This window comes from Canis lupus, chromosome 24 (assembly GCF_048164855.1).
Source record: "Canis lupus baileyi chromosome 24, mCanLup2.hap1, whole genome shotgun sequence".
In the NCBI taxonomy this organism is placed as follows: Eukaryota; Metazoa; Chordata; class Mammalia; order Carnivora; family Canidae; genus Canis; species Canis lupus.
In genome coordinates, this window is record NC_132861.1 from 34,671,815 (window position 1) to 34,815,993 (window position 144,179).

Below are 144,179 nucleotides of genomic sequence, written 5' to 3' on the forward strand. Positions count from 1 at the left end.
TATCAAATATTTATTATGCAAAGAGCAAGTAGAAAGAAGCACGTTGAGTGCTTGGGACATCCAGTGATTTCACATCTGCTCATGACTACTGAGGGACTTTTTTCTAATTTGGAAGAGAAGCAGCATATATGGAAAAGTGTAACTGTCAGCACACAGTTAAATATTAAATAAGCGATACTACAGAGGGAGATTAAGGCCTCCAGTTAGGGAATGAGTAAGTCACAGGACTAAAAGACAAAGATGAGGAATATAGTCAATAATATTGTAATACGGTTGTAATGTGACAGAGGGTAGCTACAGTTGTGGCAAGTGCAGCATAAAGATATAAACTTGTCAAATCACTAAGCCATACACCTGAAACTAACATAATATGGTGTGTCAACTATAATCAAATATAAAAAGGATAAAAAAGTAAATAATACTAGAAGTAAAGAATGGGAACAAATTTTTACCGAGAATCAGTGCTTTTATATCACTTAATCCTCATAATAATTGTGCAGGATTTATTTTTGTATCCCTGTTTCACAAGTGTAAGATATGACACTGAAATCACTTCCATAATTCAAGCAAACTAAAGCAGTGTGTAACAAACCACCCTCAAACTACTTTGTAACAGATATATAGGCTTTTCCACTAAGTCAAAGATTTTAATAGTTCACAAACTATGGGTTCCTTACCACATAATCTACTACCCAGATGGGGAAGATGTGTGGTTACCCTACTTACCATGTTTTATATAAACGGTCATTAGAAAAGAAAAGGCTGTGGGAATAAGTTAGAGCAAGATTGAAGGCAAGTGTCCCATTCAACAGCTTGGTGGAAGAACCATCTCTCTGCTCCCCCACCATCTGCAGGTCTTTTTTCAGACCTCCAGTGCTTGCATCTAATATTCTTTTGCTGCATATTGTTGATAGCCTCCAATGCTTTTTCTTACACAGACCCAGAAATTCTTTACTTTGAACTTGCAGTAAATTAATATGGTAGTAATGAACTTGGGCTTACAGAAAGGATCCCCAGATGAACCTGTAGTTTGCATATTTACCTTGGTACTTTACTTTTAGATAGCTTCCTTATACTTGTTACATCAAACACAGGGGTGTTCAGAAGTCACCAACCAGCCCTAGGTTCGAACCTTCACTTCCCCGTTAGCGTGTGATATTTGGCAAGTTCCTTGACTTATCTGTGCCTGAGTTTTCTCATCAGTAAAGAGGGGATGATAGTAGTGCTTATGGGATAGAACATTGTTTCCAAAAGTGTTAGCTACTTTTGGTATTAGTGTCAGATAATTAAAATTATTATTTCTTTCTACCGAATATGGGATGGGATAAATAGCTTAATAAGCATGATTTCTGGACACCTGACAAAGAGATTTATTGGTACTGGAGTTGAGGTTATAGGTCTGAAATTCAGGTCCTAGCTTTTCCATGGAGTGCTTTTGGGGATTCACGTTACGTCTCTGAGTCTCAGTTCATCATGTGCATAAAAACTGGAGCAATGCTGACAGGGGCATTATAAACATCAAAATAAAGCATTTTATATTCTGAAAAGTACTATATTAAAGCAAATGATTATAAGTTGTAACTCAAACGTGTTTTATTACAAAAGACTTAATAATTACTCTTAATAAAATGTGTATTGGCACTTGATAACATTCAAATATTTTTAAGTATAGCAATACTCACAGCTTTGTATCCTGTAACTTAACAGGTGAATGATTCGCAGGATTAGATTAAGATCTTAAAAAAAGATCAATAACTGTCAGTTTTCAGTGAGGTAAACTATACCTGAAATTTGCTTATGGGACAAAAGAGTTGTCAGGAGAGCAATCGGATACCATCTGCTCATCATCTCAAGCCTTTGAAGAAACAGACTGCACCCTCTTAAATATGTGCTCCATATTCCAAAATTGAAATATATCATACCTTATGAAATACAGGAATGAAAGCATTATTAGGATTAAGGCGAGCTCTGTTTAGAAGAGACTTGTGGTGCATTGCAGAGAAATAGGAGTAGCAACATTGAATCCAGTTATAGAAGTAGCTTCAGCTCCCATTTGCAACTTCGATCAAGCAGCTGAAGAAACAAAGAGAAGCAGAGTTGGGCAGCTGGCCAGAATCTGAACATCTGGGGCAATTTTTCAGGAAAAAGTGACAAATCAGGTGAGAGAAAAAGACCTCTATGCTACTTTAAGCTCTAGAAAAATCAGATTAAATGCAGAAGTTCCCAATTGAAAAACCTGTTAAAGCAAACAACCAAAAAATGTAATTTTGTGTAAAATCAGTATTTTTAAAGGACATACTGAGATTAATATCCACTGCTCTTGAAAGACATGTGAGCCTTTTGATCATCATTCCCAGGGTGTATGTGGGATCTACACACTTGATGCCATAATGCCATTATCCTGCTTATTATTCCCAGCAGGGAGGACAGTACCATTTTCCAGTTGGAAAAATGGATTGGGTTAGCTGCACCAAGCTCACCACGGGCCATTTTCAGGCTTGTTCTTTCTCGCTGGTAAACTCCACCATCATTCAAGTTTGTCAAGCAGAGAAATGTTATAAAATGCTTTTAAACTTAAGTGGTTCAAAGAGCTAATGGTTGCCTAGCAACGGAGCTTCCGAAGTAAGCAATGCGACACACTGAAGAGGTCTCTAGAGAGGAGAGGAAACCTTGCTCTAGCTATAGCTTTCTCACCATATTAAGTGGGAAAAGCATTTCAGCACTAGGGGGAACTCACCTATAAAATGTGCTTGAACTAGATAATAAGCAGAATTCCGTTTGCCATTTTACCTGCTATTGGATGAACCATCAAGGTATTATTGTCTTAGCCTCTAAGACATGACACTTGGGTTTAGATCCTGATTTTATCATTGATTGCAACATCTTGGGTTATTCTCCAATTTTAGTATATGTGCTGCTGAAGCGAGCACTTGGGTTTTTCTCAAGCAAATTCCTAACTCACAGGCTTTGATTTAAGACACCACTCTGTCAATAAATGGTTCTTTTGCATAATTTGCTTATGGAATGAATATTTCCTGAGGAAATAGTATGTCAGGCACTGTCCTTGTGCCAAATGAGTAAACATGAGTAAATCACAAGCCGCCAGGAGCTTGTTGTCTTGCAGGTGGAGGATGAATTGCACATAAATATCTTTAAACATGGAGACATTCATGAAACTTGAAGTGGTGTTAGAGGTCACCTAGTAGAGTCTTTTATTTGGCTCCCAAAGCTCCCCTGAGACCTGGAAGACTTTTATTTTAAGATTAGGTTTATATTGCCATGAGACTACAAATCACTTACAGTTATATTTCTAGAGTCCTAGAAAATTTTATGTCTTTCCCATATTTTGACAAAAGAGAAAATTGAGCCTCAAATTAAATGACTTGCCCTAAATCACTCAGCTGGTAAGTGGCAAAAGTGGAATTTAAACTCATTCTTTGCGGGCACCTGGGTAGCTCAGTGGGTTAAGCATCCACCTCAGCTGAGGTCATGAGCCCAGGATTCTGGGATCAAGACCCACATCAGGGAGCCTGCTTCTCTCTCTCCCTCTGCCTGCCACTCTCCCTGCTTGTGCGCTCTCTCTCTCTCTCTCTGTCAAATAAATAAATAAAATCTTAAAAAAAATAATCTATGATTACACAGTTAATCTCTTTATATAAATTAGGTTCTTGATATAAGGTAAAAATTGATAGATGAATGCAAGAGATATAAGAGTAAAGTGATGGTCTTTGAATGGAAGGAAGAGTTGCATGAGGAAGGAAATAGATATTTCCTACACATTTCTTCTTGAGTAGGAAATATCTGAAAGGGAGACAGAACATGGAAGACTCCTAACTCTGGGAAATGAACTAAGGGTGGTGGAAGGGGAGGAGGGCGGGGGTTGGGGGTGACTGGGTGGCGGGCACTGAGGGGGGCACTTGATGGGATGAGCACTGGGTGTTATTCTGTATGTTGGCAAGTTGAACACCAATAAAAAATAAATTTATTATTACAAAAACAAAACAAAACAAAACAAAACAAAAAACTTTAACAAAATAAAAGGAAGGAAGGAAATAGAAAAAAAATTGTGGAAGAAGGGGCATTTAAATTGGACGCTATAGGACACATAGACTTAGGTCTCTGAAAATGGTACGAAGGACTTCTTGGCAGAAGGGCTATTATGAGCAAAGGAAGCAAAATATGCATAGTGAGACCATAAAGTTCAGGGGCTTTGATTTCCTTCAGCAGAAAATTGAGGGAGAGTTTTTTAAGCAAAAGAATGGCATCATTATGTGTATGGTCTTAAAGAAGATTTATGACAGCTATAAAGTGCCTTTGTAAAGACCAGTTAGGTGGCTGCTGCAATTGTCCAGGAAAAGGCATGAGGACATCGAGCAGAATGAGAATGGTCAGACAGGTAGGAGAAAATGGACTCAAGTGATGGTAGAGACACAGAGGATGATATTATGGGATGAGGTGAAGAAGTGTTCAAGTGACCGCATTGTATGGAGTCTGGTTGACAGGAGGGTATCAATGTTGGGGCTACAGCTATGGAATCCGGCACCATCTGCCCATGGGAAAACATTACTAGAATGAAGGTGGATAAGTGGGCAAGGGAACGATCATGTAGTATTTATAAATCTGGAGTCTCCATAAGAAGTAGCAGGGACCTTAATCAAAGAGACCATGTTTTTGTGGTTTAATAAAACCTAGTTGCAATTTGGTATACATTCAGATAAGTGCACAGATATTAGGTATGAAAATGTCTTTACACAGAACGATTGTAGAACATTATCTATATCCCAAAAGACACTCACATGTGCCCTGGGTCTTCCTCTTCTCCCCAGACATCGCCACTATTCCTTCTTCATTTTCCCTGGTTTGCCCTTTATATAAAGACAACTATCTAATATATGTTCTCTTTTGTTTGGCTTCTATTACTCAAAATTACGTCTGAAAATTCATCTATAATATTGCATGTAACTGTGAGTCACATTTTTCATTCTTGTGTAGTACTCTATTGTATAAATATACCACAATTTATAAATTTATATATACAGTCTGTGATTCAATGACTTGAAATTAAAAAGACATTCTTGTGCATGTCATTCTTCCACATTCTTGACATTCTTATGCCTGTGTTCAGATGCATGTATGCATGGGCAAAAACCTGGAAGTATTACTTCTGCATCTTAAAATAAGCATGTAAACACACAACACACGGTTATGTCTTTGATGTGCTGCCAAAGAGTTTTGCAGAGTGATTGTACCAATTTACAATCTCACCAGGAATGTATACGAGAGTTCTTCTCTACTCTTCGCCAGCATTTTATTTTTATAAGCCTTTTAATATTAGCCATTATGGGGAGTAAGGAGTATTTCCTGGTGCCTTCAATTTGTGTTTCTCTAATGAAGAAGAAATGAAGTTGAACACCTTTGTGTATGTTTGTTGTCCTTTGGTCATTTGGTTATCTCTTTTGTGAATACCTGTTTAGCATTCTTGCTAATATTCTATTGAATTATCTCTTTTATACCTATTGATAAATAGGAATCCTTTGTATATTTATGAGGTAAACATAAAGTTTACATTTTGCTTGTATCTTTTATGCTGCATCTTGTATTTTGACAAACTTAATGGTGTGTTTTGATGGCTAGAAATTGCTAATTTTATTTCCATTCACCTATCTTTTCCTTTATGATTAATAGTTTCATGTGTGTATGTATAAGACATCCTTTTCTACCTCAACACTATAAAGAGATTCCTGTACATTATTTTTTCTATTTCAAAATTAGGTCTACAAATCACTTACAGTTGATTTCTGTATATTGAGTGAGATAGGGGTGGTTATTCACCCTTTCCCAGGTAGGCATCAAAGAGCTCAGTAGCATTTCATGAGAGACTACCATTTTCCTGCTGCCCTGGCATGTGCCAGTATATGAGAGACTGTGGTTATGAGCTGTTTGTATTACTCTTTCTTTCTAGTCCTCTATATTTAAAGGCTGTCTTAATTACTATAGCTTAATAAAAAACTTAATGTCTAACACCAGCTTAATTACTGTAGATTAACAAAATTTTTAGATAGGGAAGGGTAAATTCTCTAATCCTAGTCTTCTACAAGTTTATCTGGGCCATTTCCAGCACTTCACATTTCCAGGTACAAAATAATTTTTAAAATAAGCTTACTACTTTACAAACACACACACATTCAAGCATTTTGTATTGCATCAAATCTTTAGATCAAATTAGAAAGAATGAAGATCCTTAAAATATTGAGTCTTCAAAACCATAAACACGATGTATCTCTTCATTTATCAGACCTTTTATCATTTCCCTCAAAAATGGTGTATAGTTCTCTGTGTAGAGAGTTTTGCACATTTTGTTAGACGTAGTCTTAATTATGCAATTTTTGGTCATATGGTTTTATTTTAATTTTCATTTCCCTGTCTATGGCCATTCCACCTTGAACGTGCCTGATCTCGTCTCATTTCCCAATGGTTATTGTTAATATAATGAGATACAATTTATATTTGCATATTGATGCAGTATCTTGTGGCTTTATTAAATTCACTTAAACTTGTAACAATATGTAGACTTTATTATTTATTCAACAGTGAAAAGTCACATTATCAATGAAAATTACTGCCTTATCTCCATCTTCATGTTTTTTTTCCTTTTACAAGCCTTCATGTATCAGCTAGGACATCTGATACAAGTCAAATAGAAGTAGGAGTAGGATGGATCCTTGTCTCATTTCTCATTTCAGAGGCAAAGCTTCATATTTTTAACCATTAAATATAAATTTTGCTGTAGGTGTTTTTAGGTACTTTAAATCAGATTAAGTAAGCATTCTTCTATTACTACTTTACTAAGAATTTTTGTCATAGGTAGATTTTACAACATTCTGTATATATCAAATGGTTGTATAATTTTTCTTCTTTAGTCTGTTAGTATGGTGATTTATATTGATTAAATTTTAATGCTAAACCAACCTTTTCTTTCTTGGAATAAACCCAACTTGATTGTGATGTATTATCCTCTTTATACCTGAATTAATTTTATTTGAACCTATGTTGCTTTTGACTTTTTCAACCATATTCTTGATTGTCCTATAATTTCCCATTTGGAAATGTTCTTTTCCTGGTTTTGGCATCAGGGTCATTCTCACTTCATAAAATAAAATGGGGTAAGTCTTCATCTTTCTACTCACTGGAAGAATTAGAGTAGAATTAAAACAGTTAATTACTTAACTATTTGGTAGAATTCATTGGCTTGGCAGCTGGACAAAGGGCTTACTTTGCAGGAACTTTTACATTTTTATGAAGTATAGCTTTGATATTTTAAGACATAAAATTATTCAAAATTTTCATTTCTTTTTGTATGGGATCATGTCCCCTTAATCTTTTATTCTTCTGTTTTCCAACGCTTGGCATATTGTAGTTGCTCAACTAATATGCACTGAATGAGTAAATGAACAAATGACTTAGAAGTGGATTGAGCATATGAATATATGAGAAAATATGTCCTAGAACCCATATGGTATATGTGCAAACATACATCTACAGCTATACCTATGTATAATTCTAATTTGTGTGTGTGTGTGTAATTCTAATTTTTAATGAAGCATGGCTACAAGAGGCCCCACTATGGGGCATTATAAAGCATCTTTAGCTTCTCAGTGAGGCAGAAGCAGAGTAAGTAGACATAGGCTGGGTAAGAACTAACAAACCCAAATGTCGTCCTAATCTCTGAGAACATAAATAAACTTTAATGAGATTATCCAACAAGCAACATTAAAATGAGATTATCCACAAACAACATTAATTATTTCTTGATCTGAGCTCTCATTTATACACAAGGGAGTCTGAGCTCATGGATGGTACAGATATAGAGAACTTCTAGGTAATAGGTATATACATATTCAAACAAAATCAACAGAATATTTGCAGGTGGTCTCTTCAATGCAAATAAAATAGAAACCAAGAAATGAAGTACAGAAAACTGTTCTAGAGTAAATACCAATGTGGCTTCAATTGCAAATCAATTGATTCAGTTGAGCTTCAGCTGCAATTTCCTATGCTACCAGGAACTGGCATGGCAATCTGGAAATAGACACAGAAGCCCAGGTCAAGATCTGAAAACTGATGTTCAAGGTTAGTGCAAAAGTGCTGCTCAGTTGACAAACGGATGTGAATGATTACAGATAGAACAGCCCCTGGGCTTGGTGAAGTAAGACCAATTCTTGACCCTCTCTAAGGAAGGCAACCAGTTTCCTTCTTGACGCCTTTGGTTTTATCTAATTTGGTTCAGAGATGAGTCTTTACATAATAGATCAAGAGCTATAGCAAAACTTGGTGGCTATGGCAGGAATGGGCTCATAATCATGACATTGTAAACTGTTAACAACCCTGTGTGTTCAAGGAGGTCTAATTCTAAGTAGATTACCTGTCTTAGAGACAGAATTAGGAATTTTATTGCCTTCTTCCTTTGGAAACAATTTTCTTTTCTCAGTGGAATGTGAAATTAAGGAGGTTAAACTCTAAGTTATATGTAAGATATGGAATCAGAAATAGTACTTCCCCAGTGGGACTCTAATGAGTGTGCATGAGGAGGAAGTGTCAGCAAATTAATTGCAGTGGGTATACATGGGGAGGAAGTGCCAGCAAATTAACGGCCTCAAAAACAAAGCTTATAATAAACATCTTATGATTAGGGTATTCTGTTCAAAAAGGAAAACAAACTGTAATATGAATTCAAACAAGGGAATTAGGTAGCATACCCGCCCACTAGTTGTCTTTCACAGTTATGAGAATATGCTTTTCATTTTCAAATTCCTGAGTTAATGAATAATGTGTTATATATATATATTTTTAAAAAATGATCTTATTTATTTATTTGAGAGAGAGAGAGAGAGAGCACGAACAAGGGGAGAGGCAGAGGCAGAGGGAGAAGGAGAGGGAGAAGTAGACTCCTTGATGAGCAGGGACCTGCTCAGGATCCAACTAGGACCTGGGATAATGACCTGAGCTGGAGGTAGATGCTTAACTGACTGAGCCAACCAGATGTCCCTAATGTGTTGTGTCTTATGAAAGAGCCTCCTTAAAATGCTTTTTGTTTGTACTCTGGGCCATGAGAGCAACTTGGGGGATCTGGGGATGTGTCAAATATTTATTCTTGTTTTTTGATTACTAATCTTTGCCTTCAGTTTTCCCTGCTCTTCACTGGGTATTTCAGTATTCATAAATATATTTATTAAAATATTGTGGAAGAGAATAAAAATAGAGAATCATACAATTTATGTAGCTTTTTTTAATGTCGTAGTATTTGCTGCCATGTACTGATTTTTTCTATGTGCAGACTCTGTCTTAATTGCTCTTTATATTTTAACTCAATTATTACAATAACCCTATGGGGTGGATACTATTATTACATTTACATTTGAGGAAAATGCACAGATACGTGATGGCACCGGATCAAGTTAACATGTAAATGGTGTAGTTAAGGTTCAAACACAGGCTTTCTAGCGCAATCTATGCACTAAACCACCATCTATCCTGCCTCTTAAGGATGTCTGAGTGCTACAGGCAATAAGTAGATCAAATTCTAATTTATTTAATAAACCTAACTTTATTATCTCCTATGACACTGAACTGTGCTCTAGAAGTGGTTAGTACAAGCAAGACAAGCTGTTAGTAGGGTATAGGGATATATATACCACAAATTATACGTATGGAAAGGTACCCAAGTTCAGACTTTGGTTCTAAGATTACTCAATGAGGAGCAGGTTCCGATTTTTCTAAGCGCTTTAGACTTAGTTGTTTAGACTTTAGTTGTAACCCAATAGATTTTAGCCACGATGTTTTCAGACCTATTGGTAGAAGTCTTTATATCACTATTCCATTTCTTGTTTTGTTTTTTGCTCCTGATCTAAGTAGACTTTTGCAGTCTATTTCTCTAGCTGGAGAGAGCTTAGAAGGCAGACTCCCACATCCTAGTTCAACCTTATAGCACCTCAGTGTTGCTTAAATATACCAATTTTAAGTATTCAGTTCTGGAAACTAAGAGACTAGAGTCTCTGGAGAATTGGTGTTGCTAACCAGAGGCCCCTACGGTATAAACCAGACTAGCTTCTCTCCTGTGTGTGAATAAATTCACACAGCATAATCAATACAGCCAAAGGAAAAGGATGTGAAAGCAGTCAGTGTGTTGGCTGCTGCATTGTAAGCTCGTGTAACACAGTAACACTGTCTCCTGCTCTCCCACACCAGTGGCTTTTTATTACCTTAGGAGGCTTAAGGCTGATGGCTATTATGTTGCATAGAATCATTGATATTGGGGCATCTGGGTGGCTCAGTGGTTGAGCATCTGCCTTTGGCTCAGGTCATGCATCAGGGGTCCTGGGATTGAGTCCCAAATCAGGCTCTCCACGTCAGAAGCCTGCTTCTCCCTCTGTCTATGTCTCTGCCTCTCTCTCTCTCTGTCTCTCATGAATAAATAAAAATAAAACATTTTAAAAAATAATCATTGAGATTACAGTGGCAATAATGAGACTTCCACAAAACACAAACATTTGTTCCTTTGATTCCCAGATCTATATTTGAAACATACTTCAATTTGCTTTTTAGCAGAGAGACCTGATATTTTAGAGATTAGTTCTCAATGGCCTTGGAAATTCTATATCAATTTTATACTTGAAACTGATGGCCTTATGAACCTAGGACATTGGCAAGACCCAGGAAACTTTAAACATAATAATCCTTCCCTTCCTCTGAGGCCATGCAATGCCAGAGCCATCACTGCTTAGAGCCCCTGAGCTCTGCCTTTTTTTTTTTTTTTTGAAGCACTGTGACTTGCAAAAAATTGCTCATAAAGATTTTCCTCATCCACCAAGCAATAAAAAAGGAGGCGAAACATTTGGGAAATGCAAAATACTATATAAATTTAAGCACAGTTCTGTTCATTCTAAACTCAGAACTATACACATGTGATTACCTTGCATGAAAGCAAGGAATTGTTTGTTTAATTTAGAAGCAGAGTTAATGCATTCGATGAGTAAACTAGTACAGTGTTAAGAGCATGGGTTTGGATTCAGAAGGATCAGAATTCATTTTCAGCTTTGTTATTTACTAAGTATAAAATCTGGACAGATTATCTTTCAGAGCTCAGTCTTCTAATCTACATAATAAAGATAATCTCACACACACACACACACACACACACACACACACACACACACAGAGATTCACACCCCTCAGGGATTCAGGGATTTGTGAAGGCTGAATGAAATAACATTGGCAAAGTGTCTAGCAGGATTTCCATCGCAGTTTTCCTCAAGTTTTAAATGCTAAATCATTAGAGTGGGGCAGTGCTCAGTATAAGACACAGGCTAACAAAGTTAGCCAGCAAAGTTGTCACAAAGGAAGAGGAAACCCTATTAATGTCATTCTTTCTCATCCTAGCCCTCCACTTGGAACAAAAATCCATGTGGCCCCAGAATAGTGCGGAATGACTAGATGGAACTCTTTTCGACACTGCTCCATAATGGACCACTGTAAGTTCATGCATAACGAGAAAATTATATTAGAGAAGATATCAAGCAAACATGATGCAGTGGAAGCAATGCTGGATAAGCCCCAGGGGCCCAGGGATCTGGTTTCATCTGCTTGCTAGCTAGTACATCACCGAGCCTCTGGGGGTGTCACTTTCCTCCCCGAAAAAAAATGAGGGAAATGGCCTGGTAACCTTCATAGCCTTGAACCACTCTTTGAATGTGTGAAATGAAGTTCCTTCATGAAAGAGATTTTCTGCAGCTCAGCAAATAGGTCAGCTGCTAAAGAAGAGCTCTGAGCTTTCAGAGTGGGCAAGAAACCTGTCTCTTATCATTTCCTGAATGCGAATTTAGGTTAAGCAGCCCCCAGAGCACTGCCATCAGCAAGGCAGGGGGCTCTGTCCCTGAGGAGTAAAGTGCACATGACCCTCTTCCAGATGGGAATGTTCCCCGTAGATTGCAGTATCAAGTTTCTGGCCCTTTTATTAATATAGTTGTTCTAGACCTTGAGGATTTTTACAACAAAGTCATCTGTATTCAATAGGTATTTCATGTGGGATGTTTTTATGAAATAACCACACATTTTGAACAATCTGTTGGGTATTAAGATATCGCAATACATTTTTGTGCTCTCCCAACACCCTGTGAATCCAAATGTATTATTAGCAAATGCCTTCCTTGGCATTTCAGCCTTCTCCACGGTAACGAAGTTTTTCTAGGCAGGGGCCTGTGATTGCTTTTCTCATTATGCATGGAACATGGCTTGGGCCCTCAGCTGTTTATTCAGTCAATATGATAATGAATCAGTGGTCACAAAGATACTGTGAAATACTGATCTGTGAGTTAAATTAGCAGACATTCAGTTCAATGGCAATCTACTAAGAGATTTAAATTTAGAAAGAAGTCCTACACAGACCCTCTCCAATGCAGGTAAGTAATTTTCACCTCTATGAATGTGAACATCCTTGACAGAATCACAGAGTGGAACAAGGTGAGTCTAAAACTAAGTTCCAGTTCTAAATTCAATGTTTCTCTTTTACATATATATTAGAATTTTTGATAATACCACAGTTGTACTTGGAAACTACACAGATTTAAAGGATACTGAAAACTCTAACATGACTCCCCAGTGCTCAGGTAAATTTCAAGTACCTTACACCTGGCATTCAAATCTTTCACAACATACAATTTATCACTTCAACATGACACATTTTCCATTACTTTCAACATATAATATTCAATATATAAACAATATTAGAGGTCCCTACGCAAGGGTCCATTCCCTACTTTTTAAAAAACACCTTGAGTAGAGGATTGCAACTTTATTTTTCTTTTAGTTATTATTAACACCTTGCATATAGGAGTTGCTAACATATATAAAAATATAAAAGGATAAATAACATCAAATCTTATTTTCTTTCAAACATACACAAATGAAGGAACAGAACGAAAGAAGAAAGAAAAAAGAAAGAAAGAAAAAGAAAGAAAGAAAGGAAGGAAAGAAAGAAAGAAGAAAGAAAGAAAGAAAGAAAGAAAGAAAGAAAGAAAGAAAGAAGAAAGAAAGAAAGAAAGAAAGAAAGAAAGAAAGAAAGAAAGAAAGAAAGAAAGAAAGAAAGAAAGAAAGAAAGAAAACCACATGAAAGTGTCAGGAAATAAATAAGAAATGGGTCTCCTTTAACTTGACACTTGATTTAGATCAGAGAGAGAGAGAGAGGACTGATTGCAAGCAGGCAGAAACTTAGCTCTGTATCATACTTGTTGAAAATTCTTGGAAGAAAACTCAGATCTATCATGTTGAGCATATATACATTCAAACAATATTTCTGCACAGTTATGCCAGGTGAGTAGCATATGAAAGGCGCTGGTTATTGAAGATGGAGCGGCCTACTTTAAAACCTTCTGCTGTATGATCCTGAACAAACCACCTAACACCCTTGGGCTTAATAAAGCTGTTATTAAATAGGGGAATGAAAAGAATATAGCACAGAGCTTGGCCTCTTTTAAATGTTCAAAAGTAGATTAATTTCTTCCCCTCTACTAATTTTATATTTCTATGAGATAAAAAGAAAAAAAAAGTCATATGCAGACCATTCAGATGACCAAAAAGCTTGAACCACTTTATAACCTGTGATCTGATTAGAGTCTGTGCCAAATGGACTTTGTTTGCAGCCAATTCTGGATATTTTCATCTCTTTGCCCTTTTCTACATTAGCGGTTCTTTTAGACTGCAAATCAAGTGATGTGTCGTAATAGATGGAGCGTGAGCCTGAAGAATTATTATGGACTCATTTTTCAAGAAATGGAAATTAAAGGAATTTTCTAGCGTGGCAACTGCATCTGCATGAGTTTCTGGACACTTTGATAGCTTTGCAGTTTCCAAGTGCAGAATTGTGTTAAAGGCCTATTTATCTGTCATGTCTCCTCTGCTGAACAAAGATTTAGGAAAACACCATAACTCTCCATAAGATCCCCTAACTAAAGATTTCATTATTTCCACATGAGTCATCCTGAAAAAATTAGCTTGGCTTCTACTGGTTTCTACATCTTCCTGGAAGTTTATTACGGTTATTCTTAGGTTAGCATCATCACAACTCCAAAATCCAGTTAAATTAATTGAAATTGCTAAAATAGAATTTCTCTCATGGTCTAGCCATGTTTAGTTTATAACCCCAATGTTTTCCTATTGCTGGCTACATCTAATTTAACTATTTAACTTAGCTTTTTAAGTTTTTCCATCCAGTGGCTTCATCTACCCATTCAACCTCATCTTGCTTTGCTCCCAGCACATGACGCCCAGGATCTATGAATATTGCACCTTGTTAACCTTATGTAAATGTTACCTTTCTGTGAAACATACTCTAAGCTCCTTAATGTATCCCATTTTTTTCCTCTATCAAGGTCAAATTGGTCTCACCTTGTTCATAAAAACTTTTCTGATCAGTCCAACCTTTGTAATTCTGAGTTTCTTACCCTGCCCACACACCTTCCACCTCCTGCAAACACACTCATTTTTGATTGGAACTGAGAATGTTCTGCTTGGATAAGTTAGAGCCCTCTAAACCAAACCTTCTCTTCTTATGTCCCCCGGTCCAGCCACATGTCTTTGTATTCATATTTTATGCCTAGAGCGGATGTTGTGAATAGGAGCAGAGCTTACTGAGAAAGATGGAAGGAATGGTTTCCTTTTCTTTCTTTCTTTCTTTCTTTCTTTCTTTCTTTCTTTCTTTCTTTCTTTCTTTCTTTCTTTTTCTTCTTCTTCTTCTTCTTCTTCTTCTTCTTCTTCTTCTTCTTCTTCTTCTTTCTTTCTTTCTTTCTTTCCTTTCTTTCTTTTCTTTCTTTCTTTCTTTCTTTCTTTCTTTCTTTCTTTCTTTCTTTTCTTTCTTTCTTCTCTCTCTCTCTCTCTCTTCTAGGATTGTAAGGAAGTGAGTTTCCTGGTGTAACTGTTTGACTTAATTGGGTACAAACTGACCTGCTTTAGGGTCTGTGTAATTGCTTTTGGTAAAGGGGGAGGGGAGGATGAATATTCTCCCTACTTCTGCCAGAAAGGAGCAAGCATGCACCTGAGCAGGCAAACGTGTGAGGCTGAAACCACCTCTGTGGTTTGTGGACCTCATGTAAAAAACCTCTTTGGAACCTCCCAGAAGTAACTGGAGGGCATTTTGAGGTGAGGGTAATATCTTCAAGCTTATGGGGAGCATAGAGAGGCTCACTAGTGCTCAAGAACATACCACTACCAGTTACCTGGGTGGCTCAACATTTGGGCGTCTGCTTTCAGCTGGGGACATGATCCTGGTCCAGGGATCCAGTCCTTCATTGGGCTCCCTGGGGTGAGCCTACCTCTCCCTCTGCCTATCTCTTTATATCTCTCTCTATGTCATAAATAAATAAATAAATAAATAATAAATAAATAAATGAAATCTTTTAAAAAGATACCAGTACTAGGTGTCAGAGCCCAGAAGTCCAATCAAGTGGTGTTTCTGCAGAGCTACAGCCAGGGTGACTTGACTTTCTGCTTCTAATCAAAGTCACAGTACAGAGAGACTTGGGATATTTCATTTATATAAATCAATCACAATATTTATTTATATAAATAAATCACTTCCTATTCTGTGCCCTATCATCCATGTTTGAATGACATATACTTTTGTATTATTTACTGGTAGATATTTTCACAATCTAAACAGAAGGGTAAGAACTATTTTTTCCACATTTGTCATATATATTTATTACTATTTTCAAGGGCTGGGCACACAGCAAGTCCCAATTATATATTTGCTGATGGCTTAACAGCTTTGAAAGTTAGACTTTGATAAAATCAGCTGATAATAGACAGATAGGGATAGATAGATGATAGATAGATAGATAGATAGATAGATAGATAGATAGATAGATAGATAAAAGCAACTGGCTGGTTCTGGCTATCTTAACTCCATAAACTTTCTAGTGAATGACACATAAAGATGCAAATGAGTGTCTGTAAATGAGTTGCTGTAAACTGCTTTTTCTGTATCTCTAATCCCAAGTGTTCACATGTACACTTAACAGGGGAAGAAAAGCTATTACATTTTCTACGTCTGGTGTATATTGTGGCTGGTTAAGGACAAAGGATGTTAGGGTATCACGAACAGGACTTAGTGAGAATGATTTTGGTACTCTCTATGGAAAGTTAATTAAAGAGAACTATCATCCAAAGCTAGAGTCAATGCTTTGCCATATGAATAAATCAGATCAACTACTGTGCTCTACAAATGACTGTACTATGTAGCTCATTGTTATGGCAGGGGAATTGGCTATTCTCATTTAAAATCAAATAATGAGACAGGCAAAACATTTTACACCAACTGGACGTAAAAACCTCCCTATTTAGTCTACTTAGTGTCCTTTCAAGGTTTTTTGCTTGTCTTTTTTTAGCTAGGACTTCTTGCTCATGCTATTCATTACAGAAGCCACACTGAAGTATTTTCATCCTAAGTGCTTCTTCTCCAATAACATGCAGGGTAGAACTCAGAGTAGTTGTCTGCTTAGGAGAAAGTGGGCAGTGGAGGTGAAAATGCACAGACCTACCTTTTGTGTTAGCAGAGAATGAGGATGTGATGCCTCTGTTATGGGAGAAAATTTGTTCTGGTTCTGACTGTTCTAGGACCTCAGACAGTCATTTGCTAAGCTGAGGATGGAGTCGGCAAATCAGGCACCACCCATTTTTCTATCCAAAAACCACATTATTTCCTTTTAAATTACAAAAAGTAATCTCCATTGGTTTTAGCTAGTAAATTATGCAAAATAATAAAGAGGAATTAATAATCACCTTGCCTCCTTTATTTCCTCTTCCCCACACTAATTAATTTTTTTTAAAGATTTACTTATTTATTTTAGAGAGCGAGAGTGAGGGAGAGACAGAAGGAGAGGGAGAGAGCAAGTCTCAGCAGATTCCCTGCTGAGCATGGACCCCCCCCCCTCCCCCGGCTTCCTCCACCCTGCCAATGGGTCTGGATCTTGTGACCCTGAGTTTATGTCCTGAACTGAAATCAGGAGCTAGATGCTCAGCCAACTGAGCCACCCAGACTTTCCCATAATAATTAATGTTTAGAGCCTGAAAGGTAGTCTTTCTCAAGGCCCTTCAGGTTCAAACCCCTATATGCTCACACATGGAGCAGTTCACTCTGTGCTCCTAATCTATTTAAAGTTAGTACTTGCAATTTAACATGGGATTTTTTTCTTTACGTATCAATCTTAATTCTCAAGCTGGATAAGTGCCTTGAGAGCAAGGATGATTTAAAATATTTTCTGTGCTTCCTATCAAATATATTTCTACTTCCCAAACCCACCCTAGCCCACTTAGCACCAAAATGCATCACTGACCCCATCTTGGCCTTTCCAACCATATTCTGGTTGCCATTAGGAATGTTGAAATTTCCATGGTTATCATTGGCTTTATGAAAAACAAACTAAGAAACTAAAACAAAATGTGTATTTCTTCTATTTCTAATACCTTGCCAAAATGCAAATGCCCTGAGGAACAACTTTGTACCTCTACTAACCAAGGGAAAAAAAATTAAATACCTAACATATGCACAGGAAAAAAAATTGAGGTGTGAAAAAGGGAAGGATTTTAACCACATGAATGCAGATATTAACATCCTTAGCTTACTGGATTTAAAATTTTTCCTGGGCACTTGGGTGGCTCAGTGGTTGAGTATCTGCCTTTGGCTCAGGTTGTGATTTTGGGATCCTGGGATTGAGTCTCACATCAGGCTCCCTTAAGGGAGCCTGCTTCTCCCTCTGCCTATGTCTCTGCCTTTCTCTGTGTGTCTCTCATGAGTAAATAAATAAGATCCTTTTAAAAAAATTAGGAAAAGTAAAAATTTTCATCGTGATATGGCTATTCCTCTTCTAAAATTTTTTCATCGTGATATGGCTCATTCATTCCTCTTCTAAATTCCTCATCGTGTGAGACAATTCCTCACATCTTGTCTTCTATATGCATATATTCTCTGAATCCACTAATAAAAATTATTCTTAGTGATAAGAAGAAAATTGCACTGTCATCTTCAAAACGCAGATTTTAATCATGACCACATCTAATTAAAATAGCAAATCACTTTTAAAAATCCACGTGTTATTCCTGAAGTCTTGATTAGAAACAGTTCTATATTAGCAGTGCTCCTGAAAGGAAAGAGGTAAGCAAGCCCATTACCTAGATGAAGCAAGCCCTCAGTGCTGGACTTCTTAGTTCAAAACGGGTTGCTTGGTCAAGTCAGCGAGGTTTCCAGTGATGCTGTCATACAGTGATGCTGCTTTAACACAGCAGCAAATCAAGGTTTTATCCTGATCACTTTCAGACTGGTATTCTCATCTATTTCATTGGTTTGAGTGGCTCACAGAGCCTGTGCACTGAATTTCAAAATAAGAGAATAAGGGCATGTGGGTGTCTCAGTCAGTTAAGCTTCTGACTCTGGGTTTCCTCTCAGGTCATGATCTCAGGCTCATGAGGTGGAGCCCCATAAGGAGCCCGGTGTAAGGCTCTACGCTCAGTGGGGCACCTGCTTGAAGATTTTCTCCTTCTGCCTTTCCTTCTACTTGTGTGCTGTCTCTCTCAAATAAATACATTTTTGGAGAATAAAGAACTATTTACGTGTGTGTGTGTGTGTGTGTGTGTGTGTGTGTGCATGTGTATTTGCTTAGTTTTTGAGTCCTCCCTTCACGTGGTCATCTGATGTTCTTTTACATCCCATCCTCTTTGATGGGTGAACTCTCAAATGCCAATGTATGGAGAATTCATATAAGCCTAGTAGTGGGACAAGGGCTCCCATTTCTGGAGTTATTCTAGACCACCTCCTATTCCCCTCATTCCAGGCAATTCTCCCCCAAATAACTTCAGTCTTCAATTCCAGTTGATTTCAATAGGTAGGCTCTCAATGCTTCCTCTATCACAGGGTAAGGGACCTGCTTTTCTCATATCTTTTTGGATCAGCCTCAATTTTGTCTCTCAGTTGCAATTTTATATTGTCCTTAGCACCATGTTAGGATGATGAGGGGGCTGTCTTGCTGCCTGCTGAATCAACCCTGGAATGCACTGCTACAGCTTGCCTGTCTGAGCTCTCTGCTAGGGGAAAACCAACTTGAAATAATGGGGAAAAATTACAGTGAAGATCAGAAAAATTGCCTCCCTTGGCATATCAATCAGAAAATAAAGATATTAAATTTTCATCAAAGTTGTCTAGGTAACATTCATTTATGTGAACCAGAATTCTAATTTCTTGATTAGATCACTGAATCTTATGATGGACGGTTGCATAACTGCATGAATTTTTTTTCATAAAAACATACTTTCAAATATCAAATAATATTTAAATATGTCTAATGAAAGATAGGAGCCTCTGCCCCATACTTTCTTATTCTTGGTTTCCACTTGCTATATATTAAACTTTTAATTCTGGAGGTTATTTTCATTCTCAGCTACCTTCATATTTCTAAATAAGTTACACTTCCATTTGTACGTCAGTTTTAGGAATTCTTTTTTTAAATATTTATTTATTTATTTATTTATTTATTTATTTATTTATTTATTATTTTTTTATTTGAGACAGAGAGAGAGAGAGAGAGAGACATAGTCAGAGGGAGAAGCAGGCTCCCTGCAGGAGCCTGATGTGGAACTCAATCCTGGAACTTTAGGATAATGCCCTGGGTTGAAGGCAGACGCTAAACTGCTGAGCCACCCGGCATCCCAGTTTTAGGAATTCTGCTGTCTTCTGCTGAGAGATAATGATTCATGTCTCTCTTACCTGCTTTCTCTCACCATCTCTGTTTCCTAATCTTTCCAAATAGTTACAGGACAATTGTTTTAAATATTGCTCATATTGACCACCACAGTATATGTGAGTCCATTTCTTTCTGTATCCTTCTCCAATCCCTCCCACCCCTCGCCCATGGAATTAAAATAGCTTCATTTAAAATTTTTGTCTTAAACTCTATAGGAGAAGGTTTTTGAACTTGGAACTACTGACATTTTGTCTTAGAATTCTTTGATGGGGCTGCCTGGATGGTTCAGCAGTTGAGCATCTGCCTTTGGCCCAGGGCATGATCCTGGAGTCCCAGGATCGAGTCCCACATCGGGCTCCATGCATGGAGCCTCCCTCTCCCTCTCTGGAGCCTGTGTCTCTGCCTCTCTCTGTTTCTCATGAATGAATAAATAAAATATTTAAAAAAATAATTCTTTTATGGAATGGTGAAGAGCAGGAGGGCTATCCTGTGCATTGTAGGATGGTTAGCCGCATCACTGGCCTCATCCTACTTGATACCAGCAGCACCCCCATCTCATTGCAACAACCAAGAATGTCTCTGGACATTGTCAAATGTCTCATCAAGAAAAAAAAATCACTGCTCCAGAAGAATTAGAAACCACATCTCAAAATGATAAAGATACTTTGTTCTCAACCACGTCCTCTTTCCTCTTAGAGACATTTCTTCTGGAGCTGTTCGTGATCTTGCTTCAATCTGACAGCTGCTCCCTGGGGCTCCCTAGCACAGCAGTTATCCTGGGACTTCCTTTCACCCACCTCTGGAAATTCCCTTTGCTTTTCCACTATGTTGACTTATCTGTTTACTAAATCTTTTGTCTCCTTTACTCCTTTATTCTTTAAAATTTTGAAGTACATCCTCTGCTACCTGCCTGGAAGTGAACAACAGGGAAAATTTGGAGAACTTGTACAAATGTCTATTCTATGTTCATCTTGATTATTCAAGTTTGGCTGAGTTTAGACTTCCAAGTTTGAAAAACATCTTCCCTCAACATGTGAAGAAGATCTTGATCATGTTTTCTTCTAACGTCCTGCACTGCACTGAGAAATATCATGCCTCCTTGATTCTCCCATCATTCTTGATAGCTTTTATTTTTTCTTGGGAGGTTTTGGATTCTTCCCTTTACACCTGAGGATTTGAAACTTCACCCTAACTTCTAAGATGGGGACTTCACATCTGAGCAGTCACATGCTCTAGTTTTGCTCCCCCTCCCCTTTTTTTCCTTCCCATCTCCTTTCTCCCCCTGCTGGAAAATACTTAGCCATAATTTTATGAATAACGTCCCTTGATTTGCTCACCTACTTGAGGACTATAGCAAGATAGAGGTTACATCTTTTCACTTCCTCCTATATCCTCAAACTATTCTTTCACCCCCCCCCCCAATCCTATCTCATTATGCTGCATTCTGGATAATTTCTTTAGAGCTGTCATAAAGCTCATGAATCTTCAATTTGTTTATATGCAATATGCTACTGAACACAACCATTGTATTTTTATTTTTAATTACTTTATGTATATATTTAAATCTACAGGTTATTTTTGTTTCTTATTTCTATTGTTTCCTGGTCTTTTAACTCTTTAAATACATGTATCTGTTTTATATTTCGAATCTGTTATTTTTGACATTGATTATATTGGAAATTTCAATCTGCTATATTTTTCTACTGTTTCTTGCTCCTGATCACCTAATTCCAATTCTGCTCTACAGTTTTCTAAAATGTCACATCCCGTTCATTGGACCCTAATTGTGAGATAAAAAATTGACTTTGCCATTAAAGTGGCTTTTCTGTAGCTGACATCTTTGAATTCACATTTCACCTTGTTTCTGGACTCCGAAATTTTCCTTTGCTTTCTTATCAATGCAGCAATGAATCAGGAAGAAAAAAAAAAGTTTTCCAAAACTTTTTGGTATTCTATCCCAGTTATATTTCTTTAGTTTTCTAATGCACCAGATTGGCAGAAGGGGAAGTTGCAATTCTACGTCATTCTTTTATATCCAACCAAGGATGAACTTGGAGTCACAGAGGCTAGATTCATCCTCTCACCTGCAGCATCCACTAAAACATAAAGCATAAAAAGTATGAAACAAGTTTTCAAGACACAAGATGTCCAACAATGAAGGATTGTTGAAAAACTAGAAGCAAAAAGCTGTACTATGTGGTTTCCAAACTCATTGCCTTGAGAATCTTCAGGCTGCACCACAACAGAAGGGGAGCCCGGCAAAGGTGAGGAGATAGAGTGATGGTAGGGCTACTGCATAGCAGAGAGTAACAGAGAGAGCAGGGGTGCACAGAAATGGAACTCTGCAGATCTAAAGTTCCCCTAGGGTACCTAACAGGGTCAGCACGTAAATGACAGGAAACTAGCTAAGGTTGTATTAGCTTGCTGGGCTGCTGTCCCAAATACCACAGACTGAATGACTTGAAAAACAGAAATTTATTTTCTCACAGGTCTGGAGTCTAGAAGTCCAAGATTCAGGTGTCATCAGGGTTAGTTTCCCCTGAGCCCTCTCTCTCCTCTTGTAGATGACCACCTACTCCTGCTCTCTTCACAAGGTCTTCCCTTTGTGCCTCTTTGGGTCCTCATCTTCTCTTTTCCCATTGTATTGGATTAAAAACCATGCTAATGACTTCATTTTCACTAAATTGCTACTTTAGAAGGCTTATCTCTAAATATAGTCAAATTCTACAGCACTGTAGATTAGTGCTTCAATATATGAATTTAGGGGAGGAGTTCAGCCTATAACAGTCCACCTTCTGGCCCCCCCAAATTCAAGTTCTTCTTTCATACAGAACCCATTTATTCCATCTCAACAGCCCCAAATGTCTTAACTCATTCCCACATATACTCTAAATTCAAAATTTCATTTAAATATCATCTAAATCGGGTGTGGGTGAAACTCAAGGTATGATTCATCCTGAAACAAAATTCCTCTCCAGCTGTGAATCTTTGTAACCAGATACATTAACTGCTCTCCAAATACAATGGTAGGACAGGCATAAGATAGACATTCCAACTCTAAAAGGATAAATTAGAAAAAAAGAAAAGGATGATGGGTTCCAAGCAAGTCTGAAACCTAGCAGAGAAAATTCCATAAGATGTTAAGGTTTAGGAATAATTCTTTTTTGGCTTTGGGCCTTCCTGGTTAGTAGCCCTGCCCTGTAGAACCTCCAGTCCAAGTGTGGTGGCCCCACTCCTTTGACTCAGGCCTTGGCCTTCTGGCCCTTGGTGAAATGACTGTCCCTGCTGACCTCTGAGCCATCTTCAGGGTCATTCTTCCCTTCTCTAGAAGAATAACATGTTGTATCAAGATAGGTCTATTGGCCCATTCTAGAGAATCCTCTTCAGCATTTCTGAAGGTACAACCCAGGCTTATTCCTGGCTTCTGCTGAGATGGCTGGTTGGATCCATAAGTCATACATCAGTTAGCTTTTAGCAAATCATTGTGTAGTTATGTTCTTGGTGTTCTTTCTGGAATATGCTTTCTCAGTTTGCAATATGGGTGGGCTCAGAATTTTCCAAACCTTCAAGTTCTGTTTCCCTTAGGTTTAGTAATTGCTTCTTCAATTTGTCTCTCTCTCTTCTTGATTTTACTATTAGCAGCAAAGAGAAACTGGATGCATCCTTCAACACTTTGTGTAGGAATATCATCATCTAAATCACCAAGTTCATCCCTTGCAAATTTTACCTTTCATAAAGCACTAGGACACAATTAGGCCAAGTTCTACAACTTTATAACAAGAATTGCCTTTCATCTAGTTTCCAATCACATGTTCATCATTTTCCTCTGAGACCTCATCAGAAGCCCTGCCTACATTTGTCCTTCTAACAACATCCTGTTGGGTGATGATATGTGTGTCCTTTTTCCACAGCTCTCCTCTTCTTTCTCAGCCTTTACCAGAATCATCTTTAATGGTCATATTTCTGCCAAGAGTCTCTTGAAAGCAATCTATGCCTCTTCTAACATGCACCTCAAGACTCAGCCTCTCCCCATTGTCCAGTTTCAAAACTACTACCACATTTCTAGGTTTTTGTTACAGCAGCATCTCACTTCCTGGCACGAAAATCTGTATTACTTTCCTTGAACTGCAATAACGCAACAGAAATGTATTTCTTCCCAATTCTGGAGGCTTGCAATACAAGATCATTGTGGGGACATGACTCAGCCCATAACACAAGACAAAGAGAATATTACTGGGTATGCTTATGAGGCTGGGAATAGTGCCTACTCCCATTAGCTCCATCAGATACCTTATAATTCACAGAGCATCTGGTACAGTACTTTGTATTGCTCAGGAGTGAGCCATCAGTACCCCTAGGCTAAACACTGCTCTGAGCCTGCAGAACAATCTTAAAACCAACACCTAAAAGGATCATATTGTCTCCAAATAATTAACAGTTTTCAGAACAAAGTTCAAGAGTATTATGAGAATACAAAAAATATCCAGTACAATAAGGATGGCATTCACCGTGAGTGGCATCTAATCAACAGTGACTAGGCATTAAAGAAGCAGGAGAATACGACCCTTATGAGTAGGAAACTCAATGAAAACCAAACCAGAACCAATACAGATTTTTGAAGAACCAGACAAGGTCATTGTAACAGTTACTAAATGTCATATAGCCAAATATTTAAGTGGAGACATGGAATATACAAAAGGTATTGAATGTTTTCATTGTTTCAAGACAGAGACAAGGATGATTTTGTTGAATAGAAATGGTTTAAAGAATCATTCAAGGAGAATGCCTCTTATCCCTTGAAGGGCTTTTACTGGGTCTCAGAATAAGTTGTGTCTTGAGCTCAGCAGGGAGAGTCACAGAATCTGTGGACTTTGAGGGAGAATTCTGATGCAGCAATGTGTCTCAGGATGGGTGGGGACCAGGTGCTGCATGAGCAGAGAGGGGACTCGGTTGTCCTACTGCCAGAATTACTGACATCTTTGTTTTTTCCACTAGTCATGTAATTTTATTGAATTTTCTTTTCATTACCTAAAAAATGTGTAGCATTTCTTTTAAATCTAAGCCACTATTCGATGAGCCCAGTTTGTTATTCTACCCTGTGTTACTGGTCCTGGATTCTGCTATAGGCAGTCAGCTTCTAGCATAATAAATTGAGTAAATTGAATAGTTTTAAGTAATTTCCTTTTTTAAGATTTATTTATCTATTTTGGAGAGAGAGAGAAAGAGAGAGAGAGAGAGAGAGAGATAAAGAGAAAGCTTGTTAGCAGGGAGAAGGGCAGAGAGAGAGAGAATCCTCAAGCAGACTCCCATTGAGCACAGAGCCTGATGCCAGAGCTTGATCCCAGGACTCTGAGATCATGACCTGAGTTGAAATCAAGAGTCAGATGCTCAACCGACTGAGCCACTCAGGTGTCCTCAAATCACTTAATTTTTTTGGAGTCATTTTTCTCAGTTTGTTCTTATTATCATATTAATTCACTATATGATATATAAGAGTCTGTTACAATGCCTCAGACTTAACTCATTATCACCCCCAGGGTAACCTGGTTCTCCTACTTACATTCTTTTTTGGGGCTTCATATATATGAAATAGAAACCAACCAGCCAATATCAACTTTTCTATCTACCTCATCCCTGGTCTCTCACTCAGTTAGAAAGAATCTATGTGAAGCCAGCCTCTTCTCTCTTTTTCTACCATCCTTACTCTCTATGAATTTTGGTGTCTTCTAATCTGGGTATCCCACTCATTTCTCTTTAATCTACCTATCATAATTATGATTATCTTTGTCCCCCTCAAATACAAGTTTGAGCACGCCCCTCTCATTTAAATCCCTTAAATAATTCTCACTGCCTTTAAGATGAACACAGCATAGTATATCCTATGGAGCCTACCATCAACCTGTCCTCATATCATGCATTGCTGTATGCCTTATAATTCTAACTACTCACTACAAATGGATCCATCAAACTCTGGCGTGCATAGACTCGCTGATTCGCCCTGGAATGCTAATTCTCTGCTTGGCAAACCTGTATAGTTGTTAAGTTCTTGATAAAAAATTGCCTTTCTGAAGGATTCTCCAGTCTACCAAATAGTATAAGCCTCTTTTTTCTTCCCCTGGTTGGACACATCTGCCTCCTCCTCCACCTTCCTCTTTTGTGCCTTCATCACGTTGTTTTAGGATTATCCATTTAGAAGCCTATGTGCTTTCCCATGAAGCTTTCTACATCATATATCTTCATGTACCTAGAACAGTACCTCAAATATAGCAAATGTGCAGTGAGCACATGTTGCGTGATGGAGTACATGAATAATGAAACAAGCAGAGCCTACAATGTATCAATTCTTATTTATTAATTATTTTGTTATTTTTACGCCATTTTTTCCCATCTGAAATCTATAAGGACTATTGGTCTCTGTTACTAGTTTTTGTTTGCTTTTAGAAGAGTCACTGAGGATCCCAGTGAAGAAGATTATAGCCTTGTCTGGAAACGATGTTGTGTGGATGTGCCATTTTATCATGTTTCTTTCTGAGTGTTCTCTCACTTGAAAATGCAAGTGAGTGGTATGACACTGGATTGGGCTGTGTCTGATTAATAATTTCTGAAGGTGGCATATTGAGTGGCACAGTGTCCAGCTGGTGCTATTTTCAGCATAGAAACCTGCTATACTATGAGGCAGCATGAACAAGATGGAATGAATTGATATATTTCTCTCCTGAATTGGTTGGCAGTGCCTCAACACTGAAGTATCAAATTTGCTCAATGTGCTATTTGGGAGATTGTTTCTTCCTTTCCTCCACCAGCCTAAAGACTACAGTAGAAAATGATATATTAAACTATGTCTTTCTTCAGAGAGAGCATCAAACACATTTCCAAGAAGATCAAATTAATATCCAACTACTTTCCCTGGTGGACTTGAAGAGGCATGTCCGTGAGCCAGATCTTCAGTTTTCTACTTTTTTGTTTTTAAGTTTCTCATTCTATGGGTAATGAGCATTAACTTTTATAACCAGAGGTTGATGCTGATAATAGGAGAGAAAGGAATAGTTTAAATGTGGAATGGGAATGACTTTAACTGCCAGAGGATTTATCTAAAAAGACTTTGAATTTTTCTATCCAGTGAATCCTCTTTTGAGTCCTGTTGGAATGACAGTAGATCTTTGGACATTTTCTTCCCTCTAATCATCACTATGAAAATCTGGAGAAGATAGGAAAATTAAATTGATACCTTGCTCTTTATGATGAAAATCCAGGCCTGCCCACTGCATTTTTGTTGGCCAGCCCCTTTCTAGATCAAAGTTGCCTTTCCTAGACATAAACTACTCAGTCATTCATTCAATGGCCACCTGTGATGTCACTGTCCCACTGGTAGGTGATAGGTCAATTTTGAAACTGGCATGAGTTCAGACTATGGGTTTGGTCTGAGGTTTACGTTCAGACTTCTGCTTTACCATTTACAACTGTATGTCTGGGCACCTCTTCTCCTTAGTTTCCTTGTCTGTAAAATAATACTTTTCACAGAGCTTTGCAGTGGGCATCAGATGAGAAATATGTAAAGGACCATCAGGTGCCTAGAGTCTGATGTAGCCCAAGACTCTCTCTTTTCCTATGTGTTAAAGGTGATCACATATCTGATGCAGTGTTCATTTTATTAAAGCAAGGAAAAAACCTTCATCAGAGGGCACTGCCTCTGCATTGATTCTTGCCATCCCTTGATCCACCAGCTGTGGTCCAGAGTCAGTATTTCTGTTGGTTTTCTTCCCCTGCACACAGACATTGGGGGCAGCAGCAGACAGCTGTCCCAGGCATGCTAAACTGAACTAAAACATTAACCAGGTTGAGAAAGATCTTCCATAACCAGAAAACAGTAAAACACAGAAAACCTCCCAGGATCACAATCACCTCCTTGGGAGTGGCCAGGAGGACGGTGAAAGGTGCTAGTCTCGGGTGCCTCCCCAAATACAGTTCTACCACAGACAACACTGCAGCCAGGGTCTGCTAAATTGGGAGGTGCCTGGCTTCCCCTGCTGTGTAAATCCATGCATGATCATTGCTGTGGCTGCACAAGTTGGGAAGACTGTGGATGGAAAATGGGGATGGGAGTGAGATATCTTAGTTGCCCTTACATGACTATGAATGTTGGAGGGGCTTGTGCTGTTTCCCTAACAAAATTATCTTGCTCCAAACAGCATGGTGGTGTTTCAAAGCATACTCTCTGGAGCTAGGATTCCTGGGTGGATGTCCTGGCTATATTCTTGCTTCAGCTCTCATTCCTTTAGGCAAATCATTTTATTTTTGACCTTGGTTTTCTCAAAGCATAAAATGATGATGGTAATAATAGTAGTTAACTTCTAGAGTTATTTTAAGTCAAATAAAATAATGCGTATGAATTGCTTAGAATGATGCCTGACAAATAATAGTCTGTACTCAGTAAATGCTATATTTGCTCTCTTTGCAGCAAGTCACTGACACCCTTGAGCAAAAAGCGTTGGCTTTTGGACTGCTCTTCCTCAAGCTCTAAGACAGCTCTGGTACGCTTGCTTTTCAACTAGCACTCCAATGATCCTATAAAGGTCGCCTTTTTCCATATCTTTTGTTCCTGGAGACCCCTGAGGCTTAAGGTTGTATGTATCTTCTTTTCTTAGCAAATCAATATCCATTACGTAGAGCTCACAATTACAGCTTTTCCTGGAGGAAAAATATTAATGGATTCTGTCAAGACCATGAGACAGCCACTTCCCTACGTAATGGCTCTTGAGTTCCCTAAAAGCCTGTGCTTCCGTTAGAAAGTGATAAGGAAGCTTCCAATAAGCTCAGGAGTCTACTCAATATTTCCCACTTCCTCGGTGGTGATTAGTAGGGGGACATCCGTTGCCATGCGCGGCCCACCACTAAGTCCTGTAAGTCACATGGGCAGAGGCGCTTCCTGACATTTAGGACCCATTACCAGTCCCTGGGGACAAAGGGAGCCCTTCAGGCTTCCGTGGCAGCAGTGGCTAATTTACAGACATTCAAAAAACTAAATAAATGAATGAATGGATCATATAAAATTAAAAAAAAACAAAACAAAACAAAGCAAAACAAAAAACAGGAGCACCTGGGTGGCTCAGTGGTTGAGCATCTGTCTTTGGCTCAGGTCCTGACCCCAGGGTCCTGGGATCAAATTCCCCGTTTCTGCTTCTGCCTATGTCTCTGCCTCTGTGTCTCTTATGAACAAAACAAAACAAAACAAACAAAAATTAAAAACCAAAACCAAAAGCAGGCCCCCAAAGTTTTCAGGAAATTGGGTTTTGGGGGACTATTGACAGGTTAACCTGGTAACAATTAGACTTCAGAACTAGCAGGAGCGGTGCCTGGGTGGCTCAGTGGTTGAGCATCTGCCTTTGGCTCAGGTCTTGATCCTGAGGTCCTGGGATCGAGCCTGCATCAGGCTCTCCTCAAGGAGCTCACTTCTCCCTCTGTTTATGTCCCTGCCTCTCTCTGTGTCGCTCATGAACAAATAAATAAAATCTTAAAAAAAAAAAACTGGCAGCAAAGCTGCAAGCTCAGGCTGTAAGCCCAGCTCCCCCTTAGTTCAGAGGCTCCATCTCTCTGTTTCTACCTCAACCCCCAACCCTGGAGAGAAAAAAAAAAAAAGTGGCATCTGGCCAAATTCCCCCAGAGTTACAGCTCTGATAACCAGGAGCAGAGTCTAACAAACTTCTTAGTAAGTTTATTTAAGTAAGGATTTTGCAGGTCTCCTGTGGGAAATCCTTGAGCAGGTGTCCAGCGCGGGGGGATTCCGCTTGCTGTGTGGCCACCTAGTGGCCGTTGTAGGAACTTCATCGATGGGTTGCGGGGCGCTGACTGCACATTTATGCACGGATAGGGAATGAGCACCGATTTTTTTTTTTTTTTTTTTTTAGAATATTACTTCGCAATTCTAGCCCATCCCAAGCGCGTTTTTTAAAATTCTATAATTGGGCAGCATAGATGCCTTAAGAAACAAGCAGCGTGGCTGTGCGGAGCTGGTTGGTATTTAGAATAACGGATGCTATATGGGGAATGCTGGTTAGGTTTGGTTTGGTTTTGGATTGCCATCACTGCATCCCTGGCAGACTGATGTAAGTATATATTTGAGATTCCTTCGCACAGAAGTATTTAGATAATATATTGCAACAGATGTGAATATGAATTCTGATTTATTTATTTTATTTTTTAAAGGTATTTATTTATTTATTTATTATTTATTTATTTATTTATGACACACACACACACACACACACACACACACACACACACACACACAGAGGCAGAGACACAGGCAGAGGGAGAAGCAGGCTCCATGCAGGGAGCCTGATGTGGGACGCGATCCCGGGACTCTAGGATCAGGCCCTGGGCCAAAGGCAGATGCCAAACCACTGAGCCACCCAGGGATCCCCCTGATTTATTTTTCTAAGTGTTTCTTAAAGGGATCTGTCCAAAAGTAAGCCGCGGAATCTATTGTCCACCCTCTGCCCCCTGAGATGTACAGCTACTGATATCTCTGCTCAGGTTTTCTTATTTTTGTATTTATATTGTTTCTCTATGGGTTGCACTGTGTCTGCACCACTCAGTAGTCAGTGATTTGGGCAGAAGTTTTGGGCAAACTCTGTGAACTAGTAAAGTTTTGGCCATTGTCTGTGGGTGGATTGGAGAACATAATCAAAGGTTAGTCTGCTTTTACTTCTCTGTCGGATTTTCCTTTTGGTGGTGCTCTCTAGGATCCTCACCCCCACACCATTCCTTTCTCCAGTCAGCCAGGGGTTTGTGGAGAGCTCCTCATACCTGCTATGCTGCACTCATTCCCAGGTGCCCCCATCCCCTTTCTGGCTGGTCCTCTCCTTGCCCTTGCTGCAACCACCATCTCAGCCTAGCATCTCAGTCCTAATTGCCTTTTAGGTAGAGTCACTATTGCTGGTAAATCATCTGAGTTCTTGTTTCCCAATCCAAACCAGCCCACTGTCATTAAAAAAATGTAAATATAAAATTAGATAAAAGGTCTTAGAAGGGGCAGTACATGTGATAGACTCTGAAGCTCAAGCCTCATTTAGCTTCCAGATAAATCCACCTTCGTCCAGTGACCCAGCTGAGAGAGTAACTCACTACTCATAAACAACATCCCAGAGCTGTAACACGTTCAGTATTAATTTAGGCAGGTTCCAGCATCAGGAAGGGTTCTCTATCTGTGTATGGGGTGGGGCAGCGAGAAGTTCACAGGGCTAAGGAGGAAGACAGAGGTCCTAAGACGTTAGGTCGGGCAGGTCTGTCCATTCACAATAGGAATTCTGTCGGCAACTGTTCATTCAAGGGGGAAGACTCAAACTCTCAGAGGTGACGAGAGCCAGAAATATTAGGGCTATGAAATCATAATTGACTCCATAACCAGAGATAGCCCTGGGCCTACAAGGAACCACTAGTATGGAGAAGCCATAAAGATGCTTCCTAATCCACAGATGGTGTTGGAAGGAGAAGATCTCTAAGACATAGCATCTGAAGAAAGAGTAGGTCAAGTCTCTAGGGGCTCAGGTAAGTAATAGGGGCAAGCATGGAGAATTCACCTTAAAATAAAAAAGGAGCTTAACTGTCAGAAGGCTTCTGGGGGTTATCTGAAGAACAGGGGAGAAGATTGGAAATCTAGAGTTATTATCTAGGTGGGAAGCAATAAAGCAGGAGGACTCAGGTGGTACCATACAGAATTGAAGAGAGAGGAGGAATTTGGAAAAAACAATCAAATCAGTTTCCTGAATTTGGAACCCAAGGCAAAGGGACAGTGAGTCGTTTGGATGAAATATGAGAATGATAGGAAAAATAATGAATGAATCAAGAAGGTGAGCCTTTTATAGGGGGAATAATGTATCACCAAAATACATATTGTTCATCAACGTGTGTGTTGTTCAAGCAGATACAAATATGTGACTCTCCCTTCGTTTTAGACATTGGAAGACTGTTGTTTGCTTTAATGAGGCCAGTATATGTGATGCAGAATTTCTTTTTTTCACCAATTTGCATAAAACATTTCAATTAGCATCTTTTGCTTTCAGTATGCAATCATCAATATTCTGTCTTAAATGGATTGTTTTTAAAGATTTTATTTATTTATTCATGAGAGAGAGAGAGAGAGAGAGAGAGAGAGGCAAAGACATAGGCAAAGGGAGAACCAGGCTCCATGCAGGGGGCCCAATGCAGGACATCACGCCCTGGGTCGAAGGCAGGCACTAAACCACTGAGCCACCCAGAGATCCCCTAAATGAATGGTTTTAATTAGAACAACAAATGTTTATTAAAAGCTCAATGGGGCTCCTGAGTGGATCAGTCTGTTAAGCATCCAACTCTTGATTTTGACTCAGGTCACGATATCAGGGATATGAGATTGAGCCCTACTTTGGGCTCCATGCTGGGCATAGAATATGCTTGAGATTCTCTCTCTCCCTCTCCCTCTGCCCCTCCCTGTTTATGCATGCACTTGCTCTCTCTCTCTCCCTCTCAAATAAATAAATAAATAAATGCTCACTAGGTGTAAAGTGCTGAGTCCCTGCTGTCTTTTGCCGATCTCACTTGTCCTCCCATCAACCAGTCAACATAGCAAGAAGAGTTTCATCAGGAACAACCAGCTTTCTTCCTTGATTTGCAGCCTTTATTTATTGAATCAGAAAATTCTCATTTCACAGTTGAAAAATTCATTTTAGTGAATGAAACAATTGCATATAGCTTTAACAGAAGCTATAAGAGAAGATGGTGGGAAACATTGGCATAAGAAACAGCTGAAATCATTCTTGGAACAGCCCCACACAGCATCATCAGGAAGGAGTAGAGATGGCACAAAAATTACACAGTAAGTTCTTGAATCTCTGTATTATAAAGATCTCATAAGCACCTCATGGGGGTTGTAGTTCTTCTCTGCTGAAACTAATTTTCTGAAATTCTTATAACCCCCTGACTTCTGTCAGCTTTACAAGGAATTCTAAAAATTTAGCAGTTTAGAATTAGATTCTAGGGAATTTAACCAGGAGCACTTCAAGTCCTCCTTTGCTGCCATCACAATTTTACGAACTACTCTGTAGTTAAGATGACTATTCTTCTGCCTCCTTCGCTGATAGGACATAAGCCATACAGCTATCTACCTTTTAATTATTTAGTGGAATCAGATGACTTCCTGCACTGAATTTCTTGGCATTTCTGCAGGAGACAATTTCTTTTAAACCAGAATTAGTGGTAATCGTGTCAGATTCCAATTAAGTTAAGTAGTTTTATGCTCCCAATGTTTTGCTTCTTCGACTCAGGGGTGTAATTTAATATCCTCAAGGTTTTGAGTCTTTTTAAAGCAACTAGATTGACATTTTAAAGGAAAACACTAAAGCAAAGAGGCTATTTTTGTTTTAGGCTAAAAAGCATTGAAAAGGTACGAATTTTTTTGTACTATATGTCTACAATACAGGTTGTAAATTCTGTAGGTAAATAATTACAGAAAGAATCTGTTTCTCGTCAACATTTTCTGTCCGGATAAAGAAATTTTGAAAAACTGCCAGAAGCTTGTGTAGCAAATATCTAGGGAAGGTTGTGAAGATCTTTCCGCCAGAATCCTCAACCTAGCCTTGCACAGCCATTTTGGATATCCAATTTCAAGTTCTAAATAAAAACAGATGGTTAAAAAGAAGTTATTTCCCCTAAAGTCTATAAGCATGTTATGTTTCAGTTACTCATTTTTATCTGCTAATTACAGTAACTTTTCTGGATTCTGTTGTACTACATTTATTCACATTTTCCCAAATCTCCTTAGCCATGGCTAATTAAGCAGTCATTATAAAATGAACAAGCCTATCAAAAGAAAGAAAACCATTTTGTTTTTCATTACAGAAAGCTAAACATTTTGCTTGCACTAGGGAGCATTTCTCTCCACTCTTCAGTATGAGACAGGTCCATCGTTATGGAGTGGAAGGACCATTAGAAATATCATCCCTTCCCCGTCCCAACAGAGGAAGTGTACTGGGGAAGTTTCCTTATAAGAATGTTTTGTGGGGGAAAGCTTCATATTAACCAGTACATTGTAGAAACTCAACAGAAATCAAAGAATGGATGAATGAACTGAAATGTAGCCGAACAATGCTCTTTTGTCCCCCTTTGACAAAAAACACAATTTCTTGATAGATTTTCTAACATAGCCATAGCAATTCGAAAATGAAATCATCCCTCAGATATAGCCAGTTATTGATGGGGTAAGTGAAACTTTGATGAAACTATCATGAAATAACTGTTCATGAGGAAGGTACTTTCTCTGTAATTACCTATGCTATTACATTTTTTAGAATCCTTCATTAAAACCCATAAGTGCATATATGCTGGGCAAAAAAAGTTTGAGAAAGAAGTCTTGTTTTTGTTATGTCAACATGTGTTGAGACTCTGACACTGTCAAATTCTAGCTTGCTTCTGCAATCAGGTCAGAAGTTCTTGAACTATGTTCTGCTGAATTATCTGTTAGAAATTTTAGCATATCAGATAAAATCATTTCAACCATCCTGTTCTTCTGATAAAGAGAAAAAGTCCCTACTTCTATCAATGAGGAGGCAAAGGACACAAAGGATGCTAACGTTTAAGAAGTTAAAAAGTGGAGGGGTACCATCCGTCACAGGAACTTACCATTTTGGAACTTTGATTGGGATCGGCAATTCCTCTTGGATCTTTATTTGCAGGTTTCTATAATAAATAAATTTTACTGTGTCAGGAACTGCATCAGATATCATGTATAGACACACATGAGCGCATACACGTGCAGACCATCTCTTCTTGATTCATTAAAAATCTAATAAAGTTTGTAAGTTGCTATGGGAGAGGCTGGGGTGAGGGACAGGGGATGGTTCTGGTCAGTGAAGTTTTATCAGAAACCAGTGTTCCTCGTAAACCTTGTGATGGATCTCTCCAACAGTGTACTTAGTAAGAGATTTCCAAACACTTTTCAAGTGCCAGAGTTTTCACCAAGAAAACATTTCTTTCGAAATTCCAGTAAAAACAACTTATAAAAATGGACTGTACTGATTGAGTGGGGACTGGGGAGAAATGCTCATTCAATTCCACCCCAACCGTACAGCACACGCTGAGATCCTTTTGTGTGACAGGAAAATTCTGCAGAATCACAGACTGAAATCTATCTTACTCATAAGACATTAATAAAGAAAGTGTAATGAGAATTGTTGATTTGAAAAAAATACATAGTTGAGAATCTTGGTGGTTTTAGTGCCCATCTCTGAATAATTGTTCTACCAGAGACCTTGAGGCTACAGATGCAGATACAGAGACTCTAGCAGTTCAGAAGATCCTAGAGATCCTGTAATAACTTTTTTTGACTCAGTCTCTAAGGCATATGCATGCAAATTTGGCTAATGTGTTTCTCTTTCATTAATATTGATCAGGGAATACATTCCAGTCAGTGGAAAGCCCTCAGGCTGATAAGGCCCTGCTGGAAGCCATCACTGGGTTTTGACTCCTGAAAATCAAGGTTGGGGGTAGGGTATGGCTGGTGAGGCATTCATCTCAAAAGCACCATTTAAGGGGCACAAACTCAGTAATTGTGAAAAATAATGTGTTAAAAATCTGTTTTTAAAAAATCTAATCTAATTCCCAAGAGTTCATGATGAACACAATGTCAGTATTTTACCTAAAGGTAGTATCTGTGCATGAATGAACAAGCATGACTTCTCGTGCTCTTCTCAAACGAATCCCAGCCCTGATGATAAGTGGGACCTGTCCTATTTCTGCCTCAAATCAGAGAGCTATGTTATATTATTGGACTTATTCAAGGAACCAGCAAACGGTTAAGTGGCACCAAAATTATTATTGAAATGACCACGGATCAGTACAACTAACAGAAAAGAAGTAAGGGACCATACCAGTGTGATGTAGTGTGGACTTGAAAAACTGGTGGGAAGCCTCTCCAAGGACTCTGCAGTTCTTTGCTAGTGAAAAGAAACTCTGTTAACCTTCAATTTGTATTTAAACAAATGTGACTGTTTCTTAAGTGTGCTATATAAATTTTCTAGGTATCTCTGGAATACAACCTAGTAAATGGGAACAATATTCTTTCCTAGGCTATTCTCTTATAATGAAGGAGTCACAATCATACACTCGAGATGAGTGGGAGTTTCTTTACATGTGATGATGAGAATCACACAAGTCTTTCAGCCTCCAAATCTTAACTGAATTGTCCAAATGTCTGAAATCCCGCTTTTTGAACCTTGAAGATCTTTGAGGACCTCCAAAACTTACTGTTGTAATATAGAGATGCCTGGATGAGGTTATCTTCTTTAAAGTGTTTTCTGTTAGCCCATAGTGGACATTTGTACAACTAGAAAACATGATCCAGTGGAAACAGGACCTACCTAGGAGAGGTACTGAGTGCCAGAGGAAAAAAATAACTAAGCATCATTAATGTAACAGGGAAAGGACATCAAGAGACTTTTCCCAAACTATAATTTTGCTGAAAACTGGCCTTTGATGGGTAACTAATGTGTCAAACAAGCACCAGCTAAATAACTGCTATTTATAAAAATTTATAATGAATAATACTCAAAGCCTAAATGAGAGATTTGACACCATGAGCTCTCCTGTATAATCTGTGTTTATAACATATTATGGTACATATACCATTAATAGTGAATTTAACTTATACATATATCTAACAAATATTTATTAAGCTCCTCTTCTTTATTCTCTCATTTAACTACAATGCCAAAGCATTTAAGGAACTTGCATTCTAGAAATGAAATAAATATGCCCCAAACTCTATGTGATCCTCTGGTTGACTTCTGTGAATTTTCATCATTGATCACATACTCAGGCTCCTTTCAGCTGACTCTCTTCTCTGGGAACACAACTGTTTTTCTTATTAATTCATAAAGCATGTTAACACATATTAAGTGCTACATATATAACAAACACTGTGATAAGTACATTTACATAGTTTCTTATTTAAATCTCAAGGCAAATATACAAGATTGGTATTAGCATCATGTTGTTCATATCACAAAATCTGAGTGTAAGCCTAAAAAAATTCCACACAATATTTTCCATCCATTCCAGTGGACAATTAAAACTTGCTTTTATAATCTTGGGGTCATCACTGGTATAATAAAAAGTATAAATAAATAAAATAGTAAACCATCATACAACCAGAGAAAGATTAACTAACCATCCATTTCAGTGGAAGTATTTCTGGTATACTGTCATATATGTATTTCTGGGGATTAAGTGGGACCATGTTCTGTAATATTGTGAAGTAACAAACACAGGGATTATGAGACATGTAGAGTTGGGGCAAAGCATTCAAAACTTGTGGATCTGTGTTACCAGATCACCACTAACAACAACAAAAAAATCCTAATTTAAAAATACTAGCATTATCATATTTTCATCAACATATGCATCTGATAATGGTCAGCTAATATTTAGCCTCTGAATTTAAGGCTTATTTTCCCTCCTTCAAGACAGTCCTCTTGGGAAATTTCATCAGTATTGTCTTATCAATAATGCTTTCTTCACTGGTTAATTCTTTTTAAGGGAATGACTTTGTAGCTTAATTTGGACATTTACAGTTTTTTCCATGAACTGAAGGCACTGGAAATCATAGCTGTTATTAAATGCAGTAAACAAGCTGCTAATTGTAGGGACTTAACCAAGATTGTTGGTTTTTCCTTTAGGTTTTCGTATATTGCTAAAGCTGTTATTTCAGTCAGCTTTTTCCTTTAGTGTAAAATACTATTGGCACATAACTGTAAATATTTTCCCATGTACATATACAGATTGCTGTTGGGTGTATTCATATGACAGGAAATGCTGGGTCATAAAGTTTATGCATGATTAGTTTTAATACTTAGCACCAATTTTCCCCATAGTTATACTGTTTAAACTCGTTAGCTTTGTATGAAAGTTTTCCTTGTCCATATCCTCACAAGTACTTAGTATTGTTGTCCTTTATTTATTTTTAATCATTTCATGGGAAAATACAATACAGATAAAACACACAAAAAACTGGTTCATGGCTTATTGACCAATTTTAGGTAAATATCCCTGTTATCACTCCCTTGGCTATGCAGTAAAACTTTGCCACTTCAAGTTTCGTATCACTATTTTCACCTACAACTTCCCTCTAAATTAGTCACATTCCTGATTTAAAATAATGACCTCACTGTTGCATGTCATTATACTTTTACCCCCAAACATTTACCTCTCAAAACTATAATTTAGTTTGTACATTTTTTAACTTTAAATTTTTTACTAGGAAAAATACATATATTTCTGTGTATATTGCAGTTTGAATTAATTTTGTTTATGGTTTGAGGACTGAATCAAAGTGTCTTTGTACATATGGATACTTTACTCTCCTGTGAAGTCACCTTTGTAATTCCTGACAGTCATGCTGTCTCTCTTATTTTTTTCTGCTCAGTCTGCCTGGAAGTTTATAAGATTTATTAATTACTAGAAAACCACTTTTGCTTTCATTGTTTTCTTATGAGTTTGTTTGTTTTTTATTTTGTTGGTGCCCAGTACTTACTGTTTTCCTGTCTAACTTGCATGGAGTTTTATTTGCTTTTCTTTTTTCTTCTTCTTTTTCTTTTCTTTTTTTTTTGTTTCTTAAAATGAAAGCTAATATCATTGATATGACACTTTTTTTCTTTTCTGGCATAAGTATTTAGTGCTATAAACTTCTTTAATTACTGATTTCACTACTTCCCACAGATTTTGGTATGTTTTGTTCCATTTTCTTTTAGTTTAAAGTATTTTCTATCCCCCCTTTTGATTTCTTTTTAAAGATTTTATATTTTCATTCATGAGAGACACACACACAGAGAGAGAGAGAGAGAATGAGGCAGAGACACAGGCAGAGGAAGAAGCAGGCTCCATTCAGGGAGCCTGACATGGGACTCGATCCCGGGGTCTCCAGGATCAGGCCCTGGGCAGAAGGCGGCACTAAACCACTGAGCCACCCGGGGCCACCCTGATATTTATTTGACCCAAGTGCTCCTTAGAATTTCTTATCTAACTTTCAATTAGGGATTTTCCAAATATATTTCTGTTAATTATTTTTAATACAATTTTACTTTGAGAACATATTTTGTATGACTAATTCTTTTAAGTTTGTTAAGACTTCTTTTACATCCAGGGTGCCTGGGTGGCTTGGTGAGTTGAGTATCTGCCTTCATTCAGGTCATGATCTCAGAGCTCCCTGCCCAGTAGGGAATCTGCTTCTCCCTCTTCCTCTGCCCCTCTTACCTGCTCATGCTCTCCCTCTTAAAAAATAAATAGAATCTTTTTTTTTTTTATAAAAAAGCTTGTTTTATATCCCAAAATAGAGTTTGTGTTTGTAAACTTTTCCAATAGTGCACAAATATTCGTTAAATATTTAATGAATATATACTGCTTTGAAATAGTGTCTTGGTTTGCTCATGTCTTGCCATCCTTTCCTTCCCCACATGTGGATTGTAAGCTTCATTGGTGTGGAATCATGTTAAACAGTTCTTTTGCATCTCCCATGTCTTAGGGTTAGTTCCACTTCAAAACATATACAACTACTTTTTAAATAAATTAACTATTAAGAATGACATCTCCTTACATGGAGGGGATGAATATTAGGTAAAATTGGCTCAGTCCTTGTCTGCTGGTCATCACCAAAGTATCCTTTATTCTCCACTCCCAGTGAGTCTGTAGGTGGGCTGTCAAGAAGGAAATTGAATATTAACATAAGCTGTAGGATAAGTCTGTGGTTAATATTTAATCACTTAGGTGATTTCTAAAAGATTGATACTCAGGTTACACGCTCTAATGATTAAATCTGAGGTAGGAACTAAAATTAGCATTCTTTTAAAAAATCTCTGATTCCCATGTGTAGCAAAGTTTGGGAACCACTGGAATAGGCATTTGGAGATGAGAACATAAATATCTAAAAGTTCAATTTACTGTTACTCTTACTTTGTCCTCAGTAAGGGGCTTATACTTCACCCCCGTGGAGTATCATCTATGGTGATAAAGGTTATATATTCTCAGTAATGGTTACATTTCAACACATAGAAAAAACATACCTTTGAATTTGCTTCAGCTTAATGCATTTTTGGTAATGAATTAATAATATGACAACCCCAACACCAAAAATAACCAGGACAAGCATAACAGCCAGGATGGATATATCTGCAACATTAAAAAGCATAATAAGCTTTAGCCAGGACATCAACTTTAGGACAGTGGAATATTAACTAGAGCTGTTATAATCCAGTTTCTCCCTTCCTTAAATGACTTTAATTCCCCCTTCCTCCATTTTTAAAAAAAATATAAAGTAAAAGATCCAAACATTTTAGAAATTATCATTGTGTTAACCATTGGCACTCTACTCAAGAGTCCACTATGTTTAAGAACTACAATCAGCAGGAAATGTTTTGACTCCTTTATTAATTGACTCTAGGAAAGGTTTTGTTGTGTTATGGATTCTTAGAAGACCTAATCCAAATTTAACTAGAAGAAGATATGTTAATTCTAAAAGGCAATTGTTGTAAATTCAAGTTTGGGTATTTAAATATGCAAAATAATTAAAACATCATGCAAATCTATGCAGAAATACAACATACATCTATTAGACTTCGGAAATAAGGCAAAAATGTTTAGGCTTTTGATATATGCAAGATATTATATTTCTAGGATGCTCACTGGTAACATTTAAGTTTTCTTCCCAGTCCACATGTTCCTGTTCTTCCTTACACTGGCACTGAAGGTCATGGCCATCCACCTGGAAAAGCAGTCAGTCATATAATTTTATCAGATTATGTGTGTGTTTTGCACCTCACATATCTTAGTTCTACATCACACATACACACACACACACACACACACACTTTTACTGATTAGTTAACTAAACTGCATACCAGAATAAAACTTTAAAAAACATAAGCAAACAAAATTACAAGAAGCAACTGCTTTTGAAGATGGCCTTTGGACAAGAGAATAATTCTAATAAATTAAAAACCAGAGGAACAAGATGGTTTGACTTATCTTTCTAGAAGGCATCAATCTATTAAAGGAACAAGCCTGCTAGAGTTACACATATATCTAGACTGCAGGCTCTAGCTGGGCTTAGTAGTAATGAAATAATATTAACATGAGAAAAAGTGGTGGCATAATGTTTTCATCAAAAAGTGTGTGTAACGATTAAGAATAATGCATTCTTTCTGTATTTAAATCTCAGCTTTTCTTTCACATAACATCATGGACTTATTCTCCACAATATAAAAGTAGGTATAGAAATTGTACTCACCTTTTAAGCCTCTTCTAAAGCTTTTAAATGAATGTATATGTAAAGTACTTGAAAGAGTACCTGATATATATACAACTTTATATAAGTCTTATTGATTAATTGGGTTAAGGGGAGATATTATCCACAAATGCAAACTACTAGGTACTGCTAGTACTCGGTAGTGTTAATTGAAATTATATACATGTGTGAGTGTATATATATGTATATACATATGTATGTATATGTACATATACATACATATATACAATTATATATGTGTATATATATGTATAGACATATACACATACATATATGCATATATACACACATACATACATATTATATAATATTTTGTTGATTTGTCAAAAACTTAGGTTAATGTTGACATTGGCATAATTTAACTATAAGTGACACTATGATAGATACAACTTTAAACATCAGGTTTAAACTTGATATGTACTAAGTTACTGGGTTTCTAGATTACCAGTCCACTAATAAAATATATACTTTCAATACTGGCAATATCTATGTATAATACTGGTTTGGATATTTAGATTAGTTTTATGGATGATCCATGAAAAAATGGATCCCAAATGTATATTTAAAAAATCACCACACACACACACACACACACACACACACACAAACACATACACGCATACACTCCATGCTCAGGAATGAAGTCCTTTGTAAATAAATGACTGGCAAGACATTAATTTAAAAAGCAGTCCAATCTTACAGCATTTTCATTGCATTGAGAAGAGCAGTTGGTTGAATTGTAGACCTTTTCAAGTTTCATACATTCACCATTGCTGCACACCTGGAAATGAAGTTACCGATATGAATTAATAACTTGTTCTTAGAATGTACATGATTTTCGTATTGAAAAAAAATCACATGTAGAATATTCTGTAGAAGAAAGAATTCTCCATAAATGTTTGATAGATATTTGAAACAAAGATAGTGTACATTTATTGTTATATACAAAATCCTTAAAATATCTATATCCTTACTAATTCTTCAAATGTTAATTTATCAAAGATTTTATAATCATAAATGAAATAATTTCTTTTTATTACTTGTATCAAGTGTTCTTTTGATTTGGTAACGATCTTTGCTTGCTATATCACAGTTACTGATTAGGCACTTGTTATTGTCGTGTCAATTAATCTTATTTATGCTTATTAACTTTAAAAAATTTGCTTGTTATATTTTGTACATTTTATAACCAAAATATTGTTGTTTTTGTTGCTTATAATTATTACCTGGCTTATCTTCACACATTTAATTTTTACCTGTCATTTTTATTTTTACCCATTTCTTTTAAAAACTTGTATCAGGAAATATTTTTTCAACTCTATTGGGATATATCACCCCACCTCTCTTGGCCTGTAAGACTTCTGCTGAGAATTTTATTGATAGTCTTATGGTCATTCCCTTAGATATGATGAGTTGCTTTTCTCTTGTTTTTAAAATTCTCTTTTTGTCTTTGGCTTTTGACAATTTGGCCATAATCTATCTCTGGATAATCTTCGGATTGGTCTTGCTTGTGTTTTTTTGAGCTTTCTGAATCTAAATGTCCATATCCTTCCCAATATTTGGCAATTTTTCAACCATTATTATTAAAAATAATCTTTATTCCTCTTTATTTCTCTCTTTTCTCCTTCTGGGACTCACATAATGCATATATTCATTTTTTTTGTCTTTAGTATCATATAAAGGCTTTCTTCACTAGTTTTCATTCTTTTCTCTTTTGTTCTTCCAACTAGCTAATTTCAAATGACCTATCTTAGACTTCGCTGATTTTTTCTTCTGAATGATCCAGTCTGCCATTGAAGCTGTGGCTGGACCAAGATCTTCAGGTCTGCCTCCAGGGATATAGATAAGTCTGATGGGTGCCTAGAAGATGTTGTTGGTAACAGTACCAAAGCCAAATGGGGTTACAGCCAAGTAGCAGGAGACATGGGTATTTATGGGGTCTGTAGCTAGGATTATGGTCAACAAGCTTATCACCCAGCAATGGGCCTCCTTCCTCAAAATGGACTCCATCAGTGTTTTGCAAGATACTACCTGGTTTCAAAGCTCCTACAAAGGTGCTTTTTCCATGGCTGGCTACTAAATTATTACTGCTGTGCGGAGATACAACTGGGACACTTCTTATTCCACCATTTTGCTGATGTCATCCCCTGAAAAATCTTTTCAATCCACCAATTCAAAGCTTACTTTAACATTTTAAATACGGAAATTTTATTCTACTTATATTCATTGTGATAAGTGATATGTTTAATTTTACTCCTTTCATTTTAGTATATTATTTTAAATGTTAGACATTTTAGCTTTTTTATCTTTATTACTTTTTCTGCAATTATTTGAAAGCCATATGTCTTGTTTTCTAAACATTGATTCATTTTGCATTAAAACATTTAAATCTTAATCACTCTATCATTGTCAATACCAAATAAGCATTAACTCTTCCTTATGTAAGCTAAGACATTTGTCACATTTTTATTCTTTATTTTTCTTTATATATTTGTTTGAGAAAATTGAAATTTGAGATTTCTATAGACTGTTATTCACTATTCAATGCTTTATAATCTTATAATAAACATATTAATAATAAATAACTATAATTTATTCAAAATTAATATAGACTTTCTGGCTTGCAACTATTTCCTTAATATTCTCTCTACTCATTTAACTTTTTAGTTTAATTCATTTCTCAGCTGGCTAGAACACTTTCTTGACTATCTTTCTTTTCAGAAATAAATGCTATCTAATTTACTGTAGTTTTTTATAGTCATAAGGTGTGTGAGGACGTCATCCTATTTCTTTCTATATGAATAATAACTTGGCTGCAAGTATGGTTTTAGGATTCCAATACTTCTATTCCCCAAAGCTCCACAGATTTTGCTGCAATATCTTCTGGCATTTCTTTTTGGAGATAAATGTAATAATGGCCTGATAATTGTTGTTGTTGTTGAAAAGTGCCGCTTGCCTTCTTTAGTGCTTATGTGACATTTTCTTTATTGTTGACTGTATGCTGTGAGGATGATTCTAAATGCTCACCTCCTTCTATGAATTTTTTCTGGTACTGAGTTTTTATTTTATACATTCTTCAGCTCAGCGATTTTTTTGTTATTACATCTTCAATCATACTTTTACTTATGTTTTCTTTATCTAGGATTCCTATTAAAACAGTATTAGATTTCTTAGGACTATTTTTCCTGCTTGTATTCATTTTCTTCTTTATTTTTTTTTTTTTTATTTATGATAGTCACACAGAGAGAGAGAGAGAGAGAGAGGCAGAGACATAGGCAGAAGGAGAAGCAGGCTCCATGCACCGGGAGCCCGACGTGGGATTCGATCCCGGGTCTCCAGGATCGGGCCCTGGGCCAAAGGCAGGCGCCAAACCGCTGCGCCACCCAGGGATCCCCATTTTCTTCTTTAGAATTCCTTTATTTCATCCTTGTGTGTTAAGAATTTTAACTTCTAATTTACTATTTTTTTGTGTTATCCATTTCATGGTTTACTGCTCAAATTACAAATAAATCAGTAGTTATGATTTATTTTGTAATTTGAAGGCAGTGCTTGTTTTCAAATAATACCATTTTTATAGATTTAATATCCATTTAAATCTGATTAAAATATAAATTTAACTTTTTTCTAAAGGATTTCTCTCTTTTCTTATGTATATGTGTTTCATAGGGGAAGATCATCTATGAGTCCTCAGATTAATCTCCATTGTTCACACTGTTGAATTCTTTTATGTATGTTGCTATTTGTCTTCTTTCTAATCCTTATAGAATGGATTTTCCTATATACATGATCAATGAACACTGGAAAACACTGTGTAAATCTATGTAAATATCTTTCCACATACTTCAGGTTCAACTAAAGGGAAACATTGAAATGTTCCTTTTTTGATTTTGCCATATTTATATGTATATAAATGTTTATATATAAAGAGAAAACTATAGAGACAGGTTTGCGGCAATTCTTTTGTGCCAGTGAAGACTAGTATTCTCTCTTCCCTTCCCCTTCTCCTCTACTCTTCTTCCTTTTCCACTGTATTATTTTCCTTATCTATGCTGCAAGTTCTATAAGGAAAAAAAAATCCGGGAGCAATGGGATATGTTTGCCCTCATTTCTTATGCCAAATTAAAATTGACCCAGAAAGAAAAAATATTAAGAGAAACTAGAATGTTTTATTCATTTTAATTTACTCATATATAAAAATACTATCTCAATGTAAAAATGAGATGAAAAGTCTATAATTAGTATCTTTGTGATACCTCTATAAACTGACATTTGCTATTCATAAATTCCATCATTGTGAAATAGTTCAATAACTGGCACCATTATGATTTGTATGCTTTTTAAAAAAGATTTTATTTATTTATTCATGAAAGGCACAAAGAGAGAGATAGAGAGAGAGGCGGAGACAAAGGCAGAGAGAGAAGCAGGCTCCATGCAGGGAGTTGTGGGACTTGATCCTGGGTCTCCAGGATCACTCCCTATGCTGAAGGAGGTGCTAAACTGCTGAGACATCAGGGCTGCCCTGATTTGTACACTTTTATACTAAGACTTCTCCTGAAACAATAGGCCCTCTATGTGGCGGCATATGGTCACAACATACTTATAAGATCAAGATGCAGTAATAGCTTCCATATAAATTCCTTTGCTTAATCCCTGCCACTCTTAATGGGTTCTATGAAGGGTAAGTCATACTTTTGCTTAGTATTTCTGGATGATTTTTCTTACCCGATGTGAATAGAAAATTGTTTGATATTTTCTCTAATCTAATGCCTCATACACTCTATCATTGAAAGTCATTGAACTCTCTAGTATGTGGCTGGTACACATACGTACGTAAAATTTTACAAATATACATTCCTCACAATTTTGATATTTAATTATTTTAATGGGAAATTGTAATACTTAAAAATATGGATTTGAAATATAATCTCCATTAAATTATTAAATTCTAATTCCTTCCTTTACATTCTGGATTTTTTTTCAATTCATTTTTCTATCACATTATATGCATGATACTATGTAATGTTTGTGGGTGGTGGTATGGGAGAAGAGAAGCTATATCACAGACAGTAACTATAGTATTTTGAAATAACTGATTTTTAAAAAGTATTATGTTTTCTATATATTCCTGTGTTTATAAGCTTTGATGAGTTGGCTGTTGTTTTTAGGATGCATCTAAATTTTCCACCTTGGAATGATAAACCTCTTCTGATCTGGCCTTACTCTAGCTGCTCAGCTTCATATTCTGACATTTCACCCAAAGCTCCAGTAACATTGAAATTGTCAGTTACATGACTATGCTATACATTTGCACCTTTGCATATTATGTAGGTATTTCTTTCTAAAAAGCATTTTCTCATTTTGTCTGCATTGAAAAATGTTCATAATGTCAAAGTTGAAATATCACTTGTGTTGTCCAAGTAAAGTCAGTCACCTCTTGTTTTGGACTCAAATGTGCATTGGTCACACCACTATAAAAGCACTTGTATTAGATTGTAATATATAATTCAATCTATGAAATTCTCAAGTACACTCATCTTTATATCATTTGTGTCTAGCATGGCCACTGGCACCATAGCATGTGCCCAGTAAATAGGAATGAATGAATAAAATAAATGAAGAACATATGGCTACTTCACAGTCAAATTAATTAAAAAAATTATGTCTATAATTTCACTAGATGTCTACTCTAAGATACTAATTAGCACACTAATAACATTTGCATATCATTTTCTATAACAGAGATTAGACAAAATGAATATTTATTATAGTGTTATTACTACTTTGCTCAATTAAAATAAAAAGTTACCCATTTGTTTCTGCTTTTCCATATAGAGGCCCTCAGGAACCAATTAAAAAATAATTTTTTAAAGTGGCTGAACCAAGAAGTTTTCATAAAACAGAGGGCTTTCATCTTACCATTCCATCTCCACATTTTGTTCCAGGAGCAACCAGGCCCAAATCTTTAGAATTGTGGTATAAAATAAAAGTTTTGCACTCTGCAGTGACATTCTGCTTTGAAATCTTCTTAAGGTGATTGATCTTTTCTTTCCCAAGTAGTGATGAATGCTGCCCTCTACTGCAGTGTATCTTTCCACATTTGACATCTCTGAAGGAAAGGAAGAATATTCTGTCTTGGGACCAGGAAATAGAACTTTATAGAGATGAGGCTGGCAGTATAGTGGTGTGGCCTGGTCACTTTTCTCTAGACCCAGGCTCATCAGTGGGTTGCAAAAGCACCAAGAGAGGCAGGATGAAAGGTTAGACAAAGTCCTGACTTTGGGACCTGTGATGAGTAGGTGAAGATGTAAAATAATTGTATTTCTTTGGAGTTCTGTGATTCTCACAAATCCATATTAGCTCAAGTTTACAGAAGAATATTTCCTATTAGTAATTTGAGTTTGTATAACTTTCATCAATACGTTAAGATTTCTCTCTTATTCTTTATTCTTTCTTGCACAGAGCACATCAGTTAATTCTCACACACACAAAAAAAACTATGCATTTGCTATTACTATTATACCCATTTTATAGATTAGGCAAAAATTGGAAGCTAGAGGAAGTTAAGTGACTGCCGAGTTTCACCTCGTATATATATGAGCAAAGTTGAACTTGACCAAAGTTTTCTTTGTTGTTTTCAGTCCAATCCCTGTTTTATGGCACAGAAAAAAACCTTTCTGAGTATAGCAAACCTGGAAGAATGACACAGCTAATGCTTTTTAAAATCAGATCTAGCTTCCACTTCTCTCCTTCCTTCCAATTTCAAGTTCTACTTTTCTTTCCTGTTATGGCTTCACTTATTCCTTCTTTCTGTTTCTTTTCCCCCATTCCACTGTATCTTCCTATTGTTTTTTTGGCTTCTCTTCCTCCCTTTCTTTCCTAAGAAATTTATCTCTTTCTTATCTTTTCTCCTTGTTCTCCATGACCTTCAGCTCATAGTATGTAAATACCAGTTACACAGACAGGGATGTGTGCTCATTCCCTCACCCCCCCTCTTCCTAATCTCCTCAGTAAAAAGAGGTTAGCAGCTGTCAGAACAAGAGCAATTTTGATTTTGCAAAAACACTCTTAAAAAGCACTTACTTCTCTTCACAGGGAATTAAGCTGTTTTCCTTGTTTTTGCAGTATCCAAATCTATTTCCTTTTTTATTCATCTCATAGCAGAGATCAGAACTGTCTTTCACCTCTAGGATCCAATATGGAATAATTAAAGTAGAACAATAAAAACATGAATGTTATAAATCGTAAAATATCTTATTTTTCTAATGCAATTGAAATTTCAGTATTAAGAATTGGTAAGGCAGAATGGGAAAAATAAATCACTCTAAAGCTATCCTATTGCATCAGGAGGATATTTTAGGGAGAAGTATGGATATAAAAAAGTAACAAACATACCTTAACCCACATACTGAGCTAGTTAATGTTAGAGGTAATATCAACTAATATTAACGGTAATATCCAAAGAAATTCTAGGTAAGATCTGGGAAGAATATCACAAATGGCATTATCTTCAATCTTGTCCCTAAATTTTTACAGGATAATAATAGCTATTATGTTTATCAGCTGTTCACTGGAGTGAATACTCTCTCACCATTATCAAAGAATTCAGAGCACTGATCATCCCGGGTGGGACATTTCCCCATGAAGCAGTAGCCTTTTGCATTCTTGCAAGGAAATCCATTTACTTGGAATTTGTCCTGAGGACATGCAGTAGAGTGACCAGTACACACTTCAGGAAAATCACATTCATCTTTTGCTGGTCTGCATATGGACCCTGATTTTTTCATCTGTTGAAAAAAAAGACTAATAAATCTTGGACACATTAGGTATGTTAAGTTTCAGTAAGTAGGGGAAAGTTTGACCCACTTAATTTATCTAAAAATAAATGTTTTAAGTTTGGATCATGACTTTCATCTCTATTCCACTGAGAATTATTATCATTTGTAAATACATTTGGTTTTTATGTAATTTCAGGAAAGACACGATGGTGTTTTTGAAAATCTGTATTAGAACAACATTGGGCAGAGTTGGAACAGACATAAAATGGAGAAATGAGCAAGTGTTTTGTTCATTTTGCTCTAGTACATACCATCCCCAGCACACATACAACTGGGAGCCCCTACCTATCTATAATGAGGAAACTCCATTCCCAATAAATCAGATCTCTCCATATGAACTGGAAAAATTCTCTGACTCATTCCTGGAGGAAAGTGCATTATTCAGCCTCTCAATATGCATTTGATTGTAATGAGTCCTAGAAAGATTTGAAAATGAATAAGACATGCTTCCTTTCCTTTGTGAGTTTACAGTACAGTGAGTTGAAAGAGATGTCATTAAAACTTTGGACAGAGTCATTTGGATTCCTGATTGCCTTACCTAGGAATATATTTCCATGTACTAGTCACTCTCACTTTCCAAGTCCTGTATGATCCTTTTCCCTTCTAGTTCACTGTTGTTGGAATGCCACCCCTCCCTATCACCACATCTGAGCTGAGGTTAAATAAGTTGGTAATGATTTACAAAGGAACAAGAATAATGTTGATCATATAGCTCTATTCCTAAAAGACCAAGTGATACCTACATGCTTCTTCACTTTCCTGACCATGGGATTGCCCAGGACTGAAGTCAGAACATCTCAGAAGAGGTTTTATTTGGGACAAGCAAGCCTAACCCTGATCTGGGATTAATAGTGTAGGGTCATTCAATGGATGGCCAATTCTGTGGTCCTATGTACACTTAAACTGAAAATGGAAAACCCATTCCTAGCAAAGGTCCTTACCTGACAAGATTCACAGCATTCTCCTTCTGCACAAGTAAATCCTGGCTTCAACACACATTTGTTTGCATCACAGCAAGGATTGGTACACTCCTGGAAATAATCAAAAAGATAAATTGTTTTGTACTTAAGGTCCTGTTTAATAAGTTGTTCTGTGTAATTTATTATTACTTGTCTTTCAGAGAGAGAGGGGGAAAATCTCAAGCAGACTACCCACTGAGCATGGAGCCCAATGTGAGGCTTAATCCCAAGACCCTGAGATCATGACTTGAGTCAAAATCAAGAATTGGAGACTTAACTGATTGAGCCACCCAGGTGCCTCTATTTTCTTCCAAATTGGCCGTTTAGTACTCCATGCTAATGAATTTTCATCAGCAGTATACAAAGTTCAAAGTTTCTGACCTTCCGTTTTCCTGATGATTTCCATTCTTTGAAAGGATCTTGCTACTTCTCAATTCTAAAAGTTTAATAATAGAACTTCTGAAGATCTAATTTCACATTTTCCTCAAGATTTTAAGTATTTCAAGTGGAACTTTGTTGTTTTTAATACATCATTAAATAATTAGCAGGAAGGATGCTTAGGGCCTATGTACTCTAAAAAATTAAAATAGCAAAAGAAATTGTCTGCATCCTGTATTGTAAGGTACTTCATGTGTTGGAATCAAACTGTAGAACCATTCTAAAGAATGTGCATAGGCAAAAGCACCATTTTCCAAATTTAAGAGCCTCTTTACATTTAATCTGAGACATTTGAAAACTAGTTGTTGCAACTTCTTTACATGTCACTGTCCCCACTCTGATCATATAGTCTCTGATTCACTAGGCTATTAGACTTATTTTGAATTAGTGTCTAAGTGTACATACTACAAATGTCGTCTTCAGACCAGCAGTATCAACATAACCTTGCAGATTGTTAGTAATGAAGGATCTCACCCTCACTTCAGGCCTACAGAATCAGAACCCATGTTTTAAAAATGTTCCCAAGTGGAACTTGGGAACTTATATATATATAATTATAAATATAAATATTTATATTATAAATATAATAATTTGAGAAGTGGCTAAGATCCATACCTATATGATAGGCTCTTAAGAGAAATAGCTTCTATGTTGGAGAAAAGCAGATTAAGAATTACTTTAAAATTTATCTTAAAGCCATGTTCTAAATGTTCCAGAGACCAAGGCTGTAATAAATATGTGGAAGGTTAGAAGGGTTCTTCTCGGTTAAGACAGTTTTCTAATGACATGAACTGTCCAACTGGGATATAGACCAGCCTTATAAGGCCCCAAGTAAAGCTCAATTGCCTGACTGTGGAGAACAGATTCCTATTATGCATGAGATCAGACTTAATGGCACCTACAGGCCTTTCTTACAAGAAGAACCAATTACCATATAAACCAGGCAAATGCGGTACTGTGGATCTCCAGTAAGATCATTATACAGTTCATGACTTGGTAAGATGCCTTGTAATGAGGCCACACCAGGGACTCATTTCAAAATGAGACAAAAAACACATTCTTTAAAACTTTACAAGGAATATCATGGTTGTTTAATGGCTACCTCCTTGCCTACGTTCAAGCTAAGCATAAACTTTGTAATTTAAAGATATTATTTGCAAATACCTGAATGGAGCCACAATCACACTCTTCTCCTTCATCCAACTTCTTGTTTCCACAATATGGGTAATCACTTAACTTATCAGAAAATGGAATATTGAACATGCATGTGGGATTATAATTCTTCAGGTGTTGCAGGTACTGAATTCTGTTGCATTTACTAAATTTTATTGCAGGAATGCTAGATTTAGATGAATTAAAAAAAGATTAATTTTATCAATACACAGTGGTGGAACAGCTATGAAACTTTTATGAAGAATTTAGAAAGGATAAATATAAATGAAGAACTCTAAAAGTTCATTTACTTCTCCTACTTTGCTTTACTGTTATAGGAGAGTAGCAACTGCGCTTTTGTTGTAGAAAATGTCTTATTGAAACAGCCAACACATGATATTCTGGTAAACATACTCTGACTATATATCCTCCAGAAAGTCCTTCCAAAGCCCACAGTTCAGACTGAATGTGCCTGCTGCTCCTAGATCACTTTTTATTTGTTTCTCTTGACATAACCTATATATTTGTTTATCGTTTATACAAGATTACAAGCTTTTCAATGCAGGGACTATATTTTTTAAAAAATAAGCACAAATTAATATAGTGCCTAGCACAAACTAGTTCTCTATAAACATTTGTTGAAATAAATCATTTATTTAGGATTTTCTTACACATCATAGGAATGCACTATACTTCTCAAAAGTTTAAAGATTAATAGGACTAAAATTCATCTCCCTTCTGTCTTCCTTTTGCTTTGACTCCCTTGCCATTATTGAGACATGATGGACACAGATGAACTTTTAGAGTCTTTGGAATGGTGGGGCCCTGAAAAATACTGCTAATTATGTAGATAATGCTATCAATTTAAATATCAGTTACTTAGTTCTTACTCTACACCAGTCACTGTGCTTGGGTGCTTTCACTATTTCATTTAATCAATATGGAGAAGTACTGATCATCATCATAAACACTTTTCTTTTTTTTTTTTTTTTTTTTTTTTATTTTTTTTTATTTATTTTTTTTTTTTTCATAAACACTTTTCTTATATGCAATGTACTGTGTATTCTCTGTGAGGGAGTTAAAATATGTATAAAGTTTAGGACCTCGCTGCAGGTAATTCACAGCACGATGGGGAGATATAGGACATTCATTTGTTCTGTAACTATTTATAGAGTACCTCGTATGTATCTGGGGCTTTTCTAGATAGTGTGATAAAACAGTGAAAAAAAGAAAACAAAACCCTCTGACCTCATGAAATTTATATTTTGTTGGAGGAATAAAATAATAAGTAAGCTAAGTAGGTAAAGCATAGACTAAAGCATATCACTTTAGATAGTAATTAATACCAAGAATGGAAAAAACAAAACAAAAAAGGAAAGGATGGATAATGACATAGTATGTATTTGAGGAGACAGGATCAAAAAATTGGATCCGGTGGTTGGAGAAGGTTTGGCTGAGAATAACATTTGAGTAAAGATTTGAAGGAAGAAAGAAATTAGAGTTTGTTTTTTTTTTTAAGATTTATTTATTTATTTATTTATTTAGAGAGAGCGAAGAGAGAGGCAGAGACACAGGCAGAGGGAGAAGCAGGCTCCATGCAGGAAGACTGATGTGGGACTCGATCCTCAGTCTCCAGGATCACACCCCGGGCTGCAGGTGGCACTAAACCGCTGCGCCACCGGGGCTGCCCAGAAATTAGAGTTTATAGCAAAGATGATAAAACAAGGCACATGGAGTGTATTTTTCTCCTAAGCACCTTAGTATGATTTACTAGTTAATCATTGTATACTTTTGCAATATACTCAGATGGAGTTTTAGAATTTCTTTCATCATGTCACTAGGACAGATATTATGAACTGATAAGATTTAGCCCCCAAAGGGAAATAGCCTATCATGGCTGGTTTTGTAATAGACTTCATGGAATATATTAGTAAAATTTTCACATAATAACAATATATACCCACAATATGGAGTTCTAATCAAGAGGCATGCCCAAAATATTTAAATGTCTTCTCTACATTGTTTGAGCCTTACCTTCCACCACGATCCATCACACATCTTTCAAAATTACAGGTACATGGGTAATCATCATGCTTCATCCCAAAGTTATGCCCCAGCTGATGTGCAATTCTGCTTGCAACTACATTTAGGTCAGGCAAAAGATCCTGAGGCCAAGAAAAGATGTACGCTAGAAATCTCTATAAGATAATATACTTTAGTACATAGTGTTTTGAACTATTGGTTGAGATCTGGTTTCTAGCTTCTGATTAACTAGAACTTATTTGAGAGACCATTGACTTCATCACATTCCTGCCCTAAGTTCTTTTAATTATATAGTGAGATTGGGTAAATGATCTTTTGAGGGTCTCTAACTCTCACATTTTGAAATTCTTTTTTTGTGGCATAGTAATAGTCATTGTTGGATTTCTATAAACTCATTCTTACAAACAGCTAAAAATTATTACTAATGTCCTACACAATACACTAAACATTATTGATTTGCCTTTTATATACTAGATATTCAAAGAGGGTAAAAATAAAAAAATATGTGATCATATTTTTAGAGTACAGTCTTATATTGCACAGTAGTGGTATGTGATGATGAACAACACTGGTTTACCTTCATTGTTTATCTATACCTTTTATAAGACATTTCTTTTCCTCTTTAATAAAGGAAACATAGCAGTATCATTGTGATATATCTTGGTGGGAATATATGACAGAATGAACATGTTTCCTTTCTTTCTCCTCCTCCTCCTCCTCCCCCTCCTCCTCCTCCTCCCCCTCCCCCTCCCTCTTCTTCTTCTTCTTCTTCTTCTTCTTCTTCTTCTTCTTCTTCTTCTTCTTCTTCTTCTTCATTGGCTCCATGCCCAGGCAGAGCCCAACACAAGGCTTGAACTCATGATATGAGATCAAGACCTGAGCTGAGATCAAGAGTTGGATGCTGAACTGACTGAGCCACAAAGGTACACCTGGTCCCTTTCAATAGGACACAGAAAATTTATAAAACTTAAATTCAAACTTTATGATTAAGTTTAATAACAAATAAAACACAGCCTACCTTAACAACACTGGAGGAGTAATAGGGCAGACATATGCCCTCTGAAAAAGAAGTTCCTTGTGCATGTGTGTAGAGCCACTTCCCACTATAAAAAAGATGCAAATAAAAAAAAAAAGATGCAAATACACTCTTCAGTCTGAGGCAGTAGTTTAATTAACACAAAGATTGAATTGCAATGAATCCTCATAATGCTAGTGACTTTGCACATTAAAATGTCTTTTTTTTCCCTGAAGTTCTAGAATTCAGGATGATCTTAATTGTTATTAAGTTCATTTAAAGCTTGTGGCATATTAGGGGTATTGAATAAATCAGTACAATCTAAAGTTGAAATCCTGAAAAAATAGAACTTAAAAAAATAACGTGAGAGTCCAATTTTACATGGCTTACTCTACACTCAGCTTTAGATAAAACCACTTAAAAGGCCAAAAAATTAAGTTAAAAGTGTTTGGAAGGAAAAAATACAGCATAATAACTAGACTCAATACTGAGATTAATTACTTAGCTATAGTTGAAAGTTTTAAAAAATTTTAATCAACCATAGAAACTCATAGAGCATTAGGTAACCATAATCAAACATTTAAAAGAGTTGTCATGTGAACTATCCTTGGATTACCTAAAAAGACAGATATAGATGTATATACTAAGGGAGTCCAGACTTGATACACTTTCGAGAACATTTAGAATTGGACCACTTTAAAGAGCCATCATGAACTGGAAGACCACACTTGAAATATAAGTAAGAAGATTCAAATATGAGAAAGGTGGTCAGGCTAGATGATCCCTTTTAATCTTTAACTCTTTTAATCAAGAAGATACACTTTTAGTCTCAGTGTTTAGCTATGTATCTTGGAGGAATTTAAAATGTCTGTCTTCTTAGACGCTAGAAATCTTGGAATAGAATACTGTGTATAAAGATGAAGCATCAGTGTAATGCAATCTGGATTCTGATTTTGCTCATGGTTACTTAAAACAAAAATCACACACCATGATAATGCCATATATATTATTTCATCACTCATCTATGTGAATATAGATAAGAGGACATACAAGAAACTCAACACATAAGAAATCCCAAATATGATGTCCAATTAGACATTTAGGAGAACTTTCCTCATTTTCCTATTTGCAGACATACTATTGTTGTGAGAAGCTTCTGCTCAGAATGAGGCATTCATGAAAGTAAAAAGTTTTCTGCTTACAGCCATGTATTATTTCTAGACTAATTTATTAAGTATTTTAAAACACATGTCCAAGAAATAGGCAAAGAGGATAATCTTGCCCAAAATAAAGGTTATTATGATATTTTACTTTAATTTCTATAGTTTTAGAACATACTAGTGAATGAATATCTGTGTCTCAGTCAGGTAAAACTATCCCCCTGGATATATATGCTGTGGGCCATCCCAGATATGAAAATCAGAAATGATATGACTTTGGAGGTGTGGTTCACTCTCATCAGTCTGCCAAAGAGCTGGAGCTGACCTCCAACTACAGGTTCTAGAAGGCTCACAGTTCTGAGTTCAAATTGAAAGTTAACATTTAAATAATGCTAAGAAGCATATTTGTAGGCTGTAGGAGAAACACTGCTATTATAGGAAGATGAAGTAGGTAAAGTGGGTACCATTGTTATATAGTAGCTTTAAGGGCACTAGAAGAAATGCTAAAAAACTCCATTGCTCCAAAGCTGTGCTTTCATATTTTAATTAGGATAATAGGACTATGGTTAATGCAAGGTTAAAGTCAATTCAGCTCCACAATTATTTATCTTTTCCTTATAGACTGAGTAGTATGGTTATTTTGAATTACAAAAAATGATTTTAAAATGCCCCCCCCTTTTTAAGAATGACAATATTGTTGATAAATCCAAACCCTTGTTTACTTAGGAATATTAAAGCTGTGGAAGAGATGCTCTTGAAATGCTTTTCATTGGATAAGGACACTTTGTTGAGGGAAAATGTCCAGAGAATGAAGTGCTTTCTCCGAAATGTAGGTTTTGGTGGAGTATTGGAATGGCATAGTGCAGAAGAATAAAAGGAGTTAGTGTTGGATGCTGATAAATAAATCAATTATAAAAGTATATTGCTTACCTAATGACATTTTCAACCCTTCCCAGAAATGTAAATGTGTTATGTTTACTTTCTAGTATTAATCAGTATTAGAAAGAAAGACTATTAAAAAGTTCATTTGGAAATAAAACGAATAAGCAACAACATACTTTTTAAAACAATTGATATTTTGTGACTGTGTACTGTGCAAAAGTCAATTGTTTTAAAAAGTATGTTGTTGCTCATTCGTTTTATTTTCCTTTTTTCTAATCCACCTAGAGTATGCAGAAAAATAGAGCACTTACATACCTGAGTAATAGAACATGATCAAAGTTATTCCTTTTTTTAAGGATTATTTCTTGCCAAGTTGAAAAACGCAATAAGGTGTTTTCTATATTTGAATCTATGTGTACTTTATCTTCATTTGTCCATATTTCAAGTCCAACCAATGTCACATGAATGTCCAAAATTTTATAAATCTGTTCAAAGGAGAAATTAATTTTCACAGAGTCAATTTACAGAAGGATAGTTCATCATTACTATATTCCTCTACAATAAAAAAGTAATAATTTTAACATGTGAAGTACTGTAACAAAAAGTGTAGGCCTTATTTTACAAATGGTTATATTGAAACAGAACGTAGAGTAAATTGCTCAGAATACTGAGTGAATTGCCATGACCAACAAAGAAACTTAACTAAAAAAAAAAGAACAATATGGTTCCCTTTGAATATCATAAACCTTACAGTCACTGGGCTCAAGATGTGTCCAATAAATAATTTAGTAAAACTCTGAGATTATAACTGACCTGAAGATGTGAGTTTACTAACAGTGGCACACAGAGGAATGAATGTTCTTTATCTATCTCTCTATTTAAGTCATTAGTTAGTTCTATGGCAAATTAGAACTGATACTGGCTTTTAAAAAACAATAGTTTTGTTTGATTTTTGGAGCTACTTTGTTGCCTGAGAAATCTTCTTGGAGACTGCTCAAAACAGATGCAAATAGCTATAGCCCATAGCCTTCTCACTCCATTCCCATTTGCTTTTGTAAACACTAAGTTGGTAGATCCTCTGATGCCAGCACAAAGAAGACAGAATTGAGGCAACTATTAAGAAGATTTTTAGACCAAAAAAATGTTATATCAATTTTATATTTCATAATAGCCAGTACAAAGTAGGCTGAAAGAATGAATGAAGAACTATGAACATTGAGTTAAGAGTAGAAATGAAGAGGTCACTCACTCAGTATTAGTAGAGGATGCAAACAGTTATTAAGAAGTGTGATACATCCTGGGTATAGCAACACTGTGTTAAGTATCTAATTTTCTTAACCTGCATAATATGAATATATTGAATTCTACCTGTCAACATAGTCCAACAAAGTCATTTCATAAGCATGAGAACTAGGCCTCCTTTAAACTCTCATGAAGTTAGACCTTTAGTGAAATCATGATCTCAAATCCATACTGGAACCTATAATGTCTATTCCTTTTGACCCTGACTTTACTGTGGAATAAACCTTATAAGTGAGGTCCCACAGAAACAATTTCTTTTAACCTTGCTCATTGGAATCTCTACAACTCATAAGTGAGCTTTAGGCCCATAAAACTGGGGAAAGTGCAAATGGTAACAAAATTTGTCGTCTGTCATCCTATGAATGTACGCTCTTCTAATGAGAAATTATCCTATAAAATAAAACCCTGCTGCATCTATAGAATGCTAGGATGGGTTTGGAGATACCCATTCAGGAAATTGTAAAGAGTTGATTCGTTCTTCATAGTAAAGAAAAAACTTTGAAATTTCCTTTTTTTTTTTTCAAATATTTTATTTATTTATTCATGAGAGACACACAGAGAGGCAGAGACACAGGCAGAGGGAGAAGCAGGCTCCCCACAGGAAGTCCGATGTGGGTCTTGCTCCTGGGATCCCAGGATCATGCCTTGAGCCAAAAGCAGATGCTCAACCACTGAGCCACCCAGGCACCCCAAACTTTGAAATTTCTAAGATAAAAAGGTAAAGGCAATATGAAAGTAAATGAGAGAGGATACAGTAAAATAATGAGTATGTGGAGGATAAAGGACCAGTATGACTTCCCAATCTAAACTGGAAATCTTTAGTAAAAGTTCAGTAATATGCACCCAGTTTTGTATGTATGTTTACTTTGCCAATGGGAACCCAAAGAGAAAGACTGAGTCTTATATTTAGATCGGTGTTAGGGTAGTAATAAAGACAATTGCAAAATATAAGAAACAGAACAAGAGGAGTTTGAGCTGAGAGGCAGAGGAGCAGAGCTGATCAACCCCAGAGCAAAGTCAGTACCAGGCATGAGCCCTTCCACACTACACACACACAGGGGGATTAATTCACACACAAAGCCAAGAGTAGCTCCTGGGATTTCCTGATTGAAGATTGGGAAATTGAGAGTAGCCTAGGCAAGACAACTGAGACATAGCCCCACTCACCATGGGGAGTCTTCTCATTGGATCTGACCAGAAGAGATGGTGACATTCCTGAAAGGTGTGTGAATCAGTGATGGTTTGAGAAAGAAATGGATAGGTGGAGCTGATTACTTTCAGAAAAAAGCCAATACAGATATTCCTTGATTTTTGAGTTTGTTTTATGCCATTTTGCTTTCACAAAAGATCTACATTAGAATTTGTTTTCACTGGAGAAAAAAAATCTGAAGAAAATTTTTGCTTTCATGAGAAAGGGCAAAAAGGAAAAATAATGCTCAGTGTTTGTTTTGTGGTGAGTCACTATAGAGGCAGCACATACCCTAGGTAGGTGGAACTGCCAAGCTCTTTCTCCAGGAACCATGCTCAGAATCACAGTATCAAGCTGCCATAGATTTGAACTGTGTCTTTGAGCACCAGTACTTTATATCAATTTATTTTGCGCATTTGTTAGCAAGATGTTACCTAAGGTACCAGAAAAGCCTAAAAGAGGTTGTTTTTTGGCTCAAAAACATTCCCATATAAATTAATAGTAATTGTTTCTTTGATTTGTGCTATTTTGGCCTATGAAAGTTTTCTCCTAATATCTGAAAATAGAGCATTCCTGTTAAATCTTTCATAGGAATGCTCTACTTTCAGATATTAGGAGAAACCTATACCAAGTGTGGAGGCTTTCTGAGTTACACACAGGCAGGGGAATTAATTTTTAGCCAAGGCGAGGGTAGTTTCTGGCCCCTTCTAACTGGAGAGCCTCTTTGGGAAATTGAGAGTTGTCTGGAGTCGCTACCCAGGCAAGGAGAATGAGACATAGTCCACCCATGGTGAAGAGAGCCTTTTTGTTCCAACTGACTGAAGTTTGGTAAAACACATGAAAGCTGTGCATCCCAGAAAACTTCAGAAAGGCACAAGAGAAAGGCAGACATAGCCTATAGTTTGCAGAGCAAAGCCAGTGGCCCTGTTTGGCTGCAGCTTTTGGGGTGCAGTTTAGCTTAAGTTAAGACAACAAAGATATAGTCCAGCTTTAAAGCTGCTTTTTCTATTGCACCAGGACAGGGAATCTAACTCATAGTCCTGGTCATCACTGAATATAGTTTTCAGTATGTCCCAGCAGGCAGCCTAACCGGAGCACATGGGAAGGTGTGTAATCCGTTCAACAGCCTTATGTATAGTTGACATTTGGACAGATAGCACAGGCCTTGGCTTCCTCTATAGAACAAAACTGATGTCCTTCTCTGATCAGGGAATTCTGTGCACATTCTGAGCTGTTTTGTGCCCCCAAACAGTGAGTTGTGTAGGCACTGGGCCTTATCCAGGGAAAGTAATTCATAGTTCCATGTATTACTGAATATAGTACTCACTTTCTGGTCTAGTAAGCCTGACTAGAAAATACAGGCAACTGGGGAGCCCATTCTGCATCCTCACTTGGCAAGGGAACCAAGCTTGCAGGGCTATACAACTGTTCTTAGCCAGTGGCATAACTTGCTTCTCCATCCTCAGAGATGAAACTGTTATATCCAAAAATAGACCAGAGTAGAAGCATAGTCTTCTCAAAGACATTATCTGCAGACACACACAGAAACCCAAACAGAGCTGAATGGTAAAGAACTATCTCTGCCAAAGAAAATCTATACATCTGGAAGAATCTCCCAGATTGATATTTTATGTAAACCTCATGATAACCTCAAGGGAAAACTTTCTGATAATTAGATGCATACAATAAAGAAGTCAAAGCATACCAATTACCAATATCAAAGACATCAAAATACAGAAAAGGACAGTAGGATAAGAAATAGGGAAGAATGGATCTACAAAACTAAGAAAACAATTAACAAAATGGCAATAGCGAGTCCCTACCTATCAATAATTACTATAAATGTGAATAAATTTAATTTCCCAATCAAAAGATATAGGGTGGCTGAATGTATAAAAAAGCAAAATCCAACAATATACAGCATACAAAAGACATGTTAGACCTAAAGACACACATACACTGAAAATGAAGGGATGGAAAAAGACATTTCAAGCAAATAATACCCCCCCCCAAAAAAAGCAAGGGTAACTATGCATATATCAAAGTAGATTTTAAACTAAAAATGGTAAAAAGAGACAAAGATCACTACATGATGATAAAGGGGTCAATATATCAAGAAGACATAATTGTAAGTATTTATGTGCCCAATATTGGAAAATCTAAATATAAAAACAAAAACTAAAAGAACTGAAAGGATAAATTAAAAAAAATGTTTTAATACTCCACACTGAACAAGGGATAGATCATCCAGACAGAGAATCAATAAGCAAACAGTGCATTTGTACAATACTCTAGTCCTAACTGATATATACAGAACATTCTATCTAACAATAGCAGAATACATATTCTTATGTGCACATATTTTTTAGAATATATCATATGTTAGGTTTTATTTTTTTTTATATGTTAGGTTTTAAAACAATTCTTAGCAAATTCAAAAATCATTAAAAAATCATACCAAGTATCTTTTCTGAACATAATGGTATAGAACTAGAAACCAATAATAAGAGGAAAACTAGAAACATGTGAACTAAACAACACTCTCCTGAACAATTAATGGATCAAAGAAGAAATTAAAGGAGAAATAAAAGAGCTTCTTAAGACAATGAAAATGGAACACAATGTGAAGAACTTATGGGATATAGCAAAAACAGTTCAAGAGGAAAGAAAGTTCATAACCATAAATGCCTACATTAAGAAATAAGAAACATCTGAGGTAAACAACATAACTCTACACCTTGAAGAATTATATATTAACAGCAACAACAGAAACAGAGTCCAAACATAGCCAAAGAAAGGAAATAATAAAGATTATAGGAGAAATAAATGAAGTAGAGAACAGAAAAACATTGTAAAAGATTAGCTAAACTAAGAGTTGATTCTTTAAAAAGATGAAGAAAATGGACACATCCTAACTAGACTAAGGAAAAAGAAAAGGGACAAAGATCAACAAAATTATAAATGAAAAAGGAGATTACAATGGATACCACAGATATTTAAAAGATAAGAGGCTGCTATGCACAACTATATGACAAAAAACTGGACGCCTAGAAGAAATGCAAATACTCTTGGTACTATATAATGTACCAAGATCAAATCAGTAGAAATAGAAACTCTGAATAGACTAATTACTAGTAAGGAGATTGAATCAGTAATCAACAATATTCTAATGAAGAAAAGTCCAGGACCAGTTAGCTTTACTAGATCAAACATTTAAAGAATTAGTATCATTCTCAAACTTTTCCAAAACAATCAAAGAGAAGGAAACACTTCCAAACTCATTGCACAAGACTAGCATTAGCCTGATACCCAAATCAGAAAAGGATATTATCAGAAAAGAATACTGCAGGCTAATACCTCTGATGAGTATAAATGCAAAAGTTCTCAATAAAATACTGCCAAACTGAATTCAGCAACACATTAAAAGAATCATTCACATGATCAAGTGAAATTTATCCCTGAGATGTGAGGATCATTCAACATAAGTAAACCAATGAATGTGATACATTAATAGAATCAAAGAAATGAATCATAAGAATCATATCTCAGCTTGGCAGATTAATTTCATTTGTTATTTAAAAAAAACTTTTAACAAATTAGGCATAGAAGGAACATATCTCAACATAATCAAGGCCATATATGACAAACCCATCTCTAATATCATGCTCAGTGGTGACAGGCTGAAAACTTTTCCTCTAAAATCAAGAAAGGGGAACCTGTGTGGCTCAGTTGGTTAAGAATCCAACTCTTGATTTTGGCTCAGGTCATGATCTCGGAGTCATGATATCAAGCCTTGTTTCAGGCTTCACACTGGACATGGATCCTACTTAAGTTTCTCTCTCTCTCTCTCTCTTTCTCTCCCTCTCTTTCAATCTCTCTCTCCCCCTCTGCCCACTCCCTGACTTTCATGTTCTCTCTCTCTTTCTCTCTCTCTCTCTCTCAGAAGAAGAAGAAGAAAAGAAGAAGAACGGAAAGAAAGAACAAAAGTGTCCACTCTTACCATCCTTATTCAATATAGTACTAGATGTCCTACTTAGAACAATCAGACAAGAAAAAGATTAAAGGTATCAGAATTAGTAAGAAAAGAGTAAACCTGTCTCTATTTGCAGCCATGATTTTATATATAGAAAATCCTAAAGACAACCAAAAATGATTAGATGTAATCAATGGATGCGTAAATTTGCAGGGTACAAAATTAACATGCAAACATTTGGTAGCATTTATATACAATAACAAAGAAATTTCTGAAAAAGAAGCAAAGAAATTGATCCCATATCCATGAACATCAAAAACAATAAAATTTGGGCAGCCCGGGTGGCTCAGCGGTTTAGCGCCGCCTTCGGCCCAGGCTGTGATCCTGGAGACCCGGGATGGAGTCCCTCGTTGGGCTTCCTGCATGGGGCCTGCTTCTCCCTCTGCCTGTGTCTCTGCTTGTGTCTCTACCTCTGTGTGTGTGTGTCTCTCATTAATAAATAAATAAAATCTTAAAGAAGAACAATAAAATTTTAGGAATAAATTTAACTATGGAAGTGAAAGATGTCTGTACTGAAAATGAGAGGTTGATAAAAGAAATCAAAGAAGACACAAATAAATGCAAAAATATCCCCTGTTCATAGACTGGAAGAATTAATATTGTAAAAATATCAATACTACTGAAAGCATTTATATACTCAATGCAATCCCTATCAAGATTCCAATGACATTTTTTAAAGAAGTAGAAAAAATACTACTCAAGTTTATATGGAACACAAAACACTTCAAATAGCCGAAGAAATCCTGAGAAAGACAAACAAAGCAGGAGCATCACACTTCCTGATCTTAAGTTATAAATCTACAGTCATCAAAACAATATGGTACTGGCATATAAACATACAAATAGTTTAATGGAACATTATCAAGAGCCCAGAAATAAATCCAAGCAAACAGTCAACTAATATTTTTTTAAAGATTCATTTATTTTAAGAAATTCATTTATTTATGAGAGAGAGAGAGTCGAGGGGAGGGGCAGAGGGAGAAGGAAAGAGGAAGTGGACTCCCCACTGAGCACAGAGACATGTGGGGCTTGATCCCAAGACATGGAGATGGTGATCTAAGCTGAAACCAAGAGTCAGAAGTTCAACTGACTGAGCCACCCAGGCACTCCTAGGGTCAACTAATCTTTGACAAGGAAGTCAAGAATACTCAATGGACAAAGCACAATCTCTTTAATAAATGGTACTGTGACAATTGGGTATTCACATATAAAAGAATGAAACTGGATTCTTAACTTATACCACTCACAGAAATTAACTCAAATGGATAAAAACATAAATTGAGTTTTACCATGATAATTATGGAAGAAAACAGAAATAAAGCTCCTTGACATGGGTCTTAGTAATGATTATTGAGATATGATGCCTAAAGCACAAGCAATGAAATAAGAAATAAACAAGTGGGACTGCATCAAACTAAAAAGCTTCCGCACAGCAAAGGAAACTAGTAAAAGAGTGAAAAGACAAATTATGGAATGTGGAAAAATATTTACAAGCCATATACCTGATAAGGGGTTAATATCCAACACATATAAACAACTTAGCAACCTAGTAGCAAAAGAAAAAAAATTCTAATTCCAAAATGGGCAAAGTACCTGAATAGACATTCCTTCAAAAGAATACATGAAAGGTCAACAAGTGCATGAAAAGATTTTCAACATCTCTGGTCACTAGGATAATGTAAATTAAAATCACAATGACATAACATCTCATGCTTCTTAGAATGGCCATCATCAAAAAGACAAGAAAGAACAAATGCTGGTATGGATGTAGTGAAAAAAAAAAAAAAAAAGAACCCTTGAGCACTGTTGGTGAGATTGTAAATTGATATAGCCATTATGGAAAACAGCATGGATATAGCATTATGGAAAACCTCAAAAAATTTAAAAATTGAACTATTATATGATCCACAATTCCACATGTATATTGATATATTACTACTACAGTAGGTTCAGCTAACAAATCAAAGGAATATATCAAAGGAAACAAAAGCACCAATTCAAAGAGATATCTGCACCCCTATGTTTATGCCAGCATTATTAAATAGTCAAAACATGAAACAGTCTAAGTGTCCAATAATGGATGAATGGAAGAATTTATAGTAGCCATATAAAATGAAATATTATTCAGCCATAAAAAAGCAAGGATATCCTACCATTTTTTATAATATAGATTATCCTGGAGGATATTATGCTAAGTGAAAGAAATCAGACAGAGAAAGACAAACACTATATGATCTCACTTATATATGGAATGAAAAAAAATTCTTAGGAAAAGTGATCAGACTTGTGGTTACCACAGGTGGGGTATGGAGAGAAGGGGAAATTAGAGGAAGGGGGTCAAAAGGTACAAACTTCCAGTGATAAGTAAGTACTAGAAATGTACAATATGATGACTACAGCTAACCCCGCTAAATGATAGATAGGAAAGTTGTTAAGAGTAGATACTTAGAGGTCTTATCGCAAGGAGATTTTTTTTCCTTTATTCTTTTATTTTTCTTTTCTTTTCACTACACATATATGAGAAGATGGATGTTAGCTGAACCTACTGTGATAATCATTTCACAGTTTATGTTAAACCATTGGTGCTGTATGCCTTATAAACAGTGCATGTCCATTATTTCTCAAATAGAACTGGAAAAATGCTTTAGCAGCCTCTATGGTTAGGAGAAAAGATAGTTACAAAAACTAAAAGCATTATCGGAAAAATAAGATCAGACCCAAGTCACAAATAAACTTACAAAAGCCCTTATCAATCAATCAATAAAAAGAAACAGGTGAAACACTATTCCATTCCACATTGCTTCTACACTATTCCATTCCACATTGATTCTACCTTTTAGAAAAATATGAGGAGGATTTTTAATTTCCGTACACATAGTTTTAAAGTTCAGAGAAGTTCTACTTCTGGCTAAGATGTATAAAGTTGGAAAGAATGTTGCTTCTACCCTGACAAAAAGAAAAAGCCGGAGAATCTACAACATCATATCTTATCAGACCATAAGTTAATTGAGGTAACAGTGCAAATGAGTAGCCCAAAATCTAAGGGAAGATTTCCTCCTTTGGGGACAGATAGTACTAGAGCATCTCCCAGTGGCAGAGCATGATAAAAAGAGATGCTGAGCCAAGAATAATTGTAAAGAATTGCTAAAGGGCATGCGTGGGATAAAATGAGAGTATAGGACCTTCTGAAAATATAGACACAAGGAATTTCACACCTATGCTCAGACTCTTCATGAGCCTCCTCTGGATGCGCATGAAACCGTGGAGGGTGGAGTAAGAGACTGGAAATAACCTCCCCTTGTGTATAGGCCTGGAGGATGGGAGAAGCTGTTGCTTTGGGAACATCTTTAAACCCACCAGATTCTTGCTCTCCAGAAAGAAACAAAAGCATTAAACTGCTGTATGACTTTCAGCAAGTATTTTTTTTTTCTGTTCTAATCTTATTTCTTCTTTCCCTGTGCTGTGGGCTTAGTTTGTTCTTTTTGTAGTTCCTTAAGGTATAACATTGTTGTTTATTTGATATTTTCTTTTTAATTGATGTATGTATGCATTTACATCTATAGACTTTCCTCCTGGAACTGCTTTTATTGGATCCCATAAGTTTTGGTATGTTTTGCTTCCATTTTTGTTAGTATCAAGATATATTTTTATTTTACCTTTCTTTTATTCTTTGATCCATTTATTGTTCAGGAGTGTGTTCTTTAATTTCCACATATTTATAAATTTTCCAGTAATCTTGTCATTGTACTTGATATAATTTCTGTCTTTTTGAATTTGTTCAAAGATTTGCTTTGTGGACCACTATATAATATATACTATGAAATATTCCATCTGATCTTGAGAAGAAATGGTGTATTCTGTTTCTCTTGGATGGAATGTTCTGTATATACCTGTTGGCTTCATTTGGCCTATAGTGTTGTTCAAAACCACTCTTTATTGATTATCTGTCTGGATGACATATCCATTGTTGAGAGTGGGGCTTTTTTTTTTATGCTCCCAGAACTCAAATGAAAGCTGATTGTTGCTGAAAGAAGGGGAAAGAAAAAAAAAAAAAAAGCCTTCTACCCCTGGAGAAGAAGCAGGAAGGAGGAAACCTAGGGGCAGAACATTCAATGTCTCCTACCAATGAAGGAAGAGCACAAACAGAATAATTTACCCAAAGACCCATGGACAGAGCTTTTATAAGACAGGATAGATCAGGGCAATAAAATGTCCCGGTCCCATAACTAGGGTAGTAATTACTGAGTGACCAACAAGAATAGATTACTATTGAAGAAGAGATAAGAATGTAAGTGGAGACAATTGAGCACTGGTCCTTGATAAAGGCCTGAAGTTGAGGGCAAACAGAAACAATCTTTCCAACAATGCTAGGGCAGGGATTTTAAATGCATTAGTGGATTTGATTTATGTACAATAAATATTCAAGTCTTTATACAGAGCTTTATAAAATTTGTGATTAGTAATCAATATTTGAAAATGTCTTAAATATTAAATGTCATTTACTTAGAAAACCAAAACGTCAGTGCTGGTTAATTTATTGCTGTGAATTTTTCAGTGGATTTTGGCTAATTATTCCACATGGTAAAAAATTTATGTTTTGGGCTATCTCAATACCAAAGTTACCACAAAATCCAGCAGCCACCTATCTTAAAATCTTCTTCCATTTGCATTTTTAGCTTGATTCAAGCTGTAGCAGATCTTACCATGTTGACAAAATTGACCATTCCCCAAATTCTGTTCCTCAGCTTACTGAGAGGAGAACTATTCCTGCGATACTGGAAATAAAACATCAGTTCAACATTCATTAATAATAGGACATAAATAAAAACTCAACAAAATACTTCTCTCAATATGAGACATTTTCAAGAAAAAAATTATTGGCATTCTTTCTGGTCAGGTAAAAATGGGCAATTTATGCAGAATTATATTTTTGATATAAAATAACTACATAAAGCAGTTTCTAAGGACAAGGTTCAGTTTAAGGTTTTCTTCATAACCTTATCCCCCTTTCACATTACAATATATTACAGTACATTGATTTATTAAACTAACTGATAAGTGTCCTTTAGAGTCCATATTTATCATGGTGGTGAAACAAAACTTCTTAAAGCTCCATAGAAACCATTGTATTGTAAATAAACCAGAAACTTTTATCAGTCCCTCTATGTCCATGTTGTCACAAATTAAGGAATGTAATCAAGTACCATCCTAGAGCCAGAGATGTGATGGAGAAGTGCAGGAAATTGTGGCTCCCCCTTCTATTTAGGGAAAGCCTGAGAGGATGAAGTAAACTTTCCTTCTGTAGACTATTCTGCTTTTTTTTTCCTTTCTACAAATGGAATTTACATTTGTGCCATGAGGATCTTCTTCTTAGCATTATCAACTTAGCCTGATAAATTATACTTTATAATGACAAAAGTATCCCATAGGGATAAATGCAAATGATCAAACTTGTTTTATAATAAAAATTAAAAGAAGCATGGCTTTTCTGAATCTCGTAAGTGTCCTTAGTTACTATTCCACTGCTCTCCTGTTATCTCACGTACCTAAATACCTCAAAGATATAACTTTAGACTCTCTTCACTTCTCATCTCTCATTCTTTACACAACCTACTACTATTCATTGGTTCAACTGCCTCTATTCCATTAAAACTATTCTCGACAGGAACATAAATGTCCTCCTAGTTATCCAATCCATTTGAACACCTTTTCCTCATCTTCCTGGTCATCTTGTTTACCTTTAATATTGACCATTTTCTCTTTAAAGAAATTTCTTAACACCTTGGTTGCTAATACCCTATTACTTCTAGTGTTTTATTGTGCAGAGTTTCCTTTTTTCCACCATCCCCCTTAAATTCTGGATGGCAAATATAGTTTCACACCCGAATTCTTGGTGACCAATTGGTAGTGCTTGCCTAAAATACACATTTGAGAGATTATGAGCCTATCTTGGAGGTCATAGGGATAAGGTACTTTAATCACTGATTTCCATCCATGGGCTAAGGGAAAGAAAGTGATATGGGGTCTTTGCATTCTTATTGACAAGCTTTCATTATATAGCTAGTCTTCCCCAGTATAAAGACACTTGTGTTCTGCTTATTCTTTCAACTTGCTAGGTCTGGGTGTATACATCCATATCCTTACTCTACTTAGCCGCTTAAAATTCATCACACTGTCTTCAAGATATGTAAATACATTGAAATATTTCCCAAAAGTTGCCTTTAGTTTTCTATTCTATCTTACGAGAATACACTAACTCTACATTGTTCTTGTTGTTGCCCTTTATACTCAGCTAACACATACATGTATGCATGTGTGCATATATTACTCAGATAACTATAAATATTTAAAATACTCAGAATCTAGCATATTAACAATTCATTAAATGAAAATGGATGATTTTCTATAGGAACTACTCCAAAAATTAACCTCCTTAATATCTAAAGACAATATTAAGGCAGCAAATGTGATAGGTATGCATGTATAAGTCCAGTTTAATCCCCTAAAGTCATATCAAGCAAACTTTTACCTGGTAAATATTAAATTTAACAAATTGTTCTTACTTCTTATTAATAAATTATTATTAAGAAAGCATATTTTAACACTCTTTAAAAGTGAATTAATATGTTCTCATAAACATGTTAATGTAAGCCTAAGTAGCACTTAAATTTTATCAATTTCCTTTTTAAAAAAATAAGTAGCTGTAGTTTCTGCTTTTCAAAAAAATGCAACAATTTTGTGTCTTCCTTTTAAATTAACATAGATCTCATTTATTTTGTCTTATTGTAATGGCTAAAATTTTCAGTTAATCTATCAAAAGAAAATATATTGACAGTGAAAACAAATGTATCTTATTCTCACTTTTGGAGAAAAAAATTCCAACATTTCATTATTAAGTTTTATATATATATATATATACAGGATAGAATGATTTTGGTAAATATTCTTTATTTTTTTCCATTCTTACTTGCTAAGAGTTTTATTGAGAATATTTGGGATGATTGCTTTACTGAAATAAACCATTGCCATGTAAGTTTTTTTTGGATATGTTCAGGATTGGGTTTGAAAATATTTTTAGGATTTTTGTAGTTGTGTTTGTAAGTGAAATTGACTTATAATTTTTAATTTCTTATTTGGAGTTGTTATCAAAGTCATCATAAATTGTCACAGTAAATCCCCTCAAGAAATCAATCTTCTAGATGTCTATATCCTTATATATTTCCCTCCTACATCAATTCTAGGCTTGGCTGTATGGCTTCCTTTGGCTAATAAGACATTAATAAATGTACAAGCAGAAGCTTGAAAAGCTCTTATACATTGAAGCCTTGAGTCTTTCTTGATATTTGGATGCCCAGTTGTGATGTGAGAAGCACAGTCTAGCCCACTGCGTATGTAGCCAACTGAAACCCAATACTACATACCAGACAAGTGTCTGAGGCCATTTTTACACCAGCCAGTTAGCGCAGTGGAACTAGATTACTACAGTTACATAAGTAGACCACACTAAGTTTGGGGTAGTTTGTTACACAGTGTAAACAACTACTATGAAGATTATAATAACTTTATAACATGTGTGAAGAATTTTTCCTCTTTTCCTATTCTTCAGAGCAGTTTGTAGAAGATAGGATTATCTTATAGGAAATTTGGTAAAATTTGTGTTTAAATGCATGTGGGTCTAGTGTTTATTTGTTGATAGACTTGGGCTAGTTTATTTTTTAAATTTTTTTTAAAACCTTTTCAGAGTTTCCTATTTCTTCTCACGTCATCTTGGTAGTATTTTGCTGCATGCATCCACTCATAAATGTATTGGCATAAGTTGTACATATATTTTCTAATGATGTATAACCTCTACTGTATTCATAGTTATGCTTTCTTTTTATTTATAATTATATTTGTAGTTCCATTTTCTCTTTTTTTTTGAAGGTGCCATTTATTTTTTAAATTTTTTCAAGATTTTATTAAATTCAAGTTAGTTCTCATATAGCGTAGTGTTAGTTTAAGGGGTAGAATTTAGTGATTCTAAACAACACTCCGTGACTTCTATTTTTTTCTTAATAAATATTGTCAGAGATTTCTCTATTTCAGAAATGACTTCAAGGAATGAGCATTTGGCCTTGTTGATCTACCATTTATTTCTTTTTGGTTTGTGTCTTAAAATTTTACACATTGTTAAAACTATTTTCTTTATATTTTTTGGATTCATTTTTAACTTTTCCAGTTAGACTCCTAGTTCATTAAATTTTTCTTTCTCTGTTTTTCTTTCTCTTTAATAGAAATGTTTAAGTCTATAAATATCCTTCAAAATACTGCTACTCCATCTGCATCTAAACAATTTTTTCCATACCAATCTTTTATTTCTGCTGTTCTAAGTTTTTCATAATTTCAGATTTGATTTCTTTATTCAATTAATATTTGAAAGTGTATTTTGCTTTAGATTCCAAACCAATGATCTTTTATTGGTTTAGTAACAATTTTTGTTACAACTTCCACTTTGGTTATGCTTTTTAAAAAAGGTGTTCTTTATTATATACCTATTCCTTTCTATTTATTTTTACTTCCTTTGTGGACAAATACCAGTTTAATTTTTGAAAGTATTTTATCTGCACTTGGAAAGAGTATCTATCTATCTATCTATCTATCTATCTATCTATCTATATAGAGAGAGTCTATTTTGTGGATGCAGGATGTTCCATCAACTGATTAGATTAAAACTATATTTATGGGCTCAAATATTTTCTTTTTTTTTTTTTTTTGATTTTTTGCTACTTGATCTAAAATTTCCTGATAGAGGGGAAGAAAACCCCAGATTCTCCCTGTAACTCTTTTATTTTTTGTTTTAATATCTTTTCCTACTCTATTGTTAAGTGTATAATCTCAAATATCAGTGGATAATTTTCAGTTCTTGGAGAGCTTATTCTACTTTCTATTATGTTGGTTGACACTTCCTCATGTGATTAGTTTTATCTTGGATTATGAGCCTGTCTTTATAGGACACTTTTGACTTGAGCTTTGATAGTTTATCAAGTTTCTAATCACCTTTACGTTGAAAGCTTTGCTTAGCATTTCTGTATCTAAAGAAATATATATCATGTTCCACATCATTGCATGGCGCAAGTTTCGGATTTCTGCTTTCTCATGCTTAATATGTTCCCTACCCATTGCTATAGACAAACAGAACATTTTCTCTTTGCAGTTTCATTGGAAAGGGATTATCCAGTTCCCTTTTCAGAGATGCAGCAGCTCTTTATGGCTCTGGGAATAATGCAATATGTTCTATATATTACATGTCACCAAGCTTTTGAATTTTACACATTGCTCTGACAGAGATTCTCTTCTCATTTTTAGGACTTGGAGATTTCCTGTGTTTTCTTCTGAACTAAACTATAGGTTGTGCACTTATTTATTTTATGTATACATAAAATTTGTATACATTGTTCATCATTTCCATATGTTCATAATAGGGAGGAAAATTCTCTTTTGACTTAGTCCACTATACTGCCAAAGGACCTTATCACCTCTTACATAATTCTGTTTGGGGAAGCTAAAAACAAGATTGAGCCAAAAATGGAATTCTGATTAAAATACTTTTTTCTCCTTTTTTTTTTTGTTTAGAATCACAGCTATGTTTTATAAGCATGAATGAAGAGCAAATGTTCATCTGAAAACTTACCACATTATTATCAGCGACAATGAACAGTTCAACATACTTTTCTTTATGAATCCTCTGGAAATTTATGAAAAATTTAATAAAGTATGGTTAATGTTCCTCATTTTAATGTTTTAAGTTAGTTTTCCTGGTAAGAAATGTTAATATTATTGATACAGGAAGGTAAGGTACAGGAGTATAATTAATAATTCCAAGAATTTATCAAATAAAACCCAATATATTATTAATACATATGACCCTGTACATCAGATTTTTAAAAACCTAAAACAACATTCTATATTTGAATACCCTTCCTTTCTTTCTTTAGCCTTTCAGGTGAAATAAAAATTATATTTATTGCAGCATTACTTAACAATAGCTAAGATAAGAAAGCAACCTAAGTGTCTGTCAATAGATGGAAGGACATAGAAAATGTGGTATACACACACATACAAATATTATGCAGGCATAAAAAGGATGGAATGTTGCCATTTGAAGCAATATGAATGGATCTAGAGGGTATTATACTAAGTGAAATAAGTCAGACTGAGGAAGACTGCTAGTATATGATTTCACACTTATGTGGAATCTAAAATTCAAAACAAATGAGTAGACAAACAAATGAAAACTAGAATCAGGCCTATAACTACAGAGAACAAACTGATGGTTGCCAGAGGGAAGCAGGGAGGAGTAGTGATGGGCAAAACAGATGAAAGGGAATGGGAGACACAGGCTTTCAGTTATGGAATAAATAAGTCATTGAATAAGAGGCAAAGCATAGGAAATATAGTCAATGATATTGTAGCATTGTATGGTGACAGATGGTAGCTACACTCACTGCAAGTGCAGCATGATGTATGGAGAAGTTGGAGATGTTGAATCACTATGTTGTATACCTGAGATTAATGTAACATTGTGTGTTAGTTTATACTCTAAATAAATAAATAGAAGGGTTATAAATAAGAATAATAAATACAATTTTTAATGCTTAGTTTTATTTAATGTATAAAGTAAATGCCTACTAGGTAGCTCCTATAAAAAGGATTTATCAATAGTGAAGAGCAAAACATAAGACTGACCAGCTAATAGGACTGACTGTATTCCTTCTACTTTTCTCCTACTTCCCAATCTCCTACTGTACAGTAGCCTGAATTCCAAGAAATGTATAAAAGTTTCTAATTATAGGGATCCCTGGGTGGCGCAGCGGTTTAGCGCCTGCCTTTGGCCCAGGGCGCGATCCTGGAGACGCCGGGTCGAATCCCACATCGGGCTCCCGGTGCATGGAGCCTGCTTCTCCCTCTGCCTATGTCTCTGCCTCTCTCTCTCTCTCTCTGTGACTATCATAAATAAATAAAAATTTTAAAAAGTTGCTAATTATAGATCTTTTATTTTATAAATCACCAACACCAGAAAATTCTGGTTTTAGCTCTCAGTGTTATGCCTTGAGGTGCATGCATACCCTCTAAGTAAAACCGGAAGCATATCGTACAAAGATCTAAGTGATTTTTTTGTGTGAACTAAGTATGTATTTTAACAGTTAGTTGATTGAATCAATCAGAAACATTTGTTAGGCATCTAGTAAGTTTCTGACACTATCTGGACCAAGAATATTTGAAGAAGAGGGGTACTTATAGATCTTAAAGGCTAACACTGAGTGGAGATTTGAGGTGATTAGAACTAGTACAGGAAAGCCTAAGACACAGAGGGCTCTGATTGTGCAATTATCCCACCAGAAATTGAAGTTGCTATTACTCTTAATTGTGCTTAATAATTCATAATTAGAGCATTTGGATGATAAGAGGGGGAGACCCTGACTTATCATGAACACACCCCCCAAAAACAAAAATGTCAGTGAAGATGAGGGAAGACAGTATTTAGGAGAGGTTTCCTGACATTGCAAATTTCATCCTTTCCAAACATTTATTGTCTTAATGCCATAAATCTATATGTATGGTTGTAAATATTCCCCATTCTTAAAATTGATGGGACAAACTGAGATTTACTGTAGGGAATGAACATTTTCTATGTTGATTTAAAAAAAGTTTGATTTACATTTTAGATTTTAAACAATGAAGATTCAAACTCAGGTAGCATATGTACTTCATTAGTTCAGCTCATATCTCTGTTTTGAAATCAAAAAGCAAATGAGACATTTTCCTGGCATTAAGATGATTTAAAGATAAAGCACTTACTTCTATTTTGAGGTCTTCCATGATTTTAATATCATCCTTTGGATCATTTTTCCTTGTAAAATTGAGTTCTGTACAAGAATAATTGGCAGCATACTGCATCTTTGGATTATATCTGAACACCAAATGTTGTCCCTCATCTGAATATTTCACTGGTTCAATGAGGTACCTTTGGTCATATACCCTGAAGAATCCCCTATGGAAAATGGGAATGTGATGTACATTCAAGATCTATTCCATTTTACTTCTATATTTCTCACAATATTCTTCTGTTCCATTTTATCAACTTTGTCTATTTAAGAATGGAAACTATAAGACCAAAGTCTCATGAGCATGTAGTCAGGTACTGGGAATGATAAAAAGATGAGGTTATTGTGGCCTTTGAATTAATAACTTTCGTAAGAATGAAATCATCTAAATTTTCAGAAATTTGACAGTCCGATCTCTACTTTGAAATCTCAGAGTTCTAGCAAACATTTGTGAATTTTTATGTCCATCATGCATTAATTGTAAATACATAAAAGTAAAATACTATTATCCAGAAGTTTTGTCATCAAAGATATTCTTATTCTGAATATATTGGGATCTACTCAAGTGAAGTACTCATTCATGTATGAGTACTTCACACATGAAGGTGGAAATTTCTTATTCTTCTACCCTCTACCTCCTTCCTTTCTTACCCTTAAGACCAAGATCTACAGAGAACTGAAATAGGCTTTACTTCTGACTTTAATTTCTAAGGACTCTAAACTCCCGATAATTAAAATGGTGTGAAATGTTGTGTGGTAGGAAATTACAGGGCTAGAAGTTAGGAAGCCTGGTTTTTGGGTTGAGTTCTATCACCGGTAAGACTGAATGCTCAGAGGCAAGTCTCTGATTTCAGTGTCTATAACATGAGAGGACAGGCTAGATGATTTCCAGCAGTCTTACAACTTGAATCCCTTGATCGTATACTGAAAAACTTGTCTTGCTTAAAGCTGTGCATTAGACATCTTTTTCTCAAAAATTAACATAAACGATGGGCCAGAATGTATACTTATGCTGAAAATACACAGTAGTTTTTTCCCATTAATTTTTCTATTTAAAGAGTTGTTAGAGAGATGAGAAGGAAATGTCTCTGAAAATCCATTATGAAAATTTATAAATAAAATAGATACTTGTCCAATACCTCAGACCATTACATGTGCTGATACTGGCAGCAGAATCAAATTCATGTATGATGGATCCTTGGTAAAAACAGTGATCCTAAAATAGATGAAGAGGCTATCGAATAAATATATATATATTTATATTACATAAATTATAATATACGCATATTTTGTGTTTATAATATACCAACATTTCATTCTCACAAATTGTACACATACTCATTCATGTATTCATTCATTGTCTTCTGTCATTTGGAAATTTTGAAATGCCTTTAGAATCCTTTTAATCGCATGATTACATTGTGTTAAGCAGTATATGGATTCTTCCCTCGCAAATTTAGCAGTTTATTAGTTTATGAATCCAGCCTTAGAAATGTGACCGTTTCCTTATAAATATTTCTTTTTATTAAACCCATCCTAAAATTCCTACCAAACTACCCTTATGTTATTATTATAGTTTTCCTACAGTTGCCTATGAAATATGCCAATGTTTTTGATGATAGCTAAAATTAGATTTTACTCTCCAACCAGGTCCCCTCAAGTCTCCTACTGTTGTGCTTCAGTCAAGTTAGTATCCTTGTCATTCCCTACTTGGTGCTCTGTCTACAGTGGTTCTGTCAGGTAATCACGTTTTCCATTATATCCATCTCTTCAACTCCTGCCTATGTGTGGCCCTTCCCATGGGATCTCAGACCCTCACAGGCCAACAACCATCCTTTGCATAAAAGAATGTTGAACATCAGACTGTCTTATACTCCTTTTGTGTCCTGCCCTACGTACCCTTCCTCCAGACTTAATACCATTTTGAGTATATAGAAGTCGGTTTAGTAAAGAAAAATACATTAACAGTCATTGATTTGTTAATAATCAGCTTCCTTTTAGAGTTTGGAGGGTCATGTTTTCTATTCTAGGATAACTCAGTGACAAAATTCAATCAATATTCATTCCTGACATAATATTTTCTTTTTTTTTTCCTGACATAATATTTTCTGAAGCTGCTTATGAAGTTAGATTGGGTTTCAAAATCACATGAGGAAATTTCAGAAAAGAGATGTGGGAAGGTTCCATAAGATACCGTGGTGGAAGGATAGCTGGTGATCATCTCTCCTTTTGTGGAGTAGTAAGTTTCACTGTAATTTAAGCCTAGGAACTCCCTGGAAAAGAGGGCAGAGAGGTAGTGAGATTTACTTATTCTATAAAGTCACCCAATAAAACCAGTTATGGAGAGAGAAGTCTCTAGACTGCTTTCAAATCTCAGTAAGTTCCTTTCGTGCTAAAAACACATAAGCAAAATCAATCCTGTTCAGATGAAAAAACCTTCTACCTGGACTTCATGGTATGGTAAACACTTGAAGAAACTGAAAAAGATTCTGGTAGTTTTAGCCAAGGCAACAACTTGAGAAATGTTACCTAAGTAAAAATAATATATAAATATATTTTATACAAAATATATTTGACATATGTCATATATACATACACTATACATATTTTATTTTTTTAAAGATTTTATTTGTTTATTCATGAGGGACACAGAGAGAGGCAGATACACATGCAGAGGGAAAAGCAGGCCCCACCAGGTAGCCTGATATGAGCCTCGATCTTGAGTCTCCAGGATCACTTCCTGGGCTGAAGGTGGCGCTGAGCCACCTGGGCTGCCCCACTATACATGTTTTAAAATACATTAACCCAACAGCTATATATTTAGATAAAAGAAATATGTACTAATAATAGTAAATTTAGAAAACATGGAAAAGTACCAATGAAATTGTCCTGAATTCTCACCATAGAGAATTCAGTTGTTAATATTTTCATGTAATTCTTCATAGTTTTTTCTCTGCACAAGTAAAGGGCATTCTGAGTGATCGTAGAGTAACCAGTGCTCTCCCACATCTCCTGTATCAAACCCATGGGTATCCTCACACTGAGAATTAAGATTGTATATGTCAACTCCCTTGGCCAACTCCCTTGGCCACCTCCCTTGCCCTTGTTGCCTTCACCATCTGGGGCAGCCTGGGGCCCCCCAACAGCCTTTGACCTGCTGAAAAGCATCTGGCTGGTAGCCACACCGCCCCCTCCACGGCCCTGGGGGATTGGGCCACAACTGCCCCTGCCTCAGCCACCATCACCCTTGCTGCCTGGAACCTCTGCCCTGGACTGGAGTCCCAGCCCCCCGTGCCCCACTGCCCAGCCTCTCCTGGGTAGTGGCCCAGAGCAGCCCAGAGGCCTGGTCTTTTCCACCCATGAGACTGTACTGAGGCAGCTGGACAGGAGACAGGAAACCAGCACTCCTAATCACCTCAATAAAGTACCTTCTAAAAAAAAAAAAATTGTGAAATTTTGCCCTGAAAAACAGACCTTTGAAACTCATGACAGAAACATTAGTTTTTAAAGTCAAGACTTTTGGAATACATGAACTAGGGTTTATGTTTCCAAATTATAAAAATGAAGAGCTCAGGGCAGTCTTCCTATACATAGGAGATCAACAATAGTAAAAAAGAAGCCAGGCTACAACACTGACCAAGTAAAAAGTCTGGTGGAAGGGAATGGATGGAGGAAATATGATGATGGAATGTGACTGTTTATCTGGAGTAAATGTGACTGCACACAGAGATAACACAGAAGCAGGGATTGTCAGCATCAAAGACTTCCTGATGTGCCCCAAACCTATTCCTAGAATCAGGAAAAGGATAGGCATAGAGTTATTCCCCCTGTCAAGACTGTCAACTTTTCATTCAATGGCACACTATAAGTTGCTTGAAAAGAAGTTTGTTTAGAATTCCGCTATCTGGTGAGATTTCTGACGACAGCCAATAGGCTGCTTATTTCCTACTCAGTAAGAAGACCCTGTACTGTGCTCTGAAATTCACTTAGTTCTGTCTGAATTACCCCATGTGGATAATAACAATTCCATTTTAACATTCATGAGTCCGGAAGAAGAAAAGTGTAATATTGACTCTATTGGACATGAAATGGTGATAGAGTAGAGAAAGCCCTAGTATCAGTACCATTACTTGGGTTTGACGGAATGGAATGAGCTCAAAATCACTTTTGAGAGGTAAAACATATACTGTGTTATATGAACAAGAAAAACAAACAGACAGTTATGTAGTTATAAATGCATAAACATGTTCATTATTAAAATTGACATCATTCTCTCTACATAGCTGTTTATCCAAGCCTTCCTTTAATTATCTCATAAATATGCATTTAACAACAGATTTTTATAAAACAAGATTAAGGAAATATTTAACCTGAATTAAAAATATCCACCTGTGCCTTTTTACTTGTCTTTCCTCAGAGAGCTGGCATAACAATGAGAATTTGCTCTAATAGAGCAGAATTGGTAGATTTCTCTTCATGCCCACATTCCATGAACATAGCTTGTCTCATCCTTGGTAAGTCCTAAATAGGTAGGATTATGTGTTCTGCATGCAGCCAGGATGTGCATTTAAGCTTAGGGACTGAATCATAGTGGGGATCACTCTCTTTTCCCCCCAAAGTATATTGAAAAACATCATTTTCTTATAAAACAACAGATCCTATTTTTTTTTAATTCATGAATACAAAGTACGACCCACTCATTTTGAAATAATCACCCACTCACAGGTAGTTACAGAGATAGCATAGCAGAGTCTGGTGTCTGTGTACACTTCATTCAGTCATATCTTACACAACTATAGTACAATAACAAAACCAGATATGTGCACTAGTACAATACATGTGTGTGCATTTCTGTGTTATTTTATCATATATGTGGATTTCTGTTATACCCCTGCAATCAAGATACAGAACTATTCCACCAGAAAAATCTCCCTCATTGCTACCTCTTTATAATCCCTGACTTCTCGAACAACATCCTTAATTCTTAACAATACTTCAAAACAACCAATCTGTTTCCCAGCCTTACAATTTTGTCATTTTGAGAATGTTTTATCAGCGGAATCATATGGTATATGACCTTTGGTATATGACATATGGTTTGCCTTCTTTTCCCCATTCAGCATAATGCCCTAATGATCCACGGGAGCTGTTCCATTTCATGCTGGGTAGTATTCCATACTATGGATTTACTACAGTTTGCTTAACCATTCACTTGTTGAGGAGCTCTGAGTTGCTTCTAGTTTAAGGATATCATGAATAAAGCTGTAAACATTTGTGTACAGCTATCTGTGTGAATGTAGGTTTTTTACTTTTCTGAGATAATACCCGGAAGTACAATTGCTTTACCTTGTGGAGGTTGCACATTTGGTTTTATAAAAATTGGCAGATTGTTTCCCCAGAGTGCTATATCATTTTGTATGCACATCAGCAATGCTTTAATGATCCAGTTTCTTTATATCTCTTGCCAGCCTTTGGAGATATAATTATTTTTTAGTTTCAGCCATTCTGATCGAATGTACTATTTCATTGCATTTCTTGAACGATTAATGGTGCCATACACCTTTTCAGTGCCTACTTGTCATCTATATATTCTCTTTGGTGATATGTCTCTTCATATCTTTTGCCTATTTTCCAATTGGATTGTTTGCTTTATTATGGTTGAGTTTTGAGAACCCTTTATTTTCCAAATACTAGTCCCTTTTTGGTTGTGGTTTGCAAATGTTTGCTCCCAATCTGCAGCTTGTCTTTCATCCTCATAACAAGACTTTTGTAGAGTAAGCACTCTCATTTTCAATGAAGTCCAATTTATCAACTTTATCTTTTATTATTTACGTCAAATGATCTGGTGTCAAGTCTAAGAATTTTTTTGCCTTAGCCCTAAATCTTGAAGATATTATCTTGTTTTATCTAAAAGTATTATAGTTTTGCATTCTATGTTGAAACCCAAGATCTATTTTGAATTAATTTTTGTATAAAATTGTCATAAGCTTTTGGATTCAGGTTGAGGTTTCTGTTTTTTTGTGATTTGTGTGTGTGTGTGTGTGTGTGTGTGTGTGTTTTGTTTTGCTTTGTTTTGCTATGGATATAGTATAGTTTCAGCACCATTTGGTGAAGAGACTATACTTTCTCCATTGATTTGCTTTACAAACTTTGGCAAAAATCAGTTGGCTCTACTTGTGTGGAAATGTTTCCAAGTTTTCTAATTGATTCCACTGATCTATGTGCCTATTCCCCTAATAGTATGACTCTGTATCTATATACATCTTGAAGCGGTTACTCCTGTTTTTTTTTCTTTCCGTATTTCTTTTAACTTCTCTAGTTCCTTTGTCTTTCCCTATAAATTTTGGAATAATCTTGTCTGTATCTTTAAAAAATCTTACAGTAATTTTGATAAGAATTGCGATAACCCTATATATCAATTGGGGAATCACCATCTTTACCATGTTGAGTCTTCTAGTATATGAACACAAAATAAGGTCCCATCTATTTATATCTTTTTGATGATTTTCATCAGAATTTTATAGTTTTCAGTGAACAAGCTTTGTATATATTCCTCATATTTGTAACTTTTTCATTTATTTTTGAATAATTGAAAGTGGTGTTGTATTTTAAACTTCAGTGTCCACATATTCATTGCAACTGTATAGAAATACGATTGATTTTTTATGATGAAATATTTTGTAACTTTGCTGAGCCCATTTATTCCTTCTAGGAGGTGTTTTTGTTTGTTTGCTTATTTGTATGCTAGCTTAGTTTGTTAGATTTCATAGAATTTTCTATGCAAACCATTATTGTATCATCTGCAAATAAGGGCTTTTTTCTTCGTCTACCTTTCCAATCTATATGTCTTTCATTTCCTTTTCTTCCTGAGTTGTGCTAACTAGATCTTCTGGGAATATGTTGAATAGCTGTGGTGAGAGTGCATATATTTGCCTGGTTCCGGATTTTAGGAGGAAAACATTCAGTCTTTTACCAGAGTAAGTCAAGGGCTTACCAAATATCCATTTGGTTATGGTATATAATTTTTTTTTTTATAATTCTTGTTCATTGTTGAATTCTATTTGCTAGCATTCACAATGGATATTTGCCTGTAGTTCAATTTCATTTATATTATCTTTGTCTAGTTTAGGTATCAGAGTAGTGTTGGTTTCATAGAATGAAAGGGAAGTTTTCCCTCTATTTTGTGGAAGACATGGTATAAACAACATTTTTTTTTCTTTTTTAAAGATTTTATTTATTCATGACTGACACTGAGAGAGAGAGAGTCAGAAACACAGGCAGAGGGAGAAGCAGGCTCCATACAGGGAGCCTGACATGGGACTCAATCCTGGGTCTTCAGGATAATACCTCCCTGCCCCCCTGCTGAAGGTGGTGCTAAACCGCTGAGCCACCGGGGCTGCCCTAAACAGCATTTTTCATTCACTCTGTCATTCTCTTTTAATTGGAGTATTTGGACCATTTAGATTTGAAGTAATTGTTAAAATATTAAGACTTAAGTCTGATATTTTATTTTTTTTCCTGTTTCTTCTTTTTTCATGTTTTAGTTTCCTTTTCTTTCCTTCTTGTGGGTTGCTTAAATATATTTTCAAATTCCATCTTGATTTATTTATAGCGCTTTTCAGAATACATCTCTGAATAGATTTCTTAGTGGTTGCTCTAGGTGTATGTATGTATGTATGTGAATACGTGGTGAAACTTGGAATGGGGGCGGCCGGGTGGCTCAGCGGTTTAGCACCGCCTTTGGCCCAGGGTTTGATCCTGGAGACCCGAGATCGAGTCCCACATCGGGCTTCCTGCGTGGAACCTGCTTCTCCCTCTGTCTGTGTCTCTGCCTCTCTCTCTCTCTGTCTGTCTCTCATGAATAAATAAATAAAATCTTAAAAAAAAAAAAAGAAACTTGGAATGGGATTGTTTAAGTTTATCCTGTTTTGAGTTCGTTCAGCTTCTTAAACCTGTAGGTGTTGGTATTTTCCTTGTCAAATTTGAGAATTTTCAGTATCAAAATATTCATTTGAATACTTTTTCAGCTCCATACTCTTTCTCCTCTCCTTCTGGGTGTCTGATGGCACCAATTTTACATCTTTTGTTTTATTCACACATATTCCTGAGAGCATTTTTTTCCCAGAAAATTTTGTTATTCAGATTATATAATTTCTATTATTCTAACTGCACTGATTATTTCTACTCTCCTTTCTATTCTGATCTTAAGCCTATCTATTGAGGGTTTTACTTTTTTACTTTTCAGGTCCAACATTTTCTTTAGATTCTTATTTATATCTTCTATTTTCTTTTTTTTCTGAGATTTTTCTATTCATTTCCTGACACATTCTATTTTTTTTCATTTGTTTCAAGCATGTTTGTAATTTTTTATTGAAGCATTTTTATGATAGCTGCTTTAAAATTTTGTCAGATAACTCAAACATCTGTCTTATTTTGGTGTTGGCAGCTACTAATTTTTTCGTTCTTTTAGATTGAAATATTTCTGGCTTTTGGTTTGATAAGGAATTTTTAATTAAAACTTGGATATTATGATGTTATGTTATAACCCCCTGGATCTTGTGTTTTAGTAGATCTTCTCTGATACTATTTTAGTGTGAGGCACCTCATTACTGTCAAATAGGAATGGAAATCCAAAGGTCTCTACTTGTCCTACATGTGTTCCTTGCTATTGCTTGGCAAGGGTCAAATGCATTCCCACTGAAATAATTCTCAGTAAGAAAGGAGGGATGTTTCATCTATGCTTTTCATGTGGCTTCCACTGACACTGTGAGGGGTGTTCTTGCTAGTTCTCCACTAGGCCTCTTCTCACATTAACCCAGCAGGAAAGGTGCTAGATGGGCATGGCATCCAGGCTCTATAATAATCCTCACACTACACTGAGGAGAATGGGGCTTCTTTACCACTAGGCCAGAATGAAAGTCTTGACTCTCCATTTAGCTATCTCTGTTTCTCTGAACAGGAGAAGACAGGGTGTTGGGGTGTCTTTTTATAGCCTGACAAGGGTGTAAGCTTAGTCTCTTGATACTGCTTTTTCTGGCTGAGATGGGAGTGGGGACACTGTTCTCTGTGTGTATGTGATGTTTGCTAGAGTAGAACAGTTATTGTCTAAAAACTTTGTTTTTCTAAGTTATTTCTTTCTTTCTTAGCCCTTTGGCTAAATAGAGCATGATTTTTGTAGGTTTTTGGTTTAGTTATTTGTTTGTTTTTTGTATGTGCTCATGGATATTTCCAGGTTGCTGATTTCTCTAGTATCTAGTCTGGGATATATGAAACCAAAAGGCAACCTGAGAAACACACCACTGTGTCTGTCATTCCTTGGGTAACAGAGTTTCTAGCAGGTCTAACTTTCTCTTCACATCTGTCAGTCTTCTTATATTTGCTTTATATATGTAGCGCCCAGAAGTTTTAATTGTACTTAGTGGAAGGAATAGAGAAAAATATGTCTGCTCCATTTCTCTGGAAGTAAAAATTCATAGCTTCATTTTCTTTTATAAATTAAAACATCAATTTTAAGAAATTTCATAGAACTTTTTTTATCATTTTAACATATTTTTTAACATTTGGAATTCTGTACTGTAATATGACATAATATCATAATACTGTGCTCATAGACAACCACAAGTTATGCTTATTGTTTTTTTAACCTCAAAACAGGGACGCCTGGGAGGGGCAGCAGTTTAGTGTCCACTTTCGGCCCAGGGCATGATCCTGGAGTTCCGGAATCGAGTCCCACAACGGGCTCCCTGCATGGAGCCTGTTTCTCCCTCTGCCTTTGTCTCTGTCTCTCTCTCTGTGTGTGTCTCTCATGAATAAATAATAAAATCTTTTAAAAAAAACCCTCAAAACACATACATATTACATAATCATAACACATTTATCATCACATAATATTTTTGCCATTAGTAGAATCCATTCAATCTAAAGTCTCTCCAAGATGATGAATAGACACCAATGTTTACTCAAGTCAAAAACTGAAACATAATATATGATTAAAAAATACTCAATATAGCCATAATAAATGATTTAGAACTAAAATATCATAAAGGTACAGTTTTTAAAATGCTGTTTTATCATGGTATTCCTGATCTAAGAATGACTTAACATTTTATTAACTACTTGGATGATGTAGAAGTAAACATACTAAAGGATTTTAGTGAATTAGAAGGTAATAGTTTTTATAACCCACAGAGGTCAAGATATCTCAGAAATAGATACATAGATAAATAATAAACTATTTGTAAAGTTCTTGAACCTACCATATTTTTTCTTTTAGCTCTTTGAACTACCCCTGGTCACGTTTTGTTCCCACTCCTGACATGAGAAACTTACAAGACTTCAAAAACCAGTTCAAAACACACTTACTATACTCCAGGTAAACTTTGAAATTCTTTCCTATGTGTATTTCATACCTCCAAAAATCTCCATTTTCATGTTTACTAGATTCTCATTCTATATTATAGAGGTCAGCAAAGTTTTTCCGTAAACATCCAAATGATAAACATTTTGGGCTATGTGGGCCACATATGATCTTTGTTACATGTTCTTTGCTTAGTTGTTTTATTTTGTTTTCATTCCAAATATTTTAAACTTTAAAAATTATTCTTATTTTGAGGGTCATACATAGAGCGTAGTAGACCTAGTTTGGTCCACCAGCTTTTATTTGCCTTGCCCTAACATGCTTGAGGTTGCCTGTGAACTACTTTTAAAAAGGGACTGATTTACTTTTACTTATATCTTTTTGGTTCCCAGTACTGTATTTGACATATTAATGTGTTCAATAAACAAGCGCTACTAAGAATAAAATAACTGAATTGAAATTTGAGCTACCATCCAAAAGACAGAGTTTGCAGTTTGAATTTAACAAAGTTAATTCCTTGATAAAATAAAAGTATCAAACCTCTTCAGAGGGACAACAGAATCTAGTCTCTACCACATTTCATTAAAATTATTCAGTACACAATCTAAATTTACTAGACATATGAAGAAACAGGAAAATTCTAACTCTTCAAGAAATAAGACAATCAATAAAGATCTACTTCGAGACAATCCAGAGGTTGAAATTATAGATGATGACTAAAGTAGGTATTATAACTATTTTCCACAAAGTAAAAGAAAATATACTTGAAATGCATGAAAAGATGTGAAATGTTAGCACAAAAATATGGAAATTACTTTTTAAAAAGCAAATTAAAAAACTATAATTGAAAATATCATGAATAAAAGGTTTCACTGTATGGGCAAGAATAGAATTGATAAAGGAAAGAGGTAATAAACTTGATGATAGATCAGTAGAAATTATCTAGTCTAAAGAAAAGAAATAGAAAAAGAACAGAGCTTTGGGGACATGTAAGATAATATTAAAAGGACTAAAATACTGATAATTTGACTGCTAGGAAGAGAAAAAGTATGGAGGAAGGAAATGGTAATGACTGAAATTTTATCCAATTTGGAGGAAGACGTAAATTAGAATTTAAAGAAGTTTAGTAAAGCACAGGCAAGATTAATATGAAGAAAATTACACCTGTACATATCATTGTCAAATTGAGGAATATTGGCAACTAGGACAAATCTTGAAAGCACTAAGAGAACAACATAATGTATACAGGGGAACAGAATTCAAACTGTCACTAACATCTCATTAGAAACTATAGGGGTCAGAGGAAAGAACAATGTCAACACTGTTTTGCCAAAAGAAATAAAAATTCTGTCAATCCATAATTTTATATACAGCAAAAAATAACCTTCAAAAATGAAGAAAAAAAAAGACCATTTCAAATAAAAGAAAACCAAGATAAATTTCTCCCAGCAGATCTGTACTACAAAAATGGGCAAGGAAAGTCCTTCAGGTCAAAGGAATTGGTAGCAGAAGGAAAATTGAATCTCTGAGAATAGAAGGATAGGAAATGGTAAATGATTCAGTAAGTTAAAACAATATATATATTTTTATTGGATTTCTTTAAGATGTATATGACCACTTAAAGCCAAAATTATAGCCATGCATTATGGAGTAAATTATGTATATAGATGTATATATACAACAAGTTAACATAAAAGAATTGTGGTTTTAAATGGACTTATATGATGAGGAAACTTTTACATTTTACATAAAATGACACAGTGTTAACTGTAAATAAATATTATAATCTCTAAAACAAAAGTTTAAACCTAAAGCAGAGAGATACTGCTAAAAAGCTAATAGATAAATGAAAAGCCAGTAGGTAAAGTTAAAAAAAAAAAAAAAAAAAAAGCAAATAACCCAAATATCTAGAGAAAGCAGGGGAAAAAAAGACCAGATAATCAAACAAACAAACAAAATAAGCGGGAATCAAATATTAAATACAATATATCATTCATAACATTAAATGTTAATGGATTAAACATTGCAATTAGAAATTAGATTGTCTGAATTCATTAAAAAGCAGGACCCAACTACTTGCCAACTTACAAGAGATCCATCTTAAATGGAAAGATACAGAAATGTGAAAGAAAATGGATGAAAATAGTACACCGTGCAAACATATGAAAGCATTGATATTAGGTAAAATACACTTCCTGACCAGAGGGATTTTCTGTAATGACACAATGATAAAAGAATCAATTCACCAACAAATACCAAGGAATCATAATGAAGAAATTAAAGGCATTAGAATTGCTTAGCTGACACAAGGTGTAACGTGCTTTGGTAAATTCTTCCCTGCTCTTAGTTTATTCTCCAAAAGAACTTGGTTTGATATCTATTTTAAGTAACTTAGCATTCTAAAAACCATGTTTTTCAAATTTCCTCTGTTTCACTGACTCACAAAGAAGTAATGTATTAACTCTCTTCCTAGAGTGAGTATACAGAGTTCAAAGGGCTCTAAGTACCCTAAATAGAGGGTAACTCAGGAACCGAAGGGCAGTGTCTGTAATTGCTAAGATGTCGAAATTATATTAGGGCTTATATTAGGAAAGTAAGAATTCAGTCTATATGTAGGTAACAATGACTTGAGGAATTCACTTCATTGGCAGTTTCTACAAAAACTGGGATACTACAGACTAATAAATCTATAAGGTATTGAATTATAATTGAACTTACCTTGACCTTAAAAGGTGAAGTATTAAAGTTTTTCTAGTGAGTCTTAGTTCATACAGCAATTCTTCTTCATAAGTTTCCTGCAAAACAGTACCCATCGTGTGACTTGCATGTGTATTCCTTTAACGTGTGTTGGGGCAGGGAGTGGAGGGGGTGTGGGGAAAAATTAGACTTAATCCATCTACCCAGCAGTCCAGCAATCCCGCCAGGTAAAACGATAAACATGGATTAGGCTGAATTTATGAGGTCCAATATACATGGGGGATTTTGCTTGTAAGTTTTTTTTTTAATTATTTTTTTAAAGATTTTTATTTAGGGATCCCTGGGTGGCGCAGCGGTTTGGCGCCTGCCTTTGGCCCAGGGCGCGATCCTGGAGACCCAGGATCGAATCCCACATCGGGCTTCCGGAGCATGGAGCCTGCTTCTCCCTCTGCCTGTGTCTCTGCCTCTCTTTCTCTCTGTAACTATTATAAATAAAAAAAAAATAAAAAAAAATTAAAAAAATAAAGATTATTTATTTATTTATTCATGAGAGACACAGAGAGAAAGAGAGGCAGAGACACAGGCAGAGGGAGAAGCAGGTTCCATGCAGGGAGCCTGATGTGGGACTCGATCCTGGACTGTGGGATCACCAACCGAGCCAAAGGCAGACACTCAACCACTGAGTCACCCAGGTGTCCCTTAATTAAATGTTTGATGGGCATTTTTTCTAGTTATAAAATGAAATGAAAATATGTATATTTTCTTCCTATCCAGAGATAACAAGTTGTTGTATGTCCTTACAGTTCTGCACCCACCCATAGAGCTCTTGTTTATGTATCTTTAACAGTTTGGGTTATACTCTTTTATAATCTACTTTCTCACATAAAAACTAATCATGACTATGACCACTTTCCCTAGTCCAATAAATGTTCTTTTATAGTATGTTATTTTATGACTGAAACACAATGTGAATTTATTTAACTTCTATCTGGATCAGAATTTGATTTGGAGTATTCACTATACTTAGACATCATTTCTTTGACAGCAACGTGAAAAAAAAAAATGTTTGACAATGCTGTAAGATAACCCTGAAGAAAGGAAGCACAAAATTAGAATTTCTTTTTTTTAATTAGAATTTCATTAGAAATGTATAGTAGTTCTTGTTTTCTTGCCTTAAATATTAACAACGAAATGATAACTTGTTGTGACAAACTTTTCTTTAATGATCATTGTTCATAGTGATATTTTTCTTGTTTAGTTTATTTTGTTATTTGTATATTAATTCCTAACTTATGCCCTTTGGGTATTTTTGTGGTATTTTATTTCTTTGTGATCATAAGAATTATTTATAATTTAAGGATTGACAGTTACTGGTCATTTATCTAGCACATTTCTTTAGTTTATTGTTCACCCATGTATTCAATTTCAGGCACAATGATAATATGGAATATACAATGATACACACTGCCCTTTTGGAAGCCACAGCTTGGCAAAGAAGAAAATCAAGCAAATGTAATTGAGTATTATAAGCATCATAATAGGAGAAATGCAGTGACTGTGTGAAGGAGGAGTCAGGAGAAAACAGAGAATACAAAGGCCCTGAGATAGGAAGGAGCTTGACATGTTTGAGAAACCCAGAAAAGTTCAAGGTGGTTGGAGAATCAAGTGTAAGTTGAATAAATATGAGAAATGAAAAAGTAGAAAGGAGCCAAATTATATACAGACTAATTAGTCACTTACGAAGATTTGGACTTTAAAAAAAAAAACAAAAAAACAAAAAAACAAAAAAAAAAAAAAAAAGAAGAAGATTTGGACTTTATCTGAAGAAAAAAGTTTAGACAAAAAATGCAGAAGGAGGTATGGTATTTTAGATGGCTTACTTATTACAGATAATGGATTAGCAAAAATCACAACTTTAAGCAGGAAAACCATTTATTTTTTGCTTGTTTGTTTTAAATTTAAATTCAGTTAATACACACATAGTGCATTATTAGTTTCAGAGGTAGAGTCCAGTGATTCATCAGTCTTATATAATACTCAGGCCTCATTACATCAAGTGCCTTCCTTAATGCCCATCACCCTGTTATACCATCCCCTCACCCCCTGCCCCTCTTGTGACCCTCAGTTTGTTCCCTTCCATAAGAGGTAAGAACCTCCTATGGTTTGTCTCCTCTGATTTTGTCTTATTTTGGGGAAAAGTATTTAAAGGCTGTTGATGGAATACAGCTCACTTGGGCAGGGGAGTGGCAGCAGGGATAAGGGAGAGTAGATAATTTCAAGGATATCTACATGCTAGAATGCATAAGATTTTTTTTTGTTTTGTTTTTGTTTTTTTTTTTTTTATGGGAGAGGCAAAAGAGAAGAGTGAAGAATTTTCTCAAGGAGTGCATGAGAAGTCAGTCAGTCAAGCATCCCTACTCTTGACTTCATCTCAAATCGTGATCTCATGAGATGGAGCTCCATGTCTGGCTCCACACTGAGCAGGGAGCCTACTTAGGATTCTCTTTCGCTCTCTCCTGCCTCCCACCTCTCTCTCTCAAAGAAAATAAAAAATAAAAATAAAAATTCCCTCAGGCTTCTGGTTTGTTTAAACCATACTATTGAAAGGAGGGTCTTCTGAAGAGGGGCAGCTTTGAGGGAGAGAGAGGGGAGTTAATGCTTTTGAATGTGAAGTGTGCATTTGGGTATTATTTTGACTGCAAGTTTAACATAAAATTAGGACTTCTTTATAAACATGTAATTCACACACAGTGGGCAGGCAAGAACCTAGATGCTTATTCAGATAAGAAGGGTTGAATCCTATTTACAATGTGATAAACTACATGTGCAGGTGTGTGTGAGTAACAGTGGTATAGTGGGACTTTGTAAAATTTGAATGTGTGATTATGGCTTTAATATTAGCTAATATTCAGACATTGTTAATACTGTCAAATGTGACATTCTTATTAATTTTGTCATTAATATTGTTTTTATATTAATAAACAATTTTAAATTTTGTTTATAATTTTTATTATTTTATTTAGTTTTACAACTTTTTTTTGTTTGTTTTAGAATCATTTTAGATTTAGAGAAAAGTTGGGAAGATAATACAGAGAATTTCCATGTACCTCACAATTCAGCATTCTATATTATCAACATCTTACATCACTATGGCATACTTGTCACAACTCATGAACCAAGATTGACATTATCAATTAAATAATTGACAAATCAATTAAATCAATAAACTTATCCAGATTTCCTTAGTTTCTGTCTTATGTCCTTTCACTGTCTTAGGATCCCATCCAGGACACCATATTACATTTAGTTGTCATGCCTCCTTTGGTTCTTCTACACTATGACAGTTTCTTGGGCTTTTCTTCTTTTTTGGGGGGGGGCTTTTCTTATTTTTTAACAACATTGACAGTTTTGAGGAGTACTGATCAAGCATTTTATAGGTTGCATCTCAATTAAGATTTTTCTGATATTTTTCTCACTCCTAGCCTGGAATTTTGAAGATTTGGGAGAAAACAACAAAATAAAGTGCCATCTTCATCACATCATATTAAGAGTACATACTATCAATGTGACTTATTACTGATAATGGTTACTGATTACTGTAATCACTTGGCTGAGGTAGCATTTTTCCATCTTTCTTCACTGTTTCCCCCTTCCATAGTCTACTCTTTGGAAGTCACTATGCACAGGCCATGCTTAAAGGGTGAGGAGTTATGCTCCACCTCCTGGGAAGGGAAGTGTCTATGTCAATATTTTAATTCTTATGTATAGGAGATATAAATCTATTTTCCTATATAAATCTATATCTCCTATTTTCCCCCATGTATTTACTTATTCAAGTATTCACTTATACCACTATGAGTTCAAAGATATTAATTTATACTTTGCTATGGCCCAGAACTATGTTATTATTATTTTTTTGCTCAAATTGTCCATTCTTTGGCTATTGGGAGGTCCTTCACTTGGCTCCCTATGTTCTTTTGACATAATCCCATCAATGCAAGTTTGGTTTGTTTGTTTGTTTGTTTGAGAATTTCCTTAATTCTGGTAGTATAAGATGTTCCAAACTCATCCTGCATATTTCCTGACGCCATCCGGGCTCATCTTGTATATTCATAATGGGACTTGAGTTGCACAATGGTGGCAGAGGGCTGATTTTGCCCTCTTAGATGAGTACCAAACTTGAACCAATAAAAGTTCTTTTATTTTTTAATTGAAGTATAGTTGACATGTAATGTTATATTAATAAAAGATTTAAGAAGGTGATAAAAGAATTGGAGATCAAGAGAAAACATTATTTGTAAGGAGATTATTACAGAAAAATGGTTAGACATTATCTCCAAATGGCAGCAGATAAAAAGTTGCTTTTTCAGTATCTTAAGCCATGGGAAAGACATCTCAGTGGGATCATTTGGAAAGCTGAAATATGTCTTGCTTATGACTGAGGTACCTAACAAATGAGAGCCTGGAAGGCTGGCTCTTCTAATGATGGAGGGAAGAAAAATAGTTGCATTGGGAAAAGTTTGCCCTCAAGGAGTGTTGGGGCAAAGTGAGAGTCATTATTCTCCATGGACCAAGTTAGAAAGCTTGGGCCCACAATGCAAGTGTCTGGTAATAAATATCTAAGAACAGTCATTGAATGCCTTTTATAGTAATGGGAATTGAAAATTACCTTATTTTGAAGCCTTTTTCCTATTATATGCATTACATATTGTCTGCATAAACATTTGTTTCTTTTGAAAATAAAATTTTAAATGTTTACATTTTAACAACTGAATAAACACTGTTCTAAGCAACAGACCACATGTGTTCCCATGAAAGTTGTCCAACTTTGCTGCAGAGTCTGTAAGGCAAGTGAACCTGCATATTATATCACTGGGAAAGCAAAATGCTCAGAAATTACATTCCATAGGCACCAGCTCAGAACAAATGAGGTTGCCTTAAATCAGCCTGGAAACTTGTTAGTGGAAATCCTCAAACAATCTGGAAAACTGTACATGGCACCCTCTAAAATCCAAATTTTACTCCATTTTGTTTTGTAATCCAACACAAATTTGCTTCCTCCCCAACTCCGGCCCCCTCAAGTGCATGCTGTAGACTGAGTGGGAGTTCTCAGAAAAATCAAAACTCCTCTCTTTTTCACTTCTGATTAGTCAGAGGTTGCTTTCTACATACCCTATGAAAGCAATAAATCATATTTATTAAGTCAAAACATGTACCTGTATGTCATAATCATGAATGTGCCAAACTTCTCGCTTCTGCATCAGAGGAAGCTTTTTAGGATAAACCACTTCTTGACCTTCGACTCCAATGATTACCTTTTCTAAAAGGAAATGTTTAAGGGAGAAAATATAATCTGGCATTGACACCCATGCACAGGGACTAGATAACAATCATTCTCATAGAGTTCACTTGCTCTCAATTAGCAGCCATGTACAACAACACTTTGAAGTATCACTCCCACTTAATAGGTAAGGAAATTGAGACTGATAGTTTCCAAATTAGGCAAATATAAGCAAAATTGGAAAACAGGCTTCCCCTCCTCCTCATTAGGTCTTTAGCTTCTTTCGTCTTCCCACTTTGCTTTGCAGCTACCACCTTCGTCATCTTAATCTCCTCCTGTCTGTCTCTGGATTTTGCACCTGTCAAACCTGCATTGTAAGGGATTGTTTCGGTGTAAATTACCAATTTTATCTCCCAGGGACACTTGCATTTGAAATCTTAACTCTCCTAGCTAAATGCAAATACAAAGCTTTCCCTTGTTAAAAGGGCGTAGGTACTCTTGAATCAGTACTTTCCTGAGGTGAGCCCTGCTTATCTCACTAAAGAGTGATTTAGAGGAAAGACCATAGGATGCTACAATCTGCTATTATTTGAATCAAAGTCTTATGAGTTTATTGGCCATAAATGCTATTTCTATTCTTTCTGATCTGTAGATATTATTCTCAATTTCTTTTTTTTTTTTTTAGATTTTATTTATTTATTCACGAGAGATACAGACAAAGAAGCAGAGACATAGGCAGAGGGAGAAGTAGGCTCTCTGTGGGAAGCCTGATGTGGGACTCGATCCTAGGACCCTGGGATCATGACCTGAGACGAAGGCATACGTTCAACCCCTGAGTCTCCCAGGTGCCCCTCTCAATTTCTTTATAAAATAGAGATAATAAGATTGCACACATGCTAATGTACGCGAAAGTACCTAATGGCTAGCACAGTGTCTCTACACTGCAGATATTCAGAAACACCCACTCCTTCCTCCTTCTCACTGTAAATCAGAGTATGTAAAAGCACTGAAGTATTTCATAAAAGCATAGAATCTCAATATTAGACATAACTCGTCCGAGTCCTACACTATGTTCTCAGCAAAATCATCAATGAATATTATTTTATTATTTACAGTTTAAACTTTGTGACTAAAGAGACATTACCTCATAGCCTAGTAAGAAAACCGTGATAAAAAGATTAAGACATACCTTTAATCTGAGAAATGAGTATAATCATGAAAAGCAAACTCCTGAGAAACATTCTGAATGATTCTGATGGAAGAAGGGGCACAGATGCTTGAGAAAAGATGTGTGCAGCTCTCTGCCCTTGTTTCCACAGCAGGGTTGAAGAGCCCAGATAGATAAGTAGTTTTGATCCAGTACAAGGAAATGTTCTTGCTTGTGTTGCATCATTTGTGAGGTGCTTGAGGCTAAAACCTGGAGGGTGGACATCATGTACTAATTAAAGGCACCACTGAGGTGCTGTGGTGGAGTTGGGCTGGGCAGAGATCCCTACTTCATGCCTGATATAAATAGAATTCTAGATGTACTAAAAATTCAAAAGTGAAAAAAATCATATATGTCTTAGAAAAAAATATTTGAAGAATGTTTATGGAAGCTTTGGTTGGAGAAAATGCATATGAAGAATGCCACATGTAGAAATTATAAAGGAAAATTTTATAAAAACTAGATAGAAGTATTGAGAAGTTATTTTTTTAACTAAATAAAAGCCTATGCCATGGGGCATGGGTATAATGGCCTTTCAAAAGCTGTAAAAAGAGAAGATACTCATCCACATTCTACCCCTACTTGCCACCCCCACCCTGATAAAAGACCCCAGAGTCCTGAGGCAAGGGAAAATAACTAGATTCCCCCCGCCCAATTTTATTGAGATCTAACTGACATATCACACTGCGTAAGTTTAAGTTGGGTACATATTCTTTTACTTAACCTTTGGGTTTTGGAGTTCCTCAAGGTATTATCCTATTTCCTCTTTTCCTCTAACTGTATGCTTGTTCCAAAGCCATCTCATCTTCAGTTATAGTTTAATTATCATCTTTCTGCTATGCCTCACATTTTTACTCCCAGCCACCTGCGTGATAGACCTTTACAGCCAACTCTCTATTCAACATCTTCATTGAGACAGCTCAAACTCCCTGCAAACTAAGAAGATACAAAACTTGTTCTCTGCTTTCATTAATGATGTTAATATTTATTCCACATTGCAAGTCTGAAACCCAGTAGTCATCATTGGTATCTCTCATAATCAACCCATCATTAAGTATGCTTATTTTACCTTCTAAAAAATATTCAAACCTCTTTTCTCCAGCTTTTCTGCCTCCTTTTATGTCCAGGTTCTTATAAACTGTTTTTGGCTACACTCCGACAAGTATGATCTTTTCAGATAGAAATCTGATCATGTCATGTGCCTGTTGAAAATGCTTCAATACTTTGTCATTGTCATTGGTGTTAGGATTAAAATTTAAAATTTCAAAAGGTAAATTACCTGCTACTTTTTAATTCTGTGGCTTTGGTCAAAGTATGGAATATTTCTGTACTTCTGTTTTCTCATCTATAAAATGGACTTTGGGCATAATAACATGTATCTCATAGGCAGAGAATGAGTGTTAAATGAATCTGTGCTAAAAGGCAATCTTACATTCTATGGTTCATTCACTCTCCAATTCTCTTAGTTGACTATTTCATAGTCTCTTCTCTCCTCAAATCTCAAATCTCCTTTAATTTACTCTTAATGATTACCATGTTTTCCACTTCATTGAGAAACAAAGAAACTACCAGAAGAAAGAAATCTTACTTTCTCCCATTATCACATCTACCACAGTATCACACTTTCAAGATGTGTGCCAATATAGACTAGGTCTCTCCAGTTTCTATGGATGGACTGCCCATGCCTGTAATGTCTACACACCATTAATATATCGGATTCCATTCCTCCTTCCACCTCCAATGTCATCACTCTGGCAATTGTTCTCTTTTGCTACGCTATCGTCTGAACTGTATATTTGCAAAATGCTGTCATTTTTGTCCATCTTTTAAAAACGTACTTCTCCTTTTACTTCATTGTCCCCTCCACTCAGCTACTGTCCAATTCTTGATTACTTTTTAAAAAGATTTTATTTATTTAGTCATGAGAGACACAGAGAGAGACAGAGACATAGGCAGAGGGAGAAGCAGTTCCCTGTGGGGAGCCTGATACAGGCTCAGTCCTATATTCTGGGATCACGACCTGAACGGAAGGCAGATGCTCAACCACTGAGCCACCCAGGTGTCCCCTCATTATTGACTTCTTTTAATAGCACATACTGTTTATCTGCATTCCTCTCTCCCCATTTGCTCTTGAAACTGGGTAATCAGACTTTTTATCCTTCACTCAACAAAACACTTCTCATCAATGCTACTGATGAGCTGCACCTTGATAAATCCAGTGGTCTATTCTCAATCCCTTCTAACTTGACTTTTTAGCAGCATTTAATACAATTGATCACTTCTACCTTTTGAAGAGTTTAGCTCATGGTATACCATGGATCGACTCTGCTTATTCACAGCTTCTTCTTAAGTTGCTCTCGTAGGATTCCTTTTCTCTTTCCAATATTTAAATATTCCAGATTCCCAAGGCTCAACTCTTAGCACTTTTCTCTCTATATAGTCACTAATAAATAAGTTCTCATCTAATCTCATGGTTTTAAATATAATCTGCGACATGATGACTGCCGAGTTCACTTATCTAATCCAACCATCTCTGAATTTCAGACTCATAGAAACATCTCTCTTCTCAACATCTTCACTAGAATATTTAATAGATATCTCAAATACAAGTAGAAGGCTAGATTTCTGATCTTCCTTTTCAAACCTGGTATTTCCATAGTCTTTCCTATCAAAGATATTACAATCCCATTTTTTCAGTTACTCAGGAGTCATTTTTGATTCCTCTCTTTTCCCCTTTTTGCATCTTATTGATCAATAAATCCAGCTGTCTATTTTCAGAAGAGTCAAGACATCAAGAATCTGACCACTTCCAACCACATATACTGCTGCTTTGTTGATCCAACATGTCATCATCTCTAGCCTACTTTATTAAAATAGCCTCTTAATTGACCTTGCTGGTTTTCTCTTAGTCCCATAGTGTGTTGTCTACATAACATCCAAAATGATCTCATTAATACACATCACATTATGTGATTCTTCTGTTGAAATCTTTTCAGGAACTTGCCATCTCAAAATAGTAGCTGAAGACCTGTGGTGGCCTCTAGGATCTACATAATCTAGTTTGATGTTTTCTGGCTTCATATTTTCTACTCTCCTCTCACTCAGATCCTGTCTCTATGTGTCCTTGCTTTTTACTGAACATGCTAAGCATATTCTGCTTTGCTTGTAGTTTGTTCCTTCTTTCAGCCACATGTCTCTCTTCCTCTCTGCCTTCTGGTCCCTACTCAAATATCATCATGTTAATAAGGTCTCCAAAAACTCTAGGCAAAGTAGACATTCTCACTTCTGCCCTGGTACCTATGTTGCCTTTGTTGCCTTGTGTTATATGTCATCTGGAATGCTAGTTATTAATTAATTAATTAATTAATTAATTAATTCATTCATTCATTTATCTATATTTCAATTGCCTGCTTCTTTTCCTTAAACTGTATCCTCTAGGATTTTTGGCAGTTCTATTTATTGCTGTATCTTCAGAGCCTAGAACAATAGATTGCTGAATGATTTTTATTAAATGGATATATTAATATATTTAAGAAGTTGGACAATATCTGGTAGTAGTAAGCACCTAATAAAACTAAATTATAATTATTGTAACTTTTATTTATGAGGAGGTTATAGTAAATAAGAGTATACATTCAGATTCAGACCACCTGAGTTCAGTTCTTACTGAACTTACAATTTCTACCTGCGGACCTTGGATGGTAACTTAACTCTCTGTGCCTCAGTTTTCTCATTTCCCAAAATGAGACTAAACTCATAACAGTTGTAGTGAGGATTAAAAGAGATAATTTATCTAAGTCACCTAAAAACAGTGCCTATTGCATATTAAAAGCTGAGTAAGTATTGATTTTTTAAGAACTAAATAAGTCTTGATTTTTGTTTTTATTACTTTTTCTGTAACAGTTTCATCCACTTTTCATCTACCTTTTTTTCTCTGCACTTCAAGGACTTTGGCTTCCTCTCTTTGCTGCAACATGCCATACTTTCTTCCATCAAAAACCTTTAGGACATACATGGTTGTCCCCTTGGAGTCCTCTCCTATCTTCTTTGTAGCCACATCAATTCCTCATTCTTCAGTTTTCAGTTCAAGGGTCTCTCTCTCTCTCTCTCTCTCTCTCTCTCTCTCTCAGAAAAGCTTTCCCTAATCCCAGAATCTAGACCATGTTTCATTCTGAAACAAGATACTCTTTTTTTTTTCCTGAAAACTTGTGTTAGTTTATCACACACTTATTGGTTCAATTATTTGATTATCTGTTTCCTCCAGCAGACTATAATCTCCAGAAAGCAATGTTTCTGTTTGTTTTTGCTGAGTCTGGTACCACAAACATAGCAGTGTCTTGCATATAGTCACTGCATTTAATAAATTAGTTAAATGCAAAAAATAATTTGCAATATGATTATTGCCTAGTTACAACCTCATGTGTTTCCAGAAATTTTGAACATAATTGAAAGAACATTAATCCAAATGATCATTTACTGGTAGAATTTCTGACACTCTTTCAGGGCTATAGCGAGAGAGTTGAAGACTGATGAGTGTCCTCGGGGTATTTGATCCATTACCAAACCAAACAAATATTCATCCACACATCAAATGGAATTCACTAGCTTTATACATTGTGACAGTTGAAAAGAGCATTTGAAATTGGGTGACAGGAACTATATTGAACTTGCATTTGTTACAGTCAAAATTATGGGGAAAAGAATAAACAATTTTTAAATTCCAATTGTGCAATCTCAATTATTCATAGTGTCATAGTAAATGATAAAGGTTTGAGGCCTGTTCTGATGTCTTTGTGCATTAGCTACAGCTAGGCTAACTTTCTAGCATATCTAAAATACTACAGATACAGCATTACCTATGGTTAACCCAGGTGAAACAACTAAGCACTTTCAAGGAAGAAAAATTTTTATTATTTACTCAAGTCACATAATCAATAAATGGAAAGCAGAAATTAAAAGAAAATTTCTGCCTAACTCTATGTTCTTTCTATTATATACTGGTGCCCCATTTTTTGAGAGGAAAAAAGCTTTATTCTTTCTTATAATCATACTATAATCAATCTTTCAAGTTTGGAGAATGTTATACTCAATTCCAAACTCTACCAAGTGGCTAACATGGTATAGTGGAATATTATGATATAACTGATAGCATAGTGCAATATTATGATATAACGTTGTAATGATATAATGTATGATAGTCTATCTGTTATTCTCACTCCCAAGTCAGTCTTCTGTTTAAATTAACATGATCACTAAAGTATAAGAAACTATCTTTCAAAAAACAATGAACCCTGGAACATATTTCAATATCAAAGGGACTCTGTGGAGTCCAAATGGTCAGACAAAAGCAGATTTTAAGAAAGATTAGACATGTATGAGAATGTTCTGTTCTGTTCTTATTTCTTTGCTACAAATTAGTGAAGCTACATCTCATAAGAGGTTCTCTAATCTACTTTCATTGTGGTTTCCACAGAGCTTTTGAGGCTGTAAATTCTTGTGTTCATTCTTATCACCACTAGGATCAGCTCTTATACAAAATAGTCTTGGAGGCCCCCAGCTTTGTGAACATCTTGCCCACTTTCTACTGTTGACCTCCTCACAATCCAGATACTCTTTAGGCTTGCCTTCTGAGCTGCTTCTCTCTTTTCCTTAAGGTTGTTCTCATTCTCCTTCTAGCTAGCAATTTGGAAAGCAATCCCCCAGACCCTCTTAAAAACTTAAAGGAAGGTATTCAGTGATGGACACCCCAGAAAGGATGACAGATGATGCACAATGTATTTTAAATCAGCAATGAGAAGCTGCCCACTCTGTAGACACCAAATGCTTGTTCTGTACCACCTTTGTGAAGAGAAAGATGAAAAAAAGGGGCAATAAATCCAAATGAAGGAAGAGAATTAGGTGAATAAAGAAAAATATCTAAATTATGATAGAAATGGGAAAAGCTTCATATAGAAATATTGGAATAAAAATGAGCATTTTCTGTCTAACTTTAAAAGAAATATTATTATCAAGTACCCCAAAACAATAATAATCAAACGAAACTCGTAATTCTCTTTGTAGAAGCTAATTTCAGCCTATTAATTGTGTTTTAAGTGCATAAAAAGAACAGTAGATTCAAAATCAGGAGCTCTATGTTCTCCTGTGACTAATTCTACTATCTTAGGCAATCACTTATTTTCTGGGCCCCACTGCCTAATCTAGAAATTGAAGTAGTTAGATTTTTTGAACTCTAAGATTTTTTTTTAACATCAGAATTCTATTTCCATGTTTACTAATTTTTCTTTCCTTTTCTAAGACTTTCATCTTAAGTAGGAATTTTGATTTGGCAGAATAATGACAAATGGGATTTTCTATCACTGTCATATTTTTTTTATTTCTAATTACAGATTTATCAATTAACATGAATAGCAAACGTGATAAATGCAACAAGAGCCATAACAAATTGCCCAGCTTTGCCACCCAAAGGGACTAGGTTATTCCTGGGTAATGGCAGACCCAGGGTGAAGAGAGTTTGTAGTCATTTACTCCTTTATTCTGATAAAAACATTACTTAGCCAGTGACATTGAACAAATTACCTAATATTCCCAGAGTTTTGGTATCCTTATGATAAACTAAAGATGAGAGAGTTTTTATACAAGATTGCTATGTAGATTGAGATAATTAATTAACTATACATTGTTTATATAACTTAATTTTATTGAAGGGTTGACATTTTTCTCACCTTCAACTTAACTCTGTTTCATAACAGCTATAAGAAACACACTAAATTTAGCAAGTCCACAATGGTTTAAAGAACATAAACTTAAAAGCTAAATGGTTACAGGATATAAAACGAAATGCAATATAATTAGATTTTCTCCTGTTGGATAGGCAGGCCCAAGACAACAGCACTCATGACTCTGTAAGTCCCATATTCTTACACAGCTATGTCACACCTTCTCCTCACTCCTCAATAAGTGGTAATGCTCTTCATCTTTAAACAAATGATAGTCTCTTGATCTCACATGCCCATCCAGCAGCTTCAATATTTTTTTGATCCCTTTGCAACAAAATGCTCTCAAAAATTTACCTATAATCACTGTCTCTAGTTCTTTCTTTGAGCTACTCTAATCTGGAACAAAAGACAATCTCTTTTATCTCCACTACTCTGTTGAAATTACTCATCAATATCACCAATGACTTCCAGATTTTAAATTCAATCATTAAGTCTGTCTTAATTTTCACTTCTTGGTCATGTTTGGTTTGTTATTTGTTCTTTCTTTCTTTCTTTCTTTCTTTCTTTCTTTCTTTCTTTCTTCCTTTTTTTTTTGACACACATTCTTTACTTGACTTCTAGTTTTGAGTTTTTTCCTTTTAAAAAAGGGAAAAAACTTTCTGCACTTATTTCTTTCTGCACTCATTTCTCCTCACACCCCAGACCTTTAAACATTGGACAGTCCTAGGGCTACTCTTTGAACTTACTCTCTTTTCTGTCTACACTTATTCTCTTGGAGATCTCAACAAATCACATGTCTCAAAAACTCTTGCTATGATGTTGATTATAAGTTCATATGTTCCAGAAATATTTCCTTATCTTCAATTGTCTATTTGGCTTCCCCATTTTGATGTCTAGTGGGCATCACAAATTTAATTTATACCAAAACAAAACTCCGGATCTACATCCCCAAAAGTGTTCTTCCAAATATCTTGCTCATCTCAGGAAATAACAATACTTTAGATCACCATAGCCACTCAAGCCAAAGACCGTGGTGTCATCGGTGGCACTTCTCTTTCTCTTGCACTCCATATACAATCTGTCAGGACATCCTGTTGGCTTTCCTTCAGTGTGTAGTCAGAAGATAACCTCTTCTCATCTCTTCTATTGATACCACTCTGAGTAAATCCACAATCATCTCCCTTTCACACAGATAACTGCCACAACCTCCTGATCAGTGGTTTCACTATTTCTATCCTTACCTCTTTCTCATAGTTTGTTTTCAGAAGTAGTTGGAAATCTTTTTAAATCTTTTTAAAGTGGAATGAATAGAGATACCTGGGTGGCTCAGTGGTTGAGCATCTGCCTTCAGCTCAGGACGTGATCCCAGGGTTCTGGTATCAATCTACAGAATTTGAATGGACCTGCAGGGAGCCTGCTTCTCCCTCTGCCTATGTCTCTGCCTCTCTCTGTGTGTCTCTCATGAATAAAATAAATAAAATCTTTAAAAAAATAAATAAATAAAATGGAAGCAATGGCATGTCGTTCTTCTGTGTAAAATCCTCCAATGATTTACCATCTAAGTGAGTAGAAGCTAAATTCCTTGAAGTGCTCTTAAAGTCTTCACATGATCTGGTGCCTCGATACCCTCAGACCTTATCATTTACTCCTCTCCCTGGCTCTCTTCAGGTACTCTGTTTTTTTGCTCTACCCAGAATCAATATGACAACATGTCATCATTTCAGGGCTCTGTCCTTCATTTTCTGTTAGTTCTTTCCTCAAATATACCTTTTCAGCAAGTCTTTCTTTGCCTGCTCTATTTTAAATACACACCCTTTATATATCTAAGCTCTCCATATATGACTTCCCACTTGGTCATTGAAGACTCAGCACCTGGCCAGTGAAGAATTTTAATTATGTACTTGATTTTCATATCTCTACCTGTACTGTAATGTAATACTGTTGGTCAGTGCTATATTTCAAGGTCTAGAATTTTATCTCACAATAAATATTTTTAGGATAAGTTTATTTAAAGATACTGTCCCTAAAGTTTATATTTTCTTTTCAAGAAACTGAGTATTACCAGTGAATGACTGAGACTCTGTCCCCTTCTCCCTTCCTGATGGGGATTTCCCAGTAGCATGGATGGCCAAATATAAGGAGAGCTAAGTTGTCACACCCAGACTCTTTCTGTAAAATGTTTTTAGACTATCAGCTAAAGAAGACTAGGGACTTTGCTTTTAGCCAACAGGTCATTTGGTTGGTTGGCCTGCTCAGGTTTTGCTGCTCCTTTTATCAGCACACCTGCTGAGCTCTCCTTTCATCTTCCTACAGGTTCAGCTGAACCGTCTTTTTCAGGGTTGACTGAACAGAACTCAGTATACTTATCAGTCTTTGTGGCTTAATCGTATTCTTTATTCCAGGCCACACTTCATCTCTGATTTGACAAATACGATAAGTCACTTTGGGGTAAGGGGCCATCTCCTTCCCACCTTTCCTGAATCCACAAATCTTAGCACTACAATCTTCATAATACTTCTGTTACCCACCATAGCACACACTGCTTCTTCTTTTCTCTGATTCCTAACACTGTCTACTTCTGCCCTAGAGTCTGCAGGTAGGTGTATGAGTACCTTTGAGAGAATTTTGTTTCTTTCCCTGATTGTTTTTATAAATTAAATGTAGTGAAGCCTGAGGTATTTAGCTAGTTTGTCTAGACTTAATAAAGTGATATATTTGCTTGTCCTCTGCCTATTAATGCTTTCAAAATTTGCAAAGTCAGGAATTATTAGAAAATTTTCATTTTATCTTCTGAAATATATGTAAGCCCTTTGAAGACAGAGACCATGGCTAATATACATGTGTCCCCCTGCGGAGTCTAACAATTCTAGACCTTGCACATTGTTGGCACTCAGTAAATGGTAGTTTAAGAAGCTGATTAATTTATCATAACTTTATTGCTGCACTCAATTCATAGACTAGATGATAAATATAGATTTGCTGTGACTGAAAACAAATTCCACAATTCTTATTTTCCTGAAAATCAAGTTTCTCTGGATCTCTGTATAGCTAATCCAAGGCTGGCTAAAAGCTCCGGACTCACGTGTGACCAAAAGCTATCCAGGCACCATCAAATACTAGGAGTTGAGGTTACATCAATATTTCTAATAGCTTGGGTATCCATCATGCCTTTCTTCTGAAAGTAGGGATGAATGTGATAGCATCTCTACCGTCGGTCCATTCAAATTCTGTAGATTGTTTTCACCCACAACTGTACCTTCCAGCACAGTTTGATCACTGTGTGCCTGTACCAGCAGTACTCCATTAATCATGAGGAAGAGGCTCAGTACGGCCTTCAAACCTGTGCCAGAAACGCCCCACATTCAGGTTGTATTCTCATAAAAGAAAGTTAAGGGGGGAAATGTTGGCACCCAAATATCCGTTAACTCAGAACAAAGAATCGTGATTCAGGCTTGAAGTAAACCCTACTATCTCATGATTAAATAAAACTTATACCCTGAGTACTTATTCTGTTGGGCACTTGCTCATTCAGTTTTGACAATATGTGGTAGTTATTTAGCCATTATGCAAGTGAAAAAACTGAATCTCAAGAGAGAAATTTACCTGCTCAGAGATAACCAGTGTGACTGGTGGAGGTTTGTATATGCCCAATCGTCTTAGGCTATTAATTCATGAGGTTCCCACTACTCCATTCTACTCCTTACTTCTTGAGTATCAGAGAAATCCTGTATTAGTGATAGTCACACACAGAAGAATGTTTTAATTTCTCAAAGTAACCAATGTCTGCACAAAGTTTGAAATTAGAAAATTCATTCCCTTTCAATTTTAAATTTCAACCACAAGTCCTGTAAAGTATTTGGGACCTTTGTCTTCCACTGTGCTTTGTGGGTGTTCCTGCTGCCTGTTTGTGCCCCTGGTTAGAAACAGAAATAAAAATTCAAGAGTTTTAAATTTTTATTTCACTGAAGTTTCTTCTTTTAAGAATCATATTCATTTATCCATAATTGTTAAATAGGATTCACAAGAAACCTATTTCCTCTGTCTCTCTCTTTCTCTCCCTCTGAAGTCAGGAAAGATGCTTTTGTTGTGCTGCATTGTGTTGCTCTCTTTTGTTTGTTGTTATGGTTTGATACTCTCTCAACTTTGCTTCTACCATTTCCTTTACTAAACTTACTCTGTTGCTTCACCTTAGTAACACATATTTGTAGTGATTGTAGTACTTATTTAAACAAGGCCAAAGAATATTAGTGAGATATTAATCGAATGCTGAAATGTAATCTCTAGTAGAATATTGCTATGAATTGAAATAAAATTGTTTAAAAACAGTTTAGTAATGCGCAGATGGCTCAGTGGTAGAGCATCTCCCTTTGGCTCAGGTCATAATCCTAGGATCTTGGGATGGAGTCCCACATTGCGCTCCCGCAGGGAGCCTTCTTCTCCTTCTGCCTATCTCTATGTCTCTGTGTGTCTCTAATGAATAAATTAAAATATTTAATAAAAATACATACATACATACATACACACATACATACAGTTTAGATGAAGTCGACTCACATCTGAAACCCTGACAGATTCCTGAAACTGGGTCCTCAGTGGAGATATATTTAAGAATGGGCCAGATTAAATGAGATTGGGAAGGTGGACTGTGCCATGAGATGAATCTATCCAGTAGGTTAGAGATGGATTGGGAAGAGGTCTGTTTGCCAGAGTAAAAAGATGCTAATTTATGCTGAAGGTAATAGTTGGAAAATTTTTAAACGCAGAAATAATATTGTTAGTCCTAGTTTTTGAATGATAAAGATATTTAGGATGATGAATTAGAGTGGAGAAAGGAGAAAATAGTTTTGTTTGTACCAGACCTTCTATCCAGGAAGAATAATTTTGGTTTCACTCACATCTGTAAGTTTTATTCTTCTACCTCAGATCGAAGAATTTTATTCCTTGGAGTTTTCTATATTAGAGAAAGAATAATGCGGCTGTAATTAGTATGAGATACTAAATGCAAAGATTTCTAACACACTATTGGGAAGATTGCTCTGTGATTTTCTACAAAATTAAGAAATAAAATCATATCCATTACATTTTTTTAAGTAAGTGGTCAAAATGCTATGGTCTAGGGACCACAACCAGTTTTATAAATAAAGTTTTATTGAAGGCAGCCCGGGTGGCTCAGCAGTTTAGCGTTGCCTTCAGCCCAGGGCCTGATCCTGGAGACCCAGGATTGAGTCTGTCATCGGGCTCACTACCACCAGATTGCATTCAGCAATCAAATGATTTTGTTAAAATATAAGCCATGTCAATTTATTTTATGGCAAGAGGTGGGGCAGGATGGTGGAGGAGAAGGGTCCTCACCTCACCGGCCCCACCACCTTACCTAGATAACTTTCAAACCATCCTGAACACCTACCAATGCGACCTGAGATATAAAGAGAGAACAGTCGGAATGCTACAGAGAGAAGGGTTTTTGCTTCTAACAAGGTAGGAAGGCGGGAAAAAATAAAAAAGAATCATGTGGGGGAGGGACCCCTTGAGGAACAGGGCTAGGCCTGCGGGAGCCTCGGTGGGACAAGAGAGCACAGCCTCAGAGAAGCAGGAACTTTAAAAAAAAACTGCACTGGATTCTTCCCAAAGAAGCACTTAGCAGAGAACTCGGGCAGCACCGCAAGAGGGGCAGTGGCGCCTCCAGGTTCCCGGGGTCACTAACAGAGGAAGTGCACCAGGGGCAGAGCGCCCCACAGCCCGCGGGCCGAGCTCGGGAAAGGGCTGGAGCCGAGCCCGGCGGGGCCTCGGGAGAAGGCGGGGGTCAGGCGGGGGCTCCGGGCACAGGGGGCTGCGTCCTGCGGCCTTTGGGAGCTGCGGCCTGGGAGCGCGATTCCAGCGGCACAGGCCGGGATCCCAGGGCGCCGGGGGCACAGCCCAGGCTCCTGCGCTCCCCCTTGGACAGGTGGAGGTGGGGACGGCCCAGGACAGAGGGGATGCTCCTGCTCCCGGGCGCCCCCAGGCTGTGCAGGTCAGCGCCCCCCACCCCCGGAGCATCCAGGCCAGCGCGGACTGGGAGACTGGGGTAGTATCTGGGGGAGCTGACTCCAGGGCTGAGACCTGGGCACCACCAGTGTGGTTGTTCCTCCTGTGTCACTGTTCCTCGGAGAAGCGGGGCAGCCAGGGAACAGAGGCCTCACAGGATAAACAGCTCCCACTGAGCCGTGCACCTGGCAGGGGGCAGGGCAGCTTCCCCAGGTGCACACACCTGAGAATCAGCACAGCAGGCCCCTCCCCAAGAAGACCAGATGGAAGGATAGGGGAAGGGCAAGCTCTTGACCTAGCAATACTGGAATGTTCCAGGGGAAGTTGAGGGATTTACAGTATATAGAACTAGATGGTACCCCTCCTTTTTTTTTTTTCCTTTTTTCCATTACAACTTGTTTTTATATCAGACTATAAATTTCCAATTTTTTAATCTTTTCCCACCTTAAATACAATATTTTACCACCTCTTCATTTTTAAGGTTCTTCCTTTTTGACTTTCATATTTCTACAATTACAGGTCTTAGATATATTTTCCACTTAGAGATTCCTTTCAACATACTGGTCTTAATGTTGGAAGATATATAAGATATGTTTTCGTTTTGTTTTGTTTTGTGTTTTCTCTGCCTCATTTTGTTCTCCGATGGCAGAAGTTAATACCTTCTAAAACATGAACAGCATGCACCAAGAACCAAGTGGTATACCATGCTGGTTCATTCTGTGAGATTATATGCCCTCTTCACTCCCATTCTGCCCCCTTCTTTTATGTCATTATAATTTGGTGGTCAATGGTGGGGCTTTCTACAAGTATTTCTGGTCTATATAAATTTGGGACTGGGCATTTTCTTTTTTTTTTTCTTTTTTTTTAATAAATTTATTTTTTATTGGTGTTCAATTTACCAACATACAGAATAACACCCAGTGCTCATCCCGTCAAGTGCCCCCCTCAGTGCCCGTCACCCATTCCTCCCCATCCCCCGCCCTCCTCCCCTTCCACCACCCCTAGTTCATTTCCCAGAGTTAGGAGTCTTTATGTTCTGTCTCCCTTTCTGATATTTCCCACACATTTCTTCTCCCTTCCCTTATATTCCCTTTCACTATTATTTATATTCGGGACTGGGCATTTTCTAACATACAGAACTTAATATACTCAGAACCAAGAGGATCACCCTTTAGGATGCCTCAGGTAGACTACATTTTCCCTCCACTACAACTTCATCACCACCACCATCTCCCAGCACCCCTCCTTTTTTTCCTTCTCCTTTTCTTTCTTTTTTTCTTTTTTTTCCTTTTTATTTTGCTTTTTTGTCTTCTTTTTTTTTCTCTTCTTTGGGATTCTTCGCCTTTTATTTTTTACTACTTTGTTTTAAAAATTTGTTTTTCAGTTTAGTGGTCCTTTTATATTATTTTGTTTTGATCTTTGTTCTCAATTTCTGGCCTCTGACCTCATCAGAATCATCTAGAGTAAAATTTACTTAGGTCGTGGTTGATATTCTTAACTCAGCCTGCTCATTCAGCCACTCTGCACTGAGCAAAATGACTAGAAGGAAGAACTCACCACAAAAGAAAAAATCAGAAACAGTACTCTCTGCCACAGAGTTACAGAATTTGGATTACAATTCGATGTCAGAAAGCCAATTCAGAAGCACAATTATAGAGCTACCGATGGCTCTGGAAAAAAGCATAAAGGATTCAAGAAACTTCATGACTGCAGAATTTAGATCTAATCAGGCTGAAATTAAAAATCAATTAAATGAAATGCAATCCAAACTGGAGGTTCTAACAACAAGGGTTAATGAGGTGGATGAAAGAATGAGTGACATAGAAGACAAGTTGATAGCAAGGAAGGAAGCTGGGAAAACAAGAGAAAAACAAAAGTTCATGAGGAAAAGTTAAGGGAAATAAATGATAGCCTCAGAAGGAAAAATCTATGTAAAATTGGGGTTCCAGAGAGCGCTGAGAGGGCCAGAGGGCCAGAAAGCATATTTGAACAAATCATAGCTGAGAACTTCCCTAATATGGGGGGGAAACAGGCATTCAGATCTAGGATATTGAGAAATTTCCCCCCTAAATCAATAAAAACCATTCAACACCTCGACATTTAATGGTGAAACTCGAAAATTCCAAAAATAAAGAGAAAATCCTTAAAGCAGTGAGAGACAAAAGATCCCCAACATATATGGGGAGAAAAATTAGATTAACAGCAGACCTCTCCACAGAGACCTGGCAGGCCAGAAAGGGCTGGCAAGATATATTCAGGATGCTAAATGAGAAGAACATGCAGCCAAGAAGACTCTATCCAGTAAAGCTCTCATTCAGAGTAGAAGGAGAGATAAAGAACTTTCAAGATAGGCAGAAACTGAAAGAATATTCTGTGACCACCAAACCAGCTCTACAATAAATATTAAGGGGGATTTTGTAAAAGAAAGAGGAAGTCCAAAGAAACAATCCACAAAACCAGGGACTGAATAGGTATTATGATGGCACTAAGTTCATATCTTTCAATAGTTACTCTGAATGTGAATAGGCTAAATAATCCCATCAAAAGACACAGGGTTTCAGACTGGATAAAAAAGCAAGACCCATCTATTTGCTGTCTACAAGAGACTCATTTGAGACCTAAGGATACCTCCGGCCTGAAAATGAAAGGTTGGAGAACAATTTACCATTCAAATGGTCCTCAAAAGAAAGCTGGGGTAGCAATCCTCATATCCGATAAATTAAAGTTTATCCCAAAGATTGTAGTAAGAGAGGAAGAGGGACACTATATCATACTTAAAAGGTCTATCCAACAAGAAGACCTAATAATCATGAATATGCCCCTAATGGGGGAGTTGCCAAGTATATTAATCAATTAATAACCAAAGTAAAGACATACTTAGATAAAAATACACTAATAGTAGGAGACTTCAACATGGCACTTTTTGCAAATGACAGATCTTCAAGCACATTATCACCAGAGAAACAAGAGCTTTAAATGATTCACTGGACCAAAGGGATTTCACAGATATATACAGAATTTTGCACCCGAACTCAACTGAATACACATTCTTCTCAAGTGCACATGGAACTTTCTCCAGAATAGACACATACCTGGTCACAAATCAGGTCTCAACCAATACCAAATGATTGGGATTGCCCCTGCATATTTTCAGACCACAATGCTTTGAAACTAGAACTCTATCACAAGAAGAAATTTGGAAGAAACTCAAGCACATGGAGGTTAAAGAGCATCCTGCTAAAAGATGAATGATTCAACCAGGAAATTAGAGAAAAATTTAAAAGATTCATGGAAACTAATGAGAATGAAGATACAACCATTCAAAATCTTTGGGATACAGCAAAAGCAGTCCTAGAGGGAAATACATTGCAATACAAGCATCCCTCAAAAAAATTGAAAAAAACCTCAAATACACAAGCTAACCTTGCACCTAAAGGAACTGGAGAAAGAATAGCAAATAAAACCTACACCAAGCAGAAGAAAAGAGTTAATAAAGATTCGAGCAGAACTCAATGAAATAGAGACCAGAAAAACTGTAGAACAGATCAACAAAACCAGGAGTTGGTCTTTGAAAGAATTAATAAGATAGATAAACCATTAGCCAGCCTTATTAAAAAGAAAGAGAAAAGACTCTATTAATAAAATCACGAATGAAAGATGAGAGATCACAACCAATACCAAGGAAATACAAAGGATTTAAAAAACGTATTATGAGCAACTATATGTCAATAAATTAGTCAATCTAGAAGAAATGGATGCATTTCTGGAAAACCACAAATTACCAAAACTGGAACAGGAAGAAATAGAAAACCTGAACAGGCTAATAACCAGGGAGGAAATTGAAGCAGACATCAAAAACCTCCCAAGACACAAAAGTCCAGGGCCAGATGACTTACCAGGGGAATTCTATCAAACGTTTAAATAAGAAACCATACCTATTCTACTAAAGCTGTTCCAAAGGATAGAAAGGGAAGGAATACTTCCATTCGTTTTATGAGGCCAGCATAACCTTAATCCCAAAACCAGAAAAAGATCCTACCAAAAAGGAGAATTATAGACCAGTATCCCTGATGAACACAGATGCAAAAATTCTCAACAAGATACTAGCCAATAGGATCCAATAGTACATTAAGATTATTCACCATGATCAAGTGGGATTTATCCCTGGGATGCAAGGCTGGTCCAACACTTGTAAAACAATCATCGTGAAAAATCATATCAACAAAAGAAAAAAACAAGAACCATATGATCCTCTCAATAAATGCAGAGAAAGCATTTGACAAAATATAGCATCCACTCCTGATCAAAACTCTTCAGAGTGTAGGGATAGAGGGAACATTCCTCAGCATCTTAAAAGCCATCTATGAAAAGCCCACAGCAAATATCATTCTCAATGGGGAAACACTGAGAGCCTTTTCCCAAAGATCAGGAACACGACAGGGATGTCCACTCTCACCACTGCTATTGAACATAGTACTAGAAATCCTAGCCTCAGCAATCAGGCAACAAAAAGAAATTAAAGGCATTCAAACTGGCAAAACAGAAGTCATACTCTCCCTCTTCGCAAATGACATGATACAGTAGTTAGAAAACCCAAAAGACTCCACCCCAAGAATGCTAGAACTCATACAGCAATTCGGCAATGTGGCAGGATATAAGATCAATGCCCAGAAATCAGTGGTATTTCTATACACTAACAATTAAACTGAAGAAAGAGAAATTAAGGAGTCAATCCCGTTTACAATCGCACCCAAAAGCATGAGATACATAAGAATAAATCTAACCAAAGAGATAAAGGATCTATACCGTAAAAACTACAGAATACTTCTGAAAGAAATTGAGGAAGACACAAAGAGATGGGAAAATATTCCATGCTCATGGATTGGAAGAGTATTGTGAAAGTGTCAATGCTACCCAGGGCAATTTACACGTTCAATGCAATCCCTATCAAAATACCATGGACTTTCTTCAGAGAGTTGGAACAAATCATCTTAAGATTTGTGTGGAATCAGAAAAGACCCTGAATAGCCAGGGGAATATTGAAAAAGAAAACCAGAGCCAGGGGTATCACAATGCTGGATTTCAAGTTGTACTACAAAGTACATCAAGACATCAAGATCAGTGTGGTACCAGCACAAAAACAGACACACAGATCAGTGGAACAGAATAGAGAACCCAAAAATGGGCCCTCAACTCTATGGTCAACTAATACTCGACAAAGCAGGAAAGGCTATCCATTGGAAAAAGGACAGTCTCTTCAATAAATGGTGCTGGGAAAATTGGATAGACACGTGCAGAAGAATGAAACTAGACCATTATCTTACACCAGACACAAAGATAAACTCAAAATAGATGAAAGATCTAAATGTGAGACAAGATTCCATAAGAATCCTAGAGGAGAACACAGGCAACACCCTTTTTGAAATTGGCCACAGCAACTTCTTGCAAGATACATCTATGAAGGCAAGGGAAACAAAAGCAAAAATGAACTATTGGGACTTATTTTTTTTTAAATATATTTTTTATTTATTTATGATAGTCATACAGAAAGAGAGAGAGGCAAAGACACAGGCAGAGGGAGAAGCAGGCTCCATGCACCGGGAGCCCGACGTGGGATTCGATCCCGGGTCTCCAGGATCGCGCCCTGGGCCAAAGGCAGGCGCCAAACCGCTGCGCCACCCAGGGATCCCCAACTATTGGGACTTAATCAAGATAAAAAGCTTCTGCACAGCAAAAGAAACAGTCAACAAAACTCAAAGACAACCTTCAGAATGGGAGAAGATATTGGCAAATGATGTATCAGAGGGCTAGTATCGAAGTTCTATAAAGAACTTATGAAACTCAACAACAAAGAAACAAACAATCCAATCATGAAATGGGCAAAAGACATGAACAGAAATTTCACAGAAGAAGACAGACATGGCCAACAAGCACATGAGAAAATGCTCTGCATCACTTGCCATCAAGGAAATACAGATCAAAACCACAATGAGATGCCACCTCACACCAGTGAGAATGGGGAAAATTAACAAGACAGGAAACAACAAACGTTGGAGAGGATGTGGAGAAAGGGGAACCCTCTTGCACTTTTGGTGGGAATGTGAACTGGTGCAGCCACTCTGGAAAACTGTGTGGAGGTTCCTCAAAGAGTTAAAAATAGATCTGCCCTACGACCCAGCAATTGCACTGCTAGGAATTTACCCCAAAGATACAGATGCAGTGAAACGCCGGGACACCTGCACCCCGATATTTATAGGAGCAATGTCCACAATAGCCAAACTCTGGAGGGAGCTTCGGTGTCCACCAAAAGATGAATGTATAAAGAAGATGTAGTCTATATATACAACAGAATATTACTCAGCCATTAGAAACGATGAATACCTACCATTTGCTTCAACAGGGATAGAACAGGAGGGTATTATGCTGAGTGAAGTAAGTCAATCAGAGAAGGACAAACATTATATGGTTTCACTCATACGGGGAATACAAAAAATAGTGAAAAGGATTAAAGGGGAAAGAAGAAATAAAGGGTAGGAAATATCACAGAGGGTGACAGAGCATGAGAGACTCCTAACTCTGGGAAATGAACAAGGTTAGTGGAAGGGGAGGTGGGTGGGGGATGGGGTGACTGGATGTTATACTATATGTTGGCAAATTGAACTCCAATAAAAAAGATACATAAAAAATTATTTTATGGCTTAAAACCTTTTAATGGCTTTTCAACAAACTGAAAGCAAAAGCCCCATGTCTTATCCTGCTTATCTGACTCCTGTTGAGTTCCCTGACTTTTTTACCTAAAAATAATTTTGACTACTGCTCCATTTCCAGTGCTTGGCAAATTGTCTGACATACAGTAGTTACTATGTCTGTTGGATAAATGAAAATCAGAGATGACCAGGTAAAACAATACAAATGAAATTAGGCACTATGGGTAGATATTTTAATCCTAGGGCAGATCCTATGTGCTATATGGACATTACTCTAGAGAGGCAAAAGAAAGATAAATGTGTTTGATGGTCAGGCAAAAGTATAATCCTTCAGGTTAACTCCAGTAAGCATAGACTTATGAAAGATTTTAAACCAAGTGTGGACTTGAGATTTATCAAAATATCTGCTCTTAGTTATTTCTAAGAGCAATGGTCCACTCCCAAGAGAAAAAGTAATGACAAGGAAACTAAATTCAAAGGAAATAAATATCCAGCATAAATAAACACATAGCTAAGAAATTCTTTGCTTCAGGTTATTTCTTCTAAAATAGATTTTCTACTAATTATGCAGGCATAGCCATAACTCATTATTTTAATATATAGAAGGCATAAGGTAGAGAAGGAGGAATCATTTTTCTAGCGATATGTTTTGTTTCAAAGTATTTATTCTACTTAGATGGTCCCCGCATTGCCTTTTGCTGACCAGGGCTCTTAAGGAGAGCTGAAACAGGCATCTGAAGAAAAGTCCTCTCAAATAGCCAAATTTAGAGTACTGCACTTATACACACAGACATATGTATACACAGAGACAAAACAGAAAAGACTAGAAAAAAGAAAGCATGATGAAACCAGCATAGAACAATTTGTTTCATCTACTAGGTCAGCTAATGCTATATCTTTTTGTTAGAAAACAAAACAAAACAAAACAAAGCTTGTGTCTTAGAATATATAATCATCTAATTAACTGCCCAGGAATTCTTTCCACAGACTCTGGGACACTACTTTTTTTTTTTCCTGAAAGTGTATAAATGATTGTGGTAGTATAAGTGATACAGAAGATTGTAGTCCTCCAAAGATGCACTTAAAAAGACTTTCTAAGGGTGTCCAGAGTGGTCCACTTGTTGATGGAGGAGATAGTGGTGGCATGAAAAATAAGCAATACTAAGATATTCCATCTGACACTGGACAAAGAGGAAAACAATTTTTATTATTGTTATATAGTAATATCATCTTTCATCTTTCAAATACTTACTCCTTACACACACACTACTAAACAATTTATACATCTCTATTAAACTTCCAAAAGATTGCAACATGGAACCAGTCTTCCTCTAGTGCATATACATCTGTACTCATTTGTAAAAGTGTGTGTGTGTGTGTGTTTGTAATTTCATAAACGACTAAATCAATTTCACTCTCCAATTGTGCACAAGTTGTAACTGGTGGAGTAAGGATTCCAAACAAAGTTTATCTTCTACAAAGTCAGTACTTTTTAGGATACCACATTAACTCTAGTAAAAGTGAGTAACTGAAAAACAAAATCTCAACCATCTATCTCCTGTCAAGACTTATGGTTCAAAGCTTTTAGAAATCTCATTTGGGTGTTAGGAAAATGGGAAAATAATTAGATGTACAATATTTCTGAAGAAACACAAGCTTCATCAGTACTGCAAATCAATATGTGCACCAGACATATCTTTTTCTAAAATTAGCTCTGAATCCATTAGGGTTGTTAGATACTGAAAGTCTCTCCTAGCTCTAAAATGCTCTGTTCCTAATAAAGAAATCTGACTTCAACCACATGCCCTGAGCAAAAGCCCTTAATCTGAAGAATAAAATCACTAAAGGAACATTTTAAGTCAACCTAATGAGTTTCCCCCCATTTTACAATAAAATATTTTGGGTCCCTCATTCCATGAAGTCTATTTTAATTTCCCAAATGGAAGTAAAAACAAAACAAAACAAAACAAAACATAGTCATATTTTTTGGAATAAAAATGATGGGTTTGTTCTGCTTATTCATTTTTTTGTGTGTGTACATGTATAGGACTATATGTATACATATTTTACTCTAAAGAGAGTCAATTAACTGAGAAACTAGTTGGGATCTCTTGGGTTTAATAAAAAGCCAACTTCAAGGACTATTTGGCACTACTTTCTTTTATGTTTCTTGTCAATATACATTTTATGACCTTAGCATTATAGTTCTGAGGAACGTGAGTAACTATTTTTATGTTTTTGCAGATCTGTGGTTTTCTGAATAAATTTTGCAGAAATTTCATACTCTGGCCTAAGACCAAGTCTTGAGAAGTTAATTTACACCATAGATATAAATTTACATTTTAAGGGAAAATGAGGCCTAGGACCTGGGAGATGAGTCATTAATGTCTGAAAGTCTGAGGGCATATCTCACTTTTCGAGTGATGTATTTACATTCCAAAAGATTAGAGTGAGAACCCAGGATCCTTTCTATTATGTCTCTAAGGAGCAGGAATTTTGTCCCTTCTTTTTGCAGTGGAGAGAAAGACAGCTGTATCTTTTTCATATATATAAGCAGGAAAAAAAATCAATTTTTCCCTGGCCCTTGCATAAGGAGTGTCTGACTCCCCAAATATGTTTTCCCATCTGCCTCTCACTTTATTGTCTCAAGGTAGGCATTGGAACAAAGTAAGCAATGCAGTTATTATCCCGGAAATAGTAATAAATAATCTTTCACTGATCCAGAATGCCTCTTATTCACATTGGGGATAAAATTTAAAAGAAGAATACTTTAAAATTCAAAGATTTACTCTTCTTGTCTACTTCAAATTTTATTTTTTGTTTGTACATTATGGACCATGAGTTACCTTAAAAGTTATTTTAATTATGCAGTATAAGGATAAGTAAGTTGGTATAGATAGAATGATAGATTAGATGAGAGAGAGAGGAGGGGTGCCTGAGTGGCTCAGTGGTTTCATGTTTGCTCAGGGCATGACCCTGGCATCCTGGGATAGAGTCCCGAATCAGGCTCTTTGCAGGGACCCTGCTTCTCCCTCTGCCTATGTCTCTGCCTTTTTCCTCTGTGTCTCTCATGAATAAATAAATAAAATCTTAAAAAAAAAAAGAAAAGATGAGAGAGGAACACACAATAAGCACTGATTGATATTTATATTTGCTAGAACATGCTTATCAATAATTATTTTAAATATAAATGGACTAAATTCTGCAATCAAAAGACATAGAGTGGCTGGATTGGTTAAAAAAACAAGACCTATCTATGTGCTGCCTAACAAGAGACTCACTTCACATGTCAGTGATGTGGTTTTGGCATATAGTTGAGGTTTGATGGGGTGAGGTCCAGAGCTGATGAGCAAGAAAGAATTCTTGAGACATCTTTGGTTCAAAATGGTGGTTTTGTTAAAGCATGGGGGCAGGTCCCTTGGACAGGAAGTGCTGCTGCCCTGGGCTTGTGAGGGTGACTGATTATATACCTGGAGTTGGGGGAAGTAAGGAAAAGAGGAGATTTCAAAAGAACTTTCATATGCTAAAAAGGACCTATAAGATACTGAAGGCCTTGTCATTGTCAAGTTAAAAGTTGTATTAACATTGAGAGCAGGGGAGTTTCCTTCTGGAAGTTAGGTTACTAGTAAGGATTCTTTTTTTCTTGTAAATCACTAAGACATTTTGTAAACTGAAGGAGACTCAAGTCTAGAGGACAATAATATTTATAAATTAACTATTTGTTTTTCCTTTCCCTTAGCTTGAGGTGTGGGCAGGAGTGCCCTAGGAATGTCACACATATCCCACCCAGGAGTGGGGATAGGAGTATGTAGGGTGTGAACTTGTGCTTTGTCCTCAGCTAGGTCTCTGTTCCTGTCATAAGGACATATAAAAACTGAAAATGAAGGGATGGGAAAAGATATTCCATGAGAATGAAAGCCAACAGGACCTGGGTAGCTATACTTATATCAGACAAAATAGGCTTTAAAACTAAGACTCTAATAAGAGACAAAGAAGGGCATTACATAATGACAATGGGGTCAATCCAAAGAGAGTATATAATGTTTGTAAATATTTATGTACTCAACATAGGAGCACCTAAATATATAAACCAAATATTAACAGACCTAAAGGGAGAAAATGACAGTAATACAATACCAGTAGAGAACTTAAATACCCCTTATATCAATGGATAGATTATCCACACAGAAAATCAATAAAGAAACTGTGACCTTAAATGACACATTAGACTAGATAGACTTAATACATACAGAACACTTCATCCAGAAGCAACAAAATACATATTCTTCTCAAGTGCACATGGAACATTCTCTAGGATGGATCATGTCATGCCACGAAACAAGTTTCAAAAAACCTTAGAGGATCATTCTATTGAGGTGACTCGGGATGAGTTCCTGCAAGCAGGCAGGTCACCAGAAAGACCAAACCATGATGAGAAGCTTGGAATTTTCAGCTCTACCCCTCCTCACTTCTCCAGAGAAGGGAAAGGGACAGAAAATACAGTTAATAATTGATCATGCCTGCATGAGGAAACCTCCATAAAAATCCCAAATGTAGGGGGTTTGAAGAGAATCCAGCTTGGTGAACAGCCAGGATTCCGATGCGCCCCAATTCCATGAGGACAGAAGATCCTGTGCTCAGGACCCTCTCCACTGTGTGCTGTTGAAATCCTGCCCCACAGAGTCAGTGAACATACTAACATCTTGTATGCCACTAAATTTTGAAATGAATAATTATGCCTTAATAATGACTGGAACAGCAGATGAATCTTCCAAATATGCTGAATAAAGACGCTGAGCATAAAGAATACATACTGTATGATTCCTTTTACTTGAAACTTGAAAACTCGTATTTAATTTATAGTGGTGGAAAGTAGTTTGGTGATGGCCTGGGACTGGGGGGCGGGGTTGAGGCTGACCCAAAAGGGGCATAAAGAATGGGTACATTTTTTTCCTTGATTGTGGGAGTGGTTACATTTGTCAAAATATATTGAACTGTATCCTTAAAGTACATTTTATGTAAATGATACTTCAATAAAACTGTACTTGAAAAATGACTGGGTGAGGGGCACTGAGGTTGGCACTTGACGAGATGATCACTGGGTGTTATTCTATATGTTGGCAAATTGAACACCAATAAAAAATAAATTTATAAAAAAAAAGAAAAATAGAAACAGACATAGAGGGAACTCAAACCTAAAGAAGATTGATACATACATGCTCAAACAATGTGTAGGTATCTGCAAATATTTGTCCATTGAGTGGTCAATAAATCACTCAGCACCAAGTTCTTAGGAAAAAATTGGGGAAGGACAAAGGCAGGCTTTGGGCTGCTTACAAACACAAATGATACCTGCTTAACACCATAATCTTAATGGTCAGGAATAACTATTATTGTTTTAATAAATAAAAATAAAAACTGTCACTTGCCCATTTTCTCCTGGAAGTTTTCACATTCTAACAATATTTATTTCTTATCCATCAGAGAGGCCAGTGGGCAACAGGAGAGTAAGTTCTTTATTTCTGACGGCAGGTGTCACAATTGCCTAATAAAAGAGAAGCAGTCTGTTTTCTTAATGCAAAAGAGAAAGGCATGCATCACCTTGAAACATGGTTTTAAAATATTCAGTTAGTACCATTAGCATGTTAGAATTGACATGGTAATGAGCACATGTCCTCTATTGACAAGTAACATGCTGGTCAAGCCACAGCATTGATTTAATAATAGTTATTGAGGGAACAAAAGGGAATGCTACCTCACCAAATGCATGTATGCAGGTGTGTGTAAAAACACATATCCAAGTATACTACAAGAGTATCTCAGCTTCATAAGTGTTGAAATGTGAATGAATGTCACACTTAGCACCAGGGGAATATAGTAACGAACCACTGGAGGATGTCAACCAAGTGCCAATACTCCTGCTGGCCGATGCTTCAGGAAAACAATAAGGGATTTTGAGGCCAGCAGGGCCTGGGGTAGTGAAGGATGGTAGTGGTCACTGGGTATTTGCTGAGGGACACAGGAGCTAGTACTTTGCTTTTCATCTGCACTTTTGGCATGGTTAGGAGAGAAATAAGGAACTCTCTCTGCTGCCCATAATAGGACCTACAGCAAGTGCCTGCTGTTTTGGTACTTGGCCCATAGCTCAATAAATACAAGGAAAATAAACCAGTTAACAGTCTTTGGACAATATCCATCCCAAACATGGCAGCTGACCATGAGAAACTTCATCTCTCAGCTCAGCACAAGCTTTTATCTTCCTTTGCTCTCATTCTTAGAGAAGCTTTTACTATTGTTTATATTTTTTAAAAAGTAAGTTAGCCCTCAGTTTTTCATATAATACATCTCTGCACTCAGTCCTGAGCCCCTCATTTTAGCTAAGACTACCATTCTCGTTGGTGGATGTTCCTTTATAAGACAAGAGACGAATAGGTACTGTGTTGAAAAAGGTGTCCTCCAGTAGCTGAGCTATGAAAAATATTCTGGCATTTTCCAGACATGGATACACCTTCGTTGAATATAATATTTCTTCTCTACTTCTATTTATTCCTCAAGGATAAGAAATATTACCCTAAATAGTCAAACACATAAATAATAATAAAAAGGCAAAAAGTATAAATCTTTTAAATGACCAATTACAAATAAATATGGAATATTTCCTTGCATGGAGATAACCCTCTCCAGGGCAAAAGCTGAAAGATCCAGTCTCTAAACTGAATTACTGGGTGAATGCTATTCCTAAGCAAAATATAGATGATACCATTGGCTTGGAAGATGGGGAAGAGAGAGTGATGATCGTATCAGCCTGGTTCTGGGTGAGAGGATATTGGGTATGGGACAATGAATTAGTCCCATAGCAGAATTAGGAAAGAGTGAGGTACTGTGACAGGGAACAGCACACATATGCTTGACCCAGACAGGAATAAGGATTGGCAGTCACTGAACTGGCTGCACAAACTGATTTAGGAACAGCCATTGTTGTCTAGATGTGACAAGCTGATAAAGAACATTGGCATTTGCAGTCCTGTAGACAACATACAACAAGGAAAAGTAGTATAAAATTAGGAGAAAAAAGTTCCTGGAACTAATAAGTAAGTTTAACAAGGTCACCAATTAGATACATAGATCAATGGAACAGAATAGAGTCCAGAAATTGTACAATCTATCTCTATCTCACATATATACTCATTGACAGTTGCTTTTACAGTTGCATACAGATAAGTCAGTGGGGAAAGGACACTTTTTCAACAAATGGTGCTGCCAGAACAACTGGCTATATATATATATATGTATATATATATATAGTGAAAATGAGCATCGGATCTTACCTGAAACCACACGTGAAAATTAACTTTAAAAAAAAAAGACTCTGCTGAAGTAGAAAACTGGTCAAGTCTTTAATGAATAAGGAAGAGGGTTATTGTAAACTTTAAGTCTCAAGTTTGGTTCCAAAAAGTACACAAAAATAGAGCCAAGAGGGGATCCTTGGATGGCTCAGCGATTCAGCATCTGCCTTTGGCCCAGGGCTTAGTCCTGGATCCCAGGATCGAGTCCCACATGGGCTCCCTGCATGGAGCCTGCTTCTCTCTCTGCCTGTGTCTCTGCCTCTCTCTCTCTGCGCGTCTCTCATGAATAAATAAATAAAATCTTAAAAAAAAAAAAAAATAGAGCCAAGACATTTGAGTGAAGAAAGTGGTCAACTACTTACTGATTCAATAGTTAACAAGAGAACTGTTGGGTCTACCAGACTGAAGGGATCAGGCTTGGCCAGGGAAGCAGCATTCAGCCCTAGAGGGTTAACATTGCTAAAAATGTTCTGAAGGTAATGCAGATTGGGCTGATGGTAGAGAATGCAGGTCCAGCTTGGTTCAAAAGCAGACCCTAAGTAATTTCTCTGTGGGACTGGGTTTCATCTATCTGCCTTGGTCACACAGTTCATCAACACACCCTGAGGCTTCATCAACACACCCTGAGGTCTGCATTAACAGCGCTCTCTGAAGGGTGTGTTCACACTGAGGATTTCCCAGGTGAACAGAAGATTCAGGCAGGGGTTCTGCTGCTGTCCACATTATATCCACAGGAGGGCGCCCTAAGCCCAGGATTTATCTACAAAGGCTTGTATCAGCTCTGAGTCCACAAAACAAGTGTGCCTTGCTTGAGCCCCTCTCTCTTAAGGTTCAAAACTTCAGACTAAAACCCACCTGCCCCCACCCTGGAATCCATTACTTTGCTCAACAACAGCTCGCCGGTAACAGCCCTTCAAATGCAAGAGAAAAGTAGAGTAGATAGAGATGTAAAGAGAAGGCAAGGAACCCTTATTCTAGGAGGGCCTGGGGAAGCTCCCCACCCTGCTCTGTGGGCCCTGGGCCCCTGGGCTGAAGGAATCTGCTTCATGCTTTTTGTCACCAGCTAACTGGGTTCTTCCTAGTCAAAAGCATTCCTGGGAGAGTCTACAGCAGGGAATTAAGTGGCTTTCCTGTAAACCTATCAAGAGGAGCCTTATAGATGGTTCACAATACGGGATTTTTAGGGAAGAACAGGAATCAGAAGTTGAGGAAGAAAAGTTAATGGACAATCAAATGGAACCGACATGGAAATAAAGAAAAGGAGTAGGGAACTGGGCAAAGTACACAAAAATGTACCAATTCTCTAGGCTGGAGCTTATTGACAGAGCAGAGCTGCAGTTTAGGAAGATGGCTGTATCTATGTTTGCGTTTATATGTTTGCATCACATAAATCCTATATGATGGGTTTACACTGCTATTTATTTCTTGCTATTATTAAATATACAGTAAAGTTAGTTTTCCAGAAGAGCACTTTAGTTAGCTCTGCTAAGGGAAACACAAGAAAGAAGCTTTTAGTTTTCATTATTTGAAATGTTTGTCATAGAGGAGGAGTAAACTCTATCAGGAATTGGCATGGTGGATCGGCAGATGCATAGTGAACAAGCCTATCTGGGAAGACAGGAGGACTCAGGAGGACAACCAGGGCTTTTCCTAGGATATTTGGAAAGTTACGGATTTTTTTCTGTATGATAGATTCAGTTACTTATAAGTAATCACTATAAAGCTAATCTAACAGTTTTAACTTGATTCGATAGAACTGATTCTCCCTCTCAGATTTTTCCTGTCCACCCACAGAAATCTTACTATCTCATTTTGCCATGATTTTCACTGCTTTCTTATATTCCATGGACCACATTCTACCTGAAGAAATAGCACTTCTTCTTTTACCCCCAAGGGTAGATAATCCTCTGTTGCAGGAGACTATAAAATCATTCTTTATTTTTACATTAAATATTGAAACATCAGAATATGAAAGAGTTACAGCTTTTCAGCTTCACCCATCTCCAAACCACCTCCACCTAGTGATATCTTAAAATTGACAGACCTTTTCACTTCTGAAATCACATTAACCTGAATGTTGGGATCTTCATAGACAAATGATAATAATCAAGAACAGATATCCCTGTAAGAAGAAGAGATCTTCCCCCACACACTCACAATACACACCCATCTTGGGAGTCAGAGAAGAAGTATTGTTTCTTTAGGTAGAAGAATTTACGAAGTGTGTAATCACAGGGAGGAGAGAGGAAGGCAATGATTCCAATGTTTCAAGACTTCCCCAAGTATTTATTTGAAAAGTAAGCTTTGTGGGCGAAACAGCAGTAAATCCAGTCTTAGATGTTGCATTTGAGATAAAAAAAAAATCAGACAGCTGCATGGAGATGTCTGGTAGGGCTGAAGAACCCAGCGGCCTGTAGCTCAGAGAGCTGGTCCAAACACTCATGCTCACCTGGGTCAGGTTGATAGCTGAAGCCTTCTTAACTCTGAAGAGATGCAGACAGAATAAAAGGCTGAAAATGTACTTTTCAGATGAAAATAAGGAAGAAGGAAGGGATGGGATTACAGAATCGTGGGATATAAAGGAAAAGAGTTTCAAAGAGGAGATTTACAGATAGGAGGACTGGAAATGAAGAGAAGTCATCCTCTCTGAAACAGCAAATGGCAGCAGAAGAGTGAGCAGTGCAGGTGTCAGGGAGATTGGGTCCTGGCAGAGACCAGTTCAGAGACGGCCTGAAATGCCAATGAAAGAAGATTTGAGGACTGGAATTCCCTCCTGATGCTTCAGTTCAGCTCCATGGGAAAAGCTGTCCTTCAGTTGAAAAGGAATGAGAATGAATGAGTTAACACAGCCAGTTCAAGGGAGTTTCAGGAGTTAATGTGAGATTGACAAAAGGAATGGTGAATAGTAACAAGAGTCCTGCTGAATTTCATGTGACTTTGTGGTAGCCTGGTTGACCAGAACCTGGCAGCCAATCTGAGAAATGGAAGGTATGGATACAGAGGTCTGGTGTGATTAACATGACAAGAGCCTAACTGCAAAGGACAAGGTAGAAAAAGGAAGCACTGCAATGGCGCATTATGGGATTCCAGCAGGATCATAAAATTGAGAGAAGGGAAAGGTATAAATAGAAGAAAGTCAGTCCTTGGGAGCAAATCCCATCACAAGAATGCACAGCCATGGGAGTGTATGAGAAAATAAGGCAGATACAGTCATAGAAGGCAAGTTCCAGATCCAAAATCTGGGAAAGAAGTCATTTCTAATTGATAACATTCAAGGCATTCAAGACATGCCGAAGGCTTGCTCCAAGGGCTGGGGTGAAGTTGTATCCCACTGGTCGGTCTTCAAGGAAGTCTGGGGTGTATCAAGTTAAAAATGTCTGAGCAATTATTTGTGTTGCTTTTAAGAAGCATTAGCATGTAAAATGTTAAGGGAGTGGAAACATAACGCAATCTCTCATTCCTTGACACAGATGGAAGGGTGTTGAAAATGTTGAAAAAGCACCAAGAGATATACTGGGTGATGCTGTGAACAGCACAGAAGAGGGGACAGATCTAAAAATAATGAAGAGGGGCTGAGGGCAAGCTTCTCTCCTCCTCCCTCCCTTAGGTAGAACATGGCAGAAAAGTGAGGTCTTCTTTGAAGAAGGCCATAAAAGATGAGGTAGAGCCAGACCCTTACTTGACTATTACCCAACGTTGTTTGTTTGTTTGTGTTACTAGCTGTGGTGTGTGAGGGAGATATGGGTCCTTGGACTTTAATGGACCTCAAATATGTATTCAGCAGACAAACCTCCAGAGAAGAGAAAACCTGGCGTCTTGTCATAGTCTTATGTCCAGAGTAGACAAGGCCCCCTCAGGGTTCATCAGAGTTCTCTCCCCTTTCTGCTTACTATCCGTCTCTCTCTCTCCCTCCTTTATTTCTAGATCTATCTCACTTCTCCAGAACAGTTGAACCTTCGATTCTAGTATGACCTAAGAGAGTGTGGGGAGTCACAGTCTGGTGCCTGCCTTGGCTAATTCCTTGGCTGAGCCCTGGCTTTCCACAGCAGCCCTCTTACAGATTGGGATGACCACTTCAGACGTATAAATTGGTTTGTTTACATGGAAGATTGTGTTCTTTGAAAATTGTCAAAACTACCAATGTTAACTTTATTAATGTGAACATGATTTCGTTATACTTCGTTCTTACTCTTGAAAGTGGCCTGTATCATCAGATAAGTGATCCCCCTCCCTCTAAAACAGAATATAAATTTAGACCATAGGGAATTGCATTGTGAAATCTGTTCTCTCGTTATAACTATATTTCTTTAAGAATTCTAGCCCATTCTCAGTAGAGGTCGAAACCACGTTTCTTATTTGTTTCTTTCTATACACTGCTTCAGAATTTGAAGGACTTGTAAATGCCCTTTTCAGCAGTTTTTCTTTCTAAACCATAACTTTTCCTCAGACATTGTATGCAACTCTCCCTCCCCTTCTCTCTTTCTCTCTTCCTTTCTTTCTCCTTTTCGTGTCTAGTTGGTGCCAACCTATATGCTAGGTATTAAGGTAACTGCTAAATGTTAAGGTGCTTAGGCCTACTTATACCCTTCTACTCTTTCCTCAAACCCTCATTCTAAAGAAACTTCTCATAAGAAAGTCCCATCCAGAGATATCTTCTAGTAATAATTCCAGAATGTCCACTTGCAAACCCCTCCCTTAAAACACAGTGTTCCACATTTTCCGTGACCTATTCTAGTATGTCAACAGCAGGTAAAGACCTCTCTGCCATGCTTATCAAGGCATCTCTCATTTGGTTTTGACCCTCTTAAAATTGACCCTACAAAATGATCTCCCAAACCATATTTCTTCTTTTCAAACATGGGCTCCTTAAGATTTCAAAAATATTTCAGTCTCCTCTTTAAGTGCTCTCAGTCCTGTTCCTTGCTTTCTTTTCCAAAAAAATATATTATACAAGTTCCCTGACAAAGGTCTTTTGTCTTGTCTTTGACTTTGTTTCCTCATCTGCCATGCAGTGTAATTTTGAGTCATCAAGCTTTCCTGTCTTTGTACTCCAAAGTCTCTTCATTCATCACCACCCACAGAAAATCATTTTGATCAGTAAAATCTTTGCAGCGATACCACTTTCCTTCCTGTGGCCCCAAGTGGCCCCATGTGTTCTTCTCATGGGTGACTGAACTCTGCTTTGATCATGTTTATGGTCCTCACTCACTTTAACATTCCGGGACAGCTTGTCTACCAGTTCTCCGTTGGTTGGCTGTGTCCTGATCTTCTCATGTTTGAATAGAATTCTCTGAGAAAATGCAGGTCCCTGTGTGTGTTTGTGCATGCATACACATACCTGCTATGTCCCTTGGTTCCAGTGATGTCTATGGCTTGGTTAGGTAACTTTTTCATCTAGTTTAGTTATTAAGGTCCTTTTTTCAGTGTGTTTCTGGAGTAAGAAAGCAGCCACACACTGAAAACTGTCATGTAAATGGAGAACCATTCAGATCTATTTTTCTCCTGATAAACTGTCATGATATGAACATTCCCAGAGAATCCTAGGAATCAGCTTAAATCCCGACACAAGTACCTGGATGCCTTTTGACACTGAGAAGACTCCTGCGGACTAAGTGGCATTGCTTCTACTGCTCATTATATATATATTTTAAAGTTATTTATTCATGAAAGACACAGAGAGATGCAGAGACATAGGCAGAGGGAGAAGCAGGCTTCCTTGGGGAACCTGATGTGGGACTTGATCCCAGGACTCTGGGATCACCACCTGAACCAAAGGCAGATGCTCCACCACTGAGCCACACAGGCATTTCCTGCTGCTCATTTTAATTCACTTTCCTACTGCAGAGAATAAGATGATTAGAAGAAACATTATCATTACATAGATTTCTCCCCTGATTTCTAGAAATAAAATATTTTAAAGAGAATAAGATGATTAGAAGAAACATTATCATTACATGTATTTCTCCCCTGATTTCTAGAAATAAAATATTTTAAAGCCTTTAAAGCTGCTTGGCATAGCTAATTCCTTACTTCTTTCTTTGCCTCTTCGTGGATAATAAAGTATAATTAGTCATCATCCTTGGCACAGAAATATCTTACATGCTGTTACTTTGTCTTTTTAAATTTGTATGCTGAAAAGTTGATTTAGTGCAACAACTATTTAAAAATTTGAATAATTTTTTATTATATTTTTAGCTATTAATTTATTATTAAATTCTAAAACATATGGTGAATAAATTTCAATATATTTTAATGGATAATTTTCAAGTTCTAAAAATTCAAAGTGCTACGCTGGAAAGAGTGTCCTATCTGGGATAAACCCCAGTTGCCTGTTTATTCACCGTGTGACATTGGTTAAATCGTTCTGAGTGTTAATATAATCACCTGCAAAATGGAAACATGACTAAATTGTAATGAGTGTGGTGAAAATTAAGTAAGATGATGTGTGGCAAGGACCTAATGTAGTGTCTGATTGCACTTAGAGTTAAGTGTCTTTCCCTGCTTAACAGATGTTAAATATTGATCCTTTGCTCACCTAACCCTGCATTCTGCCATAAGGCATATTACTCAAGGTCATGGTGAAGAGGGGCCAGGAGGGGGCACATTGCTCATTCTTGTCTCATGCTTATTTATGAGGACATTTCTCTCTTTTAGTCTTCACTCTATTCTGGAAACTTCCCTACATCCCCAACTCTATTACTTTGACTTTTCAAACCTTGTTGTTCCTCAAGAACCAAGTTAAGCCATATTTCCTCCAGGAGCTCAACTCTCTCAGGCTGTGTAGATCGCCATTGTTCTAAACTTGTATAATATTTGTAGCCTGTACCACATAACCTGTCACCTAAGGATGTGATTTCTTATATTATTCTGGAAGTATTTCATGTGCATTTAACTATTATCTTCAACTAAATTAAAAATTCCTGGGCAGAAAAAAATTATGCATTATCTATTATCTATATTCATCACTTGGTAATGTATGAGTTACAATGTACTAGTTATACAGTAGATCAAATAACTTTAACTATATAACAAATCAATTAGTAGGGTTGAAACTATATGAATACATGTGTTTTTTAATCACTAAAGAGGGATACATTTGTTTATCCTTGTATGAATTCAATTTTCTTCTCTTAACTTACCACATTGTCAGTTTTGTATGTAAATTATAATAATATCTTTCACTAAAAAATAAACTCCTAATTCCAGACAATTTGGTCAAGGGTGGGGAAAGGAAGAGAGCAATCAGTGTCTTTAGAAAACAAATTACTGGACACTGTACATAGACATTTGTCCTTTGCACTTATCTGCACTTTGCAATAGCATCCTAGGTTCTCATGATTTATGACATACTGTAAGTTTCAATAAATAAAGTGCTGTAAGATGTGAGGTTCAACAGTTTCTGGAGATGATCTCATCAGAATGGAGAATAAATTAGTAGAAATATAAATTATTTGTAAGAGACCTGCTTTAGGACCCAGGGCACTTGAACGAGTTCTAGGACTTCCATATGTTTGCTGTAGAACCCTAGGTAAATCTCTAAACAACCTATTTGGCCACAGATTCTTCCCTTATAAAATAACAACAATAGTACTTGTTATGCTTCTGTCTTAATGATTTCAATAAGATTCAAACTAGGTAAAAGATGTAAAAATACTTGGAAAAACTTACAACACTGATCAGATATATGGTAGTCTCTTGATTTTGCTTTGGTTGGAAACAGAATTATGCTTTTGAAAGAATTATGCTTTTGAAAGAATTTCTAGATGATAAAAACATATCACATTTTGCTGTTAGACTGTATGCATATTGCCAAACATCAAAAGGAAACTATTTAGATGTTTGGTCTACCAACATGTCAACCATCTGGAGGTTTCCAAAAAAAGTATTTAAGTCCTTATTATAGCAATGCTCTTGGAGGTTTTTTGTTTTCTTTTTTTTTTCTGAATAGCTCTGTGACATCTGATAATTTTAATGGGAAAAATTTTCATTTAAACTGGTTATTGGTGATATGCCACTTACACCACCTTTTAAAGTTGTCCAAATCTCTAGGCCACTTTTCTGAAGATGCATATATTTTTGTGACAAATGAAGAATCATTAAGAAATTGAAAATCATGTAATAATAAGTTAGGTGTTGCCCCTTCCCCATGATATATACCAGTTTTTGAAGGTTGGATGTTACAAAGCAGAATTTCAAAGGGCCCATTGCACCTCATTTCCCAGCCCAGATATCTATGTAATGTCTTAAGTAACAGAAGTAGAACATTCTTTGAAGGTGGAAAAGAACTGAAATCCTGACTCCTTTCTTTTGTAATTTATAAGTCTATGTTGGATAGGCTGGCGTAGCCTGACCAAGGCAAATTTCATAAAGAGGTAAGGGATCATTTAGGTAACAACAACAACAACAACAAGAAAACAACAAAAACCAATAAAAGGAAGAGGAAAAGACCAGATTATATACTTGGATTTACTCAATAGGGGAGAAGAGAGTGGAGATGGGCTCATGATCATATTCCTAGGCAAATAGAATCCATCGTACCCCGTGACCTGGCCATTCTGAATATACTGATATGCTTTGGAGAAATGGCTGCATGTATATGACTTAAAAACTTTACATTTAATGTGCTCTGTCAGTGGTATGCTGGTAAAGTTTTACTAATTGACTCTCTGAAAAAACAAGTGCATGTACACACATAAATGCATATATGTTTCTTGTAGATTTTGCTGATATAAAGGATATCTGACATAATTTTAAAATAATAAAACATGTGGTATTCTTTTTTTTTAAAGCTCTATGCTTTTTTTTCTTTTAATTTTTATTTATTTATGATAGTCACACACAGAGAGAGAGAGAGAGAGAGGCAGAGACATAGGCAGAGGGAGAAGCAGGCTCCACGCACCGGGAGCCCGACGTGGGATTCGATCCCGCCTCTCCAGGATCAGGCCCTGGGCCAAAAGCAGGTGCCAAACTGCTGCGCCACCCAGGGATCCCGGTATTCTTTATTATAAATTCCATATAGCCATTAGGTTTTCACAGAATGCTTTCACTGATTTCTGTTGAGCATTTATGTCTGAGGCCAAACTATATTTGCATGTGATATGTGAGTGTAATTCTGATATGAATATTAATTCATATCTTTGTTTAGGCGAATGAGGGAATTGAAACAACAAAACTATCTATTGGAATTTCACTCATTTGTCAAATATGTGAGTAACTTTGTTGAATTGGACAATAGTTTTCAAATACTGAAAGTAATATCAGATTTTTGTGCTATTCACATTGTAATTGTTTATAAAGGCTCATTTTTAAAATTTAATCTGCATTATGATTTTTTCCAAAACTTTCTTAAGTATAGGCAATAAGCAAATCAATAAGTGATTAATAGCATTTGCTTATGTCTGTAATATAATCTTTCCACAACAGTCCATTTCAAGCTACCAATGTGACATCATTGAACATGCGGTAGACATGTATAGTTGCACATCGTTATATTACATTTCCATTACACATAGTAGAATGAAACAATCAGAGAAGCATAGGTTAAAATGTAGTGTAATAGGAAGTTGTAAGTTTTGAGTATGTCCTTTGCTTTTGTGATGATTAAGCAATGTGTCAACCTGAAAGCTCTATGAACTGTTCAGAGTAAATACTATTTTTGGTGTGTCTACACGGGTGTTTCTGGACTAGTGTAACATGAATCTATGGGCTCGGTAAAGCAGATTGCCCTCTTCAATGTGGTTGCATGTCATCCAGTCTGTTGAGGCACTGACTAGAACAAAGGGCAGAAAAAGAGGAATTCACTTTTTATTTCCTGTGTGCCTGCTTGAGCTGAGACATTTCATCTCATTTTCTTCTGCCCTTGGACTAAATTAAACTGCCAGATCTCCTGGTTTTCCAGCTTGCAGATGGCAGATTCTGGGACATCTCAACATTCATAATCATGTGAGCAAGTTCCTCATAATAAATAATCCTTCACAAATTTCAGTCTCTCTATAAATATGTCTATGTATATATGATATATAATAATGTGTATAATAAAATGCATGTATCCATAACTAAATACACAAATAAATATATTTCAATATGTAAATATATAAATATATTAATATCTATCTAAACATATATATCTTCTGTTTCTCTGAAGAACTCTAAGAAGTCTCTGAGAACTCAATAAGATTTACTATAATTTATTTAATTATAAGCTTATACAGGTTGTTTTTGAGTAATGGCTGTGTTTCAGAACCAGCTTATAATATTCCCAAAACATCTAACAATTGACACTCACATGCTCATTTTTCCAGCATGCCATTATGTATAATTTTTGTAGCTCAGTCAGTTTTACTATAAGAAAACTTTACCTGAGCATGAAGAAGGGAAATATGCCAGAAGAAATCCTTTTGCCTTGGAGGAATTGGTTGGATGTCCACATCAGACCAGTGGACAGCAAAAATATTGACAATTCCTGCCTGGAGGCTATAGCATGGCTATCCATGACACCTGTCATAAAGCTTCAATTGTAGCCCTGGTAGTGTTAAACCCAGCAATGATAGTGAGGCAGTGAAGCGGGAGACAGGCAACACCAGGAGAAGGGCTTTCTAGAAGGCTATTCTTTGCAAAGCACAATCTTTAAAAGTATGTCTCATTTCCTGTTCCTCCAGTATAAACATCAATGGAATTTTGATTAATTTTTTTTGAGTAATTGTTAAAAAGTATTTTTACAGGAAGAAGTCTAATCTTCTGTGACTGGCCTCAAGTCATTTCATTCGGGGCATTAAAAGATGATGCAGCTTTCTTTTTTCATTTCCACATTATGATGCCCAGTTATCTGTGGCAATACTGCTAGAGGACCACAGGGAAAATATTTTAATTAATTATGTGAGACTTTAACACCTACCACAAACCTACGACGAAGCTCAAAAAAAATTTCATTTTTGAAAGTTACCACACACTAGAATCTCAAAAAGTTGTGGTTTTATTCATTGACATTATGGGGTATATTAAATCAACAGATGAATGGAGCAATCCTTGAATGTCAAGCTAAAATGTAAGCATGAAGACTTCTCAAAATTAACCCTCTAAGTGACAGTGAAAGGATTATACATGATAAGGTGAAAAATGTTTATGTTTAATTAATCTTGACATCATACAGACAACTACCACACTTCTAAGAGCAAGGTAAGTGGAATACTGAGGAGTAATACATGACACATGAATTCTGTTCTCCCTTCTGCCAAAGGCTTCACTCATCAAGGGGTCTTATTTTGTCATGGCTTAAGCCAGTAAAATGAGAGTGGGGTAAAAACATAAGTCACTTGTAATTTTACAGTTCTGACTTGAGCCAACACAATTCAGCAGCACGGCTGAGGGGTTTTGGTCAAAGACTAATTTCTTTTATTCTCCAAAGAGCAGAGTTAAGAACAACCTTCACCATCCTTAAAAATGCATTAAAGATTCAGCTTTAGAAAACAAACCATTTCAGTGAGTACGTTTACCTGTTGGCTGGACTGAAAAAAATATAGGAAGTATAATGCCAAGTGAAAAGCAAAATATATCTAAGACAATGGTGAAAATATACAAGATTCTTGGTATGTTTATTTTATTTTATTTTAAAGATTTTATTTATTTATTCATGAGAGACACACAGAGAGACAGAGACACAGGCAGAAGGAGAAGCAGGCTCCTTGCAGAGAGCCTGATGTGGGACTTGATCTCAGGACTCCAGGATCATGCCCTGGGCCAAAGGCAGGTGCTAAACCTCTGAGCCACACAGGGATCCCCAATTCTTGGTATGTTTAGATTTCTTGATTCTTGTCCTAGCAAGTAGCATCTCAATGAAGTAGATCTTTTGATTCACTGATTAAAAGAAAAAAAAATGGAAACAATGGTTACTACAAATCAGAAATATTATGTAACATTGATAATTAACATTTATAAAATTTATGTAATAGTAAGAACCCTACTGAATGATGACAGCACTACCTCCATTTTGTAGGTATTTAATTAGAAACACTAATTAAATAACTTGGTTTGAAGTCCTAAAGCTAGTTTTGGGCAGAATGAAGAAAAGAACTGAAGTTTCCTACATCCAAGTCCAACTTCCTTTCCATGGTACTAGATTGCCAATCATGCCCAGTAATGGGACATGTCTACTTATCATTCCAAGCCCTGAAGTGGTCAAATGGGTATCTTTTGAGATGCTAAGCTTTCATCTTTGTGACCAAATAAGAAGATGGGCATCATTTCCAGACTTCCCTACAGAGTGGATCACATCCGGGGTTTCAGCAGGCCATATCAAATGGGGCTTGCTGAAGGAATGAGTGTTGTTCCCAGTCTTAGGACCTGGATGGTCCTTTCTTAAGGAAGTGATAGTTGATGGTGTCTGAGTCGATTTTTCCCTTTATAATGTCTCTGCAGGTTCAATTCCAGAAAAGATTCATAGAATGGGGTTGAGGGTAAATATAATTTCCATATATTTTATCCTGAGTTTTCCCCATTTATGATTTTTTGTTGTTGTTCAGAGACTATTTTTCACTGAAACAAAGGCCATATTCTGTCAAGAGAAGTTGAGTTCCCTGGCCCAACTCATGTAAGATTCTATAAAACACAAAAATAATATGTGGATTATATCTTATTGAGACACTTTACAAGAAATAAAACCATCAAATCATATAGTATATGTTTGTAAATGTTATTGATCTTCTGACTACCTTGTAAATTATCAGTGGTTAATCAAGAATAAAACGTGCTCATCAATAGAGGGTTTTTTTTTTAATAGAGGGTTTTTTAATGGACTTTTCTTTCTCTCATCTTAGTTTGTATTAAACTCATTATGACCTAACAGAAATTTATAGTTTTTAGCATAGGTTTAAGTAATCTTAATCTCACAGATGACCATGTAGCCACTTTTCTCATTATTATATTAGTGTACACACAACCCTGGGTTATTTTTGTTCAGTATTGTGGCTTTTTTTTTCCTTTCTGAAATTGAGTTATTTTAAAGATGTGAAGTTAAAAAAATATAAAATAAATAACAAAGAATTTCAAAAATTAATAAATAAAAATGTTAACTAAATTGTGTTTTGTACATTGTAGAACTCAGTGGCATTCCTTTTTCAAATCTGAAATAAGTGTGAGACAACATTTGGGAACAAAGAAAAAGTAAAAAACGTCTTACATGATATGGTTCAGAGTTTCTTTTCTACAGTCAGCTTCAGATTTTAATTTGCAGGTCTTGGCCTCACAGCAAGGATTGGAACATTCCTTTTAAAGCACACACAGTGGGAAAGTGGGTTCAGCATTTTTTCTATAGACTAAGTGCATACAATTTTAGTACAAGATGGCAAAGAAATTTCATTTTTTAAATTAAATTACTCTACTATACAGATTCCAGAGGAAATGACCAAGGAAACGTAATAATAGAAAAAAAAAGTTAAGTACAATAAAAACTACTTCTTAAAAGGATAAAAATAGAATTACCCAAGAATTATCACAAATAAATTTGGCCTAGATGGTACTGCATGTAAATTAATTTAAAACTTAAAGGGAGAATATTTCTATACTATTCAAACTATTTGAAGCTAGGGAAAAAATTTAAAATTCTCAATTTATTTTACTAAGCCTGCATAATTCTGATAATGAGAGCTGGTAATGAATATACACACATAAGCACACACATACACTACACACATGTATGCATGCACATGCACACAAATACATGCACACACACATGTATACCTACGCACATGCATGCACATGCACACATAAACACACAAATACACATGCATACATAAATACACACAATTCTCATTTATGAATATAAATGCAAAAGCTTGAATAAAATATTAACAAAACAGCAGTTTATTAATATAATAAGTCTCCATTACAACTATGCAAGGTTTTTTTTCACCAAAAGTAGAAGGGTGTCTCCATGATACAGAATAAAGTAATATTATCTATCACATTAAGAGATCAAAGGTACAAAACAACTAATATTATTGTGATAATGGCAAAGACTAAAAAATAAAGAATATATAAAGAAAGAAAATCTGATAAATAGCAAAAAATATCTAATAAAATAAACAATAAGCCACAGATTATTTATAGTCTATATTTTTATGAAAATTCTGACAAATTCTATGAGAGAATGAAAAGATATGAAATTGTAATAATAATTGGAAAGTATAAATCACATTTTCATTCTTTATATGTAATAAAATATTTGACTGGGGAAAAATAGAGAATCAACTCTAAAAACAATGGATGTGTCACTAAGATGGCTTTTCAAGATAATAAGAAAATAACATCAAAAGGAGTAATAAAGTAGAACTTAATATAAAAAAGTAAACATTACGTATACTAATAGCAAAAAGAAAAATAGGAAAATCTTCAGAACAAGCTTCATCATATGCAAGAACTACGTGAAGAACTTTATATTTAACTTTCCTGAGAAACTCAAAGGCAACTAATCTTTTAAAACAATCATATTGTGAAAATGCCAGTGGCCCTCAGAGAAAAATATGAATTTCATGTATTTCAATCGAATCTCAATTTTATTTGTGGACAAATTGATAAAAAAAAAAATACCAAGAGCTATATGGGGGAATGAACACTGAAGAATGACTATGCAAATTACACCCTCCAAGATGAACACACTGCAGGTATAACATGCATTGCATGGTTACAGCCACTAAAATAGTGTGATGCTTGTGTGACATGTCTAGACAGATTGATGGAATGATTGTTTTTAGGACCTAGAAAAAGACCTAAATAGGTACAAAAAAAAATAGTAAAGTAGCATATGAAACCATGGAAAATTGGATTATTCACTAAGAGATACTATATAAAATTTATATACTACTTTTAAGGTAAGAAAACAGCTATTTAAAACTCGGCTGTTCATAAGCCTAACTATAGTTCTATTCCACTCCTTAAGAAGAAAATCAACACAAAATGGAAGCCCTACAGGAGCTGGCATATCTACTTAGAGCATATTAGATCTTACACATCACATGGACAGTGTTTCTCTCTCTCTTTCTTTCTCTCCTGTTCCTGTCAGTGTGTCCTGACCACACGCCATGTGTCTGCTGAAAATCAGAAGTACCTCGGAATGTGAACAACTTCAATTGTCTTCCACCCAAGAAGCCATATGGGAATTCGAGCAAGTAGGCATGAGATAACCTTACATCCAGCTTACTATAAAGTATCAACTCATTTTTAATATTTCATATTTCATTATAATTAAAAGAATATTTGTAATACTCTTTACAAATTATTAAGTGATATCATGAAATCCTCTAGTGTAATTCAACAGCTTAAAATGTGTAAGTAAATAACTGAAGCATAGAGAGATTATATGCCTTCCCCATTGTCATGGAGCTTCTTTTTTTTTTTTTTTTTTTTTTTTTTGTCATGGAGCTTCTTAAAGTAATGAATTAACCTTGGGCTGCCACAGGCTTCATTTGTTACTGGCTTTTGATCTTTGGAACTAGTTACTTAACTTTTCTGAGTCTCACTTATCTAAATTGGGATAACAAAACCTATTCAGTAGGTTTGTTGTGAGTAATAAAAGAGATATGGTATACATAAAAATTTATTTTTCAGATTGACACATTAAAAAACTCTTCAAATATAACTCATTTTTTTTTTCAGTCTTAAAAGAAGATTGCTAGAAACACAGAATGTTCTCTTAGAAACTTAATGCGGGATTGCTGGCAAATATTCTATCAGAGACATTCTTTAAAGCACACTGATACTTTGCAGAGGTCAGATTTTTATAAAGATTAACAGAATTATAATTATTGTACAGAATTGTAATTATCTTAGATGTTTTATATTAATAGCCCATTTTCTACAGGTTTATGTGATTTTTCTTTTACTCCTTCTCTGTGTCATTTACTGCCTGGTTTATACATTGGCTTGGTGAGGGAAGGCCTGGTCTCACTATGGAGAGAACTTCTAGATCTGTAATTGTTTTCGCTCAACAAACGATTAACTGTGACTTACTTGATTTAAGAATTTCTGACTAATATGTCTAGGAAAGATAAGTGACATGTGATAGTTAATGATTTACTTCTTTACATCAAACTTTATGCAATCATGTCATAAGTGCATCCTGGCTTTTGAAATGCCTTTCAGAATGTGTCTAAAATCAGTATTAAAAACACAAGTGCAGGGCACCTGGATGGCTCAGTCAGTTAAGCTTCCAACTCTTGGTTTCAGTTTAGGTCATGATCTCAGAGTTGTGAGATCGAGCCCCATGTAAAGCTCTGTGCTCAGTGTGGAGTCTGCTTGGGATTCTCTCCTTCTTTCCCTCTCCCACTGCCCCTTCCCTCTTATGCACTATAAACAAACAAACAAATAAATAGATAAATAAATAAAATCTTAAAAAAAAGAAAGAATCACAAGTGCAAGCCTATTTTTTACTATGATGCCAAGCTTGTCTTTAGAAAGAATTTCCAAAAGAATATTTCTTGATGAAGAAAACAGCATAATTCTCATGCTGCAATAATTCTAATGAGTTTTTAAACTGTGGATATTTTCATACCTTAGGAGAGCCACAATCACAATCTTCTCCTACTTCCAGAAGTTGGTTCCCACATACTGGTTTTGTTATTATATTTTTAGGAATTGGTGCTTGCAGCAGGCACTTTGGTTTTTGAGATAAAATGTATCTCTCAAAATGTGAACGGCAGGATGTACTGAAATCCTTCGGGAATTTTGAACTGTAACCAGAAGAAAAATCATGATATCTAGTGATAAATGAACATGAGAATCTGACTTGTCTAACTGTAGCACCTGGTTCAATGGAAATTCTAAATTCAGTATCTGGTTAGGACTGTACTACGTTACATGTGGAAGGAGAAAGAGCATTATTTGGAAAATTGTTTTCTTAGACACTGGGCTTGTAGAACTGGAAGAATTTAAATTCCTCTGTGGAGGCGATCACTCACAATATTATTATCACAATAATGTGATTTTTGTCATTTCCTGTTTGATTTATTTCACTTAGCATAATGCTCTCTAGATCCATCCTTGTTGACATGAAAGGCAAGATTTCATTCTTCTTTATGGCTGAGTAATATTCCACTGTGTGTGTGTATTTGTACGTGTAGCAGTTTCTCAATCTATTCATTTACTGATATGTTACTTTCATATTTTGGCTATTGTTAAAAATATGTTAAAGTTAAAATTATTTTAAGTTAAAATAACATGGTTACCATACTAATAATCTCTCACTTGGCATATTTGGAAATCTTAAATAATGAGCACTGATAAGCTGGTAAAACCTGTGCATCAAAAGATTATAGGGTGAATTAATGGAACTCAGCCACTGGTAAAAAAAAAAAAAATACTCATGCACATAGATTGCATCTGAATTCTTTAAGATTTAAGAAATACATATTTTTTCTCAAGAGTGACAAGGCCTCACCTCAGATACTGGTTCATCACACAACTCCCTGAGGGACACTTGGTATAATATGGAATATCAGGCATACCAAGGACATGACCCAACTCATGTGACATCAGTCCTACAAGAGCCACATTGTTCTTTTTCTTAGCCTGGAAAACAGAAATATCTATTACTTAACATATTTAGCTATTTCCTAGTTAATAAAATAGTTCAACAGATGAAAAATAATGAGTCATTAACCTCCTTTCTGTGTCATTGACTATTGTAAAATGTTGAATTAACATTTGAAATGGTTCACTCCAGTGAATCCAGCCATTGAATCAGTGCTCAGTAAATATTTTCTGAGCTAATAAGGAGCTCTTGGTAAACCATAAATAAATTAAGGTAATTACATTCTTCATTCAAACTACTGTACTAGGTATTCAAAGGCCTCCAAAACCTCTTGTCATAATGCTTGATATTGGTAGTGCTTGGCCATATGACACTAAAATGCACCTTCTCTGACCTCTCTGACCATTGATACTGAAGATAATTTAAAGTTGGCTCAGGCCACAGAGGGCATCTGAGTTTCCTTTCTGTTCTAATCTTCCTGTTCTTATTCCCTTACTCCAACTAAAGAATGAAGACTTCTGGGAGGGCCAAGGTAAGGAGATACTCTGTTTCATAATCCAAGGTATCTTCAGTGTAATGATTTACCAATAGATTCATGTCTATTTTTAGTTACTGGTTCAACAAATGTTCTTTGTGTTATCTCTGTATAATGCATCATTCTAGTCTTCATAGAAGACACAGAAACACAAGGAGCCTTACTATGAGTTTACAAACCTCAATAACAGCAACTGAAGATGGAGAACACAAGGAATTTGATGCTGCCATTCCTACACGTCGATTGTCAAAGCCAAGTCCACTGTGTGAAAATTACAGGCATATTGTCACAATCTGAGTTTTTGGAACCATTAGCTTTTGTCAGTTATATTTTAGACTTCCCATGTTGCTCCACCTTTTTTACACTCCCTAGGCCCCAGAAAAGCTTCTGCTATTTCATAGTGTTATATGATCACAGATAATCATTACATCCAGGAGCCCATTTTAGTAACCTGACATGGATCTCCACATTCTTACAGGTGGATTCCTAATGGTAGAACTTCAGGCTCTCTGATAACTGCTTGGAGAGATAAAACTGAACAGAAATCTCTGCCAAAAACCCTTTGGGGTAACTATCCACTCTGCCTACATACATCTGGCCCTGGCCAGCATGTGCTCACCTGAGTAGCTGTGCATGGTCATGTATCTTCATTTTTCTCAGGTTAGAACGATGCCAATTCAGAAAGTTGTTAAAGGTATCACCTATGTTGGATACCACGTTGATCTTATCACCATCAGACCAGATTTCCATACCTACCAATGCCACTTGAATGTCTAGGGTATTATAAATCTGTGGGAAGAGCATTTTTCTTCATGAAAATATTTGAGATTTCTTTATTGCCATAGATATTTTGTTGACTATAAGTGATAGATAGGTGTACTGCATTTTTAAAATAGAAAGTCTAGAAGTTGCTTTTGCTATAGTATGTGTGACTTTATTTTATATTGATCCTTGTGTGCTAAATTCCCCAAAGCTGCTGACATGAAACAGGACCCTCCCGACTCCTTATTTGGCAAAACCATAAGGAAGTCCCAAACTTCTATGTGGGAATACATGCTTCTTAGGCAAATATCTTACCACATTGAGTAGGTTCATCACATCAAACACAAAGCTTCTTATCGAAGTTAGATTCCCCTTGTATATGTTATACTATAAAATACAAAATGCAAACATGTTTTTTAAAAAAAACTTGATATGGTACAGATTTTAACATTTTAAGAAAAAATACACATTCCAACATAAGTAAAAGCATGTTCATTCATCCCTGACTTATATAACACTGTTTCAACAAAGTGTTTTTAAAGAAAATAATTTTTTGGTAGGAAAAAAATAGACATTCATATATATTTCACTTTTTCACTGAAAAGTGAAAGAAAAAGTTGAGGAAACCAAATTAACAATTTTAATATTTCTAACCAATTCAGTGTTATTAAAATTTGATTATAAAGCAATATTTGCTAATTTAGGATCACAGATTCTAGTATTTTATGGATATAAATATACTTTGTAAAATGTATATAGTTCTGTATCTACTTTATATTTTATATAATAGAGTGAGAATTTTTAATATATTTTAATAAAACATTCTTTTTTGTTTTTCATCATTGTGGTTGATTTCTTACAGCTATCTGGTATGAAGTATACTTCCAATATCTGAATATATTGGCAGCAGGTGGATGTTAAAGGGTCAGTGAATGAGTGAGAATTACTGCCAGCAAGGCAGGTAGAAAATACATGATGACCAGGTGGCCAGAGTCTGCATTTTCACCTAGGATAGCTTATTTCCTGTGTTCACTTGATAAGAAAACTTAAAGATTGACTTAACTGCCCAAGAATCATATACAATTCATACTCACAAAGGCATTATCCAGCACCAAAAAGAGATCAATATATTTCTCAGCCTGAAGAAAATCTTCTTGCTTTACAAAGAGTAAAATAACATGGTTAATATTTATCCTAAAAGATTGAAAAACTTGCAATGAGCTTTTTTTTCCCCAGAGGGAAATTAAATTTAAGAATAGATGAATTATAGGGTTTACCGATATCAGTAACTGTTGAACACAGCGGTATATCATATATCATTGCTGAGACAATAGTAAGAAATGATGACATAGGAAATCTACACTTACCTCTGGGCTATTGAGTGACCTAGAGGTTCGAATATGGCCTTGCTTCCTGCCAACATTTCTTACACCACAAGTGTGATTAGCCAGGTCTAGTTCCTCCTGGTTGTATGTGAGGATAGCATGTTCTTCTTGGTCTGTGCTTTTCAGAGGCTTTATCACATATCTTTGGTTATGATGTGTGAAGTATCCCCTGTGAGATACAGAGACTCATATTTCAAGATACTTTGCCACACAGAGTCACAGTACTGACAAGAACGGAGTATACCTCTTCCCAAATCCTAAGCTTTAATTAGTTTTCATTCATACGCCTTCCAGCTAACTTTTACTAACTTAAGTTATAATCAGTATTTGTCAATAGAAAAATGAAGAAAAAGAAAATTCTAAACAAGAATTGCTAAGCTGAAACTATCCCAAAGAATTTAGAATTTATGTCATAAGCTCCATAAATACCTGTCCATAGTTTGTTTATACACTTAGCAAATAGGAATATCATGGAGGATGAAGTAAACAAGTGTTTAGATGCTAAGAACTCCAGAGATAAAGAATCATGAGCAAATTATCCAGAGGATCAGGCTGGAGCTAGTAATAGCTTAGAGAATTCTTATTTTTAGCAGGAAAATCAGTTCAGAAATGTAAAGTGAATTCATATGATGGAGGATTACAAATGCAGACTAGATAGTCATTAAAAATTACATTGATGAAGGCATTTTATGATATGGGAAAGGCTTAAGATATGTGGTATGAATCATGTTAACAGAATAATTAGGTATATTTGTTTCATATTTCAACCACATAAAAGATAAACATCTCTATGCATAAAGGCTGAAAACATGACAAAATATTAGTGAAAATGACCAATCATAAGCACAATTTTGTGGTTGTTACTTTTTTATTTGTACTTTTTCTTACTTTCCAAATTTTCCCTAATTTGCAAGAATTATCTTTGTAAGCAGAAATATTCACATGTGCATATGAACACATACACTTATAAAATGATTGTAAGGGTGATACTTTATTCTTCATTTTAACAGCATTTTATCTATGTAGAATATTTTGCCAAGATTGTAAGACGACATCCAGGAAGACTCAATTCTGTATAATAGAATGGTGCTTAATGTTTAATAGTTTTGTAAGTGACTCACCTCAATCCATTACAAGTATTAATGCTGGCAACAGAATCGTTTTCATTTAGTATGTGTCCTTTATAGTAGCAATGTTCCTAAAGATGGAAAAAAATATTTTTTTGACTACAAGAATAAACATATCATGATTGTGGTGAAAGCTGTTATTTTGAATATGTAGGGAGGTTCTTCAAATAGCCGCAGTAGCCAAACCAGTTCCCAGAAACAAAAACAATGAGAACTTGAGAGATTTAATAATCTGTTCCACTATTGACTTTGGAAAATCCATCTTTGATGGCTGAGTTGTCTTTCTGGCACTCATTTCAAGAAAGAAAAGTCCCAGGAGTGCGAACTTACGTGGGCTCCTGATGAAAATGGGCGCTGCATCTGAGAAGTGGCCATCTCCCCTGGGATTGATAGAGGGCTCTCAGGTCTTAGCACCCACTTTTGAGAATTTGGCTTCCCTGTGCTGAGTCCCTAAGACACTGTGCATCACATATCAATAAAATGAGGTACCCATTTTTCTAGATTCCAGAGTTCTCAAGAAGTTACACTACCACTCCTGATATTAGCTGGTCCAACCTGTCATTTTAATTGGTGTGTTAGTGGAATCCCTTTACCAGCATTAAAACCACAGAAAATTTGTTTACAACTAGAGATTCAGACATGATTGGTGCTCCAAGTTAGCAAAGTAGGAGGTCACTTATGTAGAATGATCCAACAAAGTTTTTATTGTTCAAAATAAACTGACTTGTTTTAGGGTCAGAAATTCCATCCACATTTTTCTTGCCTTTGGAAGAAACCTTGTCATCATGAACATTTTCCTGTAAAGGACTTGGAAAAGGTACCAAATAGAGATATCATCAGCCATTCACACTTGAGCATGAATTAATTTAAATGTTACCAAAAATCCAGGTATCCAAGAAATGAAGTTTTTATGTGAGAAGGGAACAAAGAACCATTTTGTAACAGCAGTTTTGTCTTTTTATAGACATACATGTTTGGGGTTGCCCAGGGAGAGTGGCTCTGAGAAATTCACTTAGCTTGGTAATACACCATGATTGTCTTTTTGTATTCTCTTCCTTTCCTCCCTTGGCATTGATTTTCTATGTCTGACTCTAGGCCTTGGCATTATCTCTAGCATGTAGGTTTAATGAAATATAAAATTTAATTAATTAAATAATTGATATCCCATTTCTGATCTCAAGTATATGCGTATATTATTCACAAATAGTAAATAGCTAAATGATGTTTCAAGTAGGTATGGGGGAGAATATTTCTAACTTTTTGATAAGATGGTCTAGAGGAAAGCGGACTTGTAGTTGCTTCTACAAATGCGATACTTTGAAGCCTCCCACTATCATTAACCTTGTAAAAAAGCTGACTATGATTTTCTCATCTATTGTCTCATTGGTCATAGAAGAGCACCTTGCTCTCTAGTCCTTTATTTCTTTTTTGTCCTTGGACCCTATGCATCTTACAACATAAATGGCAGATCACAGAAAGAGTCTCAGAAAGCATTCAGAACTTACCATGTTCTGAGGGCTGGTAGTGATT

General features: G+C 36.1%; 2 protein-coding genes across 3 annotated transcripts in view; both read right to left on the minus strand.

The window, feature by feature from the left end:
• Positions 1–32,417: 32,417 nt before the first annotated feature.
• Positions 32,418–94,761, minus strand: ADAM7 (ADAM metallopeptidase domain 7). Of its 2 annotated transcripts, XM_072796243.1 has the most exons (23): positions 94,509–94,761; positions 93,255–93,358; positions 88,060–88,136; positions 77,179–77,257; positions 76,124–76,200; positions 74,959–75,151; positions 72,791–72,844; positions 67,824–67,895; positions 56,912–57,081; positions 54,558–54,642; positions 53,531–53,661; positions 51,509–51,683; positions 49,889–49,978; positions 48,701–48,896; positions 48,193–48,295; positions 47,029–47,218; positions 41,813–41,893; positions 40,491–40,569; positions 39,872–39,977; positions 39,406–39,505; positions 35,687–35,752; positions 34,440–34,496; positions 32,418–33,431 (listed from the first exon to the last, which is right to left on the minus strand). In XM_072796243.1, exons 1-23 carry the CDS (start codon positions 94,558–94,560, stop codon positions 33,387–33,389), a joined length of 2,382 nt encoding a protein of 793 aa, XP_072652344.1. In that variant the 5' UTR covers positions 94,561–94,761; the 3' UTR covers positions 32,418–33,386. The 2 variants fall into 2 exon arrangements, with proteins under 2 accessions (XP_072652344.1, XP_072652343.1); XM_072796242.1 differs by lacking the exon at positions 35,687–35,752 and having other exon boundaries at positions 94,509–94,708.
• A 38,137-nt stretch (positions 94,762–132,898) lies between these two features.
• Positions 132,899–144,179, minus strand: part of ADAMDEC1 (ADAM like decysin 1) — a 15,232-nt gene continuing 3,951 nt past the window's right edge. Inside the window, exons 4-14 of the mRNA XM_072796245.1 lie at positions 144,155–144,179; positions 142,644–142,720; positions 141,505–141,691; positions 141,232–141,294; positions 140,453–140,524; positions 139,995–140,164; positions 139,555–139,636; positions 138,748–138,878; positions 137,863–138,040; positions 134,494–134,579; positions 132,899–133,172 (exon numbers count right to left, since the gene is read on the minus strand). The exon at positions 144,155–144,179 is cut by the window's right edge and continues 54 nt beyond it. Of these exons, the coding sequence (XP_072652346.1) occupies positions 133,148–133,172; positions 134,494–134,579; positions 137,863–138,040; positions 138,748–138,878; positions 139,555–139,636; positions 139,995–140,164; positions 140,453–140,524; positions 141,232–141,294; positions 141,505–141,691; positions 142,644–142,720; positions 144,155–144,179 (1,096 nt within the window). The 3' untranslated portion in view covers positions 132,899–133,147. The remainder of the gene's footprint in view (positions 133,173–134,493; positions 134,580–137,862; positions 138,041–138,747; positions 138,879–139,554; positions 139,637–139,994; positions 140,165–140,452; positions 140,525–141,231; positions 141,295–141,504; positions 141,692–142,643; positions 142,721–144,154) is intronic.

Bases quoted from the DNA above. Each gene is read 5' to 3' on its own strand.
- ADAM7 (XM_072796243.1), bottom strand. From the start codon at position 94,560: ATGTTTCTCAGGAGTTTGCTTTTCATGATTATACTCATTTCTCAGATT. The intron at 57,082-67,823 runs GTAAGATCTGCT...TCCTTTGAACAG, and splicing joins TGGTCAATTTTGTCAACATG to ATTTATAAAATTTTGGACAT. The intron at 48,296-48,700 runs GTGAGAGAGTAT...ATTGGATCCTAG, and splicing joins CTCTGAATTCTTTGATAATG to AGGTGAAAGACAGTTCTGAT.